At 39.3% G+C, this 144,179-nt stretch overlaps 2 protein-coding genes and 1 long non-coding RNA gene across 7 annotated transcripts; 1 reads left to right on the top strand and 2 right to left on the bottom strand.

The window, feature by feature from the left end:
* The first annotated feature begins 50,700 nt into the window (after positions 1-50,700).
* On the top strand, positions 50,701-109,445 carry LOC107813325 (uncharacterized). Of its 4 annotated transcripts, none has more exons than XM_075241607.1 (23): positions 50,701-50,971; positions 52,920-53,141; positions 53,660-53,690; positions 54,501-54,685; positions 55,450-55,606; positions 56,222-56,318; positions 57,184-57,353; positions 62,690-62,862; positions 66,263-66,451; positions 66,538-66,627; positions 71,125-71,205; positions 91,737-91,880; positions 92,083-92,165; positions 95,400-95,541; positions 95,659-95,742; positions 97,213-97,374; positions 97,452-97,539; positions 102,607-102,684; positions 104,580-104,646; positions 104,726-104,825; positions 108,377-108,493; positions 108,583-108,639; positions 108,894-109,445. In XM_075241607.1, exons 1-23 carry the CDS (start codon positions 50,858-50,860, stop codon positions 109,068-109,070), a joined length of 2,808 nt encoding a protein of 935 aa, XP_075097708.1. In that variant the 5' UTR covers positions 50,701-50,857; the 3' UTR covers positions 109,071-109,445. The 4 variants fall into 4 exon arrangements, with proteins under 4 accessions (XP_075097708.1, XP_075097711.1, XP_075097709.1 ...); XM_075241609.1 differs by having other exon boundaries at positions 50,819-50,971; positions 52,943-53,141; XM_075241608.1 differs by lacking the exon at positions 52,920-53,141 and having other exon boundaries at positions 50,741-50,971.
* Positions 109,446-124,948: 15,503 nt separating this feature from the next.
* On the bottom strand, positions 124,949-126,746 carry LOC107828008 (uncharacterized). The gene is made up of 2 exons (XR_012704477.1): positions 126,189-126,746; positions 124,949-125,288 (listed from the first exon to the last, which is right to left on the bottom strand). It is a non-coding gene; the product is annotated as an uncharacterized LOC107828008 (long non-coding RNA).
* A 961-nt stretch (positions 126,747-127,707) lies between these two features.
* Positions 127,708-138,916, bottom strand: LOC107828007 (dihydrolipoyllysine-residue succinyltransferase component of 2-oxoglutarate dehydrogenase complex 1, mitochondrial). Of its 2 annotated transcripts, none has more exons than XM_016655259.2 (15): positions 138,645-138,916; positions 138,461-138,517; positions 138,280-138,354; positions 137,419-137,479; positions 137,311-137,338; positions 133,426-133,496; positions 131,552-131,626; positions 131,412-131,467; positions 131,272-131,316; positions 130,888-131,166; positions 130,312-130,406; positions 129,674-129,764; positions 129,441-129,551; positions 129,090-129,284; positions 127,708-128,237 (listed from the first exon to the last, which is right to left on the bottom strand). In XM_016655259.2, exons 2-15 carry the CDS (start codon positions 138,494-138,496, stop codon positions 128,046-128,048), a joined length of 1,410 nt encoding a protein of 469 aa, XP_016510745.1. In that variant the 5' UTR covers positions 138,497-138,517; positions 138,645-138,916; the 3' UTR covers positions 127,708-128,045. The 2 variants fall into 2 exon arrangements, with proteins under 2 accessions (XP_016510745.1, XP_075097620.1); XM_075241519.1 differs by having other exon boundaries at positions 138,774-138,894.
* Between the last annotated feature and the right edge of the window lie 5,263 nt (positions 138,917-144,179).

Below are 144,179 nucleotides of genomic sequence, written 5' to 3'. Positions count from 1 at the left end.
AATACGATTGATCCTAATTCAAGCTTAAGAGAATAATTAGTGAGACCTTAAAGTACATACGGACCCATGCGAGGTTAGCAGGGTCATTGGGATACTTGAGCATAAGGTCATAAGGGTGGAAGGACCCTAGGTTGAGTGGCTAAATATAACGATCTGACCGGTCGTTTTGATTTATAGATCCATGTTCCCCTAAATAAGACTCCTCGTATGTTCTTTTACTATTTTATGACTTGCGGGGACGGTTAATTCGGAATTTGGAAGGATTCGGATTGAAATCGGAACACTTAGTTCCTTAATATTGACTTTAAAGGGGTAAGTTTGACTTGGGTCAATATTTCAGTGACTGACGATGAGGCAAGATTCTCTGAGTTGTCTCGCCATGCACTTATAATACTTCCTACCGACACTGAGAGAGTGCGGAGGTTTGTTGCAGGTTTTCACTCTAGTATTCAGGCCACTATGGCCCGAGAGGTTAAAATGGGGACTTCTTATGAGCTAGTTGTGGAGATAGCTCGGAGGATTGAGGGTGTACGCCAGCGTTGCCGGGAGCAGGCAACGAGGGATAAATGGTTTCAATATTCTGGAGAGTTTAGAGGTGCCCCGGCTGGGGGCAAAGGTCAATTTGTGATGGGTCAGACTAGCAGGCCCACATATCCAGCACCGCCGCCTCCTTGGGGTGCTCCAGTACTACCTTATTTCAGCGCCATGCCAAAGAGTTCCTACCGCCCACCAGCTATTCAGGGTTCCCCCAGTGGGTATTCAGACCATCAGGTTCATTATTCAGGTCAGCAGTCCATCGTACCGAGAGGTTGTTTCGAGTGCGGGGATCTTAGTCATGTACGAAAGTTCTGCCCCAGGCTCCGGGGCAAGGCAGTACAGCAGGGTCAGCAGCCTATGATTACAGCACCAGCTTCCCCACCAGGTGTCCGACCGCCCAAAGGCGGAGGGCAGGTGGGTAGGGGTCGTCCTAGAGGTGGAGGCCAGTCAGGTGGCGCTCCAGCTAGGTTCTATGCTTTTCCGGCCAGACCAGATGCAGTGGCCTCAGATGTCATGATCATAGGTATTATTTATGTCTGCGGTAGGGATGCTTCAATACTATTTGATCCAGGGTCTACGTATTCATATGTTTCATCTCTGTTAGCTTATTTCTTGGGTGTTCCTCGTGAGTCCTTGGGTACTCCTGTTTATGTGTCCACTCAAGTGGGCGATTATGTTGTTATAGATCGGGTCTACTGGTCATGTATCATGACTTTTTGTGGTTATGAGACTAGAGCGGATCTTTTGTTGCTCGATATGACCGACTTTGAGCCAAGACTGTTACCTTGGTGAGGCCAGAGTTGCCTAGATTGGAGTGGAGGGGGTCGTCTATCAGTGTATCTAGTAGAGTTATTTCATTTTTGAAGGCTCAATACATGGTCGAGAAGGGTTGTTGGCTTATCTAGCCTATATTCGGGATACTACCACAGAGACTCCGGCGATTGATTCAGTGCCCGTAGTCCGGGAGTTCTCTGATGTGTTTCCTTCGGATCTTCCAGGCATGCCACCAGTTCGTGATATCTATTTTTGTATTGATTTAGCTCTAGGTACCTGACCTATATCTATCTCACGGTACTGCATGTCTCCGAAAGAGCTGAAGGAGTTAAAGGAACAGCTTGAGGAGTTTCTAGCAAAGGGGTTCGTCAGACCGAGTGTTTCGCCTTGGGGTGCACCAGTGTTGTTTGTGAAGAAGAAAGATGGGACTATGCGGGTGTGCATTGATTACCGCCAATTGAACAAAGTTACCATTAAGAACAAGTACCCGTTGTCGCATATTGATGATTTGTTTGACCAGTTGCGAGGTGCCAAGGTGTTCTCTAAGATTGACTTGAGATCGGGGTACCATCAGTTATAGATTCGGGATTTGGATGTTCCGAAGACTGCTTTCCGGACTAGATATGGCCATTATGAGTTTCTAGTGATGTCCTTCGATTTGACTAACGTCCCGGCGGCGTTTATGGATTTGATGAACCGGGTGTTCAGGCCATATATTGATTCGTTTGTCATTTTCTTCATTGATGACATTTTGATCTACTCGCGTAGCATGGAGGAGCACGAGGAGCATTTGAGAGTGGTGCTTCAAACCTTGCGGGAATAGAAGCTATATGCTAAGTTCTCCAAGTGTGAGTTTTGGTTGGATTTCATAGCATTCTTGGGGCATGTGGTATCAGGCGGGGGTATTAAGGTAGATCCTAAGAAGATCGAGGCAGTTTAGAGTTGGCCTCGTCCTACCACGGCGACTGAGATCAGGAGCTTCTTAGGGTTAGCAGGTTATTATCACCGGTTTGAGGAGGGCTTCTCATTTATTGCAGCACCTTTGACTAGATTGACCCAAAAAGGTGCTCTGTTCCGATAGTTGAATGAGCATGAGGTGAGCTTTCAGAAGCTCAAGACCGCATTGACTTCAGCACCAATATTAGTGTTGCCTTCCGGTTCTGAGATGTATACTATGTATTGCGACGCTACACGTGTTGGTTTGGGTTGTGTATTGATGCATGAGTGGAGAGTTATTGTATATGCTTCACGACAACTGAAGCCCCACGAGAAGAATTACCATGTACACGATTTGGAGTTGGCCGCGATTTTTCATGCTCTTAAGATCAGGAGGCATTATCTTTATGGGGTGTCCTGTGAGGTTTATACCGATCATCGCAGCTTGTTCAAGCAGAGGGATCTCAATTTAAGGCAGTGCATGTGGATTGAGTTACTAAAAGATTATGATATTACCATCCTTTATCATTCGGGTAAGGTGAATGTAATTGCGAATGCCTTGAGCAGAAAGGCAGAGAGTATGGGTAGTTTGGCCTTCATTTCAGCGGAGGAGAGGCTACTAGCTTTGGACATTCAGTCCTTGGCTAACAGACTTGTGAGGTTGGATATTTTATGGCCCATCCGAGTTCTTGCATGCGTCGTCACCCAGTCTTCACTATTCGAGCAAATCAAGGCTCGTTAGTTTGATGATCCGCACTTAATTGTTCTCTGAGAGACGGTACTACAAGGTGGTGCCAAAGAGGTTACTATCAGAGAGGATGGTGTTCTGTGCCTCTAGGGTCGCCTATGTGTCCCTAATGTTGATGGATTGAGGGAAAAGATTCTAGAGGAGGCACACAGTTCTCGGTATTCTATTCTCCCAGGTGCTACGAAGATGTATTGCGACCTGAGGCAGCATTAATTGTGGTGGCGGATGAAGAAGGACATAGTTGAGTATGTAGTGAGGTGCCTTAATAGCCAGTAGGTTAAGTACTAGCATCAGAGGCCAGGTGGCCTACTCCAGCAGATGATTATAACTGAGTGGAAATGGGAGCGCATTACTATAGATTTCGTAGTTGGGTTGCCACGGACCTTGCAAAAGTTTGATGCAGTTTGGGTCATTGTCGACAGGTTGACCAAGTTGGCACACTTCATTCCTGTAGTGACCACGTATTCTTCAGAGAGATTGGCCCAGATTTACATTCAGGAGATTGTTCGGTTGCACGGTGTTATTTTCTCCATTATATCAAACAGAGGCCCTCAGTTTACTTCGCATTTCTGGAGGGCAGTACAGAGTAAGTTGGCGACCCGGGTAGAGCTCAACCCAACCTTTCATCCGCATATCGACGGACAGTCGGAGCGGATGGTTGTAATCTTGGAGAATATGCTCCGAGCATGTGTGATTGACTTTAGAGGGCAGTGGGATCGATTCTTGCCTTTGGCCGAGTTCGCTTACAACAACAGTTATCAGTCCAGCATCGAGATGGCTCCATTTGTGGCTTTATATGGTCGGTGATGTCGTTCGCCCATCGGATGGTTTGATCCTGGAGCGGCTAAGTTATATGGTACTGATTTAGTGAAGGATGACTTGGAAAAGATAAAGTTGGTTCAGGAGCAACTTCGCACAGCACAGTCCAGACAGAAGAGTTACGCAGACTAGAAGGCGTGAGATTTATCATTTATGGTGGGTGAGAAGGTTCTCTTGAAAGTCTCACCGATGAAGGGAATCATGAGGTTCGGGAAGAAGGTCAAGTTGAGCCCAAGGTTCATAGGCCCATTTGAGATGTTGAGACGAGTTGGGAAGGTTGCTTATGAGCTTGCTTTGCTTCCCAGTCTATTTGGAGTTCATCCGGTTCTCCACGTGTCTATTCTCTGGAGGTATCATGCCGACAGGTCGCATGTGTTAGACTTCAGCACGGTTCAACTGGATGAGAGCCTGGGTTATGAGAAGGAGCCAGTTGCCATTGTTGACAGGCAGGTTCACCAGCTGAGGTCCAAGAATATTTCTGCAGTAAAAGTTCAGTGGAGGGGCGGCAATCCAGATATGATTCTAGACCCGTTCGAGGACGAACGTTGGTTTAAGAGGTGGAGAATGTAACAACCCGACCGGTCGTTTTGCTTTTTAGATCCCCGTTCCCCTAAATAAGACTCCACGTATATGCTTTTACTGTTTTATGACTTGAGGGTATGGTTAGTTCGGTATTTGAAAGGGTTCGGGTTGAAATCGGAACACTTAGCTCCTTAATATTGGCTTTAAAGGGGTAAGTTTGACTTGGGTCAACATTTCTTGTAAACGACCTCGAAACCAGGATTTGATGGTCCCAATAGGTTTGTATGATGATTTTGGACTTGAGCGTATATTCGGATCGGGTTTTGGATGACCCGGGAGCGTTTCGGGGCAAAAAGTTGAAAGTTGGCGCAATGAAGGTTTTAAAGTTTTTTAAATTTGGTTTGGAGTAGGTTTTGGTGTTATCGAGCTCCGTTTGGGATTCCGAGCCTGCGAATAGTTCTGTATGGTAATATTAGACTCGCACGCAAACTTTGGGGTCATTCCGAGTAGTTTAGGTATGATTCGGCGCATTCGGAGCAAGTTGGAAGAACTTGAAGTTCACAAGTTGATTCGATTTGGTTTGGGGTGTGATTCTTAGTTTGGGTGTTGTTTTCCGCGTTCCGAGGGTTCGAGCAAGACCGTCTCATGATTACAAACTTATTGGTATGTTTGGAAGGGGACTCGGAGGCCCCGGATGCCATTCGGGCGATGCGCGGAAGTCGTTTGGCCTTGGATAAACAGCTGAAACATCAAACTTCTGGTGCAATCGCACCTGCGGAGTGCCAGCCACAGGTGCGAGCTCGCAGAAGTGAGCCAGCTGCAGAAGCGGCCCAGCGTGGGCAGCCCAGAAATCGCAGATGCAGGACATAGTGCGCACCTGCGAACGCACAAGTGCGATGGAAGCAACCGCAGATGCGAAAGAGGCTAACTGAGGGAGAGCCACATCTCCGAGGCTTTCTCCGCAGAAGCGGAGTCGCAGATGTGGTCATAGAGTCGCATAAGCGAAAGTCCTGGAGGCAGTGAGGTTCATTTAATACGGGACTTAGGCCATTTTTGACTCATTTCTTTCACTTCTTGGGCGATTTTGGAGGTTCTTAGAGAGGGGTTTCCACCTAGCTATTGGAGGTAAGTGATTTCTATCCAATGTAAGTTAAATACATAGATCATGGATAGATTTTAACATATAAAATTGTGAAAATTATGGGTTTAGATAAAAAAAAACCTAGGTTTTGATAAAAATGGGATTTAACCACGAAAATGATTATGGGATTGGGTAAAAATTATATATTTGAGTTGGTGAGGTTTTGGGTAACAAATTTCTTCGAAAATTTCTGGAATTCGGGCACGTGGGTTCGGAGGTGAATTCTAGGACTATTCCAATAGGGGTTGGGTAATTACTGTAATAGTTAGTATACGAACTTTGGAATATGTATTGATTAATTTATATAATATTTGACTAGTTTTGGATTGTTCGGCACCGAGTTGAGGCTTTAGAGTGAATTTGAGGTCGGAAAGCGAGCTTTGAGACAAGGTAAATCTCTTGTCTAACCTTGTAAGAGAGAATTTACCCCATAAGTGATTTATATTACTATTTGTTTCTAATTGTGGGGGCTATGTACGCACGAGGTGACGAGAGTTCATGCGTAGCTACTAATTATGCTTATGTACGGGTAGTTTAGGACCCAAATCATGAAATATTTGTAATGTTTGCACCCTACCTGTTAATTTACTTGCCTAAATTATATTGGAACTTGATAAAGGAATTGTAAAAGACCGAATTTCTCTTACTTGAGTTTTGGCGGGTTACTTGACTGTTAATAAAAATTGTGCTTCTTGGTGTATTAACCTTGTAATAACTTTTAAATCAGATGTTCATAAAGTATCCTCTCTTCTTGTGGAGCGGGCCGAACGCCTCGGCAGTAGATAGAAGCATATATGGTTTGTGTCGTACGACCCTCAACAATGTACACATTATACTGGATCGGGCCGCACGACTCGACATAATCGTGCGTGATAATACTCGGAGTTTAATTATATTTGATATTATTTTATGGCCTGAGAGGTTAGAAATATATATATATATATATATATATATATATATATATATATATATATATGACAGAAATTGACTTGGGATTTACCATTTGTGGAAGAATTATTTATTTCCTGCTTGTTATTGAGATACTATTATTATTTACATAAACCATGCTCATCTAGAATTTTTGTATTTTTATTGTTCGCCCATAGTAAGTGTCGATGTCGACCCCTCGTCACTACTTCTTCGAGGTTAGACTAGATACTTACTGGGTACATGTTGTTTATGTATTCACGCTACACTTCTGCACTAACCGTGCAGGATCTGAGGTAGGTGCATCTGGCAGTCTTACCGGCGCGCACCCCTGTTACCCTAAGGCCTAGTGGTAAGCTGCTTCCTGAGCCGTCCTGCAACACCTAGATTCTCTCTTTTGCACTTATTTTCTGTCTATTTTATTTCAGACAGTATTTAGAGTTTTGTATAATCTACTAGTTGATCATACACTTGTGACACCAGGTCTTGGCACACATACTTAGTGGACTTAATGGTTTTGGAGTACTTATATCACTATGATTGCCACTCAGTTGTCTTCGTTTTATTTATTAAATTTTCTACTCCTTAATTTCTTAATAAATAGAATTTAATTACTTGGAAACTTAGTAAAAAGAAAAATAACATGGATTAGTTCATTGTTGGCTTGTCTAGCGGCGACGTTAGGCGCCATCACGGCCTATAAGGAAAATTGGGTCGTGACACTAAATGCATGACTTGGAGGGTTTAGCGAATAAAGGAGGAAGAGAATTTTTGTAATCAGGCGTAGCTAGAATCTCTCTTTTGCACTTATTTTCTGTCTATTTTATTTTAGACAGTAGTTAGAGTTTTGTATAATCTACTAGTTGATCATACACTTGTGACACCAGGTCTTGGCACACATACTAGTAGACTTTATGGTTTTGGAGTACTTATATCACTATGATTGCCACTCAGTTATCTTCGTTTTATTTATTAAATTTTCTACTCCTTAATTTCTTAATAAATAGAATTTAATTACTTGGAAACTTATTAAAAAGAGAAATAACATGGATTAGTTCATTGTTGGCTTGCCTAGCGGCGACGTTAGGCGGCATCACGGCCTATAATAGAAATTGGGTCGTGACACTAAATGCATGACTTGGAGGGTTTAGCGAATAAAGGAGGAAGAGAATTTTTGTAGTCAGGCGTAGCTACAGTCTCTCTTTTGCACTTATTTTCTGTCTATTTTATTTCAGACAATAGTTAGAGTTTTGTATAATCTACTAGTTGATCATACACTTGTGACACCAGGTCTTGGCACACATACTAGTGGACTTAATGGTTTTGGAGTACTTATATCACTATGATTGCCACTCAGTTGTCTTCGTTTTATTTATTAAATTTTCTACTCCTTAATTTCTTAATAAATAGAATTTAATTACTTGGAAACTTAGTAAAAAGAAAAATAACATGGATTAGTTCATTGTTGGCTTGTCTAGCGGCGACGTTAGGCGCCATCACGGCCTATAAGGAAAATTGGGTCGTGACACTAAATGCATGACTTGGAGGGTTTAGCGAATAAAGGAGGAAGAGAATTTTTGTAGTCAGGCGTAACTACAGTCTCTCTTTTGCACTTATTGTCTGTCTATTTTATTTCAGACAGTAGTTAGAGTTTTGTATAATCTACTAGTTGATCATACACTTGTGACACCAGGTCTTGGTACACATACTAGTGGACTTTATGATTTTGGAGTACTTATATCACTATGATGGTCACTCAGTTGTCTTCGTTTTATTTATTAAATTTTCTACTCCTTAATTTCTTAATAAATAGAATTTAATTACTTGGAAACTTATTAAAAAGAGAAATAACATGGATTCGTTCATTGTTGGCTTGCTTAGCGGCGACATTGGGCGCCATCACGGTCTATAAGGGAAATTGGGTCGTGACACTAAATGCATAACTTGGAGGGTTTAGCGAATAAAGGAGGATGAGAATTTTCGTAGTCAAGCGTAGCTAGTGTTGCACCTTATTTTGCACGATTCAAAACAAGATTCAACTAGTTGTTTCCTCATTGATGATAACAGAGAGTCGCCACCTAATATTTAAAGGTATAGTAGGGTACCTATTTTATTTATTAAATTATTATCCTACTAGTCTGCTAACCAGTGAGATTTGGGTAAGGGTTCTTATTCTTCTAAGGGGAAGGTGTTAGGTAACCCCTAAAATCTACCTGAGGGAATTAGATATCTATATTCTACTAAGTTAGTGCTGAAAAGTTCGTGTCTTACCCTATGTCTTGTTTAAAGTCTATCATTTGAAAGAAAATAATATATGTACTTTGAAAAGAGGATGTAGGTTTAATTTGTAAAAGCCCTTTAAAATGTTTACACCTACATGATTGAAGATATTTGAAATTGTCTTTATAACTTTTATACCTACAAGATTTGAAAAGACGTAAGATGTAGCTATGTTTGAATACTTTATCTTTTGAAATAACATGATTACTTATACAAATCTAGTAGAGTAAAGATTATTAGAAATGGGGCCTTGAATATATCTTTGGGAATTTGTTTCAATTTGTAGCAATGTATTTGAGGAAATTTTTTGTTGAAGTTTAATAGTCCTTGAATCCAACCGTGTTGATTTTGTTTATAGAAAAAACTGACTTTGAAATCTCCATTTCGATTCCGGCTTTAGAAAAAGAATTGCTTGCTTTTTAAATCTATTTTGAACTTCAAAAAACTTCATTAAAATTGTTAGCGTGATTAAAAAATAAAATATTGTGTAATGAAGGATAAATGATCAAAGTGCCAAAATTTTATAGTTAATCATAATGCAACAATGATTCCTTTTATTACATATGGATCTTGGCTTGCCTAGGTTCCTAAAAGGCTTACGGGGATAAAAACATTCAATCAATATCGTTAGTGTCATACACGTGTAAAAAAGATAACATATTCAGTTCATCTAATAATGATGAAGGAAAGGGAACTGAACTCAGTAGTTTGGGCCTGAAGAAGGTTAGGCCAACGGCTTCCATGACTTCATACTCAAAGGTTGGAACTTGGGCCTGAGTTTTTGAGGACTCAGTAGGCCTAGTTCAGTTACATGTTCAAAAGAAAATAGCAGAAATTAGTGACAAAGCCCAACATAATATTTAAATGCAGGTAAGATCAAACGTAAGGCCCAAATGAGACTGTAACAAATGTTTGCGATTAAGAATGTAAATAAAATTATGTAAGATCGAACAGAGTAAGGAAAACTACAGTGAAGCCTTTTTCTTCATTAGACATTAACCCTAAAGAGATTAGCAAATATCAATAATTAATGACTTAAGGTGAAATTACATTTATAGCCAAGACACCCTTTGGGCCCCTGGCACTTCAAAGTTCACAAGGGTCTCAAGGACCCCGAGCAGTGTATGTGTCAGGGAGAGTATCTCAATTCACAAACTAAATCTCACTCCTAAATATCCCTAACCACTCACACTTACTCTTACCTATATGTTTAAATGCCAATAAAGCATTCATTGTATGTTTCAATACAACTCTAACAACAATACACAGATTTAGGAATGTGCACTTCTAACAGAAACTATACAGAATGTTACTATGAACACGAAATAATAGATAACACCAAGGAGATCACAATCCAAACACCAGTGTGTAGCTCATTGTTAAGAACTACCAATATGCAGAAGAATGCTCGGAGAAAACAATTACATATGCAATTAAGGGAAAAGATCAGCAGCATATTGTTTCAGAAGTTCAAACAATTAGGTCAGGCAACTTAAGAAGCAGAAGAGGTACATAGTTCAACTTTACAGAGGTCCTCAACCTTAACAGACTATGCTTAAGTTGATCAAAAGTTCATACATAGACTAAGTCTTAATTTCTAATAGGTGTATGAGTTAACAGTTTCACATGAGATCTCTAAAGAGTATCAGCAGAAGTTCTTAAGTGAGCAAATTGGTCTCAACTTAATAGATGATCACTTTCTCCTAAAACGATTCCTAGTATCATATTCTCACAAGGTTTATTAAGAGTTAAGGCATAGTATTATACTCAAGTAGAGCAGATAACATCAAAATGTTCTCTTAAATCCAAAAATGAATCCTAGTTAACTTGTGAAAATTTAGCAAGGTTCAATCTTCATTATGTGATAGGGCAATATAAGAACATAGGCATAGTATGAAAGATAAGCAGGGAGTTTGTTTGATAACATGAATGAGTACAGGAACAAAGGAGAAGACAATAAAGCACATACAAGAAATATCCTTAAGGAATGCAAGATTATAACATGGTACGGCATAGTATTAGGCTAACAAATTAAGTATAAAAGTATAGAACAAAGAAGGTTTCACATGGAATAAGAAGGGTACTAATAGCAAGATATCTAGTCCAGTTAAGCATATTGAGTGTCATAGTCTAGACATGAAGAAGTTCAATTCAGCATAGCCAATCCGAGAGGTAATGCAAAAATACAACAGATACAACTCTTAACCAAGTTCTTGAGGACAATCAAGGTCATAGTTTAAACTAGGTTAACATTAGCTTACTAGAATACATGTAAAATTGACTGCAGAAACTCATTTAGGATTTAGGTCAATCACTTCGGGACATATTTATACAATGGAACTCACAAATGTGGCCACATAAACATGAAGGTTAACATAAGACCTTCACAATTATATCTTAAGGAATTACAAAATCACAGAATATATTTGAAGAGAGCAGGCAACTCAAACAACTAAGCTAATGCATTTGACTACAATGATAGGCCTGATTGGCCTTTAAGTGTTCACAATTACCATAGTCCCAGCTTTATCAAAGCAAATAATTCGAGTCCATGACATAGATCAACATGTTGTAGTTTTAATCAATGCGAGACTGGCGAAACATGCATGAAGAGCTCAGCATTACATAAGAAAGGTTAAGATTATAACATGTGCAAAGAATCATTAAGGTCTATTGATTAACTACATAAAATCAACAACACTTAGATCATTCAACTTAGAGAATCATTCATTAATTTCACAAAGATAGTCGATTAGCATTGATTTAACTTCAAATTATTAAAGACAAAGTTGGTTCATACATACAATATCAAGGCATAATTGTCAATTATAAACCAATAGCATACATCATAGCCAAAATAATCAATAGAGAATAACAGGGGCAAATATGATTTCAATTTAAATAATTAAATAGAGGAAAGATCGATATGCACTGACCTTCCTTTGAGCAGCAAACCAAATAGAGATTTTGTTTAACCGTTTGGGAACCAAAGCTCAAACTTCGACCAGTAAATAAAACTCAGAACCAGAAAAGAGAGGAAGAAAGTGAGAAATCGGTTAAAAATCTAAGCTTTTGATTGTGAGATGATTCTTAGTGTATGTTGTTGTGTGTTCGTGTTAAGTCGTCCTGTGTGAGAGCATTGAAGGCTATATTTATAGTGTCATTCAATGACTAGGGTTCCAACATATTTGAAATGGTGAGTGAAAGATGATGATTATCGGATGATGGAATCAACGCAAGTAAAATTAGAGAAAACGGAGTGGGAAATCATCAAAGGATTTTACCTGGGCAATTTAAGAATCAGAATCCATCGGCTAAGGCTCTAAAATCAAATCCTCATGATGAAACCCTAAAGAAATTCCATGCATGCTACAATTTGATAGAGCCTAAGAGAAATTGAATGATTTGAAGTTTCATTTTTTAGCTAGGGTTTCGGATTTTAGGCGATTTGAATTTGAGTGATGATAGAGGAAATGAACCGGCTAGATTCGTGGCTCAGAAGGCAAAAGGGATGATTTTGGGTGAAATCTCATGACCTTGCACGAATTTGTACAAGGCCTGATGATTGATGGAGGTTAGGCAGATGAGAGAAAATAGAGTAAAAAGGGAAAGGGTGGCGGATGGTCAAGGGACAAATAATTTAGGGTTTGGGGTAACTAGGTTGGTCTCGTGGGTTTAAACGGGGAGACGAGATCTTGGCCGTTGGATCATCTTATCAATGACCCTGATAATTTAGTTATTAAAAGGTTTTAATGAGGAAAAAGGGAGACTGTCGGATCCTTGTAATCCAAGTGTTAAGATAAAATCTGGTGGTGGTTTCAAAATAATGAAAAACGAAAGATTAAACCTAGTTTGTTGATGGTGTGGATCGACAGTCAGGATTGAGTGTGTTTGTTTTGTGAGTGAGTGGGGCGGTGATGTGGCACAATTGTATTAGTTCTCAAGGGTTGGGCCAGATTGCCAAAGTGGAATAGAGGGTCATTTGGACTGGGTCAGATGGGGTAATTGGGCTGTTTTGATTTAAAAAGTAATTGTTTCGTATTTAATTATACAATTGCAAATGTAGCCATTTCGCTCTTTAACCCTTTTATAATTAATTTAAATAACTTAATCAATTTTAATAAAATGTAATAGGAATTAAAATCATCAAACACTACTAATTACTTGTAACGACCCAATCGGTCGTTTTGAGTATTTGCACTTTGCTCGATAGTTTACGGGCATGAGTAGCTCTGTATGATGTATTATGACTTATGTGAATCGTCGGTTTTGGTTTTCAGGTTATTCGGAATCGAATTGGAAGAATGGATTTCATTGTTGAAGCTTTAAATTGGGAGAGTTGACCAAGTATCACTTTTTGTGAATTTGAACCCGGAACGGAGTTTTGATGGTTTCGATAGGTCCGTATGGTAATTTTGGACCGGGCGTATGCCCGGATTTGCATTTGGATGTTTCTAGAAGGTTTCGGCACAAATTGGCAAAAATTGGAAATTTGAAGGTTTGGAAAGTTCAAAACTTTGACCAAGAGTTGACTTTGTGGATATCGGGATCGGATTGTGGTTCCGGGAGTTGGAATAGTTTCGTTATGTCATTTGGGGCTTGTGTGCAAAATTTAAGGTCAATCGGACGTGATTTGATAGGTTTCAGTATCGGTTGTGGAAGTTTGAAGTTTCAAGTTCATTGATTTCGAATTGAGGTGTGATTCATCGTTTCGATGTTTTTATGTGTGTTTTGAGGCCTCTAGTAGGTCCGTGTTATGTTATAGGACTTGTTAGTGTGTTTGGACGAGGTTCCGAGGGGCTCGAGCGTGTTTCAGATTGATTTCGGGTTATTCTCCTTCATTTTGGCACTATTGTGTTCTGTAGGTTTCTGGTGTCTCAGCCCTTCATCGCGTTCGCATGGCATGTATCGCAAACGCGTAGTGTATTTTGATGGCAGTGGCATTTCTTCATCGTGTTCGCGAATATTGGTCCGCATTCGCGTAGAGTTGGGGCAAGTCTTCTTCGCATTCGCGTATGAGGGACTGTGTTCGCGTAGGGTTGAGCTGGGAGCTGGAGCTGGAGGCCTTTCTTCATCGCGTAGTTGGAACCGCGTTCGTGTAGTTCTGTCCTCGGTGTGAATCGCATTCATGAGGCTTGTGCCGTGAACGCGTAGAGTATTTTTGGGTGACTGATATTTTGTTCATCGCGAACGCGATAGTTTTCCCGCATTCGCGAAAGAGGACGTCTGGGCAATGTATATAGTACTCTATTTCGAAGGTTTCAGACATTTTTGCATTTTTGGAGCTATGGAGCTCGTATTGAGGCGATTCTTGAAGCAAATTTCACCATATGAATTGGGGTAAGTGTTCTCTTCTCGGTTTTAGTTATATTTCATGAATCTATCTTCGATTCTAGCTTTTGGTTGATGAATTTCAAAGAGGAAATTGGGGGTTTTGGCCTAAAGTTTCATAATATGAATTTTTGAGATTTGAACATCGATTTGGAGTCAGATTTGAGTGAAACTAGTATGGTTGGACTCGTAATTGAATGGGTTGTTGGATTTTGTAAATTTTGATCAATTTTGGGCTTTTGATTCAAGATTTGATCTTTTTTTATCGGGATTGGTTCCTTTAGCATTGTTTGTTGTACTTGAGTTGTTTTTGGTTAGTTTCGAGCCGTTCGGAGGTCAGAACTCGCGGGATGGCATTTTTGGAGAATCGCTTGGCTTGCTCGGTATTTGGATTCATCTTGTTCGAGGTAAGTAACACTTCTAAACTTTGTGCTGAGGGTATGAAGCCCCGAATTACGTATTATATGATTGGTGTTGAGGTAACGCACATACTAGGTGACGGGCGTGTGGGCGTGCACCGTGTAAGTTGTAATTCCGTTATTTCTGTGGTACTGTGTAGCCACCTGATCATATCTGTAACCATGAAATCTACGTACTAGAGCTATTGAGCTGTGATTCATATTAGAAACTATGTCTAGGCTATGTGCTTACTCTGTTGGGACCCATTGAGGTCATTACTGTTGTTGAGTTATTTGCTTACATTGCAATTTTATACTCAGTCATGTTCATTCATTTCATATCATACTTCAGTCTCTGTTGCTACATATTGATACATCACATCATTATTTTGTGCTGATATTTCATGACATTGAGAGCCCGAGAGACTGGAGAGATTGATGACTGAGTGAGGCCGAGGGCCTGATTGTGAGATATTATATTATAGCACGTGAGTTGTCCGTGCAGATCCAGATATTGATACTATAGCACGTGAGTTGTCCGTGCGGATTATAGCGCTTGGGCTGTAGGATCCCCTCTGGAGTCTGTACACACTCCCAGTGAGCGCAGGTACCTACTGAGTGCGAGTGCCGAGTGTCGAGTGATTGGGAGGACTGAGTGAATTGATACTCTGAGGGTATGCATATGGTCTTTATCACTAATTTGCATCGCATTTGGCATGCACATTTGACATACAGGCATAGAGATGCATTTTTTCTTATGCTGTATAGTATCACGTCATTTATGACTTCTCATACATTTTGACATATGGGCATAGAGAAACATCTTACACTTGCTATCTGAAAGGAAAATGAAACATCTTATTGATTGTTTAAAGGATTTTTGGGAAAAATCACAGTTTTCAAACTTACTCATATTTTTGGCAAATTTCGGTAAAAGATTAGGGTTTTCACTGAGATACTTGAAAAGCACGCTTATTTTTTTTTGGAACTGTGAACGAGCTGAGCATTTTATTTCTGAGATACTCCTTTTATTACTTGTACTATGCTGTTATGAATTGTTGTGGGATATTGGTATTGGACCCGACCTTTGTTCTAGTTCGTCATTACTTTCAACCTAAGGTTAGATTTTTTACTTATTGAGTACATGGGATCGGTTGTACTCATACTATACTTCTGCACCTTGCGTGGAGATATTGACTCTTGACGTTGATGTGATCGACGAGAGCCGGAATTGAAGATGTACTTGCGTTCCGGTTGTAGCTGCCTCTTGTTTATGGTAGCCTTAGATCTATAAAACTCTGTTTATGTACTTTTTGAACAGATAATATATTTATTTCATACCATCTTGTAAACTCTATTCTTAGAAACTCATGATTTGTACTACCAGACCTAGGGGAAATGTATAAGATTCAGTAATGTTTCTATTTAATTGTACTATAAACTTCTCTGGAATTGGATAGTTGTTAACTGGCTTACCTAGCGGGTTGGGTTAGGTACCATCACGACTAATTGGATTTTGGGTCGTGACATTACTATAATTAGTTAATTAATTATTAAATATCATAGTTTTCTATTAATTTTGGATTTATTTAGAAATAGTAGGCTATTTTACCAAAATTAAAGAACAACCTTATTAAATTAATTATAAACCTATGTAATGAATGTAAAATTTATTTTAATAGTTTTAAAAATAGTAAGAGTGATATATTTGTAATTATAATACTAAATTATTAATTTAACACCATTAATTACTTAATTTAGATAAAAATAAATATTTATTAATTAGAAAATATTTTCAATATGCCTACTGAAAATTATTAAGTGCAAGTAAATTAATTATAAAAGGGAAGGTCAAAATTGGTCATCAACATCTGCCCTTTTTTTACCAGAGACGATGAAAGAGTTTTCGGGCAAAGAAATTGAACCAATGTCAATTTTGTCCCCACTTTAGGCACACATTGCAAGAATGGCATATGGGTTTCAGGAGGATTATGGGTTATAGAATTAGAGAAGGAGTTAAGTAAAATTCTGGGAGAATTTTGAAGAGTTGGGGCCGAATTCTAGCTTTGAATTGCTTACATACCTCGGCTTAATGAGGATCAAGCCTCATGTAGTTTGGGAATGATAGTTTGGAGGAAGCGATGCTCGTAGAAATTTCCCCAGTATCATATTATGAAGATACTGCGAGACAGAAGATTTGGTACCCATGATAGCTATGAATTGCGACTTGATTTGAAAGATTTGAAGAATTAGTGTTTCACTAATCGTATTTGAGTTTGAACTCGGATCCTTGGCCCGCTTATGAATTTGTTGTCCCTCATAGTGTTGTAGCTTGGTTTGTTGCTTAGAAGAAGTTCCACGTCACGGTGCTTGATCCTGAAAAAAATAAAACATACACATACACATATATCGTAATGCAGATATGCTAAGATGTAATGCAAATGATGTAGGAATGATGATGCCTGGCTGCCAGCTAGCCGTTATTTGGGATTGGGATGACGGAATACTTGAATTTGACTTGATTGTTAACCAGGTTGTGTACCATTCCGCAGCTTTCGGAGCATTAAGTCTCCTCCGTTGGGAGTACCTCCGTGCGATGGGAGTAATTGACTTGTAATGTACAATGTATCGCTGCGTGATGGGAGTAGTTCCATTGAAATGTAAAGTATCTCCGCGTGATGGGAGTTTCTGACTTGAAAAATGTAATCATGCATGTAAGTTGCGTGAGCAAAACATCAAAACTTTCGAGATAAAATAAAGAAATAAGGAGCATGCCCAAGAGATACTCTTAACTGCGAAACAAAATTGCCGCTGTCGATCGGCAGAATGTCGGTGACGAATGTAAAAGTTATTTTAATGGTTTCAAAAATAGTAAGAGTGATATATTTGTAATTATAATACTAAATTATTAATTTAACACCATTGATTACTTAATTTATATAAAAATAAGTATTTATTAATTAGAAAATATTTTCAATATACTTACTGAAAATTATTAAGTGCAAGTAAATTAATTATAAAAGGGAGGATCAACTTGGTCGACAATAGCTAGGATGCATAGCTACGCTAGAATACGTAGCTAAAACTAGGAATAAGAGAAAAGTAGAAGGAGAAGCTTCAGTTGTGCGTAGCTAAGGAGCCTAGCTATGCAACCAGGCATAGCTAGGATGCGTAGCTACGCTGGCATGCGTAGCTAAAACCAGAGAGAAAACAAAAGGAGCTTCACATGCGTAGCTAGAGTGCATAGCTACGCACAGCTCCTACGCACCCCATTTTCTATAAATAGAAGGAGGCGGAGAGAGAGAATTTGACCAAGGTTTTTGAAGCTTTAATATTTTAGAGAGAGAAAAGGTCAACCCCCACATCTTATACACTTCAAGGTATGATTTCTTGATACATCTATGATGTTATAACGTCATTATATATTAAAACTAACACATATATGGATCCAATCCATAGAAATTCACTTGAATCTTGAAGAATCACCAAGAACACCAAATAAGAGATTTTCTAGGGTTTTCTTCAAAAGGTAAATTCTTCTAATCCAACCTCATTTATGAGATATAAATGAGTGTATATATGGTATTCATAATATTAAGAAGTAGTTGAATATGAGTGATTATGAAACCCTAGTTGGATATTGATGGTTGGTGATTGGGGAAGACATGAATAGTAACTTGGGGTAATAAATTTTAAGATTGTTTAGTTGGTTATAATCCTAATAGACTATTACATACTTTAAATGAGATTGTTAAGAATGCATGAATACATTTGGTAGCAAAAAATGAACCCTAAGTACCTATATTCAAGAGTAAAGACCTAAATGGGTATTGTTGAACAACTCTTAACTCATGTTGGATATAATTGTGTAGATTGTAATTGGTTGAAGATCTTGGGTACTTGTGGTAAAGTTTTGGCAGCATATTGAGGTATGTTGAAACCTACTACTTCATGGAGTTTTTCCTCCAAATCGCATATCGTAAAATAGTTTAGAACTTGACTTCTAATTGTGGTCCTAGCTTGTGAGGACGAGAGGGTTGGGATTACACCACTCCTTGCATTATAAATGGTTAAGTTCCATTCATGAGTTATTTTATTAAAAATATAAAGTGTAAATTTTTTGAAATATCTTTACATGTTAGAGTGACACTTGTTGAACTAAAAGATAAATTCTCATTTTGTTAATTTCTTTTAACTTGAAATCGAAGAAGGTTTTTATTTGATTTTTGTACAAAGGGTTGAATCGGTTATGAACACCATAATTTGGTTTGAAGTAGATTTCTTTGTGTCACGACCCAAAATGCACCTAGTCGTGATAGCACCTAACCCAGCCCGTCAGGTAAGTCAATTAACAACTATCCAATTTAATGAGATTTATTAAGAAAAGAAATGATAATACAACTGAACTATTATACAAAGAATTCCTCAAGGACTGGTAGTACAAATCATGAGCTTCTAAGATTTAGAGTTTACAAAGTTAGTATGAAATAAATACATCATCTATCTAAACGTACATAAACGGTTAGATATATACATAAATAGATTTGCAAATCTAAAGCTATCAAAGACAAGAGGCAACTATATCTGGAAAGCAGGTACATCTTCAATGCTAGCTCCCGTCATACACAACGACATCAGCTCCGAGATCTGCACGCGAGGTACAGAAGTGTAGTATGAGTACAACCGACTCCACGTACTCAATAAGTAACAAACTTAATCTCAGATAGAAAGTAGTGACGAGCTCCGTAGAAAGGTCGGAGTCCAACACCAATAGCCAACAAAAGTTCATAACAACATAATAAAAGTGATAAAAGAAGTAACTCAGAGATATAGTGCTCAGCTCATTCACAGTTCCGGAAAATAGGCATGCTTTTCAAGTATGTCAGTGAAAACCCAAATCTTTTACCGAAATCAATAAAATATGAGTACGTTTGTAAAACTGTGATTTTTCCCAAAACTTTCAACATGTAAATATTTCATTTTCAAATGGCATGAGGAAAGTACATCTCTATGCCTACATGTCAATGTGTATGTGAATTCATGAATGACGCAATGTCGTACTGCATGAGGAAAATGCATCTCTATGCTTGTATGTCAAGTGTGCGTGTCGAATGTAATGCAACTCAATGATAAAACCATATGCATACTCTCAGAGTATCAATTCACTCACTCCTCCCAGTCACTCACTCCTCACAGTCACTCACTCCTCCAAATCACTCGGTTGCTCTCGGCACTCGCACTCACACTTGGCACTCGCACTTAGTAGGTACCTGCGCTCACTAGGGGTGTGTATAGACTCCGAAGGGGCTCTTTCAGCCAAGCGCTATAACAAGCCAATCATGGCATAAATCAATAAAACATGTTGCGGTGAGCAGCCCAATCCCATTAATATCCTCACCATCAGGCCCTCGGCCTCACTCAGTCATCAATCTCTCCAGTCTCTCGGGCTCACAATGTCATGAAAATCACTGCAAAATGATGATGTGATGTATCAATAAATGGTAACAGAGATTGATATATGATATGCAAATGAATGCGTATGACTGAGTATGTAAATGCAATGTAAGCAAATAACTCAATAGTAGAAATGACCTCAGTGGGTCCCAACAGGATAAGCATATAGCCTAGACATGGTTTCTAACCTAGATCACAGCTCAATTACTCTAGCACGTAGAGATTTAATAGATACAAATAAGATTAGGTAACTACACAATACCACAGAAATAACCGAGTCACAATTCACATGGCGCACGTCCATACGCCTGTCACCTAGCATGTGCGCCACCTCAACACCAAACACATATCGCGTATATGCAGGGGTTCATACCCTCAGCACCAAGTTTAGAAGTGTTACTTACAACGAACAAGCCAAATCAAATACCGAGCAAGCCAAGCGATTCTCCAAAAATGCCATCTCGCATGTACCGACCTCCGAACGGCTCGAAACTAGCCAAAAGCAACTCAAATACACCAAATAAAGCCAAAGGAAACAAACCCAATTGATAAAGGTCGAATCTTTAATCAAAAGTCCAACCTGGGCCCGTGCCTCGGAACTCGATGAAACTTATAAAATCCAATAACCCATTCAATTATGAGTCCAACCATACTTGTTTTACTCAAAATTAACTCTAAATCGATGTTCAAAACTCAAAAACTCACTCTATGAAACTTTAGGCTAAAACCCCCAATTTCTCTTTAAATCCATAGTCTAATTACCCAAAACGAAGATAGAATCACGAAATAAAATCACGAGTGAGTCAAGAGTGCTTACCCCAAGTCACATGATGAATTTCCTCTCCAAAGTCACCCAAACCGAGCTTCAAAATCCCAAAATGAGAATAAAATGACCAACCCTCGAAAATATAGCTTCTGCCTAGCGATTTTCGCTTTTGCGAACCAAGGGCCGCTTCTGCGGCGTCACTTTTGTGACAAAATTCACGCTCCTGCGGAAGACCACTGATAATCAAACCATCGCACCTACGAAAAGTTTCCGATTTTGCTCAAACGCAGGTGCAAACAAGGCTTACACTTCTGTGCTTGCCTTCGCTTCTACGATCCATAGTCCCGCTTCTGCGAACGCGCTTCTGCACAAAACCATGCATCGCTTTTGCGACTCAGCGACAGTCCAGCCAAACCACTTCTGCGATGCCACTGCCGCTTTTGCGGCTCCATACCTGTGCCCCTATCTCCGCAGGTGCGGTCACACCAGAAGCCCAGCCACACCAGCCTAGCCAAAAATGATCCAAACGAACCGAACCTCGTCTGAAACTCCTCCGAGGAACTCGGCACCCCGTCCGAATATACCAACAAGTCCCATAACATAACATAACATGGACCTACTCGAGGCCTCAAATCATACATAACAACATCGAAACGACGAATCGCACCTCAAATCGAACATAATGAACTCTTGAACTTTCAACTTCCAAATCTCGCGCCAAAACATATCAAATCAACTCCGAATGAACTCAAATTTTGCACACAAGTCCCAAATAACATAACGAAGCTATTCCAATTCCCGGAACCACAATTCGAATCTAATATCCACAAAGTCAACTCCCGATCAAACTTATGAACTTTCCAAATCTTCAAATTTCCAACTTTTGCCAATTAGCGTCGAATCCTTCTAGAAATATCCAAATGCAAATCCGGGCATACACCCAGGTCCAAAATCACCATCTGGACCTAACGGAGCCCTCAAAACTTCATTCCGTGGTCAAATTTACAAAATTTAAACTTGGTCAACTCTTCCAACTTAAAGCTTAAATCATGAAATCCATTCTTCCAAATCGATTCTGAATAACCTGAAAACCAAAACCGACGATTCACATAAGTCATAATATATCATACGGAGCTACTCATGCACTCAAACTATCGAGCAAAGTGCAAATGCTCGAAACGGCCGGTCGGGTCGTTACATCCTCCCCCACTTAAACATACGTTCGTCCTCAAACGTGCCAAGAGTCGTTCCAAAGCCATCAAATTGCCATGTAACCTTACCATGCACATACCCGGGGGTGATACCACATCACCCTAATCCATATAGGCTTGATAACACAACATAACTGAAGATCATTACTTCAACCTTAGCCCGTAAACCACGGAATCCAATTTCCAACATCCGAAATTTCCATAAGATCTAAATCTCGTATCTACACACTGTATAAGTGTAAACAAGTTGTATTAAGCCATAATCATAACCCAAGATGCAATCACATGATATACCACATAACTCAAATACTCATAGCAATAATTCCGACCTCAAAAACTGCTCGAAGCAAACCCGGTACCTGAAATAAACCTCGTATCAAACAAAACTTTGTTCTAAAACCTTCGTAAACTGCCAATGATGAAAGAAACACGCAGAAACTCATAACCACTTATCAGGTCAACAAGTCATGGACCTCTCTCTCGTCCGTCAAGAACCCAAGCCAAGTCCTAAGTCGACTTCCAATATTATTCTTCCAAATATACCGTAATCAAATCTGATAACACCCATTCTAGGTCTGACGACCTCCTGTTATCAAATACAAGCTACTCTACTGACACACCACACCAATACTACACAGAGCCACAAACCATGCAATCCATGCACCACTACACAACAATTCAAATGTACCCAAAAATGGAAAATGATTCAAATGGGAGAACCATCCTGCAAGCTCAACAAGTACCACTCCAACGCAATGCTAAGAACCTATCACACATCGTAGAACAAAAACACACGAGTCTAACACAAAGGATCATATCCCGACATAACTCTGCTGCAATGCATGACCCCATCAAAACACGGGTCCATATGGAATACCTCTAGCCACTATGCTCAAAATCAACAACTACATGCAATTCGACATCAAATACCCGAAATGTATAACCATAACCACAGAGAAACAAATATCACAATATACCACAGTCCGGAGAGAACATAATCAAGGTGCAATCAACCATTCGACACCCCAATACCCATCTCGCTCAAATCCTGCTACAAGACCCAAATCGAACCGCACCATGTGTGCTTATAACCAACAAATCAAAACCCCTCGTGGCATAGAAGGGTAACTCATAGAACATATCAGAACACGAATACGCTCAACTCTGACCAAATGGCATATCCTTCAATAATAGCAGTACAGAGTCAACCAATTCGACCCGGTGTAGAATACACATCCTTATCAAATCAACTCTAGTCACCCACAAATAGATAAATAACCCTTCAAAAGTCTATAATGACTGAATCATAACATATAAGCTTTGGCTACAACTTCACAGTCCACAACCACGAAACAATCTGCTTCTGAGAACTCTGAGTCTCCAAATTCATAGAACACACGAATCATCATATCTGATCCCAACTCCACTGCCCAAATGTCTAACACATCTCTCATGCACGATCATCCCATGAGGAATACCTCTATAATTCTCCCGTGCCACATAGCAAAATCTGAATATCAGCAGTCGATCAACCATGCGAGTACCGCAATACCAATGAAGCATTTGTAAGTCAACACACAGTGCGCCTTCTGAAATGCGCACCCTTCTCAGGAATTACCAAGCAGTTATGACATTCATCTATATATCCGAAACTGTCCATGCTATACAAAATTCATGCCCTTCCTTTCAAAACTAAACTGTGACATTGCACACGCAAATCTTAATCCCACACAACATACCGCTTCTATCAAGAATATGAAAAGTACGAGAATCTCTCAACTCTGAGTCGCAAGCAAACTACACACTCAATTAGCCATGAACCTTCCATTTTATCTCATCCAGGAGAAAACCACAACACGCTCCTCACGCCAGTAGAAAATATACACCTCAAACCGTGGTAGAAACCATTGAGAACACTTTGAAATCCATTTGCACATAACCCAGCTATCAGAACCAAATCCATCTAACTCAACCAAGTCACGCAGGTTAAACCTAAGAGCATTGCCACAAAACACCTGTAGAGGCTCACCACATCATAGTACCCAAAGAACCGATCATATCCATTACCGTGTTGATCCAAGCTATTACCAAGTTGTCCTATTCTCTGAGTTCCTTCCGAATACCCACAAATGGACACTTCCCTTGCCAGAACACCATGATCCTTAACCAGAACTAATCCCACAAGATCCTAGCATAAAACCACACTACCCTAAGGCCCATAAACCATTGTATTCCCTCTTAAGCACCCTAAAAGTACCACAACCGAGACACTCAATCCGAAAAGACCTTATGTAAATCTAAAGTCGTTTCCTTCGCCTTCCTGATACTGAAACGTAAAATCCATAATGATATAGAAATACTGCAAGTCCCGACACCATCCGATGCAAAATCTCAAATTCTAGCCATATACAAGTCCAGAAAATTCTCAATTGCCACATATCAATCTTGAATCCATTAGAACCTTCTCGAGAGTCATCCACTCTGCTCAAATCTAAATTGCACCGGCCTAACGGGCCGAACGACCTGTGCCCCATTAGCACAACAACACCCAAGGAAGTAATCTACACATTTAAGCAACCGAGCAATTTCCTACACCACACGCACTACATCTTTCACGAATAGCGACTCAATCATTCCATGATTTCCATATACCCATAAGGTGTAATATAACTGATGTTAGGCCAAAATGTTATACTTTTAGTACATTACTCGCCTTACGTATTGATAGTTTAGTGGTTAATTATGCGACGTTTGAGCTAAATTATGTTGTTTTATGAGTAGGAGCATCAGAAACAAAGACGAGTGAAGGTTGCACAAAAAGAGGACAAAAATACAAGAAAAGAGCACAAAAATGACAAGTACCCAAACCAGGCTTCGCGAGGTCTGTAGCCAGGTTGACCGCGCTACAGACCAGGCTTTGCGAGGTCTCTAGTTAGGTTAACCGCGCTATAGACCAGGCTTCGCGAGGTCTATAGCCAGGTTGACCGGGCTATAGATCAGGCTTCGCGAGGTCTATAGCCAGCTGGACCGTGCTATAGACCAGGCTTCGCGAGGTCTATAGCCAGCTTGACCGCGCTACAGACCAGGCTTCGCGAGGTCTATAGCCAGGTAATTAAAAGTCACGGGTTAAAAGACTCTGACTCGGATTTGGACTCTAAGACTTCAACCCTAGCCTATAAATACTCCTTAAACATGTCTGAAGAGGGGGAGTCATATTTGAGGGGCAGAATCCACCAAGGAGGACATTTTTGAGAGGGGATTCGGTCTAAGGAGGCAAGAACACGCTAGGAGCAAGACGGCAAATTCTTCTATGAGTTTTTCACTTCCTTCTTCCTATTTTCATTATTGTTTATTAATTTTAATATTGTAGTTTTGCATACTATTATGAATAGCTAATTTGTTATCTAGAGTTTTGATAGAACCTTTTGTAGGATAAATTCTTGTTATGTTTTTATATAATTGAGCCCATCTACTTGTTCAACTACGTATTTATTATTGTTGATTGAAAGGCCATTCAATCAACTGTGCCTATTTAGTATGTATATTGCTCGAGAGAGAGTACGTATTTAGGTAGTTGTTGAACAACATCACTCCTAACGTATATGAGAGATCAATACGGAAGGTTTAAAGGTGGATTAGAGATAACGAAACCTTGGTGCGATCATAGTGAGCAGTGAATTAATGCCAGCTAGTGTAGTTCGAGAGAATACATCTAATAAATTGTGGTAGTTGCTCGAGAGAGAGTTACGACACCTAAAGTACTCACGATCGGTAGAGAATACTTAGGCGAAATTATAGAAGGTATAGCGGGAAGGATTCCGACAATTGGGGAAATCATAACTCTAGACCTCCTTAGTCTTGTCTCAAATTCCATCCTTGTTAGTTGATAATTTTACTGCTTTATAAAAGTTGTTAGTTAATTAGTTAGAAATAAACATTATAATCTTTATAATTAGGAAATTGTTTAGACTTGTGTCTCTTAGCAATATTGAACAATTGTAGCTAAACCTTAGTTCTCTGTGGGATTCGACTCCTGACTTGTAAACTGGATTAAATTTGCAACGGATGCTAGACCTCTTAGGAGGCATAGTTGGGCATGATCAAATTTTGGCGTCGTTGCCTGGGAACTAACGGTGTAGTTGTATGTGTACATATTGCTAGGTTTCAAGTTTGAACTTTTATTTTTGTTTTCTTGTATTTGATTTTTTTAATTTTTGTTTTACTTGTTAATTTGAGAAATATGGCATCGTGGAATTATGGGTTTTGATGTTGGTAATTCTACTGTTGATCTTCCTTGTGTGTATTATGGAGGAAATCACCTGTGGCAAAATTGTCAAAATATTTCCGAGAGCGAGTTATGTACACCAATTCAATCTTATGTGTGGAATGTATGTGATATGTGTAGTGGTCAAGATGGTCACTTCCATGGTTGTGCTTATATTTTTTATCTTCCCCCAACCCCTTACTTTGATGGTTTTTTCTTTTTCTTGTGAAGTTAATAGGAATAAAGAACCCAGGGATGATGACCTGAAAGAGATCAAGGATATGCTAAGGTGCCTTGTTGAACAAAATAATGAGAAACAACTGCACATACAAAGGCAAGATGCTACTATTCGCAACTTGGAGGCACAAGTGAATCAACTAGTTGAAATATTTAATGCTCAAAAAGCCAATATTAGGGATAGTAGCCAAGAAGAGCATGAATTAGATACCGAAATTGAGGCTCTGATGGAGGAGGTCAGAGTAGAACACCAACAATCAATCAAACTAGAATTAGAGGATGTCGATGTTGTAGAAGAGATACTAGAGTCAACCAAGGATATTGAGGATGCATATTTAGTTTACTCTAGTGTCATTGGTGTTGAGGATGTAGACAGTCCCAATGTTCATATAGTTGAGCGTATTGGTCCACACTCCAAGCATTTTTCCACATTGTATTTGGATGATGATATAGAAATAGAGTCATCCGAGCCACTTGAGGAGTCAAGGAATGAGGAACAAGGTGACTACATTCTGGAATTCTTCTTGCCAGAAAGTCGGGATTACACACCTCATGTAAAGGCCAAGAAGTGCAGAATACTACATTATTTCCTTGGGCCAGTTAGATTCGTTCCACCACCCCAGGAGCATAATAATAAGCTTGAAGCAAAACTTGGGGTCCAATTCATAAGTTCGAAGTGGAGAGAAAAGTGATAAAGTTGATTGATGTCGTGTCGCAACGTTAAATCAAGCGCTTGTTGGGAGGCAACCCAGCTTTACTGCTTTCTTATATTTATTTTTATTTTTATTTTTTTTAATTATATTATTTTTGTAGTTTCTATTTTTGATTTTCTAGGAACATGGATAGTAAAGTTATTAGAAGGATGCTACAACAAACCAGATGGTTGGAACTAAGTGTGAGGTACCCGCACAAAGGACCAGGCCTGGGAGAAGTCTAAGTACTTTATGAGTTGCTACTGCTTCGGTCTTTGGCCTACCATAGTGTTTATCCTACCCTCTTATTAGTATAGTGTGCATTGGGGACAATGCACAATTTTAAGTGTGGGGTGAGGAGATTGTCTAGGTGACTTTCTATGCTATTTTAGTTGTGTTAGTTTAATTGAATAATTTTTTTTAGAAAAATGGAAAAATATTGGACTTTTCTCGACGATGGATATCCTAGACAATTTTATTGAGGGTTTAAAGACCGACAAAAAAAAATAATTCAAAAAAATGAAAAACAAAAAAATCCAAAAAAATGTCTTTTTATTATTTTAGGTAGTAATGATCCCTCGTGGTATTTCTTTGTGCCTCGGTTCTTTTTCACGGGATTTGAACCGGGTAGTAGTTTGTTTGTTTTTTTTTTAGAGTAGATTAGGGTTTAGGGAATAAAAGAAGGAAGATGAGATTTTTAGGCGTCCTTTTGACTTGTTTGATAGTAGCATATTTAGGCTCTAGCATATATATTACCTTCCCTATTGTAACGACCCGATCAGTCGTTTTGAGCTCTAGCGTGTCGTTCAATGGTTTGAGGCCTTGAGTAGTTTCTCTTCAGGTATTATGACTTGTACGTATGGTCGGATTTGAATTTCGGGAAATTCGGGATTGATTTGGAAAGAAATTCTAATTGCGGAAGCTTTAAGTTGGAAGAATTGACTAAGGTTTGATTTGTGAGCAAACGACCTCGGAACCGGGATTTGAAGGTTCCAACATGTTCGTATGATTATTTTGATCTTAGGAGCGTGTCCGGATGTTGATTTGGAGGTATGTAGGTTATTTCAACGTCTAGTGGCGAAAGTTGGAAATTTGGATGATTTTGGGGAAGTTTGACCGGGAGTGAACTTTTTGATATCGGAGTCGGATTCCGATTTAGGAAGTGGGAGTAGGTCCTTAATGTCAAGTATGACTTACATGCAAAATTTGAGGTCAATCGGACTTGATTTGGTAGGTTTTGGCGTCGAATGTTGAAGGTTGAAGTTCTAAAGTTTATTAAGCTTGAATTGGGGTGTGATTCGTGATTTTAGTGTTGTTTGATGTGATTTAAAGGGTCGACTAAGTTCGTATAATGTTTTAGGACTGGTTTGTATATTTGGTCAAGGTTCCGGGGGCCTCAGGTGGATTTCGGATAGTTAACGGATTGATTTTGGCCTTATGAAAAGGCTGGCGGCAGCATATCTGGTGTAACCGCACCTGCGAGGTTTTGGCCGCAGGTGTAGAGCCGCAGAAGCGGCGCAGTGGCTGTAGAAGCGACCTTGGGACAAGCTGGGATGGCCGAAGATGCGAGTGTATTTCCCCATCTGCGAGCCCGCAGATACGAGGTGAGCTCCGCAGAAGCGAAAAACGAGAGGGCAGCTGGGTCGCAGAAGCAGGGGGTATCCGCACATGCGGGAGCGCAGAAGCGCGTGGTTGGTCGTAGAAGCGAATTTTGCCTAGCTTGGAGGGAACCGCACCTGCGATGGATCTTCAGCAGGTGCGGAGCCGCAGGTACGGCTGGTGTCCACAGGTGCGGAAAGTCGCTGGGCAGTAAGGTTTTATAAAAAACGGGACTTGGCCCATTTTTCTTCCTTTTTTCACTTGGTTGGGGCAATTTTGGAGAGCTTCAAGGGGAGATTTCTTCAAGCAACACAAGGTAAGTGATTCCCACCTATTACAAGTTAAATACATGGTTTGTATAAGGATTTAAACATGAAAATTAGAAGAAATTGTGGGGTTTTGATAGAAAACCTAGAATTTGGCATTTTTGGAATTTGACCACGAAATTGGACATGGAATTTGGAATAAGTTATATATTTTAGTTCGTGGTGTTATGGGTAAAGTTTATCTTCGAAAATTTTCGGAATCTGGGCCCGAGGTTTGATTTTATGAACTTTTTGAGCGGAGTCGGGAATTGTTTAAATTGATTATTTATGGGTATTAGAGTATCGTTTGATTGGTTTACACATTGTTTGAATAGTTTTGGATCGACGGGCTTTGAATTGATGTGTTGGAGAGGCCTTGGAGCCGGTTTTGGAACTTCGGAGCGAGGTAAGTCTCTTGTCTAATCTTGTGAGGGGGAAATTACCCCTAGGTGATATTTATTGTTATGTGCAACTAGTTGTGGGTGCTACGTATGCACGAGGTGACGAGAATTCGTATATAGCTATAGCATGTTTATGTCCAGGTAGACCTAGGATCTTATCCTGTAATATTTGAATTATTTGAACTCATATTGCTGACACTAATTAATCGAAGTTATAAATGAAATTGATTGAGAAATAATTATATGTATACTAGGCCAAGCCTTAACATTTTGAGTTGTGGGCAAGTTATTTGAGAAACGGTAAGGATTATATCCATTTTGTACCCACGTACGATGTTGTAAACACGTGTCTCGTAATTCGGTAACTTTTTTCCTTTTCTTGTGGAGCGAGCTGAATGCCTCGGCAGTATATAGGTGCATCTATGGTTCGTTACACTCGACCATCGGCAATGTACACATTATTCCGGATCGGGCCGAACGTCCTCGGCAGAATCATGCTTATATCGCGTGTAGCCCGAATATTCATGAGTTAACCTCTCTACTGATGCCCGGTATTTTATACGGTACTACAGGTTTATTTGATGATGACACTTGACAACCTTCGGAGATACTAAGATAGAATACAAGATTAAGAAATTCATACTTTAAAGGAAATAATTGGAAACTTTTGAGATTTACATATTTACTTCACTATTGTTGTGTACTTCATACTTGTTATAGATTATTATATTATTGCTTGGACCTCTAGTAAGTATCGATGTCGACCTCTCGTCACTACTTCTCCGGGGTTAGGCTAGATACTTACTGGGCACGCGTTGATTTACGTACTCATGCTGCACTTCTGTACTAAATGTGCAGGATCTGACAGGTTCATTGATGACCACCTTGGCGCGTCGGCGCACCTGCTGGAGATACTTCATGTGAGCTGCATTCCAGACTACGCATCGCAGTCCATCGAGTCTCCATTATATTATTTATTTTATTCTGTCTTATTACATTCGGGACGGATGCTGTATTATTGTTATATTCCTTAGAAAATGCTCGTGCACTTGTGATACCGGGTTTTGGGGGTTCTTTCAGGTTATTTATCATTGAGGTTCATGGAAATGTTTTCATTTACTCTGTAAATTTTACTTTATACTGTACAATTAAGGGAAATTATGATTTTAAGATGCTAAAACGAGTAATTAAAGTGGTAAATCACTGTTGGCTTGCCTGACGGCGACGTTAGGTGTCACCACGACCTATAGTAGATTTTGGGGTCGTGACACCTATAGTTTGAAATGCTTATGATGCCTTGTTGAGTTAGATAGCATGTTTATTGACGCCTATCTCTCGTTTTTTTTTGGCTTGTATCATTTTGTGCTTAATGCTTAATATTTTGTGGCTCTGTGAATACTTGTAATTGTTTGAGAATTGGAAAGGAACCGTCCTTAGTGAGTCATGTGCCATGTGTGGTGAGAAATTGTATAGTCTGTGTCATTGCATTAGAGTCTAGAACTTGCCCGGCATATGAGTTGAAGCGAAATTTTAGGTTTTGCTCGGTTTGAAAAATGATTTTAGGCTTTCTTTGATTTGTTTGAGCTTAATGCTTACGACAATAAAAATTATCCCTAGTCAACCCTTTTGAGCCTATAAACTTTTATTTGACAACTACATTACAAGCCTATACCCTTTTGTTCTTAATTATCATTATTTTGATCCGTTTACCTCTTAAAGCACTTTAATTGTAAAATGAGCGCTAAAAGAAGTAAGAATGAAACTTGGGTGGCTTTTTAGTGGAACCAATGAAAGAAAAAAAGGTGCACTTGTATTGTAAGGAATACACCACTAGCAGGAAGGGTAGGAAAAAAAGTATTGTTGAAAAGAAAAAAATATGTAGCATAGGAAATAAGCATATCTTATCCTTGCTAGTGTGTATGAATTAATGTAGTGCTTAAAGAAAGAGAAAATATTTTTGGGGGTGATAATGTTTGTGAAATTGAAGTGGATTGAAGAATTTGCGTTTAAAGTTTATTATGTGATGTGTTAAAGTGATTGGGAGGATGAACCACTAATCCAAAATATAGCTTACCCTTCCCTTAGCCCACGTTTCAACCATGAAAATGTCCTACTTGATTTTAGATCAAGCAAGACTACATTAATAGAGGTTTACATAATGGGCAAGCCTATGGTACTTTGTGCATGCATGTGACTTCTTTGTGAGAGTGAGGAATTTCTTTGATTTATCTAAGTCCTTAAAATATATTTGAGCATTTGATTCAAGGGATAGGTGACGGTATTAGATGTCTCTATGATGTTAAGTGTTCAAGCCATGAATGCATTGTGATACGAAGTCAGTTTGTGAGGTCAGGATTGTTATAAACATGTTGCCTTGTGTTGCATAAATTTTTGAAGTATGGCATAGAGTAAAGGGAAGTGTGTGTTGAAGGCATATGCTTAAGTTTAATTATTGCTATCAACCATAGTCATAGGTATGGCGTTCTTCGGATGTGCTAAACAAAAATAAGGTGCTCAATTAATTTGTGGTTGACTCAAGGATGAGCAACGTTTAAGTGTGGGGTGGTGATGTTAGGCCAAAATACTATACTTTTAGTACATTACTCATCTTATATTTTGTTAGTTTAGTGATTAATTATGTGACGTTTGAGCTAAATTATGTTATTTTATGTGTAGGAGAATCGGAAGACAAAGACGAGTGAAGGTTGCACAAAAAGAGGACGAAAATGCAAGAAAAGAGCACAAAAATGGCAAATACACAAATCGTGCTACAGACCAGGCTTCGCGAGGTCTATAGCTAGGTTGATCGTGCTATAGACCAGGGTTCGCGAGGTCTATAGCCAGGTTGAGCGTGCTAGAGACTGCGCTATAAATCAGGCTTCACGAGGTCAATAGCCAGGTTGACCGTGCTATAGACCAGGCTTCGCGAGGTCTATAGCCAGCTTGACCGCGCTACAGACCAGGCTTCGCGAGGTCTATAGCCATGTAATTAAAAGTCACGGGTTAAAAGACTCCGACTCGGATTTGGACTCTAAGACTTCAACCCTAGCCTATAAGTACTCCCTAAACATGTCTGAAGGGGGGGGGGGAATTTTTGAGGGGTAGACTCCACCAATGAGGACGTTTTTGAGAGGGGATTCGACCTAAGGAGGCAAGAACACACTAGGACCAAGGTGGCGAATTCTTCTATGAGTTTTTCACTTCCTTCTTCCTATTTTCATTATTGGTTATGAATTCTAGTATTGTAGTTTTGCATACTATTATGAATAGCTAATTTGTTATCTAAAGTTTTTATAGAACCTTTTGTAGGATAAATTATTGTTATGTTTTTATATAATTGAGCCATTGGATTCCTCAACTTGTTCAACTACGTGTTTATTGTTGTTGATTGAATGGCCATTCAATCAACTGTGCCTATTTAGTGTGTATATTGCTCGAGAGAGAGTATGCATTTAGGTAGTTGTTGAACAACATCACTCCTAACATATATGAGAGATCAATACGGAAGGTTTAAAGGTGGGATTAGAGATAATGAAACCTTGGTGCGATCGTAGTGAGCAGTGAATTAGTGCCAGCTAGCGTAGTTCGAGAGAATACGTCTAGTAAATTATGGTAGTTGCTCTAGAGAGAGCTAAGACACCCAAAGTACTCACGATCGGTAGAGAATACTTAGGCAAAATTATAGAAGGCATAGCGGGAAGGCCGACAATTGGGAAAATCATAACTCTAGACCTTCTTAGTCTTGTCTCAAATTTCATCCTTGTTAGTTGATAATTTTACTGCTTTATAAAAGTTGTTAGTTAATTAGTTAAAAATAAACATTATAATCTTTATAATTAGGAAATTGTTTGGACTTGTGTCTCTTAGCAATATTGAACAACTATAGCTAAGCCTTAGTACTTTGTGAGATTCGACTCCGGACTTGTAAATCGGATTATATTTGCAACAACCACTAGACCTCTTAGGAGTCATAGTTGGGTGTGATCAATAACCCGTATCCAGAAATTCCTTTACTCGAGTCATCCTCGATCTCAACCTCTGCAAGTCATATCTGATTCACAAGTATACCTCAAACTGAAACCGACACACACATAACCATGCAATCAAAGCATCGATAGTGGACTCCCCCACTTAGCTCAATGCCATAGAATAGAACATCTGATAACTCACCATACCCATACTCTATTAATGCTATAATACCGCAGGGAGATTCAACTAAATCCTTCATAAGCTCACATAACACAAATCATATAGTTACTCAAATCATCTACCAAGCTCTTATACATCCACGTGATGGTCAGGTCAACTTTCTCAAGCAAATTCAAATTCAAATCTCAACACATATACCCCATTGGTGGAAAAAAACTCCCCCCACAACATTATAAGGATCACACCTCCGTAGATTACTCAGCAGGAGATAACCCACCTGCTTAGCCTCAAATTGGCATCTTGCTATACCCTTTTGAAGCCATGATTACTATGCCATCACTTAATCTTCCTGAGTCTGAACTCACAACAAGACATGAAAATCTACTTCGTTCCACAATTAATCAACATGAAAAATCTTTCAACACACTCATAACTCGAGACTATATGTCACATCAAGACAACAATCTAGCACCCAATAGTCCTTTTTACATCTCAAGCAACCTTTTTCATCACATTCAAACCATCTAAACACATCTTGTAATCACACCATACTCATCATATAGCCATCCAACCACTCATCTAGTCACAAATTCCATTCATAGGGACGCTACAGGACATATAATTCTAAAAGCACATGCTCACACAACTGAAATCCCTATGCTCAAGCTACGGTCAAAACCCGGCCTCAAGTCCTCCAGATTGGCCCATCATTATCTCACAGAAATCACATCTCGCATATCATCCATGAAATCACAAGTCGTCGATGCACAACTAGTACTGAGCGCTCACATGCGTATACGAATGCGTGGAAGGAATTCAAATAGTTATGCTTCAAACTAAATCAATGCCGCACGATAGGGAAAGAAAGATGGGAAGTTTATCCTAAATGCCTTGTAGCCTCTCGAATATAGGTATGGACGTCATCATACCGATCTGCAAGACTCTACTAGACACTTGCTTATCACTTGTAGAACCCATGAACCTAAAGCTCTGATACCACCTTGTCACAGCCCAAAATTCACCTAGTCGTGATGGCACCTAACCCAACCTGTCAAGTAAGCCAATTAACAACTATCCAATTTAATGAGATTTCTTAAGAAAAGAAATGATAATACAACTGAACTATTATACAAAGAATTCCCCAAGGACTGGTATTACAAATCATGAGCTTCTAAAATTTAGAATTTACAAAGCTAGTATGAAATAAATACATCATCTGTCCGAACATACATAAATAGATTTTTATAAGTCTAGGGCTACCATGAACAAGAGGCAGTTGTAACTGGAACGCAAGTACATCTTCAAATCGAGCTCCCGCCGTGCACAGCAACATCAACATCCAACATCTGCACGCAAGGTGCAGAAGTATAGTATGAGTACAACCGACCACAAGTACTCAATAAGTAACAAACCTAACCTTAGGTTGAAAGTAGTGACGAGTTGGAACAAAGGTCGGAGTCTAACACCAACAGCCAACAACAGTTCATAAGAACATAATAAAAGTGATAAAAGAAGTAACTCAGAGATATAGTGCTCAGCTCGTTCACAGTTCCGGAAAATAGGCATGCTTTTCAAGTATGTCAGTGAAAACCTAAATCTTTTACCGAAATCACCAAAATATGAGTACGTTTGTAAAACTGTGATTTTTCCCAAAAATTTCAACAGGTAAATGTTTCATTTTCAAATGGCATGAGGAAAGTACATCTATATGCCTACATGTCAATGTGTATGTGAAGTCATGAATGACGCAATGTCGTACTGCATGAGAAAAACGCATCTCTATGCTTGTATGTCAAGTGTGTATGTCGAATGCAATGCAACTCAGTGATAAAACCATACGCATACTCTCAGAGTATCAATTCACTCAGTCCTCCCAGTCACTCAGTCCTCACAGTCACTCAATCCTCCAAATTACTCGGCATTTGCTCTCGGCACTCGCACTTACACTTGGCACTCGCACTCAGTAGGTACATGCGCTCACTAGGGGTGTGTACAGACTCGAAGGGGCTCCTTCAGCCCAAGCGCTAGAACAAGCCAATCATGGCATAAATCAATAAAACACGTTGCGACGTGCAGCCTGATCCCATTAATATCCTCACCATCAGGCCTTCGGCCTCACTCAGTCATCAATCTCTCTAGTCTCTCGGGCTCGCAATGTCATGAAAATCACCACAAAATGATGATGTGATGTATCAATAAATGGTAACAGAGACTGAGATATGATATGCAAATAAATGCGTATGACTGAGTATGTAATTGCAATGCAAGCAAATAACTCAATAGTAGAAATGACCTCAGTGGGTCCCAACAGGATAAGCATATAGCCTAGACATGGTTTCTAACCTGGATGACAACTCAATTACTCTAACACGCAAAGAATTCATAGATACAAATAAGATTAGGTAACTACACAGTACCACAGAAATAACCGAGTCGCAATTCACACTGTGCACGCCCGTCACCTAGAATGTGCGCCACCTCAACACCAAACACATATCGTGTATATTCAGGGGTTCATACCCTCAGCACCAAGTTTAGAAGTGTTACTTACCTCGAACAGGCCAAATCAAATACCGAGAAAGCCAAGCGATGCTCCAAAAATGCCATCTCGCGTATACCGACCTCTGAACGGCTTGAAACTAGCCAAAAGCAACTCAAATACATCAAATAATGCCAAAGGAAACAAACTCAATCGATAAAGGTCGAATCTTTAATCAAAAACCCAAAAGTCCAACCCGGGCCCGCTCCACGGAACTCGATGAAACTTATAAAATCCGACAACACATTCAATTATGAGTCCAACCATACTAGTTTTACTCAAATCCGACTCTGAATCGATGCTCAAAACTCAAAAACTCACTCTATGAAACTTTAGGCTAAAACCCCAATTTTTCTTTAAAATCCATTGTCCAATTACCAAAAACGAAGATAGAATCATGAAATAAAATCACGAGTGAGTCAAGAATGCTTACCCCAAGTCACATGGTGAATTTCCTCTCCAAAGTCGCCCAAACCGAGCTCCAAAATCCCAAAATGAAAATAAAACGACCAACCCTCGAAAATATAGCTTCTGCCCAGTGATTTTCGCTTTTGTGAACCAAGGGACGCTTATGCGGAGTCTCTTTTGCGACAAAATCCATGCTCCTGTGGAAGATCACTGATAATCAGACCATCGCACCTGCAGAAAGTCTCAGCTTCTGCTCAAACGCAGGTGCGAACAAGGCTTACGCTTCTACGCTTGCCTTCGCTTCTGGGATCTATAGTCCCGCTTCTACGGACGCGCTTCTGCGTAAAAAATGCATCGTTTTTGCGACCCAGAGACAGTCCAGCCAAACCGCTTCTGCGATGCCACTGCCGCTTTTGCGACTCCGCACTTGCGCCCCTATCTCCGCAAGTGCGGTCACACTAGAAGCCCAACCACACTAGCCTAACCAAAAATGATCCAAACGAACCGAAACTCCTCCGAGCCACTCGGGACCCAGTTCGAATATACCAAAAAGTCCCATAACATAACACGGACCTACTCGAGGCCTCAAATCATACATAACAACATCGAAATAATGAATCGCACCTCAAATCGAACTTAATGAACTCTTGAACTTTCAACTTCCAAATCTCGCGCCGAAACATATCAAATCAACTCGAAATGAACTCAAATTTTGCACACAAGTCCCAAATAACATAACGAAACTATTCTAATTCCCAGAACCACAATCTGAATCCGATATCCACAAAGTCAACTCCTGGTCAAACTTATGAACTTTCCAAACCTTCAAATTTCCAACTTTCGCCAATTAGCATCGAATCCTTCTAGAAATATCCAAATGCAAATTCGGGCATACGTCCAAGTCCAAAATCACCATCCGGACCTAACAGAGCCCTCAAAACTTCGTTCCGGGGTCAAATTTATAAAAGTTAAACTTGGTCAACTCTTCCAACTTAAAGTTTAAATCATAAAATTCATTATTCTAAATCGATTCCGAATAACCTGAAAACCAAAACCGACGATTCACATAAGTCATAATACACCATACGGAGCTACTCATGCCCTCAAACTATCGAGCGACGTGCAAATGCTCGAAACGACCGATCGGGTCGTTACACTTTGAGGCTTATAAGCTATGAATCTATTTTAGAAAAGGCAAATATTCTGGGAGTTACTAGTGGAAACCACCGAGATTGGTTCGAATTTTGAATTCGTTACCATAGAACTACACGTACCAATGTAGGGACACATTCTAAGGTTAAGTCGAGGTTTGTGGGATAAAATCTCCAAATTTGTGGTCAAATGATCATTACTAAATGTAATGAGGTTAAGTCGACTCGTATAGTACTACGGGAAGCTGCCCAGACAAGTATAGTCAAATACTTGTGGCTAGGTTGAACACCTAATATTGTTTCTATTATGTCAATGTCGGTATAGTGCTCCCACTAGAGGTAAAATCTCACATGATTTTCGTTGAACTTAAAGGCTAAAGGAGATGACTTTGAAATATGTTTTACATTATTATTTCATCTCCTTGTTTAACTTATGCATTGATATAAATACTTCCTTGTTATATCAATGCATTGCATATCTCTTGATATTCTTTTCCTATCTTGTCCCACTCTTGGGGAAACAATGCATGATTTATACTAGGCATGTGGAACTTAGGCCTTTTGGCCAAATTATCATTTCTGTCTTCAGGCACCGGTCCTAAGCAGTGCAAGCCCCGTGGATAGGATAGCTCCACATCTCTAGTTGATACTTTTGGAGAGGATCCACTCTTACTATCATGGAGTAATATTTATTTTATGCTTTTGGGTCATCGGGGCTTGTGTCGGGCGACTATATTCATTCCGTATCATACAGATTCCATAGACAGTAGTACTTTATACTTTTGGGTTGTAAGTTATGGTTACTCCTATGGCATGCATGAATGAACAATTACATTTATATCTTTTGTTTAATGAAAAAAATTATTCTAAGGTTAAGTTTCATGCTGGATTTTATTGTTTAAAATGTTTATGTTTCAAAAGGCTTTCGCATGTATATAAGAGAGGATTTATATATATATTTGATTCGCTCGGGTCGGGTAGTGTGTCGAGTGTCGGTCACGTGGATCTTGGATCGTGTCACCAAACCACAAAAAAAATTAACACAAACTAGCATAACCTTGATATATGAACCTGACAACGACATAACCTGTAAAGAAGACATTAAGAGTCTCAATATTCAGCCAAACAATATAAATTATAATATACCCAGTTATGCCACCTAAACCAGATAATATACCCGTAAATATATAAATTTTTAACGGGTTAACAGTTTATTTGATAAGAAAATTGAGTAATCCGCCCCAAACTGATAAGCCGTTAATTATAAAATTTTAATCCGTTTACCAACCATTACTCCGATATCAATAAGCCAATTTTGTGATTCGGTTAACGATTATGGTTTGATTTTGAACAATTCTAGTTGGGTGATGTTAGAGGTAGTAGTTAGGTGAAGTGAGAGGTATTGTTAGAGGAAGAAGGGGGAGAGGGCGGGTAAAATGGGATTGGGGAGTGAGGTGGTATGTGGCATGCCACTTCAGTATTATGTCACTCCATGTGAGAGAATGTTGCTAACACGGAGGATCCTAACAGCGGAGGGCTACTTTTGTTCCAGTTTTATGACGGTAGGGACACTAGTGAACCAATAGTATAATGGGAAAAGGGCCAAATATACCCCTCTACTTTTGGATATTGTCTACATTTAACCTCTATTATATTATCCGGCCAAATTTATCCCTATTGTTATACTATCCGGTCAAATTTTATCCCTACCATTAACAAACTTTTAAAAATTACCCCTCAATTCGTCAAGTGACCCAGAATCTCCCAAATTATTTTAATTAAGTCACTTATTCTTCTTATTGAAGGGGAGCATTGGCGTAACTGGTAAAGTTGTTGTCATGTGACCAGGAGGTCACGGGTTCGAGCCGTGAAAACAACCACTTGCAGAAATGCAGGGTAAGGCTGCGTACAATAGACCCTTATGGTCTGGCCCTTCCCCGGACCTCGCGTATAACGAGAGCTTAGTGCACCAGACTGCCCTTTTTTATTCTTCTTATTGATCCATTATTTTCAAAATAATTGGCATTTACTTGATTTCTTAATTAAAAAAAATAAGAGAAAAAAATATCAAAATAATACAACAGTTAGTAAACAAAATATAGTAAATTGAAGAATCTAAATTAGGTATCTTGTCTAAATTACACATCTATAAACAAGACCCTACTAGACACGGCTTGTAGACTTCCTAGGACAGAACTGCTCTGATACCAAGTTTGTCACGCCCCGAACCTAGGAGCGAGACAAGCACCCCGTGCCTCACCTAACCTGGCGTACCAATTTGCGACTAAGGGACTCTGAACACATAATGTCATACTTTGGCCATGGGGCCACCTTGCAAGACAATTTGCGAAGCAAAATATAAAACTGAATGGAAACTAGCACTAACTAAATATCAATATAAAGCTAGGCCGACAAGGCCGTCATAGCTACTACAGCTGACAAACCACCAATTTATACAAACCCAACATACTGCACTAACCAACAGGATATGCCTACAAGCCTCTACTGATAGATGTACTGTGATCGGAACAGGGCCCCGACCTACCCATAACATATATACAGATATACATAAGATGTACACAAAACTCTAGTCCTGGCAACTCCGAAAGACGTGGAGCTTACCGATCAGGCGGAACTCGGGAAACACCTACTGAGGAGGTCTACCCGTCTGTCTGTCTGAACCTGCACGCATGAAATGCAGCGCCCCAAAAAAGGGACGTCAGTACGAAATAATGTACCGAGTATGTAAGGCAATAAAATAACTGAAATCTGAAACTGAACTGATAATATGATAACTGAAATTAACTGGGAGTCAAAGATGATCTGGAGATATACTTACCTGCTGATACTGACTCAACTCCTTCAATATAGTAAGTAAAATAATTGTACGGCCTTATAAGGCTCGGTATATATAACTGCTCTGCCATAGTAGGCTCGCTTATAGGCGCTCGGCCATACTAGGCTATGTATCTCGACCATGCTGGGCTCGCTCATAGGCGCTCGGCCACAGTAGGCTCGGTATATAACTTTCCATCTGATCAGAAGTTGCCCAATAGGGGCCTGCCCATCGATTATAGCTCGATGGTAATGAAAATACTGTAATACTGTATATATAGGCTTGCTTCTCTCTTGACTGAAAGAAGACAATACTAAAATTGAATATAGAGTCTCGATAAGGAATAATATTGTAACTTATGAGACTAGAATAGTGTGAATAAATTCATGAATATGAACTTCTCTTTTGTCTCATTACTAACACATGTAGCTACGAGATCATGCCAAAATGAAGGAAGGCTTAGCCTTAACATACCTTATCACAATCTTTTCAATCACCAAGTTGAACTCACCTCTTCGCACCTTAATCTACAAGAATGATAATAATACTATCGTTAAGTTACGAAAGGTACAACTATCGCACAACGAACGACAAACCTATTTTGTATTAAAACGTGCAGCATCTCCCCTATAATATGCCCTTCCTCCAACTTCAAGATAACACCAACAATACAAGGACAGAACAATAACAACATATATACATCATTTTCCAGCCCTATATACACCATCAAATACTACAAAACAGCCCAACACACCCCAATCTCTTCGTACACAAAACGACCACCGTAGTAGTGTCAAACGACCCGAAAATGTTATGACGAACGACCAGCCAACCACCCTACATTTATATGGTGTTTATAAACCCCCTTCCTCCTCCAAAACTCCACAAAATAGTAATAAAACACGCAGCCCAACAGCAACACAAAACAGTCCACAAAATAGTCCGCTACAAGTGAATAACTCGAACTCACGGCTTCCGATCACCATCCCGTGAGTTCTTACAAGTATAGAACGACTTACCATGAATTTACAGAAGAAAAAATGGATGAAAGAGAGCAGTAAACTCACCTTATTTGTTGGATAACTCAGCTCATATCTTGGTTCTTCAAACTCTAAGTTTTACCTCCAATTGGAACTTGAAAGGGAGAGAAAATCAATTAGGGTTTGTGGGAAATTTTTGGGAGGATTCTTTGCAGAGCTTATGTCTGGTTATTATGCTCTATTTTAAGTCTAATATATGAAGAAAATAGGCCCTTAAAAGGCCTCTTTGGACGACCCGAAATGGCCCATTTTTGGGCTTTCATTTAAGCAAGTAGGTGACACACCTACTTGTCACCTAGCAGCTTGCGCAGTATCGCAAAAATGCACATATCTCTCTACTCCGATGTCGTATTGACAAATGGTTTAATGCGTTGGAAAATAGACTCATAGATCTTTAATTTGATGTGTGGAACACACCATAACTCTAAGTATATTGGGAGAAAATTGCAGTTACATTTGACCCAAAGTTTCAGTAAAACTTATGAATGTAACTTGTGATGACTTTCATCGACTTTTGTTCCACAACTCGCTTGACTTAAAAACATAACACACGGATGTAATACGACTAATATAAATCATGACATAATCTCTTTATCATGTTAATCACCCTAGTCTCACCCCAAAGGTACATGTTATAACATTCCCAACTTGTCGACTTTCGATGAAACATTGTTTTATTTAATTGCTTTAGCTTCTGAACTGTCCAACCCTCTTTGTACTTGTTGTTCATGATCTTCAATATTTGTAACCTCAGAGGTAACATGATTAACTTACTTTATATACTTTTAAATATTATCTCATTTTTTTGTCCTACATTAGTTTGCTTACGACGCATTTTTACATACGAAAATATAGGGTGTAACATCACTCCCCCTTGGGAACATTCGTCCTCGAATGTTTACTCTTGGAGACTTTGGAAACTTTTTCCAGAGTATCCTTCGTACACTAGGTTAAAACCAACCTGCACGTAGCCAGAAACATACTATGCATGCCACACATGGCCAATCTTTATAAATAGCAGCAATTTGCCTCACCGACCGTAAATCATAAATATTGAAAGTGAAAAATAAAAGCTTACCTGATGACCTGCTAGCCTACATAGAGCTATGTTGTAGCGTCCCATCTCGAACCATATCTTCATTTTGAAATAGGTGGGGGTATTTAGACTTCATTTCTTCCTCCGATTCCCACGTCATCTCTTCTACATTCTTGCTCCTCCATAAAACCTTTACGGAAGCTACCTCCTTATTTCGTAGATTGCGGATTTGTCGGTCTAGGATGGCAACTGGAATTTCCTCGTATGACAAGTCCTCTGTAATCTGTACATCATCCGTGGGCACCACTCGGGTAGGATCGCCAATGCACTTCCGTAGCATAGATACGTGAAAAACCGGATGGACAGACTCCAATTCTGAGGGCAACTCTAACTCATAAGCTAGTTGGCCCACTCTCCGAATGATCCTATAAGGCCCAATATACCGTGGGCTAAGCTTTCCTTTCTTGCCAAACCTCATCACGCCCTTCATAGGTGATACCTTTAAGAATACCCAGTCATTAATCCTGAACTCTAAGTCTCGTCGCCGCACGTCAGAATATGACTTCTGACGACTCTGAGCTGTCAACAGTCGCTCCCGGATAACCTTTACTTTCTCTATGGCCTGCTGAACTAGGTCTGGCCCATGTAACCCAGATTCTCCAACATCAAACCACCCTATAGGAGATCTGCACTTACGCCCATACAAAGCCTCGTACGGAGCCATCTGGATACTGGAGTGGTAACTATTATTATATGCAAACTCGATAAGAGGTAGATGTTCATCCCAACTTCTTTTAAAATCCAACACACATACTCGTAACATATCCTCGAGCGTCTGAATTGTGCGCTCGGCTTGTCCATCAGTCTGTGGATGAAAAGCTGTGCTGAGATTCACCTGAGTCCCTAGACCTCTCTGAAATGACCTCCAAAAATGTGCTGTAAACTGAGCCCCACGGTCAGATATAATAGAAACTGGTACTCCGTGTAGCCGCACTATCTCCTTAATATATAACTTTGCATAATCTTCTGCTGTATATGTAGATCTGACCGGTAGGAAGTGAGCTGATTTCGTGAGCCTATCGACTATCACCCATATGGAATCGAACTTACAATTAGAACGAGGTAAACCCATGATAAAGTCCATGTTTATCGCCTCCCATTTCCATGTCGGGATCTCTATAGTCTGCATTAGCCCTCCGGGCTTCTGGTGTTCTACCTTCACTTGCTGGCAACTAGCACATTGGGCGACAAACTCAGCAATGTTCTTCTTCATATCATTCCACCAGTACATATCCTTAATGTCATGATACATCTTCGTCGATCCAGGGTGGATGGAATACCATGAATAATGTGCCTCTGACATAATCCTGTCTCGTAGCCCTGCTACATCTGGAACACACAAACGACCCTTGTATCTGAGAACCCCATCTCCCTTGAGCTCTAACAATGGCTTCTTCTGCTGCGGAACTCGCTCTCTCAACTCGACCAACTCTGGGTCCTCGTACTGCCTTTCCTTGACTTCAGCTATGAGGGATGATTTTGCAGTGTTTTGGATTACAACTCCACCATCCTCAGAATCTACTAACCGAACCCCCAACGAAGCCAATTGATGAATCTCTCTAGCTAATTGTCTTTTCTCGGGCTCTACATGTGCTAAGCTACCCATAGATCGGCGACTTAAGGCATCTGCTACAACATTAGCTTTCCCTGGATGGTAGAGAATGTTAACATCGTAATCTTTCAATAACTCAAGCCATCGCCTCTGTCGCAAATTCAACTCTTTCTGCTTGAAAATATATTGTAGGCTTTTATGATCAGTAAATATATCAACATGAACACCATATAAATAATGCCGCCATATCTTAAGTGCATGGACAACCGCAGCTAACTCGAGGTCGTGGGTCGGATAATTCCTCTCGTGCTTCCTCAACTGCCTTGAAGCATATGCAATTACCTTCCCATGTTGCATCAGGACACATCCTAACCCGACACCTGATGCATCACAATACACGGCATAACCCTCTAGACCCTCTGGAAGTGTTAGAACTGGAGCTGAGGTCAACTTGTTCTTAAGCTCTTGGAAACTCCGCTCACAAGCCTCTGTCCATTGAAACTTAGTTTCTTTCTGTGTCAACTTCGTCAATGGTGCCGAAAGGGAAGAAAAACCCTCTACGAACCTCCGATAGTATCCTGCTAAGCCTAGAAAGCTACGAACCTCTGTCGGAGTGGTAGGTCTAGGCCAAGATTTCACGGCCTCAATCTTCTGAGTGTCCACCTTTATCCCTTCATCTGATACAATATGCCCCAAGAATGCTACAGACTTCAACCAGAACTCACATTTAGAAAACTTAGCATACAACTTACGATCACGGAGGGTTTGGAGTACCGCTCGCAGGTGGTCCGCATGCTCATCCTCTGAACGGGAATAAACCAGAATATCATCAATAAATACTATCACGAACAGATCTAAAAATGGCCGGAATAGGCTATTCATCAAGTCCATAAATACAGCGGGTGCATTAGTCAACCCGAAGGACATGACAAGGAACTCGAAGTGGCCATATCGGGTCCTGAAGTCTGTCTTCGGAATATCTTTTTCCCGAACTCTGACCTGGTGGTACCCCGACCTCAAATCAATCTTGGAAAAGCATCTAGCTCCCTGCAACTGATCAAACAAGTCATCGATCCTTGGAAGTGGATACTTATTCTTAATAGTTACCTTGTTCAACTGCCTATAATCGATACACATCCTCAGCGAGCCGTCTTTCTTTCGCACAAATAGTACCGGTGCACCCCAAGGTGAGGTACTGGGCCTAATGTAACCTTTCTCCAGCAAATCTTTTAACTGCTCCTTCAACTCCTTCAATTCGGCAGGTGCCATTCTATACGGAGGGACGGATATTGGTTGAGTTCCTGGATGCAAATCGATGCTAAAATCAATCTCTCGCTCTGGAGGAATACCTGGAAGCTCATCTGGAAACACATCTGCATACTCTTTGACTATGGGAATAGACTGAAGTGTAGGTATCTCAGCATCTGCATCTCTAACTCGCACAATATGATAAATGCACCATTTTGCGATCATTTTCCTCGCCTTCAGATAGGAAATAAACCTACCTCTGGGTGTTGGTGTATTACCTACCCATTCAAGGACTGGCTCACCCGGAAAATGAAATTTGGCTACCTTTGCTCGGCAATCAACTGTGGCATAGCAAGCTGCCAACCAGTCCATGCCCATGATAGCATCAAAGTCCATCATCTCTAGCTCAACTAGGTTAGCTGAGGTCTGACGACTACAAATTGTCACCGTACAACCTCGGTAAACCCGTCTAGCAATAATCGATTCTCCGACCGGTGTAGATACCGCAAAAGGATCACTTAGTATTTCAGGCACTATACCAAACTTCCTCGCGACAAATGGGGTAATATACGATAAAGTAGATCCTGGGTCTATCAAAGCATAAGCATCGTGAGAGAAAATGGTTAATATACCTGTCACAACGTCTGGTGAAGACTCCTGGTCCTGTCGACCCGCTAAAGCATAGATACGGTTCTGATTACCACTTGAACTGGAACCTCTACCTCTGCCTCGACCTCTACCAGCCGAAGACTGAGACTCACGCCTTGAAGGATGCACGGACATAGACGATCCTGTTGCTGAACTCGCTGGTTGTGCCATTCCCCCAGAATCTCTATTTGGGCAATCTCGCATCATATGCCCCGGACGCCCACATGTATAACAAGCATCAGAACCTGCTCGGCATTGACCCAAGTGTCCTCTACCACAGATGTCACACCGCGGAGGAAATGACCATGTCTGCGCAGAACCTCGTTGTCGCTGCAAACCCGACGCCCGTGAGCTCTCACCTGGTCCTGACTGAGTATAGCGGTCATACCCGTAACCCTGTAACTGAGGTGGCGGAGGCCTAGGTGGCCGTCCGAAGTACTGGGTCCTATAACTACCCTGAGATTGCTCCTGAGACCTGGGAAATCTCATCCTCTTACGTTGCCCTTGCTCAGCCCTCTCTGTACCCTGCTGCCGACGCCTACCCCTTTTCTATATTCTGGGCGAATGCCTGAATCCGAGAGATATCCATACTATCCTGCAATGCAGCGGTGGCACATGCCTCGGTTAACTCTGGGGCTAACCCTGCTATAAACCTGTGAATCCTGTCCCGCATAGTAGAAACTATGGATGGTGCATATCTGGCCAATGAGTCAAAATGGAGACTATACTCTCGAACACTCATATTACCCTGCTTGAGGGCTAGAAACTGATCGACTCGAGCCTGTCGGATCTCCCGCGGTAAGTACTGGTCAAGGAAAGCATCTGAAAAATTCTCCCAAATAGCTGGAGGTGTATCACGTCCCCTGGACCTCTCCCATCCCTCATACCAAAGGATGGCTATATCTCGGAGTCGAAAAGCTGCTAGCTCAACTGCCTCTTTCTCCGTGGCATGCATAACACGAAAGATCCTGTGAAGCTGATCTATGAAATCCTGCGGGTCCTCCCTCTGATCTGTCCCCGTGAACTCTGGGGACTCAAAGCAATAAACTCTCGGACCCTTGAACTCCCAGACCCCTCAGAAGTTCCTGCACTAGCTGATGCCCTAGCATGTTGCTGGGTAGCTACCAACTGTGTTAACAAATGCACCGCACTCCTTAAGTCCTGATCTGATGGAAGTGGAGGGGGAACTGGATGTGCGGTTTCCCTAGGAATCTCCGTAGTTGGTGGAGGAGCCGGTAATGGCTGAGTAGGGGTCTCCCCTTGAGCTTCAGACTGGGCCCCATCTACTAGGGGTACCCTGTTGGTCCCCTCACCTACTACTGTATCTCTCCTCTGGCTAGCCGTAGTCTTCCTAGTCACCGTCATCTGTGCATGCAAACACCAACACATAAGTTTAATTCAAATTTCCTATAACTCAGTTCTATAGCACGATTTAGATTTCAAAGAAGTGTAACCAACTCCTAAATGCCCTGTAGTTCCTTGCTTATATAATGTGGTGCACAACACATCTATAAACAAGACCCTACTAGACACGGCTTGTAGACTCCCTAGGACAGAACTGCTCTGATACCAAGTTTGTCACGCCCCGAACCTAGGAGCGAGACAAGCACCTCGTGCCTCACCTAACCTGGCGTACCAATTTGCGACTAAGGGACTCTGAACACATAATGTCATACTTTGGCCATGGGGCCACCTTGCAAGACAATTTGTGAAGCAAAATATAAAACTGAATGGAAACTAGCACTAACTAAATATCAATATAAAGCTAGGCCGACAAGGCCGTCATAGCTACTACAGCTGACAAACCACCAATTTATACAAACCCAACATACTGCACTAACCAACAGGATATGCCTACAAGCCTCTACTGATAGATGTACTGTGATCGGAACAGGGCCCCGACCTACCCATAACATATATACAGATATACATAAGATGTACACAAAACTCTAGTCCTGGCAACTCCGAAAGACGTGGAGCTTACCGATCAGGCGGAACTCGGGAAACACCTACTGAGGAGGTCTACCCGTCTGTCTGTCTGAACCTGCACGCATGAAATGCAGCGCCCCCAAAAAGGGACGTCAGTACGAAATAATGTACCGAGTATGTAAGGCAATAAAATAACTGAAATCTGAAACTGAACTGATAATATGATAACTGAAATTAACTGGGAGTCAAAGATGATCTGGAGATATACTTACCTGCTGATACTGACTCAACTCCTTCAATATAGTAAGTAAAATAATTGTACGGCCTTATAAGGCTCGGTATATATAACTGCTCTGCCATAGTAGGCTCGCTTATAGGCGCTCGGCCATACTAGGCTATGTATCTCGACCATGCTGGGCTCGCTCATAGGCGCTCGGCCACAGTAGGCTCGGTATATAACTTTCCATCTGATCAGAAGTTGCCCAATAGGGGCCTGCCCATCGATTATAGCTCGATGGTAATGAAAATACTGTAATACTGTATATATAGGCTTGCTGCTCTCTTGACTGAAAGAAGACAATACTAAAATTGAATATAGAGTCTCGATAAGGAATAATATTGTAACTTATGAGACTAGAATAGTGTGAATAAATTCATGAATATGAACTTCTCTTTTTGTCTCATTACTAACACATGTAGCTACGAGATCATGCCAAAATGAAGGAAGGCTTAGCCTTAACATACCTTATCACAATCTTTTCAATCACCAAGTTGAACTCACCTCTTCGCACCTTAATCTACAAGAATGATAATAATACTATCGTTAAGTTACGAAAGGTACAACTATCGCACAACGAACGACAAACCTATTTTGTATTAAAACGGGCAGCATCTCCCCTATAATATGCCCTTCCTCCAACTTCAAGATAACACCAACAATACAAGGACAGAACAATAACAACATATATACATCATTTTCCAGCCCTATATACACCATCAAATACTACAAAACAGCCCAACACACCCCAATCTCTTCGTACACAAAACGACCACCGTAGTAGTGTCAAACGACCCGAAAATGTTATGACGAACGACCAGCCAACCACCCTACATTTATATGGTGTTTATAAACCCCCTTCCTCCTCCAAAACTCCACAAAATAGTAATAAAACACGCAGCCCAACAGCAACACAAAACAGTCCACAAAACAGTCCGCTACAAGTGAATAACTCGAACTCACGGCTTCCGATCACGTGAGTTCTTACAAGTATAGAACGACTTACCATGAATTTACAGAAGAAAAAATGGATGAAAGAGAGCAGTAAACTCACCTTATTTGTTGGATAACTCAGCTCCTATCTTGGTTCTTCAAACTCTAAGTTTTACCTCCAATTGGAACTTGAAAGGGAGAGAAAATCAATTAGGGTTTGTGGGAAATTTTTGGGAGGATTCTTTGCAGAGCTTATGTCTGGTTATTATGCTCTATTTTAAGTCTAATATATGAAGAAAATAGGCCCTTAAAAGGCCTCTTTGGACGACCCGAAATGGCCCATTTTTGGGCTTTCATTTAAGCAAGTAGGTGACACACCTACTTGTCACCTAGCAGCTTGCGCAGTATCGCAAAAATGCACATATCTCTCTACTCCGATGTCGTATTGACAAATGGTTTAATGCGTTGGAAAATAGACTCATAGATCTTTAATTTGATGTGTGGAACACACCATAACTCTAAGTATATTGGGAGAAAATTGCAGTTACATTTGACCCAAAGTTTCAGTAAAACTTATGAATGTAACTTGTGATGACTTTCATCGACTTTTGTTCCACAACTCGCTTGACTTAAAAACATAACACACGGATGTAATACGACTAATATAAATCATGACATAATCTCTTTATCATGTTAATCACCCTAGTCTCACCCCAAAGGTACATGTTATAACATTCCCAACTTGTCGACTTTCGATGAAACATTGTTTTATTTAATTGCTTTAGCTTCTGAACTGTCCAACCCTCTTTGTACTTGTTGTTCATGATCTTCAATATTTGTAACCTCAGAGGTAACATGATTAACTTACTTTATATACTTTTAAATATTATCTCATTTTTTTGTCCTACATTAGTTTGCTTACGACGCATTTTTACATACGAAAATATAGGGTGTAACAGAGACTTTACATTATCGGATTTAACTTTGCTTTAATCAAATGTGTGCACATTGTGCACTCTTAAGTTAGTCGATCGAACTCTATACTAACTAGACAATAACAAAATATATTTAAATATATATGTACATACATGATTATCAGCTGCATACAATACACAATTAATAGACCCATTGAATTCGACGGTGTGTATATGGTTAAAAAATAAATAAAATTTTAAACCAATTCCTAACTCATTATCACAAGAAGTGAAGTGAAGTGAGTGCATTAGTAATTAAAAATATCCATGAATAATTTGTATAGTCTAGTTACTTTAGCATTCACATCAACAGTAATTTCTGAAAATAGTAGAGCAAGAACAACAACAAGTGATTTAAATAAAAGAAAATTGCGAGATTTTGGATTGCTTAATAAATCAAGGGGTAATTTTTAAAAGTTTGCTAATGTTAGAGGTAAATTTGATCGTATAGTATAACGGTAGGGGTAAATTTGGTCGGATAGTATAATAAATGTTAAATGTAGACAATATGCGAAAGCGGAGAGTAAATATTTGTCCTTTTCCCTCGTACTAGTATAATGCATGATCATTTTCGAGTATCATAGGGGTATTTTTGACATAAACGGCAAATAGCAGCTTACTATTACGGTCTCTCTCCAGAAAAGAAGTCAAACCTCTTCTGCTTCCGGTTAGTCCATCACGAATCGGAGCGCAGAGCATAGTGTAGCTAAACTTAACATTGCACTTTGATTCTTCATGGAACTCAAATTTCGACATCGAGATTACAGAGCTGAAGTAGAGATTCACTCCTTCCGCCGGATGCCAGCTCAGACTCATCCTCTCTCCCTTCAATCACCGTCGTGTGATCAGGTTCAATGTTTTTCTCTTTCTCTTTTATATCAATCGCAGGCAATTGATTACTCCACTGTCCACAGCTTGCATTTTAAATCCATGGAAAATGTTGTAATGTATTACTTTGACTGGGCACAAAGTTTAAGAAAGATTGAAATACAAACTTGTAATCTAAAACAAGATAAATATTTATGTAGCTATAAATTATTTCATTAAGAATAAAATGAGAAGTGTAAAGTTAAATTCTTTCTAAACATAGAAATATATCATTCTTTCAAACTAAAGCATAGTGCATCACATAAATTAGACACAAGGAGTAAGTTTTTATGACATTGTGTAACAAAAAATGGAATCAATGGTGAAAATTTTGGCTCGAGGTATGATCAGGTTTCTAAATGAAAGAAAGAAGACATGCTACTAGTACTTGTATCATGGTTAAATACTTAAATGTCCTATGGTTCTGACAGATTAGGAATATTTTTTTAAAATGTGGAGAAAATTTCAATTTTGAAAAGTTTAAGCTAATTAGTGATAGGTAAAGTTTCTTTTTTAAGTGGTTAATTATGGAAGGAAAAGAAGTTATTAAGATGTTAATAAGTTAGAAGTGCATTCAAGTTTTTTGTGTTCGTATGTTTTATGCTTTATTGGGATTTGTGCAATGCAATTTCAGCCGAACAGAAGAAGGAGTTGTAGTTGTTGGACTTGATACTCCCTAGCGGCTTAAGACTTAGGACAAGAAAGTGCACCCACACTCCTTAGTGGTGTTAAGACTTAGGAAAAACGAAGTTCACCCAAGCGTGTGCAGGAATGAAGAACATGAGAGACCACCCTTCTGCCGTAGTTTTGGCGGGCAGGGCTCATACTGTTAAGAACACTGACGTGCGCAAGTTTTTTCGTAAGTGGTGTCAACATTTTAAAAAGTGGACGCATGAACAAATTACTGCAACAACATCATATTAAAAACACAATTGTGATCGTATTATTAAAACACAATTCAAGTACATTACAACAACTCTCTTGGACGAGCTTTCATTTTCTGAAAATGTATCTAAAATAGCTTCTTTCATCGATAGTCAATGACCCACCAAAGTTGAGAGAGATGACGAGGGAGATGAGAAGTTAGTAGAGTAGTATTAGCAAGAGAGCAAACCCAAAATTTGCAAGGAAGAAGATTCTTTTTTCAAATTAGGTTCTAAATTCACTTATGTTATTTTGAAATAATTGTTTTCCTTGAGCTGAAATCTGCATTAATATTTGGGTTATCACAAAGGCCACAAAAGGTTCTTTAGCTTCGAAAAGAAAAGAAGGTTCTTTAGCTTGTCTTAGCTGATCCTTGCCTTGTAGGAGATAAGAGATTCGAATCTTTGTATCTTTATCTTTTACAAATCGAATCGAACTCACAAATTTCAAAATGTTCATCCAAGCAAACTTGAAAGCCCAACCTGAATCAGCGGACTGACGCTCACTTCTTGTGCGATGGTATCATTTTACATAATTTATACAATTTCTTTGCTTGGATACTATATATATAAAATAAAAAATTTCGATGAAACAATATTGGATGATACTGCTTAAGCAAAGGTGCATCGGCCCCCGGGAGGGGCCGGTGCATGTACTCAACGAAATATGTCAGCAAGCTGGTATGCACACCACAGTGTAAAAAGAGAAAAAGAGAAGAAATACTTGAGACAAAAGAAACTACTCCTATAAGAGAAGGGACTTATAAGCTAGTCCAAAGTAGAGTCGAAACCAGCATAGGAAAAGAAAACCAGATGATTGTATAAGATATGTAGCTAAAATTGTACCCACTGTTGGTTGCTTCAGTATGGTAAAAGATTATAATGGTGATAAATATCACCTAGGTTTCATCAGTTGTTCAGTCAGTAACCCTACGCTATGATTTATCCTGGGACATTCAGATGCTTGGCCATTTCCTAATTTTTCGATCAATTGGTCGGGTCTGTAGGTTGATGTTACGGATTATGGCAGGGATGAGTTTTCTGATCCATTAAGGGGGAATAATCGAAAACCAGAGGATTCAGCGAAGGATTTAGGAAGCACAGCTGCTGAAATCACAGCAGAACCATATAGACATATTACTATTAAATATCCAGGCAAGGAATGGACATCTTACAAGAAAGTCTTGATGCAAAAATTTCCTGTCTCCAAAATGATTTCTGTTTCTTCGGTTAGTATGCCTTTTTAATCTTCATACACCTGCTATTGAGCTACATACAAATTGTCCAGGAAGGAGGGGATCTTAGTGGATTCCTAGTTAGTGGTCTTCTTATGAGTTATGGTATAAATTTGTTTTAAAGTTGAGGTATCAAGATTTCTTATTCTATTCAATGGAAAATTCTTTTCTTATGCTGCAGTTGCTATATCTTATAACGAGATTGTGTTTGTGGCCCAATTTTTTTTTTTGAATTTGTTTGGTTTGGGGGGGGGGGGGGCTTTAACAACACTGCAACAAATTGCAAATGGTAGGTGGGTTTCTGTTGACCTTTAAGATTAATATCTTTTCATTGTCTACCTTTTGGGGTCATTCAAAGGTTTTTGCTTAAAAGGAAGACGTAAAAGAGAAGGGAAAAAAAAGAAAGTAGGGTGTCAAAGAAAAAATATTATGAACTTTTAATCAGTGTTTTACGTGTTAAATTTTTAATGTTGTGCTGGGCTTCAGTATAACCTTTTGATTACTCCTTACAGCTGTCAAGCTCAATTATGAAGACAGGCAAGGGTATGATATCCTCTCTGTATTTACTTTATGTGGCGCATTACTTATTTTGAAATGTCCATAATAATTTACATGTTTTGGCAAACAATAATATTCTGCTTTATACAAGGTTTAAAGCATTTTCGTTTAAGCTTATGATATGTTATTTCCATGTAAATCTGACTTTCATACCTAATCCAAAACTAGTTTTAATATTTTTCTACCTGTGCAAATACAATATTAAGTCATTTGACTCCTTAATCTGTGTGGCTCGATCAAAGATTGTCATATAAAATAGGGAAATGAAGTTGATAAATGGACCTTGGGCCTAACTCAACCCCAAAAGCTAGCTTATGAGGTGAGGATTGCCCAAGACCATATATATAAGGAGACCAAGAACCTCAAATCCCACCGATGTGGGACAACTCAACACCCCCCTCACGCGAAGGCCCGCAAACTGGAGCGTGGACAACATAAATGGGGGCCCAACATCGGTAACACTAATTGGGATGGGCCTGACTCTGATACCATGATAAATGGACCTTGGGCCTAATTCAATCCTAAAAGCTAGCTTATGAGGTGAGGATTGCCAAAGACCATATATATAAGGAGACCAAGAGCCTCAAATCCCACCGACGTGGGACAACTCAACAGAAGTGATATGAAAGCTTTTTTTCTTTATTTCCATGGACTTTTAAAGCTCTCTCATCCTTTTATTTCTGAAACAAGTGAGAAAAATGTAAAGAAAATGGGTATCATTTGAACTTGTTTCTTATGTTCGAATAGCTATTTCATTTCCTCGGCAATAATTGGTATGATGATTAAATACTGTAGGCACTGAGAAACCCTCAGCAAATGCACATCTAGAGGAGCTAGATGATCCTCAGAGATTTGCTGAAGAAGGCATTAAATATATCACCCTGCAGGAGTATGTCTCACGCTTAACTGAACTTAAAGATGAAATTAGTCGTGCCTGGCATGCAAACGACCGCATAACCTCCTTTAATTTTTCAATCAAGGTAGTGTAGTTTTTGTTCTAAACTATCTTACATTTGCTTCTTGCTGGATTCTGCACTTACCAATCAAGTGATCATTCTTTTTGGATAAGTACTCCTCAGTTTAGCAATTTTATTTCGTATTCATAGTAAGTTTCAAGCTTGCTAATTAATAATACTGGGCTCGCAGCTTAATCTGGTTGAATTGGGTTATTCCTGATCAAGTGATCATTCTTTTTGGATAAGTACCTCTCTGTTTAACAGTTTTATTTGGTATTTGTTCAATAAGTCAGTTTCAAGTTTGCTATTTAATAATACTTGGCTCATAGCTTAACTGCTGACTTGGGTTATTCCCGAGTACAAACCTATAGCATCTAACAACAATAAAGTCCAAAGTTATTCTATCTCCACATTGATTTGAGGCAAAAATTGCAGACCGTTCCCTTTTCTCTACTGCCAATCCATGACAGCTGATGCTGAAAAGATAAATTCAACTGTTAAGATACAAACACTACTCATCTGATATTCTGATATACCAACATATTTCCAAGAAAGTAAATGGTAAAAAGCATGATTGTATTGCTTTCTTATAATTCATTAACAGGAGAAGTTGCTTCTTGTCCCTGCTCACTGATTCCAACAGTAAACGAATAATAAAGGATCATTAATCAACTGATCAATTGAACCACAGAATATAATAACTTAGACTCTTATAGAACATCAGGTGGCCTGTTGGCATTTTCTACTTTGGATTTTGAGCTTAATGTGCCTTGCCTTCTCTTGTTTAGGTTGCTAAGCTACTGTCGGATACATCTATACTACAATTTTATCCAACGCTATTTGTCCTAGCTACAGAAATACTAGATATGTTAGGGGATATGGTATGGGAACGCATCAGGCAGAAAGCTGAATACACTGAAGATGGGACATTGGTCCATTTACCAGGTATAGCTCTCACATTTACCCTAGTTCTGCTTCCCCGTGACCAACTGGCACTCTAATCTCCAGTAACCAGTGTCCGCTCTTGTCATATACGTTTACTGTGACCCAATTCTAGTTTCGAATGCAGTTAAAAGTTTGTCGTCATCCTCGTTTGGAAGTGAAAGTCTGCCACTGTTAATTGTAACGGCAAACTGTAGAATCCTTAGGCCCATGGTTAGGATAGTAGATATCTTGGCAACGAGATGCAAATCATCTTACTGTTACTGTTAAGCCTGACATTAGCACCTTAAGGATCTCCAATTCTTATTACAACTAATCACAGTCTAAGAGGAACTTGGTGGGATTACTATATGGTGAAGAAATGCTGGGTAAGTCAATCGTCGTGCTGTTAAAATTCCAAATCAGAATTGCGTGGAAAGCATTTCTTATTTTTTCATTTGTACTATTTTATTTTTAAGTTGAAGGAAAAGGTTTTAATGTCTTCAATACACCTAAACTCTAAGATATCTATCCAATTTTTGTTTCTTCTTTGTTTTAAGTATTCTGATATCCTTGATGTAATTTTTCTGGTTTCCTGAGTCTCATATCTTCCTAAAAGACACGCTTGATCTATGGCAGATAACTTTCGAGCAACTGAAATCTGTGCTGAAGCCAAAGAAACCTGCTACAACTGGTTCTTCAAAGTTGGTTCCATCCGCGAGCTATTGCCACGCATGTGAAGTCCCCAGTTCTCAATTGCTGTCCTGTGTCTTTGAAGTTCTTGATTCTACTTCATTATTTTATCTTTAGGCGTCTGTTATTCAAAAAACATGATGTCCTTAACTGAGATGCTGGAATGGATTAGGAAGCATTAGAGAATTTTTGAAAATTTGACACATTTAAGGAATGATTTTTGGATGTTCGTTCCGTCTTAAAGTGATAATCTTGGTACACTAGAGATAAATTGGTAGCATCTCCGTACAAGCTGGACATTTATCACTGTATTGCTGGCATGGTAAATTTTGAGTTATCTGGGACCTACATTGCCATCTGGTTTGTCTATCCAACTGCTTTCATCATAATTATAAAAGTTAAGCAGATTTCCTCCTCCCCCCTCTTGACTGGGGATGATTTAAAGTTTTCAATGATAATTCCGCCTCTGGAATTCGTTGTTTCGTGCTCATGTTTCTTATCAGCTGAGCGGCTTTTGGAAGCTGCTAAGAATTGAAAATCGTTAATATGACAAGAGCACATTGTAAATACGAGAAGTGTTTAGAATCCCTATAATTGTATAATTAGGAATATAAAATTTCTTCCTTTATTGCATTATACTTGTAAAGACTATTTAAACCCAACCTGTTTGAGGAATGACCAAGCAATGCAATCACCGAATCTCTTCTTCTCTTTTCCTTACAGAAGCAAAGTGTCTGTAACCTATGTATGATATTATTTTTGAGAAGGATTAACCTATGTAAGATATTATTGCAGGGAAAAACCCAAAATCATCTTTTTCATTTCTTTTTTTCTTTTTAAACTTAAAAGATTGTGCATGAGTTTATGTTTCTGTCAGTCTTGACGTTGAAAAATACTGTTCTGCGCAGATACTTGGAGCTAGCCATATTCCATTGCTGGCGTTTCCTTTTGCAAAAACCTGCTGATAATCTTCCACGACTAGTTATGATGGCGAGAGGCATTGCAGATCCATTAGTTTCGTTTTATTGCCGCTTATATTTGGCCCACTGTGCACAAAAGTTACCTCAACGGGATATAGGTAACATTATATGCACTTTACTTGTTTAGTCATGAAGGTTAGATATACTATCAATGCAGATAGGTATTTGTATATATATATTTGCTAATAAAATCTGTGGCAAATTTGACTCAGTAAGCTGTAGCTTCTAGTGGTCATGCGAACTACAACTTTGAAAAATTGATAGATCAATATAGTAGTTGGCTAGAGTAAAAAACACTAGGTGATTTTTTTCATCTGCCTAAGCCTGGGTAGGTAGAGTAAAGTTGCCTAGCACCGATACCGATAAAAGGTAGCAGGTACCCGGGGGAATAGTCGAGGTGTCTAGAACACTACCTTCATAAAAATAATACAAAAGTTAAATAAGGGATTAATGCAAGCTCGTAGAGGTTGAAAGAAAATGAAAAGTAGTGTACCAGAGTAACTGTTAGGCATTGATTCGTAGGGAGTTGTATTGGTTGTGTAGTGAATGTTGTAGTAGTCCTTGGGGTTTTGTCTCTTGTTTGGATCTTTATTAGTTGCAGATACTTTTAAAATTGTCTCCTTGTTGTATTAAGACCTTATTTATATACTTTGTTCCATTTTAAAATGGTTCTTTCTTAGCTAGGATATAAAGTCTCACTTAGGATTAAGTTTTAAAATTTAATCTCTGTATTATAAACCTTGATATATGGGAGAAAAGAAAATAAAGAATTCGGGAATTGAAGCTTGATTATTCCCTTAAAGAAATGGTATTAAAGCAATAACTTTGATATGGCGCTTAGAGAGAGAATCTCTCTAGAAGCAAAGAAGTTCAAAACTAGTCAAATAAAGACATCTTGGCTTGGCTAACATTGACTTTCAATGGGGAGTGCAGTCAAATATTAGCTGAGAATGAACCAATTTTCACGCTATCTCCGTTAACATGTAGTTGAAAGGAAGGAGTTTCTTGTGATTTGTCTGATTGGAAGATTTGAAAAATGGGCGGACTCGTCGGACTTGATAGCTTCACTGGAGCCATAGGCGATATTGATGCGGTTGAAAGTTTCGGCAATGATTGAATCCATATTCCTTTTTCACTTTGCTTGTGAAGAGGAAGTACTAAGAGTTTTGGGTGAGGGATAAGATAGATGGAGAAACTAATTACTATTAGAGATAATTGGAGACTACTCGTTGTGAAATTCAATGCAGAAGGAAGGATATACTGGTCATGAATGTCGCGGGGTTGCTTACTCATCTTTGTTGGAATGCTTTGTTTAGAAAGGGAGGAGATGTTTGTGTGGACATCATTGATGTGGAGTGCAATCTGTTTGTGTGGACATCATTGATGTGGAGTGCAATTTGTTTGTGTGGACATCATTGATGTGGAGTGCAATCTAGTAGACCTAGCTAAGGCCAATTTATATGCATAAAAAGGGGAAAATGTGATGATTTCCATGTGATGGAGAGTGGTGAGTTAAGTTTCAGGTTTGGTTATCACAAGTTTTTAGCTCTGAAATTGTGGACAAGATTAGAAAGGGAGGGGAAGGAGGAGAGAAGAACCAAAGGGTGATGGGGGGATATGACAAAAAAAAGTAAGTTTGGAATGGGCGAGGAGCTAGTAGTTGGGAAAAATAGGGGCTTAGCCAGAAACAACTAAATTGGGAGGGTTGGTCAATGGGTGTTTTTAAAATAAAAGTTAGTTGACGAAGATGAATGGGGCAAAAGGACAAATTTACCTTAGATTAGTGAATCGGTTTGGACGTAAAACTTGAACCAATTTAGTACTCAACACAGTTCCCTCTGGTCTAAATGAAGTTGAATCATCCTTAATTGTCGAAATAATTAAAAATCACTTTTTCTTCGATTCGACCTTGTTTAGATCGGAGAGAACCATGTTGAGATCTTCAGAGGAATATGGAAATGTCTTATGTCCTCGCCGAAAATACTATATCCTCTTCTTTTCATCAACTTGCGGTGATCAGATTTGTTTTTGCAATCTCGCTAGCGTTAGAGATGCCCCAATCTAGCGGGGGTATATTATAATAAATTCAATTTTTTTTAGATAAAACGAAAAAATCGGAGGATTTTGTAGGAAAAAGAGACCCTCCATATAGGATGCTACCTTTAGCTCTTATGTGGTAGGTCGTAAGGAAGATATAGAAGGGCATTTGATGGGGTTGAGAATCTTGAGGAATAGCTTCTTGTCTGTAATTTCTTTTTGGTGCACCATTGAGTTTCCGGTTTGTATGGATGATTGTATGACTTTTTTAGAGAACCACATTTTATTATAGGCTTACTACTTTTGGTATACTGCTTTGTGTAAGGGGATTTTCCCCGTATCAATAAAACCATTTACTTCATCAAAAGAATAATTAATTTCAGCATCCTACATACAATACTGTTGATTTTAATCCAGCTCCTCAAGGTTGAGATCCAATGAACCGTCTCTTTTGAAGTGCGTGACTTTACCTATGAAATGATAATCCGCCACTTCACATTGCTTCATTATTGTAGCTGACAAAGCGATGGCTTTTAATGACACTGGTTAAAATTGAGAGAGTAGATAAAGATGGTTCATAGAAGGAGGGAGGAGTTTGTCAAAATAGACAAGGGAGAAGTGCTTAGTTTTGCAAAATTTGTGGGAGTGACTTCGTGGGAGGAGGACAGAGTTATTAAAGTTCTAATTGATAGTGAGCATGAGTCAAAAAGGGTTAGCTACGAGAGTAAGGTTCGTAGAGGGGAAAGACAAAGGGGATCAAGGGAGGAGCATGAGGTTGGGATAGCATTGTAGTGTATCAAAGGAGGTTTGGAGGAGTATGGGTGATTTGTTGGATCAAGGGAGGGAAGGAGAAGTTGTCGATGGAGGTTGAGATTCTCTCATGGAATGTGGGTGGATGAATGTCCTAATTAAGAGGGGCATCATCAAGGTGAGAGTTATAAGAGAGGAGTGGGGACATCTGTTGCGTGTTCAAGAAACGAAAAATGAATGTCTTAATGGACTAAATTGTGACAAGTGTGGGCATGGGAATGGAAGGTGTGAAGTATGATTGGGTTGTGATAAGGGGGAGGCGGGTGGCATTCTATTGTTTTAAGATAGACAAAAAAATGGAGGTAATGAAGGTGAGAAAGAGGGAGTTCATAGTTGCAACTCGGATTAGAAACGAAGGGAGTGGTGAAGAATGAGGTTTTGGGGGAGTGCACTGATCGGTGGGAAGGGCACAAGGAAGAGTTTTGGGAGGAGATGACCACCTCAATGACGAAATAGGATGTCCCTAAGTTTAAGAGGGTCTTCTAACATGATGTCATAGATGTAGGAAAGACTGAGATGTAGAACGGTGTCTAAGCCAATTGGGGAGTTTTGGAGTTTACTAGTAATCATTTTTGGTGTCTAAGCCAATGGGGAGTTTTGGAGTTTACTAGTAATCGATCTCTTATTGATCTTCCTTTTCCAGGAACAAGTTTCACATGAACCAAGGCAGAGGATTCTACTTCAAAATACGTTGAACAAATTCTTGGTGTCCACCGTGTGCCAGATATATTGCAAGTTCCACAGTTAGGTTGACTTCAAATTATTCTCGTATCATGCAAGATGGTTGCAGAGGAAGGAGTATATGCTTTTTTCGATTCAAGGGCATATGGCTTAAGATAATTGATGTACACACTTTCTTTCCGGCTTGCAAGGAAGTTGAAGATACTAAAAGGGGACATAAGGGAGCAAGAAGATTTTCGGGAGGGTAAATGTGAAGTTAAGGGAGTTGATGCGGAGAGAGTCGAGAGGTTTAGAGAGTCAGAAGAGAGGGGGAGAATGAGGAATGATGAGGTAAAAAGGGAGGTAGCTACATTGTCAATAGTGCAAAAGACTAGTTGGAGGAATACTAAATTCTTTCACCGGGTGGTTGTAACAAATAAAAGAAGGAATTTTATAGAATCTTTAAACGAGAACGAGGTAGTGTTCGAGGGAGAGGAGGAAGTAAAAGGGGGCATTACAAATAATAGCATAGCAAGGATGTGAGTTGGAGACATAAGTTGGGAGGAATAGTGTTTAACAAAATAAGAGATGAAATGGGGTAGTGGCTGGAGAAAGTTATAGTAGAAGAGATGGTGAAGGAGGCGGTAGAAAGTTGTAGAAGAGACGAGGCATCGGGATAAAAACAAAATGATGAAAGATAAAACAACATAGAGAACAATTCAATGGAGGAAAGCTTTGATCCAAAGCTTCAATGAAGAAGAAAGGATGAAATGAAAACCCGTTTTGCAGAAGGGGAAGCACCGGTTCGTTAGTCAAATCTTTTGTGACAAATTTTGGTAGATGCCGATTATTTGAAATTATATGGGGAGAAGAGGTGACCCAGATAGGTTGCTCGGTGTGCGAAAGGTTGCTGAAGACGACACTACACGCCGCTACGTGTGTTGGCGAACACCGGAGCTGATGTGGTGCATGTGAATCACACATGCATTTTCTCGTTGCGGGTCTTCTTCCTCATAGGTTACTGGTAGTTGGGCCTTCTTCAAGACTAGAAAGTGAGGATCAGATGTCAACTGCTAATGGAAAATTGAAGAAATCAAATTTGTTCTTTGCCGGCTTCTTTTTTCAATTATGCTGTTTAATTTTTTCCCCCCCTTTTAAGACAGAAAAAAGGGTTTCGAGAAGGGACTACCATCTTGGCTCTGATGTCAGAGGTGGATCTAGGATTTAAACTCTATGGGTTCAACATTTAAGGTTCTTAGATTGAACCTATTATATTTTTAAAGTTATGGGTTCAGAACCACTATGCGTTGCTATTTTAGTAAACTTTTACCCTAAACTTATACTCCACGTGGAAAGTACTAGTTCAGTTGAACCCGGTACTATAACACTACATACGTCTCTGTCTGATGTCATGTTGAATGAGATTGGAAAATGTGATCTTTTTGTTCTTTTCATAAGTGTACGGGAAAATGTGATCTTGGCTCTTGCCACTCAAAGAATTCTACCTTTTGCTGAAATATATGCAATTTTGGGACCGCTTTTGGACACACCAAAATCACCATTCGATATCTTTGTTGCTGTTGTTTTATTTGAGTAAACTAAATGTCAGAAAATGCAGGTCCAGTTAATGTAGTGTGGAGTTGACTGCTCAGCACTTTGTCTGATCACAGTCTAAACTCTTTTCCTAACATTTGTTTTGGGCATCAAACAAAATACTCTTCTAGTTACCACCCCGTCCCTTCTTTCCTTCTTTTGGTTCACCGTGGGAACTTAGGAGCTTCCAGGTCTTGCTAGCATTCCAGATATTTGAGTTGTAAGCTTGAACTTTATATGTTGGCAAAAAGTATTACATCTGTGGTGATCTGATCTGATATGCTGTCAGTTTTATTGTATTTTCTTGAATAATTCATTTGTTTTTTTCTCACAGGACATCTGATAATTTCTATGAATGACATGAACACTCTTCTGATGAATGGTGCACATATTGCATCTGTGAAGAAAACATCTGGAGTTTTATCAGGAAATCGAAGTTCAAAATTGGGCCTGATGGAACCAGCTATTGAATATGTTATGAAATGCTTGTTCAGGGAGTCATGTGAGGTTGGTAATTAATAGCCATTCTTTCTTGTTTTCTGGGTTTGCTTCCGGCAAGGTGTGCTGTGCCTTGGTGTTTTATCACATTCAGACAGACGTATTTATAATTTAAACTGGGCTCTGAGTTTTGGAATAAGTAGTTATGCTTCCCCTTTTTTTTTTTACTTTATTTTAGTGACATCACTAATAGACATTAACTCTCTTTTAAGATGTGAAAGGGTGTTAAGATAATCTCTAGAAACCGAAAACAAAACACATAACGCACTATGAGGATGGTTTCAGGAAGTTGAGCAATGGGATCGGAACCTGAGGTAGGTTATCTATGGGAGGGAAGGTCTTGGTACAACAGGAGTGGATAGGAAAAGAGGGAAATGAGGTGCTGTTTGAGGAGATAAGGTGTGGGAAGGAAAGGGAAGAAGAAGTAGAGAGGAAATTCAGAAAATGTAGGGACGGGAAAGAATGAGGATAGTGAAGTAGGTGAAGGGTTTGGGTAGTAGAGGTAGGGTGAAAAAATAGAGGAGAGGGAAAAAGAAACATGTAGGTTGAGAAAGGGTGGAGGGAATAGGGTAGGGTGCAGTCAAAGTCGAGGGAGCTGGCCGTAATAGAGTGGGGTAAGAGAGATAGGGGCATTCAGAACCGAGGGAGGTGGCTAAGAAAGGGTGGGTAACAGGGGAAGTGGGCAGGGGGCATTTATTTTAAGGGCCGTTGTAGTGGGTTCATTTTCCATTTTATTTGAACTACTTTGAGATTGATCAAAAGGCAAAAATTTCCACCAAAAAGAGTTGTAATTTTCATTTTCTTAAACATACTGGGATAAGGGTAGGGTTCGTTTTTGGTTGGAGCCTGCCCTGAGCAGTTGATCTTTGTTGATCATCAGTAAAAACACATGCTGTTTCAAACCACAAGGAGCACAGGTGAAGCAACCTACCTAATACTGAGCAAGAAGATGGTTTTCTGCCTGGATTTTGTGGTGGAGTCTCTTGGTCCTATACCAAATGTCTATTGCAACAGTGGCCCTAATATGCTCTCCAGAAACAGAGAGAGAACAGCAAATTAAGCCACCTAATGGGAGTTGAAAAGAAGACTAAAAATTGAAGAAATAAAGACTTGTTGGGGACACGTCATATGAGAGCTCAAGAAAATGGATTAATGATTTGAGAAAAATGGGTAGACGGTATCTTAACAGCAAAGTAGACTATTCCCCAAAATACATGATATAGGTATCCTGATCTACTAAAGTGCACTAGTATCCTCAACTGATGTGACTGGTAGATGTTTAATGCTGGAACTACTCATGAGAAGAAGGCATTGAGTTCCATCAAAAGCAGAAAATTACAAGGGAGTTTGGCCCGGTTAGTTTTCCCCTAATTGAAAGAATCTATGCTCTTCTTAGACAGTGTTGTCAAAGGCAAAAAGCTCTAATGGAGCATGCATCGTAATCGTACCGTTATAAAACAGTCCATAGGAAGTGGAGCAACCTCTACTGCCCATTCGCCATCCTTCATGAGTCCGGTTTTCTGTGCTACCTTATTCTTAGATCCAGTGAATTCATTGGTATTGGTTTCAGAGTCCACTGGCTAAATGCGCTTCAGGTCTATTAGGGCTTTAAGCGCAAAGCACAATTTAAGTGTGGGCTTTAGTAAAAAAGGCACAATGAATGAAAAATATAAAAATATATATGCAATTCAAGAAAAAAGTAACAAATTCATTCATAATGTTTCCTTAACAACTAATACACTTATTTGTCAATTATATTTGTTGTTTAGTACCGCTCGATTCAAGATAGAACTCATGGGCAGTGAATGTGAACGCCTTAGTGCCTTGCCTACACTGAAGCACAGCTTAAGTGAGGCAAAGCGCCCTCCCCGAGCTTTTGTGAGCTTCCAGGCTTAATGTTACGCGGCGCCTTCCTGAAGGTCCTTGGAAGGGCGACGTAAGGCTAAGCAACCGATGTCAGTGCGGTTGCTATGCGCCAACTGAGGTCCCCTCCGTACGCTAGACTAGATTGTCAGTGCCGTACGGGAAAACCAATGTCGTGAGCAATTGATGTTGAAAGCTAATGATTGTATTGATGATGATGAAAGCTATTACAAGATGCTATGCGGTGTCGGGGGGAGAGACACCAGTACAGAGAATTGTTTGAATGCTTTGGTCCCCCTTAATAATGCTTAAAAAAAATAAACCAAAGTTACATGAGTTGACCTAAGAAAGCTGTAGAAGCACACTGAAAATGAATGAGTAAAACTACTCTATAATTACAATGAAAAGGACTTAGTCTTCTACAAGGTGGAAGCAAGTCCGATGGCAGCAACTTTGTCTTGAGCATCAGGGTCTGCGCGCGCATTGTTGTTGGCGCGCGCGACACTATTTGGATCTGCCAGCGGCTAGGCGCTGGTGCTTGGCATTGGATCTGCACGCGGGGCACTGTCTGTGCGTGCGGCGCTATTGGCAACATGATGGTTTGTGCGCGCGGCATTGTCGGTGCGCGTGGCACTGATGACATTCGCCAGCCGCTGGCACTGATTATCGGTGGGGCGACAGAGGCGCATGCGCGCTTGTCACTTGGCGCTGCCGAGACCACGGGGCCGATCGTGGCGCTAGGCGTTGGGAGGCTTGCCGGGACGCGTCCAAGGGGTCATGGGTCGATGATGGAAAGCAGCCCATGACATTAAGCGCGCGTTAAATGAGCCTTTGATAACACTGTTCTTAAAAAGTTATAAGGTGCTCTATTCCTTTTCAAGATGGATCGGGGTTGAGAAATATGGCCTATCTTTTGGAATCAGAATGTGCCAATAAATAATTTCATTGTAATACACATGTTTCTGTCTCTGTCAATTAGTACTAGTTGAAATGAAGAAAAAAAATTGTCTGATGAGGATAAAAGAAAACAAAAAAAAGTTCCCCTGCCGGGAATGAAATTGTGCTCCATGTCCCTTATTAGTTATTACCAACTTTTACTCATTAATCGCTATACCTCAATACAAGAGAAGGGCTAAACAACTTTATCCGAAAAAGAGGATGAGAGCTAGACAACATATTAAATTAAAGCTGAGCTATTGGTCAACTTAGGCTGCTTTCTACTCTCTTCTGGACAGAAAGTGATCTTTTTTTCTTATGGAAGGGTAGGATCTGAGCAGAAAGTAATCTTTAATCTACTAGCACACATCTAGTGACCAATTAATTTTTTGCCGGAATAAGTACATGCGCAACAAGATAAATCCCTGTCTTTGCGCCACCTTCGTCTTGCCCTTGATTTTGACTCTAAATCTCGAGTAAGAAATAACTAAATGTTGCTAGATTAGAGCGGAATCTGTTCTTTCTTTTGTTCACATTACTAGCTGTTATAAGAAAGGCATATATACTTTGTAATAACAACCTATTGACTTGTAATGCATATGTGAAACAGTTGCAAGTTGGAGAGATATTGATGGGGCTTGGACTTGGGAGGAACCAATCAGAGTTGTTTGGAAACTCATCATGCATCTCGCTTGTTCTTCACCATTTATTAAAGGAACTTCCTATAGAAATAATTTTTTCTAATGCCTTGGACATTCTTCATCTCATTGAATGTAGCTATGATTACTCCTTTGATCAGGTATTTTACTCTGGGATTCATGTGTTGCTGCTTCGTGAAGCTTTTAGTTCCGTTTATGCCTAACATCATTTCTGTTCAATATGCAGTGTTTGAATTTTAAGTTACTTGGACTCAGACTATGTGAAAACATATCTCAAGTGAATGAAGTCAATTTGGTAATGAAGAAGGTTATTCAGGTATGCAGTGTCTCTTCTTCAAGTACTATGTTTCTTTGAGGGTTGGGATGGGGGCGTCTCTTTCTGTCTCTTTTGTTAGTAATTATCTTTGTGAAGTCTAAGATAAACAATGAGATGAAATGAGGGAATGCATGAAGACTAATGTTTTTTCTCCTAAAACCTTTTATGGTCACACTTACAATGTACATAGCTGTATCCATCAGAGGTGGGATAGTAACTCTATACTACATCAAGTATAATTATTTACACTTAACTGTATTTTACCCTCCCCTTCTAATTGGTGCATACAAGCCGTATGTACCAAACTTGTTAACATATGCAACTAGTTTGAGGACCGGCAAGGTACTTGGTATATTTCTGCAAGTTGAGTAATATGACTTTATGAACTCAGTGGAATGTCTTTTAAGAGTATCTTTTATCTGACGAAGTGACAGTTGATTTCTACGTACTTGCTCTAATGAAATACTAAATTTGATGTAATGTGAAGTGTGGTCTAATCTTTTTGCACAAGCTTTTTGACCGGTAAATTTGTAATTATCGCACACAACTTCCATTTGACCAATATTCAAGCTTCAATTCTTGATTAGTTATTTGATCAATAAAGTTTGCAAATTGCCACTACCATGGTTCTATATTCTGCTTTTGCACTGAGTCTTGCAATCATGTTTGTTCGTGCTCTTCCATGAAACCGAATTTCCTCCAATTAGAATGTAATATCCAGAAGTAGAAGTAGAGGGTCTTTCAGAGGGTGACTTTGCCCAATCTGGGTCTATATACCCAACAATCTGCTCGTGTCCTTGATTCTTGTGGAGTAATATTTTTGTTAGAGAAGATATTATTAACCTTGTGATGCGGACCGTTGCGTCTCAATGAGAATCTCATAGAGGGTTCAATAACTAATTTACAGCAATCACCTGAAAGATAATACCAGGTCGAGTCATTGTGAGATAGTTTAACTTCAGAACCAACCTTATATATCTCTTTGGATTACCAAGAGACTCCCTGACATGGTAGAAATCTAATATTTGGACTAGAGGGTGTCAGAAAGCCTACAATCTGTACTTCTAAAAATGTCCAGCATACTTTATAATATAAAAAGTGCTTATATTATAATATAACAATGTTTGATCTTGGATGCGATACCTCAGTGCTTAGGAATATCGCAATACATATATGGTCGGTTCGTAAGTGCAAAAAATATGTTGGTTTAACACAATTCCATCCAGGTCACTACCCATGCTAACTATGTTATCAACACTAATTATCAAGGAGATATATGAAATATATAAATGTGGAACATAGTGTGGATAGTACATCAAATGATTAGCTTTAAGCCTAAGCGAAACTTCTAACTAATTATGCTGAACTTACCAAACCTTATCCCATGAGACTATTTTAAACCGTATGAAGACCACTGGACACTCTCTAAGCAACAAAATACCTGTGATTACTTTATATATACTTCAAGATTACGAAGAATGTATTCTCATTCTCGAACTGATGAAGAAGCCAATGATGAACGTCAACTAAGAAGAGAAAGAGATGGATATAAGCAATATTAGCCGCATGAGAGAATGTATCACTGTAGTTGTGTCCGAATATCTATGTGTATAGTGTTTGCGACAAAACATGCCTTAAGTTGATCAATTTGACCATCCATAGCAACCTTCATCGTGTACATTCATCGATAACTAAGGAAAGATTCCTGGAGGCAGAACAATAAATTATTCTATCCTATGGTGTAAAGTAAGCATATCCTCATTATAGCCTATCACGAGCTTACAAAGGAAGAGATTTTCCTGCAGAGGAGAATAAAGATGGAGGATGAGGACGACATGGAAACATAATGGTTTGATGATGAACAATGATATGTCATGGAGACATAAAGAGATGAGGATTACGAGTAAATCAAATATCTTCCTAAATGATCTGCCATGGACTGTGTAGGAGACAAGTTTGTAGCAGGTTAAGAGCGAATCTCGCATGATGCTGGCATTGATGATAAGTCAGGAGCAATGGTGTCGTGGGAGGAGACAAAGAAGTACCGATAGAATCTCAAGTGATGGCATGGATAAAATCACAGATATGTCGGCCCTGGGGTTTTAGCTTAAGGGAAAATGTAGTACATCACGGGATGCATGGTACGCGTACACCACATATTTGAATCTTCGTGGTGAACCAGCTCAGGTACTTAAGTAGAGAAGAGTAGAAGGACATGTTATCCACCGAGTTACAAAAGTTGGAAACAATCGATTTATCGGTTATCAAAAGGAAAAAACACATAGATGTCAAGATGGTAAAAAAGAGGTACTTCCTCGTCCCAATTTATGTGACGATGTTTGACTCGGCACGGAACTTTAGAAAGGAAGACTTCTGAAGCTTGTGGTCTAAAACAAGCCATAGATATTTGTGTGGTTATAAATCATCCCATTAGGGATAAAGTAGGAAGTTTAAAGTTAAATTGTTTTTAAATAAAGAAGTATGCCATTCTTTTTGAAACAGGCTAAAAAGGAAAGTATGACATATAAATTGAGACAAAGGGAGTATAAAATAAGGTTGGGTTTCAAAGAAGGTGAAATTGCTTGACATAAAGTATTGAAGGAAGTCGGATGAGTAGCAATGATATGTCGCCCAAGGATTAGGCAATGAAGAAAACAAGTGCTCTCAAAGACACGAGGAAGCAACAAAGATCATAGGAATAAATCAGTGTGTAAAACTTGATCTGGATAGCGGAGAAAGCATACTATTAATCAAATAACTTGTTGTGAGAATTGTATCCCCCAAAATTTAGTGAAACATGTGATTGTTTGATTAGATTGCGAGCGGTCTCGATGAAATGTTCTATTCTTCTTCTCAGTTACTGCAATTTATTAAGAGGTATGCAGGACCTCTGATGAAAAATCATAGGAGAGCGCATAAAATGCTAAAACCGACAAAATGAACATTTTTGTATTATCCTCGTGAAATGTGCATGGAACCTCAAACTAATTTCCAACATTAGTATAAAATGTCTAAAGTTTGAAAAATAACTTAAAACAATCTTTTATTCAGAATTTTCAAGTACATTTTGAATAATCATCGATGGAACTAATAATGCAATGGAAATTCCAAAGTGAAACTGATGTGACGGGGACTCCAAACATCCGAATGAAGCTATGTTTCTAGAATCTTCCAAAAATGCCGCCACACCAGTGTCGGATCCTCCAAAAGTGAATAACTTTTAGAGGATCCGACACATTCCCCAGCATTTTTGAAGGATGCGAGCAACATAGGAATGAATTAAAGATAAAAGTAACCTTGCCTAATTATTAGGACGACGAAGCCACGAGGTAGGGACAAACAGATATGTTTACTAAGTTGTTACTACTCACATTTTAGATAGAAAGGTGAGATAAACCATATATAATATTTTCTGAAAGTTAGATAAACTTTTTGAGAACCTAATCTTGTAATGGTTGTTGTTGTCATGAGGACTTTTTGGAATTAAAATGGGTTGAGTCGAAAGTGCAGTCGACTACCCCAAGAAGCGAAAAGTTGGTCAAAAGCCGGGATGTTGAAAAAGCTAGCTCCGTCACTTGAACTTGATAGGAGAGTCTCAGTCTAGTTTTCCTATGATCGAAGCTGCTCCGGAACCTTGATTGGTAGACTAGGAGGGTTTACTCAACTACGAAGGACAGAAAAAGCTCATGAAAAGTTGTAAACACCTGCTATCTTTCTTTGGAGTTTGAGAGCGTGTCAACCTTCCGATTCCGGCTGCAACTTCTTGTGTTGTGCTTGTAGAGTGTTCCAATACTTATGGAGTTGTGGTGGTGCTTGTTTATGCACACGTTCTCAGTAGACAAAAGTTTCCTGGATGGTATTCAGATATTGCACAATGACAATGCTTTCTTCTCCTGGCGTTGCTGGTAATTGTAGGAGTAATTTGTCACGGAAGCTATACTATGTGAGGATTAAGATAAACAAGAAGCACCCAAGGGTGTGACTTAGCTATTAGTGCACTGAAATGAAGATCGTGGGAAAACAAGTTTTAAATCCTAGCAAAGGCTAAAAAATTGTAAGATTTCTTTCCATCTGCCTATGAGCTTGGTAGCAGAGTTAACCGATACCTGCACTCGATGAAATAGTTGAAGTTCATGCGAATTGGATCGGACACCACCGTTATTCAGAAAGTAAATAAAAGGATAATCAAGGAGTAGAGATTGAGAGAATGTGCGGAGACTAATACCTGTGCTTGAAGGACTATAGTCACACTGACAATTTACGTAGCTATATTTACCAGACATGGATATTGACTCTATACTACCTCAAGTATAGCTTTTCACAATCTTATCTCTTTCACAACGCCTCTCCAATGTTCAATGTATAAACACTTGATTTCTAATTTTTATTTTGCTATCTGGGTTCATCTTTCTTCATGTTAATCTCAAATAATTCCCTATCCTTTCGCAGCCCTGGTTCTCTACTATATGGCTCTTCACAGAGTTTTAATTATTTCAGGTTGTTTCTCGGTTTAATAGCCTTGATGAGTACCTCAATGTTGTAGACGCTCATATAGATATTGCTCTCCAGAAACACATGGTAAGTTGAGAGATTTCTGGTGAATGGTTTATGTATATCTAGCACTGTTCCATAGATATTTTACTCTTCTGCAGCTATGGTGCAAAGCATGATGTCATCTGCTATTGACCGTGCAACCTGTTGTCTCGATCTTTTCATTGAGCATATGCTGGTTCAAAATGAACACATGATGGTCCTTTTGCTTCTTCACTCATTGTTGCTAGTTTCAGTTTTTTATACTGTACATTCCAAAGTTAGTACATAATTCCTTTTATTCTTGTATAACTCAGTTTGGCTAAATTAATTCATTTTTAGGGTGTAGGAAATTCCAAGAAACATATTAGACAATGAAGGATCAAGAAATTTCTTTTCAAGCCCCAACTCAATTTGTCTTCAAATGGTCACTAACCCAATCAGTGGTGAAGTTTGTTCTAGCTTCTTGATTTATGTGAGGAGCGCATGACATTCACCCCTCCACGTTTCGCTGATACCCATCTCTTTTTCTTCCACTCCCCAGTTTTTTTACCTTGCAATAGCAACCGGTGCTCATAATAGTAATACTGCGAGGGTGAAATTGTTTAGGTGGGTTAAGTTTTATGTTTCTAGTATATTCGTCTTCGCTCTCTTATTTGGATGTGTTTGGTATGGTGGAAATGGTTTATGAGAAAAATGTTTACAGTTACTATATGTTACTTATTTTTATATCCAACCAAACGCTGGGGAATGAAAAATGATTTACCAGGGTAAAACATTTTCAACAAAAAACACCTCTCCATGGAAACATTTTCCGTCATATCCAATGCATCCTTTGTTTATGTTGCGTGTTTTCTTGTAATTTTCATCTTACAATTTGTTGATGTGTGCTCATCTCTAATACACCTCACATTCCATACGTCTTCTTTTAACTTTATGAACCTATCTCTTCGCTTGTAACTAAGGAGTCCAATCATGATATCTTTTGGTCTTTTTTTGGTTTTCTTCACTACTTTGAAGCATCGGGTTTGCAAAAATGATGCTCCAGTAAGTAAAAAGTTATTGATTCTTTATAGAAGTAGGGGAGATGCTAGTGTATGTTGACCTTGGAGCTCATGTTAGGTTTGAGTAACTCATAAAATTGTTGGAATGTCCTATGCGGGTGATATGACATCGGATTCAATAGGTAATTTAATATTAGGTTACCACTGTTCAAAGATGTGAGAAATAGCACGGGAAAAATATATTATTGATATGTGATTATGCTCTATTAAGTGTTATACAAGAGCCCTATTTATATAATGTTTACATATACCTAAAGCCTCTCTATCAACACTCCCCCTCAAGCTAGTGTATACAAATCATATGTACCGAGCTTGTTACATATATAACTAATATGAGGACTAGTGAGACACATGGTGAAAATATCTGCAAGTTAATCATTTGACTTTACAAACTTTGTAACAATATATCCTTAGAGTATCTTCTATCTGATGAAGCGACAGTCAATCTCAATGTGTTTAGTCCTCTTATGGAACACTGGATTTGATGCAATATAAAGGGTAGCTTGATTATCGAAACAAGTTCCATCTGGTTGATTTCTCCAAATTTAAGTTTTTGAGCAATTGTTTGATCCAAACTAGCTCACATGTTGCCATAGTCATGACCCAATATTCAGCTTCTGCGCTAGATCGAGCAACTACATTCTGGTTCTTGCTTTTCTAAGAGAGCAAATTACTTCCTACTAAAACACAATATCAATCTTCTCCCAAAGTGCTTTGGCCCTTTCTCTCCCTTACTAGCTTTTTTGGTTAAATGATCTTGAACACCTTGACCTTTACACCACAACTCGATAGACGAAGCTCAAGCTAAGTAGTTTAAACTTCCCATTAAAGGTTCCAAAGTAATCATAATAGTTGAACTTCCAGAACCCGTGTTTTTAGAACCAAAAACATCAAATGCCCTAGACATCATCAAGAGAGGTCTAGCAAATTATCACCAAATATAGAAAGAATCAATTGTAACTCGCTGAAACAGGCGAAGGAAACACTTTAGTTTCTGGAAAAATCACTATAGCTGCCGGAAAATCAGTGTAATCACCGGAAAAATCGCAAAGTGATCGGAAAAAAAGAGAACAATATGGATAGGTTCGGACTTACTGGATGAGCAAACTGTCCTGAAGAAACTTTGTCAAAAAAAGCCCGGAAAAAGATCGTACTCGTGATACACGAATATTAAAGAGGAGAGTCGAGAAGCAGTGTAGGACTATTGCCCTTTGAAAAGTTCTCTCAGGCACAGGTTCCTAGGTATCCAATCTTCAAATCTGTCCTTAGTCTTTCCGACGACTTTTGCCACTGGAGAAACTGAGTTTTTCCCCAATCACAGATGATTGAGTAAAAACTAGTTTATAAAATATAATAGCATTATGGAGAACAGAATCTATTTCAGGGAGGGGGACAAAACATACGACATCACAGAGAATCAAACAGCATCAGAAGCTTGGTTTGAATGGGTGGAGAGAAGAAACCAGCTGCTTAGAAGAATGACCTTAAGTGGGAAGGCACTTTCATGGGTTAGTGAAGTGCTGCAGAAAGCGTCAAGGAGAAGGGGAAACACGTACAACAGATGGAACATCAGAGACAATATCACCACCTTTTATTGCACACAAAAATACAACGTATGTGGCAGATTTATCAGCCTTATAGCAGTGCATGGAACTAACCGATCAATCATTATTATCCCAGAAAAGGCCTTTAATGTGGGATGGGAGAGCTAGCTATTAAAATAAAGAATTTCATGAATAGAAGAGCAGTTATTACAGATCCACAGATGCCTTTATTACAAAACACCTATGCTCATACAACTCGTGAATGTAAATGGTCCAAAATGAATGGGGCCCAGATGATCAATCAAACTGAGGAGGGCATTATTAAAATACATGGGACAAAAATTTCGGATGATAAACTCTTGAGTAGGTGTGTGGTTGGCAGATTCTCCAAGGAGCTTGACGAAATTCCCACTAGAATCGAAGTCCGAAATGGATCAGCAAGTGGAGCAATGCTATTGGGGTATACGAGTTGAATGGATGTCAGTTCCTGTTCGAGTTTCCAACCAGACGAATGGCAGAAGAAGTATTAGAAGGCACGTGGAGATGGGGGAAAGCAATATTGAATCTGAAATGGTGGACTCCAACGACGGCTTGTGTTCTAGCAGAAATTAAACCTGCTTGGGTTTGGGTCAGAATACTCGGCCTTCCTCTACATCTCTGGTCTGTTGACACCATGAAAGCTATTGGTGATAAATGCGGAGGTTGGATTGAGACAGAAGAGGAAACAGAACTTAAAAACCACCTCCGTTGGGCTCGTATCAAAGTCAAAGGGTCACCAACAATTATTCCGAAGGAAGTAGAGGTGGAGAACGACGGTTTAATCTTCCAATTGCCGCTGTGGAGCGAACATCCGGTGGCAGTTAAAACCCAGCGAATATCGATGAATGATGTTGATGGCACAGAGACCTTAAAAAGTCACTCTAGGTCTGCTGTAGCTGGGACTGACATGGCAGAGCACATGGAGGCCAAAAAGTTTCCTATAATTCAAAAAAGGGACAGCTGTATCACACCATCTTTTGAAGTGGGCCAAACTTCTGGTCTTGGAGGAAATAAGGAAAAGGAAAGCAAACTATTGGGCCTCCCTCAAGGGGCCCAAATTTTAAAAGAAGTTGATAGCCCAATAGGTCTTGATATTATTCCTCTTGCTTCTGTGGAAGACCCAAAATGTTTTGATAACATTTTATATGCATCAGACGAAGGCCCATATCCAGTTGGACCAAGACCCGATCCAGTAGGTCTTTAAATTGAAGCGAAGTCATCGCTCTTATCAATCTGTTCGATGACTTCAAAGTCAACGCCTGCTGAATACATATCCAAGGGGGAAAGCTCATCAGCACCTGTCCAAATTCAGAGCTCTATGCATGAGACACAACACGATGATTATGTTACTAACCAGGAAGAGGAATTATGTTTGGAGAATCAACTGGTACAAGTACAAAATCAATACCAGCCTCTACTGTACGATGGCACACAATGTTGGGAGGAAGAAGAGGTCATACCTTTAGACATACAAAATCAGATGGCTGAAGAAGATGCATCCTTATGGGTACATAAGAACGTTATCAAGATGAGCAAACAATACGAGGTTGATTTCCACGGCTGCGAATGGGAGGCTCTCTCTTTATTCTTGAAAATTGACAAAAGAAGACTGCAGAATAGAGTAGAGGAGACACTTGCAATCTATGATACACCAAAGCCAAAAATCAATAGAGAAGTTAAGAACCTGGAAACTGGGATGAAGTTCAAGGAGAGTGGATCGAGGAGCAGGGGGAAAAACAACATCACTGTTATCCAATGAAGGTCAAAATTATATCGTGGAATGTTAGGGGATTGAATAAGAGGAGAAAAAGAAGGGTTGTGAAAGCACTTGTTCATAAATGGAATGTTGATGTCTATTGCTTACAAGAGACAAAGCTGGAAGGGGACATGACAAGGGAAGTTAAACAATTATGGGGAGAAGATGGGTTGATTGGGCATGTCTAGAGTCTAACGGGAGAAGTGGGGGGATTTTACTACTGTGGGACAAGAGGGTTTGGGAATGGCCAGTAGAAGGTTACGGGACACAGAGCATATCTTGCAAACTATGCTCTGTTTCTCAAAACTTTACATGGTTTATCACAGGGGTGTACGGATCAAATAGCAGAAAAGAAAGGCAGGATCTTTGGTGGGAATTAGCAGCTTACAGGGGGGTATGCGAGGGTCCATGGGTGGTTTGTGGCGATTTTAACACCACCAGATACACACAAGAAAGAAGAAGTAGGGGGAGATACAATAGTGCTATGCAGGAGTTCTCAGACATGATAGGGGAACTAGAACTGATTGATCTTCCACTGGCAGGAGGTATTTATACATGGTACAAAGGAAATAATCATATTGCAGCGTCAAGAATAGATAGATTCTTGATAACGACTGAATGGGATGAAGAATTTAGCAACATCAAGCGGTCCTTATTGCCTAGGCTAGACTCTGATCATCTACCTGTCCTGCTGCAATGTGGAGAATGGGAGCAGAAAAAATCTTACTTCAAATTCGAAAACTGGTGGCTGGAAGTAGAAGGTTTCTCTGAGATGGTTAATGGATGGTGGAGCTCTTTTGACGTCACAGGTGCACCAGACTACATTTTAGCAGTTAAGCTAAAAATGTTGAAAAGGAAACTAAAAGAGTGGAATCTTAACAACTATGGCAGTTTGGAGAACCGGAAAACAGAAATTTTGAATGAAGTTCAAAGCCTAGACAGGTTACAGGAGCAGAGGAACTTGACTGAAGAAGAACTTGTTCTCAAGACAAGCTTAGAGATGGAATTTGAGGAGATGTCAAAGTTTGAGGAGATTGCTTGGAGGCAAAGGTCCAAAATACTATGGCTAAAAGAGGGAGATAAGAACACAAGATTCTTCCACAGAATGACAAATTCACATAAGAGAGCCAACAACTTGGACAAACTCGAGATCAATGGAGAGCAGGTTTCTGACCCAGAGGTCATCAAAGATGAAATTCTGCAGTATTACACCAACCTCTACACTGAAACTGAGACATGGAGACCAAATTTCAACTATCTTGACTGCCCAAAATTGACTGATGAGGAGATTATATGTCTACAAAGACCTTTTGAGGAAGAGGAAGTTCTGGCTGCTATTAGAATTTGCGCCTCTGACAAGGCACCAGGGCCTGATGGCTACTCTATGGGATTCTTTCAAAAATGCTGGGCAGTAGTGAAGGAAGACATCATGAAAAATATTGAGAATTTTCATTCAAAGGAATTCTTTGAAAAAAGCATTAATGCAACCTACATTGCACTAATTCCAAAGAAGAAAGGAGCCAAGGAGTTGAGGGACTTCAGACCTATCAGCCTAATTGGGAGTGTGTACAAAATTATTTTTAAGATGTTAACAGAAAGGTTCAAGTCTGTAATGTACAAGCTAGTGGATGAACAACAGATGGCATTTATCAAGGGAAGACAGATTGTAGATGCAGCTCTAATAGTAAATGAATGTGTGGATTCTAGACAGAAGGGACAAAAACCCGGAATCCTATGTAAACTTGATTTAGAGAAGGCTTTTGATCATGTCAATTGGAACTTTCTAATCAAAATAATGAAGGACATGGGATTCAAGAGCAAATGGCTGAAATGGATATTGTTCTGCATTAGCTCTGTCAGGTTTTCTATTTTGATTAATGGCTCACCTGAAGGTTTCTTTCCCTCGCAAAGAGGCCTTAGGCAAGGCGACCCTCTCTCCCCTTTTTTGTTTATCTTAGTCATGGAAGGTCTAAATTGTATGATAAAAAGGGCAAAGGTAAATGGTTGGATTAAGGGATTCAAGGTATCCAACAAACCTGACTCTGTGATGGATATTTGCCATTTGCTATACGCAGATGACTCTTTGATTTTGTGTGACGCTGAGGTTGATCAACTGAGGCACATCAAACTGATTTTAACTGTGTTTGAAGCAACTTCTGGGCTTCATGTCAATTGGACGAAAAGTCAGCGCTTCCCCATTAATGTGGTGTCTCATATGCACATATTAGCTGGAACTCTGGCTTGTGAAATTGGCAGCCTACCAACTACCTACCTGGGTGTGACTTTGGGAGCTAAAAATAAAGCATTGGAGATATGGGATGGGGTAATTGAAAGAAGTGAAAAGAGATTGGCCAAGTGGAAAACTCAATATCTTTCGCTTGGTGGCAAATTGGTGCTAGTAAACAGTGTGTTAGACTCTATACCAACATATGTGATGTCTCTGTTCCTTTTACCAACTAAGGTGGAAAAGAGAATGGATACTATTAGAAGAAAATTTATCTGGCAAGGTAACAAGGAAACAAAAGCTTTTCACCTAGTGAAGTGGAAGAATGTCATCTCAAGCTAAGTTAATGGTGGCTTGGGCATTAGAAATCTGAGACTACATAATAGAAGCTTACTATTTAAGTGGCTCTGGAGATACAACCATGAGCAGCAGGCTTTATGGAGAAAAGTAATAGAAGCAAAATATGGTCAAGACTCCCAATGGTGCACTAAGAGAGTTACTTCCTCTTATGGGGTTAGTAACCGGAAGGCAATTAGGAATCTGTGGCCTATTTTCCTCTAGAACACTGAAGTCAAGCTAGGAAATGGTAAGAAGGCTGCTTTTTGGGATGACAACTCTAAAAGACCAATATCCTGATCTAAATTTGTTAGCTTCAAATCCTCATGCCAAGGTGGAAGAAATAAGGGGACAACATGGATGTAATTTGAACTTTCGAAGACTGCTGAATGATTGGGAAGTGGATAGAGTTGCTACACTGATAAACCAAATTGACCAACTGCAAGGCCTCTCAAATTGTGAGGACTCTTTGATATGGAAGGGGTCAAGCACCAGATATTTCTCGGTGAATTCTGCTTACAAAAGCCTAATGGGCAATGTTCATTCTGACAGGAGTTGGCCTTGGAAACAAATTTGGAAGGTAAATGCACCCACAAAGGTGCTATGCTTTGTATGGTTGGTGGCACGAAAAGCTTGCTTGACTGATGGAAAACTTAAGAGAAGGGGATATCAACTGACCTCCAGATGCTATCTCTGTGGAAGGGAAGCAGAAGACAACTCCCACCTGTTTCTTCACTGCATTGTTACCTTTCAACTGTGGCACATGTTTCTAAGTATTGTCAGAATGAACTGGGTCATGCCAAAAGATACATCCGACCTCTTGAGATGCTGGGCTGGTGTGACGGGTGGGGAGAAGAAATGGTGGCAGAAGATCCCAGCCTGCATTTGGTGGTCAGTCTGGAACGAGAGGAACTCCAGATGTTTTGAGGATGTTAGCAACTCCATTCAGAAAATCAAAATGAACTGTTTAGTACTTTTTCTTTTTTGGTGTAAAGAATGCCCTTTAAATGATAGTGACTCCATACTTGATATCATAGAATCCTTGTAAGTTTTTGTAGTGGGGGATTTTTTTACTTTTTTGGGGATGTATTCTGTCACTTTTAGCAGCACAAACTTTGTGCTGTTTTATATTTATAAAATGTTATCATTCTCAAAAAAAAAAAAAAGAGGAGAGTCGAGAAGTTAGTGAAATAAGCAAGCAGTTAGTTGGCAATTCAAAAAGTAGTTAGAGTTAGTTAGAAATAACTAACTTCTGTTAGTTAGGGAATCTGTTCAGAATAAGTGAAATTCATCGTTGAATGTAATTGATATAAATACAGTTGTATTACACGATTATAATCATCATAAGAATACAATCTTCTATCCTAGTTCTTCCTCTCTTCTTCTTCCTTCATTTCTCTGCAATTTCTCAAGTTTTCGTTGACTTCTCGAAGCTTCTTCCTGAATCAACTCTGCGATCCTCGAGTTCTCCTTGAGCTCTTGCAATCGTGTATCATTGGTATCAGAGCACTCGATCCTCGGAATCATGGCGAAAGGCACTCGATCAAACGACAACTCGACTGAAGAACCAGTTGACTTACGTGAGTTGATGCAGAAATTGATAGCAGATGTGGGAGTTTTATCTGGTGAAGTTTCACATCTGAAACAATTGGATCAAACAGTCCTTGAATTGAAAGAACAACTGACTAATTCAAGGAAGCATCAAAAGGACAAATCTCCATTACGAAATGAATGCGAACCCTCTGAAGAAAGGTCCCAACAAGAAAGAAGCCCTACTAGTTGCAACCACCACAACTCTAACTTCTCTAGGTGGTCTAGGATGGAATTCCTACGATTTGCAAGTGAAGATCTGAGATCATGGTTGTTCAAAATTGAACAATTTTTCTTTATGGAAAAGGTTGCTGCTGAGGAAAAGGTCGAAGTAGCTGCATTGCAACAGGAAGGGGATGCTATACAATGGAATCTGTCCTTCATGAGGTACAGGCAATACCTACAACCAACTACTTGGAATGAGTATGTTATGGCATTAGTCTAAAGGTTTGGGGCTGATTTTGATGAGTAAGTCAACTGATCCAATGGAGGAAATTAAAAGATCAAACAAACTGGTAATGTGAAGGAATATCAAGATGTTTTTGAGAGAAATCTGAATAGAGTAAGATTGTCTCAAGAAAATGCCATCAGCTGCTTCATTGGAGGTTTGAAACACGAGCTTAACATTGCAGTCAAACTCACCAATCTAACTACACTATCACAAGTGTATAGAACAACCAGAATGCAAGAGGTTTACCTAGCTGAAACCTGTGAGAAGGCACGGGAGAAAATATATTATTGATATTGGATGAACAATACAATACAAGAGGTCCTTATTTATAGCTATACTATACAAGGACATACTACTCCTTTACCAATGTGGGACAATACTACACTATATACATGCTGTAAACTAACACTCCCCCTCAAGTCGGTGCATACAAATCATATGTACTGAGCTTGTTACATATATAACCAATACGAGGACCAGTGAGAGACTTGGTGAAAATATCTGCAAGTTGATCATTCGACCTCACAAACTTTGTAGCAATCTCTCCTGAAAGTATCTTTTCTCTGACGAAGTGACAATCAATCTCAATGTGTTTAGTTCTCTCATGGAACACCGGATTTGATGCAATATGAAGGGCAGCTTGATTATTGCACACAAGTTCCATCCGACTGATTTCACCAAATTTCAACTCGTTGAGCAATTGTTTGGTCCAAACTAGCTCACATGTTGCCATAGCCATTGCTCGATATTCTGCTTCTGCACTAGACCGAGCAACTACATTCTGTTTCTTGCTCTTCCAGGACACCAAATTTCCTCCTATTAAAACACAATATCCAGACGTAGAACGTCTATCAGAAGGTGATCCTGCCCAATCATCATTTGAGTATCCAATGATCTGCTCATGACCTCGATCCTCAAAGAGTAACCCTTTGCCTGGAGCCGATTTTATATATCGAATAATGCGGACAACAGCATCCCAATGACTATCACAGGGAGAATTCATAAACTGACTTACAACACTCACAAGATAAGAAATGTCGGGTCTAGTCACTGTGAGATAATTTAATTTTCCAACCAACCGCCTATAGCTTGCAGGATCCCTAAGCGGCTCCCCCTGTCCTGGCATAAGTTTAGAATTCGGATCCATCGGAGTGTCAACAGGTCTGCAACCTATCATCCCCGTCTCCTCAAGAATGTCTAAAGCATATTTTCTTTGAGAAATAACAATACCTGAGCTACACTGGGCAACCTCAATACCTAGAAAGTACTTCAATCTGCCTAGATCCTTAGTTTGGAAGTGCTGGAAGAGATGTTACTTCAGATTGGTAATACCATCCTGATCATTGCCAGTAATAACAATATCATCAACATAGACTAACAGATAAATACAGAGACTTGAAGCAGAGTGCCGATACAACACAGAGTGATCAGCTTCACTACGAGTCATGCCAAACTCCTGGATAACCATGCTGAACTTACCAAACCAGGCTCGAGGAGACTGCTTTAGACCATAAAGTGACCGACGCAAGCGACATACAAGGCCACGAGACTCCCCCTGAGCAACAAAACCAGGTGGTTGCTCCATATAAACCTCATCCTCAAGATCACCGTGAAGAAAGATATTTTTAATGTCTAGCTGATACAGGGGCCAATGACGAACCGCAGCCATGGATAGGAAAAGGCGGACTGAAGCCACATTAGCCACGGGAGAGAGGGTATCACTGTAATCGAGCCCAAATATCTGAGTATATCCTTTGGCAACAAGACGGGCCTTAAGTCGATCAATCTGCCCATCGGGACCAACTTTGACTGCATAAACCCAACGACAACCAACAGTAGATTTACCTGAGGGAAGAGGAACAAGCTCCCAAGTACCACTTGTATGTAAAGCAGACATCTCGTCACTCATAGCCTGTCGCCATCCTGGATGAGACAACGCTTCACCTGTAGACTTAGGGATGGAAACTGAGGACAAAGAAGATATAAAAGCATAATGGGGAGATGACAGACGATGATAGCTCAAACCGACATAATGAGGATTAGGGTTAAGTGTGGTCCGTATACCTTTCCAAAGTGCAATCGGTGTACTAGGAGCAAGGTCCGCAGCAGGAGCAAGGTCAGGTGCAGGACAAGAACCAGTTGGGCCTGATGGAGGACGCAATCGACGATGATAAGTCAAGAGTGATGTTCCTGTGGCTGGGGAACTAGGGGGAACAACACTAGACTCCTCAACGGTTGGTATGGATGAAACCTCTGTGGTCGAAGGTGGAGGAGGAATATAGTAAACTCCTCAAAGGTCGGTATAGGTAAGACCTCAGATATATCATGGTGGTCAGCAGAGGTAAAGAAAGGTTTAGACTCAAAAAATGTGACGTCAGCTGACATAAGGTACCTACGAAGATCTGGAGAATAACAACGATATCCCTTCTGAACACGAGAATAACCAAGCTTGAGAGCACGAGGAGCTAACTTATCTTTCCCAGGGGCTAAGTTATGAACAAAACACGTGCTCCCAAAAACACGAGGTGGAAGAGAGTATAAGGGTGACTGGGGAAACAATACTGAATGCGGAATCTGATTCTTGATGGGAGATGAAGGCATCCGATTAATCAAATAACAAGCTATGAGAACTGCATCGCCCCAAAAACACAACGGAACACGAGATTCAATTAGAATTGTGCGAGCAGTCTCAATAAGGTGCCTATTCTTTCTCTCAGCAACCCCATTTTGCTGAGGGGTATAAGGACAAGATGTCTAATGAATAATTCCTTGAGAAGTCATAAACTGCTGAAATTGAGAAGATAATATTCTAAGGCATTATCACTGCGAAAAATGCGAATAGAAACACCAAATTGGTTTTTGATTTCAGCACAGAAACTCTGGAATATAGAAAATAACTCAGAGCGATCTTTCATTAAGAAAAGCCAAGTACATCTTGAATAATCATCAATGAAACTGACAAAATAACGAAATCCCAAGGATGAACTGACTCTACTAGGACCCATATATCAGAATGAACTAAGGAGAAGACAGACTCTGCATGACTCTCAACATTACGCGAAAAGGAGGCTCGGGTATATTTCTCAAGTTGACACGACTCACAATCTAATGTAGACAAACTAGATAAACTAGGCACCATCTTCTGAAGTTTGGATAAACTCGGATGTCCTAAACGTCTGTGGATTAGATCTGGAGGATCTGTAACTAGACATGTTGTGGAAGGACTGAGTGAGTTAAGGTAGTAAAGGCCTTCTGATTCACGTCCTGTACCAATTGTCTGTCCCGTACTGCGGTCCTGCATAATAAAAGAATCGTCAATAAAATATATACCACAATGGAGGGCACGAGTCAAACGACTAACAGATGCAAGACTAAAATGACAGCCAGGGACATAAAGAACGGAATCTAGGGTGATAGAAGACAAGGGATTAGCTTGTCCAACTCCTTTTGTTTTAGTTTGACATCCATTGGCTAAAGTAACAGTGGGAAGAGACTGTGAATATACAATATTTGACAAAAGTGATATATTACCAGAGATGTGATCAGAAGCGCCGGAGTCCATGACCCATGGGCCAAGAGTGCTAGACTGGGAAACACAAGCAAAAGAATTACCAGTAACAGAAGTATCAGTCTGAGCAATTGAGGCTACTTGTGGAGATGTCTGCTTACTTGCTCGATACTGAAGGAGCTCATTATATTCTTCTTTAGATAAAGAAAATCCTTGGTTACCTGGAGTCTCGATCTGAGCAATGTAAGCATTTTTGGGTGGACGACCATGTAAGGAATAGCACATTTCACGAGTGTGTCCAAGTTTGTGACAATAAGAACACTTGGGTCTAGATCTTCCAAAACGACCTCCTCCCCGTCTATGCTCCATAGTTTGAGATGCCCGAACATCCATTGTCTGGGATGCAAGAACAGAGGAATCAAGTATCTGTGATGAGATCACTAGTGGACTTGGTGCTGCAGCAAGGCGGAGTAATCGAGAGAATAATTCATCAACTGTCGGGACAGACGGACTAGCCAAAATCTGGTCGCGTACTAATCAAGATCATTAGGAAGTCCAGCGAGGGTAAGAACGAGAAACATCTTCTGTCGCTGCTCTTGTTGTTTTTCCACACTACCAGAAACTGGCATCAACTTCTCAAATTCCTCCATGACTGCCTGTACTTGATCCAAGTAAATAGACATATCCAATTCCTGCTTCTTTAAGTTTGTCATCCGCAATATCACATCATAGAAGCGAGATATGTCATTAGTGTATAAGGTGCGTGCCTTTGCCCAAACTAAATAACATGTCTGGAATGGACGAAACAAGGGCATCAACTTGGAATCAATAGATCGCCACAAGATGCTACATAACTGAGTATTGATTTTTGCCCAAAGTGCTACTGCCTTTTCATCTCCATCGCTAGACTGTTTGATTAGATGATCTTGAACACCTTGACCTCTACACCATAACTCGACAGATGAAGCCCAAGCTAAGTAGTTTGAACCTCCCATTAAAGGTTCTGAGGTAATAATAACACTAGAGCTTTCAGAACTCATGTTTCTAGACCCAAAAGCATCAAATCCCAAAGACATTGTTGCAAATTATTACCAAATAAGAGAAAGAGTCAATTGTAATCCACTGAAACAGTGTAAGGAAACACAGATGCAGAATACTGAAATACTGTAGCTGCCGGAAAAAACTCAAGGTTGTCAGAATGAAATGAAAACAGTAGGGGTAGGATCGGAATTACTAGGCGACCCAACTGTTCTGAAGGAAGATTTTCAAAAAATGGCCGGAAGTGGTCGTTCGCGCCGGCACGTGAGCTTCTGGTGGCGCGTGAGGAGGCTGATGCCGGAGCTTTTCACTGGGGTTTGGTCGCCGGACAGTGACGACTCTTGTGGTAGTGTTGGATTTTGCACAACACTGACAGAAATGAAGCAGATAGAAAACAGCCTTAAAAAGGTACTGATTTCTCTTTCCCGGAATCGCTGGAATTTATGCACAGCGATAAGTCTCTCACAATTGCTCTGATACCATGTGAGAAGGCACGGGAGAAAATATGTTATTGATATTGGATGAACAATACAATACAAGAAGTCCTTATTTATAGCTATACTATACAAGGACATACTACTCCTCTACCAATGTGGGACAATACTACACTATATACATGTTGTAAACTAACAAAACCAATCAATCCTCTTATGCACCAAGTCCCTCAGCGAAGAAATATGCAGGTCAAGGAACCACTGGTAAACCTTTATTACCTACTCCTAACTTCAGTAGTTCAGCTTATACTAAAGGTTGAAATAGGAGAACATTGAGTCTGGATGAAATGAATGAAAAAAGGGCAAAGGGTTATGTTACTTCTGTAATGAGAAATATGTACCCGGGCATAGGTGTAAGAATTCCAAACAGATATACATGTTAGAATTGGAAGAGACAAAAGAAATACAAGACACAGGTGAAGAGCAAGAATTATTGCTGCAAGAGGATATCTTTACTCCACTGGATCCATCTCAACCTGTCGAACAAATGGAGATTTCTATTCATGCTTTGAATGGCTCTTTGGGATATAGAACTCTGAAAGTGACTGGTTATCATGCTAAGAAAGCACTGAATATACTGATTGACACTGGTAGTTCACACAATTTCATAGATCCTGACTTGGTCAAGCACATGGAATGTAAGATCAGATCTACTCACCCTCAAATGGTGGATGCTGCTAATGGAAACATGATGGTAGACAAAATGTGTACCATCACTTGGTTACTGCAGAGTGCTGAGTTTTGAGCAGAGTTCTTGCTACTACCAATAGGCTCTTGTAGAGTAGTTCTGAGAGTGCAATGGTTGTTGACCCTTGGGGATATAAAGATGAACTTCAGGAAGTTGACTATGGAATTCTGGTACAAAAGAAGAAAACATCTATTCAGAGGTGCTGGCAGCCAGATTGAAGTTCAAGAAGCTGAAAAATTGGCCAAACACACAGGTAACATTTCTCAACTATGTATGATTCAAGTAGTGCCCATGGGGAGTATAGGAGAACAATGGCATGCAATAAAGGTTAAGGAGGAACCAAAAACAGATGCTAGATTAGTGCAGTTGTTATCTGAGTACTCCAAATTGTTTGAAAAGCCTACTGAACTACCACCTTCTAGAGGTGTGTTTGATCACATGATTGTGTTGCAAGCTGGTACTGAGCCTGTGAATAAACGACCCTATAGGTATCCTTCAGTTAAAAAGGATATTATTGAAGGATTGGTACAGCAAATGCTAGACCAAGGTATCACCCAACCTAGCTGTAGCCCTTTTGCATCTCCAGTGGTTTTAGTAGGGAAAAAGGATGGTACATGGAGGCTTTGTGTGGATTATAGGGATCTGAATAAGCATACAGGAAAGAACAAGTTTCCAATTCCTATTGTGGAAGACCCGCTTGATGAATTAGGAGGATCAAAGGTCTTTTCTAAGATAGACCTAAGATGTGGCTATCATTAACTTAGAATGGCAAAGGAGGATGTACCTAAAACTGCTTTCAGGACTCACTCGGGACATTTTGAGTACTTGGTTATGCCATTTGGCCTTTCAAATGCTCCCGCAACCTTTCAAGGGCGGATGAATTTTGTCTTTCAGAAGTTCCTTATGAAGCAGGTGTTGGTTTTCTTTGATGATATACTAATCTACAACAGTATCATAGAAGATCATTTGACTCACTTAGAATCTGTATTTGTGGAGATGAAGAGGCACCGGTTGTTTGCCAAAAAGAGCAAATGTTTCTTTGGAGTTCACAAGATTGAATACCTGGGACACTTTATCACAGCATAATGTCACGGGCCCAAATCCTTACATTGGGTAGCCTGTTTCCTTTCCCAGGATTCCAAGCACGATCCTGTGCCGGTTGGTGGGGCTCGCCCTAACTTGTGCCGCCCGTAAGATGTCTAGGCCCTTGGCCCTAGACATGTCGTGGCGCTTCCTCTTAGGATCACAATCCATGCGCGCCCTGTGGGATTGGCTTAGGACATGCCTTGTCCTTAGCCCAAGACTGAGCATCGCTCTCGCGTGCACATCCCAATCCTCAAGCTTGACACTCGCCTAGTGCATCCGCGACTAGCTTGTGCCTCGCCCGAGTAAGGCAACCTTTAGCCCTTGGCCATTGTCATGCGCGTCTTTCGTGCCATGCCCATACATTGCCCTCGCGACACGCTTCCATCCCGAATAGTGCAGTGTCGCCCCTCAACTGCACCTTTAGGCCAACGGACCCTCGCTTGCATGGTTGAACCCAAGCCATGCTCACAAGTCGACACATGATGCCCCTATGACAGGTGCGTCAAGTATCCAATCGGCACGGAGGTCTCCTTCCAACATTCGGCAGCCCGCGGGGCTGGCCGCCCCACACATCGAGCCTCCAGCGCCTACTTGATGCCCAACGCTAGCCCGAAGGCGTTGCGCCGTCCATAGAGTTTTCCTAACTCGTATGGATACCTTTGACACTCCTTTGAGTCATCTAGGCAGGCCTTTGAGATTTCCCCCTAGGTAGCTCGTTCTATACGGCTTGGTGGCAGCACATATGGGGGAGGCAGGTCGGAGCTTTCATCACCTATACCCCCTTATATATGCTTAAAATTAAAAAATTCAAGTTGCCCGAGTAGACAGTTCTACGTCAGACAATCAGAAGAGCCTTTTCTCACCAGTTCTTGGCTGAAATCACAACTCCAAAGTGCGAGTTGTGACAATAAGGTGTTTCTACTGATCTCCACAAAATAGAAGACGTGGGGAATTGACCTACTCCAACTACACTCAAACAGCTAAGAGGATTCTTAGGTCTGGCTGGCTACCACAGGAGATTTATTAAAGGCTTTGGAGTGATCTGCAAGCCTCTAACTGAACTAACCAAGAAGGATAATTTCAAGTGGTCACCTACAGCTGATTCTGCCTTTGCATAACTGAAGGAAGCACTTACCCATGCCCCTGTTCTAGCCTTACCTAATGCCAACAAGACATTCATTGTGGAAACTGATGCAAGTGGCTATGGAATAGGAGCAGTTCTCATGCAGGAGTAGCACCCAATAGCCGTTATCAGCAAGGCTTTATCACGTAGACATGCTGCATTATCTGTCTATGATAAGGAACTATTAGCTATTGTGCATGCTGTCTCTAAATGGTCACAGTATTTGCTTGGACAGAAGTTTATCATAAGGACTGATCAGAAGGCTCTGAAGTTTCTTATGGAGCAGAAACTGCACACCAACTCTCAGCTTTTGTGGTTAACTAAACTGATGCCTTTTGACTACACTATAGAGTACAAGAAGGGTGTAGAAAACAAGGTGGCTGATGCACTCTCAAGGGTTACTGGAGCTGAATTATTAACACAGACTTTATCACCTCACAACACTGATCTATTCCAGGCCATAGCTGCTAGTTGGAACTCAGATCAAGAGCTTCACCAACTTATTGAGGAACTTCAAAATGATCCTACCACTCACAAACAGTTCTCTTCGATTCAAGGACAACTGAGGAGGAAAGGAAGATTGGTGGTTGGCAAAGTACCAGAACTGAGAAAAGCCATCATGACAGCATGGCATGCTGGCCCTCAGGGTGGTCACTCAAGGGTGGAAGCTACATTAAAAAGGCTGGTAACATTGTTCTATTGGAAGAATATGAGAACATAAGTAAAGGAGTTTGTCCAGAAAAGTGATGTTTGTTTTCCAAAGAAATAAATCAGATCTAGCTTCTTATCCGGTCTGTTGCAGCCATTACCTATCCCAAATGTGGTATGGTCACAGATAGCATGGACTTTATTGATGGCTTGCCTAAATCAAATGGGTGTGAAGTCACCTTACTGGTGGTAGATAGGCTGAGATGTCATGGGCGGCTTTCCAGCCATGCCCCATGACCCCTTGGACGCGCCCCGTGGCGTCCTGGCAAGCCTCCCAACGCCTAACGCCACGGTCGGCCCCATGGTCTCGGCAGCTCCAAGTGACAAGCGCGCATATGCCGTTGTTGCCCCACCGATAGTCATCACCAGTGCCCAGCCACAGGCAGATACCAACAGCGCCGCGCGCGCAGACAACGCCGCGTGCGCCGACCCTAATGCTAAAGACAAAGTTGCTGCCAACGGACTTGTTTCTATTTTGTAGAAGACTAAGTCCTTTTCATTGTAAATATAGAATAGTTTTACTGCATTTTCTTTTAGTGTGCTTCTACAGCTTATTTAGGTCAAGTCATGTAACTTTGGTTTTTTTTTTAAGCATTATTAAGGGAAACCAAGCAATCAAACTTTCTAGCAAGCAAACAATTCTCTGTACTGGTGTCTCCCCCCTCCCCCCCGACACTGTGTTGTTTTTCTGTAATAGCTTTCATTCAATGCAATCAAGCTTTCTTTCATTCTCAATTCTCTTTTCTGCTCTCTCTCAATTGCTCATGACATTGGTTTTCCCGTATGGCACTGACAATCTAGTCTAGCGTACGGAGGGGACCTCAGTTGGCGGACAGCAACCGTACTGACATCGGTTGCTTAGCCTTATGTCGCCCTTCCAAGGAACTTCAGGAAGGCGCCGCGTAACAGTAAGTATGACCATTTTATCCCATTAAAAGTTTAAAACATCCTTACACTGCTCAGTCAGGTTCTAACGTCTTCCTTGACACAGTGGTTAAACTACATGGGATGCCTGATGCTATCACTAGTGACAGACATGCTGTCTTCTTGAGTTTTTTCTGGCAAGAGCTCGCTCTTTACACTACAGAGGGTACAACTACACACTTCATCAGAATATCATCCTCAATCTGATGGGCAAACTGAGGTGCCGAACAGAAGCCTTGAAACATAATTAAGGTGCTATTGCAATGAGGATGCTACCATTGGTACTCATGCTTGCCTATGGCTGAGTATTGGTACAATACCTCCTTCCACTCAGCTATCCAAACTACTCCCTATGAAGCATTGTACGGTCGACCACCACCCTTACATTTACCCTATCTACCAGGAGAATCAGCTTCTGCTGAAGTTGACAACACATTGATAAATAGGGAGCTGAAAATACAGCTGCTTAAACACCATTTATGGAGGGCACAACTCATAATGAAGCAGCAAGCAGATTCTCATAGAAGTGACAGGCAGTTTGCAGTAGGAGACTGGGTTTACTTGAAGGTTCAGCCCTACAAACAAGTAACAATTTCTAATCATTCATCGCACAAGTTGGCTACCAAGTATTACGGTCCATTCCAGATCATCAAAATGATAGGTCCAGTTGCCTATACCCTCTAACTGCCAACAAGAGTCAGAATTCACCCTACAGTTCATGTGTCCTTGTTTAAAAAGTGTCATGAAGTCCCTTCACAAATGTCCTATCCTCATGTCATTGACTTAGCAAGTCCTTACTGTCCTGGTCCTGATCCTGAGCTAGTTTTGCAGAGAAGGATGATAAAAAGAGGCAACAAAGTTGGGGCACAAGTTTTGGTTAAATGGCAGGGGTTGCCTGCTGATGCTGCTACATGGAAACTTGTTACTGTTTTGCAGACACGATTTCCTTTGTTTGATCCTTGTGGACAAGGATCTTCTGTTGGAGGGGAGTACTGATACACGATTATTAAAGAGGAGAGTCGAGAAGTTAGTGAAATAAGCAAACAATTAGTTGACAATTCAAAAAGTAGTTAGAGTTAGTTAGAAATAACTAACTTCTGTTAGTGAGGGAATCTGCCAGAAGAAGGGAAATTCATCATTCAATGTAATTGATAAAAATACAGTTGTATTACATGATTATAATTATCAATAAGAATACAATCTTCTATCCTAATTCTTCCTCTCTTCTTCTTCCTTCATTTCTCTGCAATTTCTCAAGTTTTCGTTGACTTCTCGAAGCTTCTTCCTGAATCAACTTTGCGATCCTCGAGTTCTTCTTGAGCTCCTGCAATCGTGTATCAACTCGCCGGCACGTGAACTCACGTGCTCGCCGAAACCCTAGCTTCTGCCGGCGCGTGAAGGGCCTGCTATCGGAGAGGCTGACTGGGATTTGATCGCCGGTGCTTTCTGAACCTAATGGTGGTGTTGGTTTTAGCACAACACTCACCGAAAGTAAGTTTACGCAAATCAGATCTGAGGAGTCACCGGAAAGACGCACGACGACTGATTTTTTTCTGTCCCAGATGTTTCTCACTGCCGCTCTGATACCATGTGAGAAATAGCACGGGAAAATATATTATTGATATGTTCTATTAAGTGTTTTTTTTAGGAAACAACCTCTCTGCCTTTTAAAAGGAGGGGTAAGGTTTGTATACACTCTGCCCTCCCCAGACCCCACTTGTGGGACTACACTGGGTTTGTTGTTCTATTAAGTGTTTTACAATAGCCGTATATATATTAAACCTATACCTAAAGCCTACATGAACTAACTCTAACAAAAGCTAAAGCCAGTCAACTTGCCAAGCGCAACAATTACCAACTGTAAATTTTATTGAATGTATCTGATTTGGTATTTGTATATGATGAGAATATTTGAATAGTTGTCTTCTCCTTGGATATAAGGTCCCCAAAACTTGCTTCTCCTTTGTTGTGTAGCTATTTTTTCCTAATCCTGTCTTCTTACGCAGAATAGTTATCTGGACAGTATATTTGATGGAATATTGGAGCGCACATCAAATGACGAGATTGGTGAAAGCGAACTATCAAGCTTGCAATCAATTCTTCTGAAGCTTCTTAATCATTTTGACAACCTAGAGAACATATTGCAATTGGTAGGCTACTTGTCGTTGTGGTCGCTTAAGCTCTTTTTCCTTTTACTATTGTTTCTTTGTCTGTCCTACTAGTCATTTTCTACCTTATGCTGCAGTCAGATAAAAACATGATAAACAATTCTCAATATAGATTCTTACTTCTTGTAAATTGGGGGTTAAAAATTACTTTATGTTGAGCTGAACTACCATCATCATTTTGCAGAACCATTTCAATCAAATATTAAGCATGATGCAGGGGAGCTCTAGGACCCTTATCAATTTGCGGATCCTTAGTATAGCCACAAGGTATATTTGTTTCGACGAAATGTGTTTGAATATCAAATTTTGTTTATCGAGCAATAATCTGCAGCATTTCTTCCTGCACAAGTATATCCCTTGCACCATTTAAGATGGAAAAAAAATGCTCCTATTGTTTAAAGCAACTGCATGTGACCTGTCTAACTCACCTACATTGGGTGAAGTTGTAAGATGATAACCACTTCTCAAGCTCTTTGATCCATGTAGAAACAGTATACTATCGTGGACTGCAAAATTTTCTTGTTGGTCAATCAGCTTGACAGGGTGGTTTTAGACAGTCTTATCTTAAGGATATACATGGTCTCTGTAGGAAAATGGATATTTTTCTCCTTTATCTAAGTTTAGCATCTACAAAAAAGCCAAGTGAATGACCACTCTGATTCCCAAAAAATATTCCTTTAACCATTTTACACTAAGCAATTATACTGGCCCTTTTATAATACTTATGAATGGCTATTCAAGTCATGATCCCTCAGAATGGGGAAGCTCATTGCCATCTCACCCATAAATGAAATGCATCCTCATTAATTGTTGTCAGGAAATTAAAGTACAACAACAATTACGCCTCAATCCCAAACTAGTTGGGATTGGCTATACAAATCCTCATTATCATAAATACTTTGTTTGGGTCCATAAAATTTGAATACTCCGTACTTAAGGATCATATAACTCTATGAGTTTCTCTAATATGCTCTAGTGGTTATAACCTAATATACTAAGGGGTCGTTTGGTACACGGACTAAATTATCCCATGATTATAATCCCTGGACTAATTTATCCCATCTGGGAGGTGGGATAATATAATCCCAAGTTTGATGGCATAAGGTGGTATATCCTGTATAAATTTAATCCCACACCTTATCTCGCGTACCAAACAACCCCTAAGAGTGACAAACAGAACGGAGATAACAAACGGAGGCATTGCATGTTTTCAGGGATAAATTGCGGATAGACAAATTCAATATGGAAAGCTCATGAACTGGACAATGTCCCCCGTGTTTAAGCAGATAACAACATAAACAACATGGACCGTCTGCTCCATATTTTGGAATTTCCATTTCCGTCTAGTAGCATGGTTTCATGATTTCACGGTTACCTTTTCTTATTTAGATTGAAAATCTAAAACGGAATTCAAGCAACACCCAACAGTTCTTACAAATCTCTATTTTCTTGCATGATCAAGACACACACCTACTGATTGGAATTAAAAAGTAGTTTGAGCAATATATTTCTATCATATTGTTGTCACGGGTTCGAACCCTGCCGCAGACAAAAGCATGATATTTAAGTGGATAAACGGAAGAACCTATTATCCACTGAGTTTTGAACCGTACACATTGGTCCTCGGGGATTTATTTATATATATATATATATGTGTGTGTGTGTGTGTGTGTGTGTGTGTGTGTATTTTCTGTCATATTGTGTTTACTGCATCAAGAGGCATGTTTAAGCATCATGTTGTAATTCTTTTCCCATCATTTTAACCTTAAGGAGCGACTGAAATTTTTTCCAGCAAGGGACGAGCTTGCTGCAAACTGCACCTGACAATGTATTCCATAAGTTAGACGTGTATCCAATTTTTTCTCAATGATTTCCACATCTAGAAATATTCACAGATGAGAAAAACATCAGTTAGCTTCGCAGCAAATTCAGCATCAGTTAAGTTTTATAGAATAATTTTAAGGCCAACAATGTTGTATGGGAGAGAATGTTGGGCCTCTAAAGCCCAACATGTCCATAAAATTGTACGTCACAAATTTTGCATACAGAAAATAAATAACTGCATAAACAAAATAAATGTGAGAAAAATGGTGTGTGCCATGGTTTAGAGTAGAGTAGTCTCCAAGAAACCCTTAATGGACTTTTAGGCTTGAACACCATGGATTGTGCTTGTCTTGTAGAGGCCCAATTTAATCGCCTAGTCCAAAATGTAATTGGAATTTACTTAAATCATGTAATTTTGACTTAAATAAACTCTCTTTTGTTAACTCAAAATGTTGACCTGGGCCAATGTGTCTTTAATTTGGGATGTGGCCCAAATTTCATATGGGCTTGATCCAACAAAATTTTGATGTTTACAATGATAAATGTCACAGATGTGAATGTTAAGATGGATGTGTAGTCATACAAGAACGGATACGATCAGAAATAATCACATTGTTTAAAAGGTGCAAATAGCACATAAGTTTTTTCCATGTGTTATGTAGGCCTCCAAATGCACCGACTCTTAGTTGTGGAAACATGATAATTGAAGGTGCTAAAAGAGGAAGAGGTAGACCAAAATAACATGGAAAAAAGTATATCTTAAAAGATTAAATATCTCGAACTCCAAGTAGATCTAGCAAAAGATAGAAAACAATGGCAGTTGAAAATATGTACAGCTATACCAACTAGAAGATTAGTGCTTACTAGAAGACACCATGCTGTCTTCTCTTTCTGAAGTAGCTGCTCCTCCCTCCCCTGAGCTCCACCAATTTTGACATCTCCAGATTACGGTCCACTTTATTTAATTCTATGTACCATTTAAAACTAGTGGAACAATTAAGAGTTCTTTCAGCTTTCCTCTTGCTTTCTGAAGAAGATCCAAAGCAAGCTGCAATGAGATTTGAGTTTGTACAGTCTCTATTTCTTCTCCCAATTCATATGTTCTTGATTTTCTATCTATACGGACCTCTAATGATCTATTTTCAGCAAATTTTCTAAAAGATTATTAGACGAAAATAGAAGAAAAATGATTGTTTAAAAAGATTTTATAGAGAGTTATGTTTTAGAGAACAGATGGAACATGACTTTAGACTTCATATATTTCTAGCATCTAGGTCAACATATTGATGCTGAAACCATTCTTCATTTCTCCTTTCTGTTCCTAATATTTCTTATGATGGATAGAGGGTGTTTTCCGTTTTTGCTCTCTATTGTTGCCTATGATGTTTATTCATATGTATTGTAAAGTGCACTTTTTTCTGGGACTGTCCCGAATTGTCACCTACTTTCTTGGGCACGTTTAAATTTGCTTCTATATTTAGAAGAGAACGTTTTGGAAAACAAATTGTCAGTTCCTACACTCATGTGCTGGAGCTAACTCTATTCTGTAACTCTTTTGCTTAGCATCTTCCTGATGCTCTTTAATGATATCTTTTTACTTCATAAAAAAAACAAATTGTCAGTTCCTCTCATGGAAATAAAATTGTTATTTATCCTCTCTTTTCTTTTCTCTATTAGGAATACTTTTGTTCGAGATCCTACAACCATTCAATTCCTTTTCGAAGTTTCAAGGTCCTTGCATGATTGCATAGATCTCTCAAATATTAAGGACAAGGAGAACAACCATTCAGCACATTTAATTTCTCGTTTTATACACATGGTAATGACATATTGTTTGCATATCACTTCATTTTTCTTGATAGTAGGTCAGGAGATGCCAAGTACCGCACATTAATTCTTTACATTTTCTAACAAGTTTCCTGGTCATAATATTCAGGTTGATTATGGTTACGAAGGTGAACGCCACTTAACTTTTTTGGTTCAGTGCCGTGGAGCTTTTGGAAGTATGAGCGAAGTCAAGGTTAATGTTTTCCACAATTTGCAAAGATGTCTTAATGGGTTACTATAAAAATCTTGCTAATTTTCTGCTTCCATGAATTATGCATATGGGATTGTTATTGGTTATGTGAATTCTTTTTATGTTTCTGTAATATGAATGTGATGTCTCTTTGTAGAGGTTAACTATATCCTTGACTTATACTTTTTGTTCTCCAGTTTTTTTATCCCTGTGAGTTGGTTGTATGACATTATTATGTCTTTCTGAAGAGAACTATTCTTTCCAATTTACCTGAAAGACCTTAACTATAGTTCCTCTCCTCGTGTGTATGCACGCATATTGATATGCCTATTGCTGGATGTGGTGCATGAGAAAGCGATCTTATGCCACGTTGCCTTCTGCCTAATCTGTTTCGCCCTGTATATTGTAAGTACTCTTGTGTGATGGAATATTTGCTCACACTGCTATGAAGTCTTCCTCCATAGAAGCATGAAAAGTGTTGTGCGATATTATCTTGACCGGTCCAACTCTTAACGTTCAGTTGTTTACCAGTTCTTACGATATGCATGTCAAGTAGAATTCAGATTAGTGTTAGGGAATTGAAGTATGATATGTAGCTAAAGAAAAGATCAAGCTTATTAGGACTGCTGCTAAAGCAGTACTATTATTAAGGGAAGTGCAGTGCACAGGAAACAAATGCTTTTGGAAAGATGGAGTTTCAAAATAGCTGATATTCAATGAGGTCCTTTCATAACTTCTCTATTTCTCTCCCTTCAGATACACCAGAAAGGCAATAAAGCTTTGATTATAGTTGGGAAAAACTGAACCATGGGTATGCAAACAAAAGCTTCTCTATCTTATTTTTAGTTTTATTTTTGATGAAAAGGAAGGGAAAGAAACGCTTCTCCATAATCATGCCACGGTGACCATAATAAATGCTTAATATGTAAACGAAAGTTGAACTCTTGTTTACCAACATGGAGGTTGTAAGTGCATTTCATTAAGGTAAAACAGGAAGTTTAAAGTTAAAAAATTTTAATTTAGAAAGGCGTCATTCTTTTTGAAACAGATTAGAAAGGAAAGAGTTTCACATCGAATGGAACAAAAGGGTAGTTAGGATTAAGGTTTAGTCATATCAGTATGCTGATTTTAGGTACAATGATTCTTGGAGTCTTATAATTTCGCTAGGGAGTTGTATGTGAGTAATAAATATAAAGAATTTCTAGGGTTCCAAAACATAAATTCTTGAATATTGGACTGTAGTGGGCTAGGAATGACATGGATAGTGAGGATTCATAGAGCTGACCTAAACTAACTTGGGATTGAGGTGTAGTTTTTGTTGTTGTTTCCTTTTAATGTTGCTACCAGACTCCCAAGGCTGCGTTTCAAGTTAGCATGGTGATGAAATTTGGACAGAGTAGAAAGGTTTGAGCGCGGCATGTATCTTACGTAATTCTGATGAGTGACACCTCTGGTATCTTCTGCTTTTTTCAGGAGATTATTGTTCATTCGAGCAATTTACTGGCAGTTAAATCGAGAAGGAACGACATTAGCTATGTCATTTTTGTCAAATCTTGTATAGCATGCAGTGAAGTTACAATACCATCTATCCCATGTCATCTGAAACAGTTAAACCTCTACTTGGAAACTGCAGAGGTAACGTTAACTCTTTCCTTATTCTTATTTTGCACTGCTGATAATTTAGATGCACCTATTTTTTTCTGTCTCTTCAGGTTGCATTAATGGCTGGTTTAGTTTCTCACTCGGATGGACTTGTAGATTCAGCATTGAGGTGCTTGAATAATGTTGACTTATTGGAAGGTTTGTCTATGAATTTTTCTCCAGATGGCTCGGTGCATGTTAGTGTAGATTTTGAGAAGAAGAAAATGCTTCTTATATTTCTGTATGTATTTACATCCCATGAGCAATGGAATTTATACAAAGCTCCTAATGCTAATTAAAGAAATACAATAAATCTATACAATCAATCCAGCTATCAAATCAAATCAAATAAAATCAGATCTCCTAAATATAATCAAATCTCCTGAAATCATACTAATCAACACTCGTAAATCAAATTTCCTTAAATCATGCTAATCAACACTCCTCCTCAAGTTGGTGCAAAGATGTCGCACATGCCCAACTTGCAACTCAAAGTATGGAAAGTTCGCTTGTTGAGACCTTTGGTAAACACATCAACTAGCTGTTTTTCCGATGGCACATGAAACAAACTCAAGACACCAGTTGTAACTTTTCTTTGATGACGTGTCGATCAATTTCGGTCATGCTGGACTGGATTATAAGCTATACTGATGGTAACCTTATTGTCATAGTATAAGGAAAGTTTTCGTTTTTAAGACCGTCTCAATTCCTGTACTAGTTTTTGTAGCCAAAGCAGTTTGCAAACAACCTGGGCCATAGCTCTATATTCTGCCTCCGCACTTGATCCAGCAACTACACTTTGCTTCTTGCTTCTCCATGTAACCAAATTTCCTCCTATGAGCGTACAATAACCGGATGTTGATCTTCTTTCATCTAGAGATCCAGCCCAATCTGCGTCTGTAAAGGCTTCTATTTGGAGGTGATCATGTTTGGAGAAAAGTAGACCTTTCCCTGGAGCAAACTTCAGATACCGCAAAATGTGAAAGACAGCTTGCATATTAGGATCTCGGGGATCATGCATGAACTGACTCACAAGACTAACTGAATAGGCTATGTCTGGTCTAGTGTGGGAGAGATAAATGAGTCTTCCAACCAACCTCTTATATCTCTCCTTATCAACTGCCAACTTCGCTTTGTAACTTGTGATTGCTTTCAATGGGCGATTCTGCGGGTCTACAAGTTGTCATACTAGTTTCTTTCAAGAGATCCAGAATATATTCCTTTGAGAAATAAAGATTCCTCCTTTGGATCTAGCAACCTCAATTCCCAAGAAGTACTGTAATTTTCCTAGATCCTTGATCTTAAATTCATGTGCCAACAACTTCTTCAATCGGGCCATCTTCTCTTTTTCATCTCCTGTCATTACTATGTCATCAACATAAACTATGAGAAGAGTGAGTTTACTCGTTTGATGTCTTATAAAGAGGGTGTGATCATCATTGTTTTGTTGGTAACCGAAGGAGATTATTACTTTGTTGAATCTATCAAACCAAGCTCTGGGGGATTACTTCAGTCCGTACAAGGCTTTCCTCAATCTGCATACCTTTCCTTGACTCTGTGCAATATCAAATCTAGGAGGAATCTCCATATACACCTCTTCTTCTAAGTCTCCATGAAGAAATGCATTCTTCACATCAAACTGCTGCACGTCCCAAACAATATTAGCTAAACAAGACAAGAATTCTAATAGTGTTCATTTTAGCAACAGGGGCAAATGTCTCTTGATAATCCATTCCATAAGTGTGAGTGAATCTCTTAGCCACCAATCTTGCTTTGAATCTTTCAATTGAGCCATCAGCTTTGTGTTTCACAGTGAAGACCCATTTGCAGCCAACCAACTTCTTGTCTGGTGGTGAAGTGACAAGTTCCAAGGTCTCATTTTTTGACAAGGCCTTCATTTTTTCAATCATAGTTTGTTTCCATTTAGGATCTGCAAAAGCTTCCCACCAGTTCTGGGAAATACACAAAAGAAATAGATAAGGCAAAGGCTCTATAGGCGGGAGACAAAGAATTAAAGGATACAAAATTAGATAAAAGGTGTTTGGTGGTGCAAGATCTTACACCTTTTCTGTGAGCAATAGGCACATCTAACTCATTAGGAAATGTAGATAACTCACCCAGAAGGTTCAGTAGATTGCATGATAGCTAGGGGTGGGCGTTCGGTACTTCGGTACGGTATTTAAGAATTTCGGTACGGTATTTCGGTATACGGTTTATCAATCGTGCATACCAAATACCGTACCAAAATAGTTCGGTATGGTTCGATATTTTCTTGTTTGGTTTGGTACGGTTTCGGTATCGTACCAAATCTTTGTAAATGAAAAAATGGTGAATTCTAATTTAAGATTTCACATAAGAATATAAGATCAGTTTTTCTAATGTGTTTTGTTCTGTATTTCCAGAGGTAATATCAGTTTTTCTAATGCACTTTCTAATGAAAGAACTAGAGATAAAGAAGAAACGGTAACAAGACATCAGCCACACTAGACTAATTCAGAGAAGAATTACAATTTGAAGCACAAAAAATTGGGCTACATCACTATGTTCCACAAACGTTGGGATAGTAGTCCAAAAAGGGGATGTCTATAAGCATGGATTTATCTAATTTTGGACAATCTATAGTTTTAATGTGCTCTGGAGGCATTACATAGTACATATATACTACCACCATCATTCCAATATATAGGCATCTTAAGACAAAAAGGAAGTTCTCCGACCATAGGATAAAAAACTAGTGCACTGTCATAAAATTGAAGAAAAGTTCATCAAAAGATGACCCAGACCTGGTTATATATCTCTAACAAAAATGTTTGCATTTTTAGAGTAAGAAATAACCTTATTATAAGGTTTCAGAAACAACAAAAACCTTTATTTGCTTAAAGATCAACTCCCTCTTTTTTCAAAAGTTCGGTACTTCGGTATTTTGGTTTACTGAAGTATCGAAAGTTCGATACCGAGAACCGTACCGAAGTACCGAACTATTGAAAAAATAATACCGAATTAGTACCGATACCGAAATACCGAACTAATTCGGTCCGGTCCGGTTTTTCGGATTTTATGCCCACCCCTAATGATAGCTTCTTCTGCTCTATTTCTCCTTGAGTAAGTTTTCAAATCAGGCCTATCCAAACGCCCAATAGTCTCCCCCCGAATACTTTCTCCAATTTCACTTTTGCCTGTGACAATGTCATCAAGAGGTCTAGTAATGGAACTAGGTATAATCACCTCTTCCTCCTTACTGCTCTCCCCCTGAAGAGGTGATGAGGTAATACTGAAATAGGGCTCAGATTCTCGAAAGGTAACATCCATGCTAACAAAAAATCTCCTAGAGGGAGGATGAAAACATTTGTAACCTTTCTGTGTCGGAGAATACCCAATGAAAACACACTTTATAGCTCTAGGATCAAGTTTCCCAGAATTTCTAGTGTAGACAAAGCAAACACACCCAAACACCTTTGGAGGAACAATATATTCATTCTTACCCTTTAAAGCTTCCAGAGGACTTTGAAAATTAAGGGGTTTAAGTGGCATTCTGTTGATAAGATAGGCAGCCGCTAGAATAGCATCCCCAGTAAGGTTTTGGTAGATGCATGGTGAACATAAGAGATCTTGCTACTTCTAATAGATGCCTACTTTTTCTTTCAGCGATCCCATTTTGCGCACTAGTGTAAGGACAACTAGTCTGATGGAGAAGTTTGGCCAGGTAGGGACGGAGAAGCTGAATTTCATCCGAAGACAAGATTTCTCCATAAACCGTCTCCTTGAATGTCTCCATATTTCTGCCCAATCAAAAGGAAATCTGAAGAAAATTGCTCAAAAATAATCTGCCTCGTTGGAAACCAAATCTGTCTCGAGCAAACCTTAGCTCCGGTGAACGGAAAAATCAAAACTGGTAGGGATAAGTTCGGAATGTTACCCTAATAGAAAAGAAATTCCAAAAACAAACTGACCAGAAGGAGTTTGTATTGCGGACAACCTCCAAGAGAGAGAAAACTCGACATCTTTGATAGAAACGGAACCCTAGTGCTGTGAGGGAGATAACTCACCTAAAAAAGGCAGGAATGACCAAGGTATTTACATCCCATGACCAAGGTACTTTATACAAAGCTCCTAATGCTAATTAAGGAAATAAAATAAATCTATCCAATCAATCCAGCTATTAAATCAAATAAAATAAAATCAGATCTCCTGAAATCATGCTAATCAACACTCCTAAATCAAATCTCCTTGAATCATGCTAATCAATAGTTAGTAGTCGACTCAAAGTTGTATATATGCAAGCACAATATTAAATTTCTAGATGATTTCTTTCGGTGCCCTCTCTATTCCTCTCCCTATTCTGAAAATCTATCACTTACAATAACTTTTCTGAAAGTGGTTTTGGAGTAAAATTTCTCTCTTAATCCCGAGGAAGTTTATATCACCAATTGCCTGGAATATCCATTATGATACATATAATAAGAGACCAAGTATATAATATAAATGGTAATGCAGTTTTATTCGCACTTGCTTTAACATTAGTAGAAAGCTTACTATCGTGACATCGCCAATCGACAATTAAGCATCTCGGTATATTATTTAAAATAGCAATGAAGTCAAGCTTATGGGCATTTTGCAAAATTGCATTCTGCTCATGATAAGTTAAAAGTGTCATGATTACCCCTTCCGGGAGGGTGGGTAAAGTGTTTGTTTGCCTCTATTCACAATTTTATGTTACATTATACTTGCACCAAATGGTTAATGATATGTGCAGCTTAGACAGATGCTCCATGACTCACCTTTGTATTTGAGTTTTTGAGTCAATAGGGTATGTGACATGGGTTTGCTTTTTGAACTTTTGGAGATAATGTTAATGAATATGGTAAGGACAAGATTATAAAGAGGAAAAGAGAAGGCAAAGTTCTGAGTTATTTCCGTGTTAGAGCAGTAGCAATGTGCAACAATTGCGTGAAGCACGTGTGATAGTTGCCATTTACCTCAGTTCTCCAAGAATTTTTCATGTTTGACCCTGAATATCTTTGACTAAAGACTTGATCAAATACTCAAATTCATGTGTCTTTTGCATCTGTTGTAAAGCCTCCTTTGTCTGAAATTTTAAGAAGCGTTTATGCATGTTGTGGTATCAAGAAGCAACCAAATTTAAGATATTCCACCCTTCCTCACAAATCCCAGTTTTATGGTGGTTTTCCTTGGTAAACTATTGAATTGCAATAACATTATCTGCAGGCTCAAGGATGCCCAAGGACATTGATTGGTTTCAATCAATATTATGCAAATTTTGCAGTCTTATTGTTATGATTCCAGGTTTTTTTATCTGTTCCTCTTCAGTTCTTCTATTTTGTTTGTCCTTTGTAATGCTTCTGTATCTTGTGATCTTGGAACTTAGGAGTTAGGACAGCATGCTGGAAGTAAGACATAGTAATATCAGGGGCGGCTCAAGCACATGCGGGGGCCTAAAGCCAAAGTTTAATGAGGCCTAAATTTTTAAAAGAAAGTTATAAGATATGTTTTTATTTGAAGTCTATTCTTCTAACTTTTTGAGATACAAAGTTGTTAATAATCTTTTTTATAGTCGATTTTCTCTAATAATTCTTTTCAATTGATAATATAGCGAACTGTTTAATCTTTCTTGAGTTATTGTTGATCTTAGATAAGATTTTAGAGAGCAATAGAAGTATAGAACTATTGGAAGCTTAAAAGTATTGTTGAACACTTGAACTAATGAAATCTTGGAGAAAGAAGGTAAGTAATGAAATCTTGGAGAAAGAAGGTGAGTAAGAATATTAAAGAGAGAAGAAAGAAAATCTATAGGGGTTTCTGAAATATGAAGAGATTGGGGTAAGAAAGATTGATTTGGACAAATTAAGAAGGGAGAGTAAAATTTTGACACGTAATCTAATGAAAAAAGTAAAAAATTAAAACGTTGGAAAAATTATTCACCTACCCATTTTTAAAGTAAGTCAAATTATTACTTTATTTATATATCTAAAGAGCCTTTTTTTATATTAAAAATTCTACTTTTATATTAAAAGTACTAAATATTATTTTTTAAATACCTATAAACCTATTATTTTTAAAAAATGACCCCCCTAAGGCACAAGCCTTACTATTCATAACTTTAGAGCCGGCCTTGAGTAATATCAACTGGTTGGGAATGGCCACCTGGTGCACCTATAATGTGAAGAGTTACGTGAACAAACTGCATATGGATGTAGTGTAGCGGACAACATATGCACTAATTACAAAAACTTGAGTCAAATCTGACATTTTCCAATATCCTAATAAGCATGGGCTAAAATGCTCAAAATAAAGTGGGACACATATAGGAAAAAGTGTTTTAATCAAAAGCTGCTTGAAGAATAGTCAAATAATCAAGATAATGTTGGCCAACGCCATATTGCGTCTTAAACGGTACAACATTCTTAACTGTAAGGAAAGGGAACCTGAGAAAGTAAAAGTAGAAAGAGTTCTCTTACATAGCCTCCAGCTAATAGGACTATTTCTCCCTGTTTGGTAGGGCTGCCAGAATTTATCTAGAACCTTCTTTCATAAGGTGATAGGAATTGGTGGGGATAAATAAAAGCTTCTAGCTTCCAAGACGGTGCAATCGAGAGACTACTACTAGATCGGAGGGGTGACTAAAACTAAGTGATGGAGAAGCAAACAGTTGCAGAGTTGGATCATGAAATGTCTCTTGGTAACTCAGCAGAAATCAAATATAGAGGTTTTGTTGTGACGAAGATTATTGCAATCATATAAAGTCCTTTTTTTGCAGAAATTATGTTGCTAATCGTGGAATTATTTGAACCCTTTGAGATGAAGCGTGTTCCTTTTGCTCATCTTTATAAGCACTTGCATAAGATTGGCCACAGTTGGTATCCAATTTGCTACAATCTGGGTGTTCATTTGGCATTGGGAACAAATAATTTAATTGTGCTTTAAGCCCAGGAACTTTGTCCAAAGAACTGTATAAACTGAATTCTGTTTTTTGATAAAGCATAAACTGATTCTCTGCCTGAATTTTATGGAGAAGTAAATCGACTCCACCCTGTTGGTAACATCTTTCTAACCAATTTAAGCAAAAAGTTAAATATACAAATGTGCTCCGATATTAGATGTCAAAAATCTTAGAATGAAGATCACACTATCTTGCCAATGAGCTTTACAATATTGCCTTATGTCCTGGATTCTCATTCTAGGTGACATTGAACGAGGAGTCACTAGCATCCCCAGGAACTTGTTTTCCATCCTCAGCTCCTTGTCATGGTGAGACAACCTTATTTCTTCTTTTATTTTATTGCATTTGCATTCCATTCTCTATTAATGTTCTATTGCTGTGTTACAGGATGCTGCCAAGTATGAAGGTGAAGGTGTTATGTGCACTCATCTTAACATTTACTGCATTATCGCAGAAAAATCTCCTGTACCATTCAATGCATGATGAGGTATTCCTGTTGTTTCATATCTAAGAATTTTGGTTATACATTACATCAATTTTCAGATATATAGTACTTCATGCAAGGAATCTGTTAGTATGTGGTTAAGCTTGTAAAAGGATATCATTTGTGCTACAGCAATTAAAGATGATTTATGGAGATGAACTATCTGCTGCTATAATTAGGCCCTAGCAGATTAGTCTTGTATATATTGAGATCTGGAGCAATATGTAGAATATATTGGACAAGGAAGATTTCCATAAAGATGCATTGCATCATCATCTTTCAGTATCTAGTTCTTATGCTCAGGTCTATAAGGTATCTAAAGTCAAGCACATTGATATCCTGTTATCCAGCTTAGCAGATAAGATGGTTATTCTCCTTCTTGGGAATATTATTCGTAAGGGCAGCAGTGACATAGAGCATGATACTGCAGCTCATCTGACATTTACATCAGTGATAACTAGAGATGAATTCTGAACCAAGAGATAGGTGTCACTACTGTGCAATGCATCAGCTGTAGCGAAGTAGGACGAAATTATATTCCTTCAAAAGTCAGCTTATTAAGAAATGAGATAGGTTGAATGAAATGATTCACTTCGGTCAGCTGGATGAGCTGGCTCTTCGTTTATTAGATACTTTTAATATGGGAAACTGGTTATGGATATTCACATGTGAGGAGAATGCTATGGGAAGAAGGTGATTTAGGTGAAGTATGGATGTGACTAATATGGTTGTTAAGGAGGTTACAACTATGCATATAACGACAAGCTTGTGGAAACAAATTATGGAAGAGAATTTTATCTTTTCAAAGTTCATTGGATTCTAGTTGGGAAATGTATACTGAATATGGTTCTGGCTTGATGTATGGTGTGGCGACACCACAGCGAAAGAAGGCTTCCCAAATTTATTTTCTATTACGAGTACAAAGTCATGTTAGCAGAGGTCCATAAAAGTGGTGTGCTAGTTGACTTAAGATGTATTCTTACAAGACCTTTACAGGGCTGCGAATTTGAATAGGTGAAAACATTCTTCCAGAGGTTATAAAGTCACTTAGTTCGGAGCGGATGATAGTTAGATTCTGAAAGGGTCGTCTAGTAAATACTTTGCAGTGATGTCATGCTACCATGTTTTGTTTCTGTTGAATGGGTAGAAGCAACACTCGTTTGGAAATCATTATGTAGATCTCGAGCTTCAAGGATGATGAAGCTTTCTATGTTTATGCAGTATAGCATGTTATTTTGGCATTACAATGGAAAAAATGTATTATCATTAGCTGTTGTTTAAAATGCAAACAACACGGAGATGACACCGACCACCTGGTGTTAGATTCAAGGGCAGATCTACTAAGGAGGGAGGGGGTGCAGCAGCACCCGCACACCTCGTTTGAAACCCTGTATGTATGTGTATATATATAAGAAATAGTATGAATATATTGAAATTGCACCCGGATTAACAGAAGTGCTCAGGGTGCCACTGGGGAAGGGCCAAATGATCAGCCCGAGAGGCAGGAGTTCGATTCCAGCCTAGTACACTTTTAAACTTTTTTGTTTGCTCCAGGAACGTCTCCTCTAGTTTTGTCCAATAGTTCATTCCAATCATACCAACTCATAAGGACAAGATCCAAGGGTTACAATCTATTAAAATCTTTAGGTTGCTCTCAAGCAGTACAAACTAAAGATTGTAGGCGTAAAAGTAAAGATGTTCGCGGAATAATTGTAAGATTCCATCCCTTGCTGGAACTGCTCATTAGCTAAGTTGCTCGGATATGGGTGCGGGTGTCCGACATGGGTGCGGATCTAGAGGTAAGATCCTTCGAGATGTAAATTCTAAGATTCGGGGATACGGATACGGATGTAGGGATCCGACTAAAAAATAATTTCAAAAAAAAAAAAAAAAAATTATGAGAAATTTTGTGGAATACTTACGAATAGCTTGTAAAGTGTGGATTTCTTTTTTATTCTCAACTTATAAATAAGTAAAGGATTGATTTCCTAGATAAGGTTTGCTAATTTCTTCAAATTTACCCTAGTTTTGCTTCTAATTTTTGGAATCAAATTGTATTTTGTTTCGAATTTTTTCGTCCGTCGTGGTCAAAGTACCCAAAATTATTTGACCAAATCCAGTACGGATCTCATACCCACACCCATACTAGTGTCGTGTCGACACGGGTGCGGCACCTAAACTGTCGTGTCAGAGCAACTTAGTTGATCAGTGGTTGGCAAGCAGAGGGAGGGTAGGAGAATGATTTTCTATTAGAGAGGCATTGTCAAAATGTTGAGTATATGTGTTAAAATGTTAATACTAAGTTCTTGAGAGTTATCATGTGTGTTGTGTTTGACACCTAAAAACAAGTGTCTTATATATCAGGTCATCACTCTTCTCTTCATTTATATGGCTATCTACCAGCAACATCTTAAGTGGCCCTTAAAGTGATGTGGGATGAATGTTGCACGAGTATTAGCCTGTTTGGCCAAGCTTCTCCAATGGCCAAAAATATTTTTTTCCCAAAAGTACTTTTTTCCCTCAACTTACGGTGTTTGGCCAAGATTTTTGGGAGAAAAAATGCTTTTGGGAAGAAGCAGAAGTAGTTTTTGAGAAGTAGAAAAAAGTAGCTTCTTCCCAAAAGTAGAAGCGGAAGCAGTTTTGACTTTTCTTCTTACCAAAAATATCTTTAACAAAATATAGTATATACCAAAATAACCTTATTTATTTTAAACCTAATACTTAGGATATTAATGTATAAGTATTTTTTTCTTATTTTTAGAATAACTCTCTAATATATAGTGACTTCAGGAGTGAATTCTTTTATATTTGTTGAATGATTTATATCATCTTAAAAGAATTAAAGTACTTTTTAATTTTATTTTCATATTTTACTTAAAAATGAAAAGATTTCATTATTGTATTTAATGACAAATTTTTGAGATTATTTATGTACTTATAATATTAAATATTTAGTAAATATATTCATGTCCTTATTCGTAATTTGATACTTAAAAGCACTTTTTGAAAAGTTTGGCCAAACATAAATTATTGTTCAAAAGTGCTTTTCAGATTGATTAGCCAAACACAAACTGCTTCTCTCTAAAAGTACTATTTCGAAAAACAGTTTTGAAAAGATCACTTTTCAAAATGAGCTGATTTTTCCAGCTTGGCCAAACAGGCTATATAACTTGATAAAAAAGTGTGTATTGACATTTATACAAAGTAGCACATTCTCCATGTGGCCATCTTATTTACTGGTGCAATGAGAAACTATACATTGGGTATTTCGTTTACTGGAATGAAATGCAAGTTATAAATATATATATATATATATTTTTTTTTTTTTTGAAGGTCATTGTAATTATTGTTGTGGGCATAAAGGCTTGCACTTTCTGGTACTGTATTTTACTAAATGATGGACACAACATGAGAAAGATTGCCCTAGAAAAGGAACACCTACTCTATCTTACCAGTTTTTCTTTCCTTTGATTTGATATCTACATATTTTTCTCTTCTTTCATAAGTATTCTAGTGCATTTACCCTCTCAAAAATTGATTGATCATATATCCAGGTTATGGGCAATGACTCTTTGTTCTATGGTGATCAACAATATCTGCAAGAGCTTCTATCATTTTCTGTGGTTATTCTTCAGAGCTTAATCGATACTGTTTTACAAGAACCAATCCAGGTAACATCTTGCTCATCCTTTGCTCTTCCTTGAAAGGGAAAAGAATAGGGGGACCATTGTTAAGCTAAGTCTGAATACTGTCTTTGAAGGTCGCTAGAGGAAATCTTGCACTTGATGCTTGCAATGCTATTGCATCTTCTTTTGAAGTAAGTCGCAGTTCTTATTGTTTTTTTCTGAAATTTCTGACTGAAGGACCTCACGTCCTGTTTGGTTTCTAAATCTGCACCTAATAACCAAGACATTCGAAATTCGAATTGATAACAGTACCAAATAGAAAAAGAAATCTTTTTCAAATCCGTCCTATTTCTTATGAATGTGAAAAAGTTGGAAGGTTTGAAAGGTGTGATGCAATTGAATAGTCAAAATTCCCTAGTTTAATCTTAGAATGCTTGTTAATCAGGCATGCGAAGGAGCATCTGATATTTGCTCCAAGCTGGTGGAAACTGCCAAGCTGTCGTTGGGTTCTGACAACAAATATCTTCAATCTACTATCGAGTTCCTCAACAGTCGTGGACTTGTGCAATGGGAGGATCTTAAAAGGCAGGAAAATAACCTGTTCTGCGAAAGTGTCGTGTAGCTTACTTTGTCACTATAGTCTTCTTTTGTTCTCAAGTTGGCATCTATCAAATGTATACTATTTAAGCTTTTCTGGGGTCGAAAGTAAGTTGTTTATGTGTATAGGTATCTCTTCATTTATATTTTCTACTTTAGCTTCTTCGCTTCGGGATCATGTATTCTATAGTTTAAATGGGAAAGTTCAAACATGTTATACCACATTCACAGAAAGTACGTTCGTTTATGCTCTATGCCTGTGTTGTCGATCAGTTTTAATTCTTCGGAAACCAATATGTATTTAGATTTGGTTGTTTTTACCCGAAAAATGGGATAATGTTAAATTTATGTATGGTTTTAAGGATACGTAATACCCTTTCATATAAAGATAACAGTACAAGTATTTTGATTATGTGAATGAGAATGATGAACAGAAAGAATGAATAAGATGAAGTAAAACAAACACAAAGAGATATCTTTGTATATGAGAAAAGATATTTTTGTTCCAATCTATTCCGTGTGCTCATAGCTTACAAGGATCCCCTTTTATAGTAGAGTGTCATTCCTTTATTTATAACAAAAAATAATAAAATAAAGCATATAGTGGAGGACCCATGATGATTTGTCCCTTTCTTGATTCCTGTCAAGATTCTCTCTCTTGATACGGTTGCAACGGCTATTGTCTGTGAGCTCGATACTGGCTCGAACTCGTTATTGGGTCGAGTTCGACCTTCGGGATGAGCGTCGCGCATTTTCGACCTCGAAGCAATGCCTTGCGGATCGATTTGGTAACGGGCTCGATAAGGTTATCGAGTCGACTCCTCGAGCAGCCTTCGGACTCGAGGTTCGTTAGTACTGTCTTCGGAGCTCATTCCCAATGTCCCACTTCGACTTCTTACCACTTGAACTCGATCGAACGTAAGAAGGCCAAAATTTATTTTGACCATATACAGATAGTCCCCTCGTTTCTCATGAAGGATGCGGTGAGAATCGATATGATTTTCGACGGTTCGATCGGGTTATGAGCTGACGTTTTAACAGGGATCGATTATGACGTATGTGATAGCTGTCCCATAATGCTTGTCAGTTGGCGGTCGGGCACCTCTGATATTGAACCGTCGTGATGCGAGCCTATAAATAACCCTTCCATCCAAAATTTACCACTTTTATGCATCCACTCCCCCAAATTTTCTAATCTTTTCTTTCTATCTCGTTGCTTGCAGAGCCATCTACACCAGAGTTTTGGTGTCGTCAATTTTTCACTTTCCTTTGTCTTTCTTCCTCTCATATCAATGGCCAAAACTTCGAAAACTGTACCTGAGAAGGAGAAAGCTTCTTCTTCACGGCTGTCCGGCGACAAGGCGCCGGTGGAGCCGTCCACCTATGAGTACGTTCCCGGCCCGTGTACTCTGAAGATCAATTTTAAGGTTGAGAATCCTTCATCTGTCCCGGGTCGATGCGAGCACGTGTCGATGTACATGTACTCTATAACGGAGGGTCATCTCGAGGCCTTTAGAAAAGACTGCAACTGGGGTTCCGAGGTTGTGTTGCAAATTCCATCCCCCGAAGAGAGCGTTATCACCCATGTGGAGGGGTTTTTAAGTGTTTACACTTATCCCTTCACATTGGGTCCGGTCGACCCGGTGATCATTGATTTTTGCAAAAGATATCAGGTCACCCTCGGTCAAACTTATCCCTCTCTATGGCGTATAGTAATCCTACTTCGCTTCTTCTCCATCAAAGCCGGGGGGCTGGATTTTTTCCTGAATCACCTCATACGGTTATATCGGCCTCAAATCTTTCGAGGATTAATCAGACTTCATCGTCGGGCATCGAAGGCTTTGATGTCGAGCATCGATGAAGACAAGGATCGGGGCTGGATGGGGCGTTATATTCAGGTAAGGACCCATGACTTTATTCCGGAAGAGAAGATGTCGTTCCCCGAGGAATGGAATTTCGATCGTAAGTGGTTCTCATAAGACGTTGCTTTTCGTATCCTTTCCTGATTTTTTCTGATGTCTCTTTTCGATATACAGCTGCCCCTTGGATGCCACAAGTGGTGCCCGACCTCGAGGATTGGATTCGGAAGTTAGCCTCGACTTCCTCTTATGCCGAACGCGCTTGGCGTGATTTGGAAAAAGGTAGATGGGAGGCCAAGAACCACGGTAAGGATTTACTTCTCGTTTCCTTCGAAGTGTTCTTTGTGCTCCATTCGTTACCGTTTGCCTTTCATGCAGGTGTAACCAAGAACGCCGTTTTGAGGCCTTCGAGCGGTGAAGAAGGAACCAAATCCCCGGTCCCAAAACCGGGGAAAGATAAGAAGCGAAAAGTTGCCTCTCGGTCAGAGGGCCTCAAGCCCAAAATTCGAAGGGTGAGGAGGAAGGCAATTGCTCGTCCGATTGACTCGGTCCAACGACTGAGAGAAGAAGAAGAAGAAGCCGAATAAGAAGAAGAAGAAGCCTCGGCTTTGGTGATCCGATCTGCGAGAGCTATCGAGGTCACCAAAGCTCCTGAGCCGATAGCGGTTGTACCGGTCGGGGTTGGCCCCGGGATTCCGAGTCTTGATCGGAACGCCCCGAGTGATTCGCTTGGGGCTATGATAGTGGGTCATTCGCCTTCCCTTCCTACCTTTTCTGAGGAGGCGTTAAAGGAAGCTCGAGAATTGAAGACCTCCGATATGGGCGGAGGCTCTAGTGTAGGGGATCCTTTTCGGGATTGCTTTACTGGAGTCGATGATGCTTCCGATATTGGGGACGCTTCTCTTCTACTAGAAGAGGCCCAACGTTTCATTACTCGGGTAATGATTTTACTATACTTGGTTTCTTTGTTCTTTTCCAAACTTGACTTGTGTTCTTTCCCTACTGTGCAGGCCATTAGTAGGTTTCGAGTCGACCTTAGCCAGTGTGAGGTCGAGCTTCAGAAGGTCTCGGGGGAGAGAGACGCCCTGCGGCTTCTTTGCAGCCAAAAGGACGAGGCTATAAAGGACCTCCAAGCGGATTTGGCTAAGGCTCGTGAAGAAGAGGCCGAACTTGATAAGCAGGTAAGCCTCGTTCTGTTAAAGTATGGGTTTGACTCGGCTGTGGAAGTTAACCCTTCGTTGTCTCAGCTGCAGCAAAAGGTTGAAAAGATCGGGTCACTTCGGGGAGAAGTCGATCAAATCAAAGCTGAATATAATTGGTGGAAGGAGATTATCGACCGCCTGGCTGCGAAAAAAGAGACCATTTTGACCAACTTATTATCGGCCGATGTTCAGCTTCGAAACGTTAAGCAAAAGGGTTCGGCTCAAGCTAAGAGGATCGAGGAGCTTGAAGCTCGGCTTACTGAAGCCAAGGCGGAGGTTGATTCGTCGAAAATCTTGGCGGATAAGTCCATTGCCGTGTATCGGGTTGATGCCGAGGCTTCTCAGATGGAGGCACGAGAGGCGGCGGATACTGCCGACACTCGAGCACATTGGATTGCCGAACTTGCTAAATGTAGGTCTCGGAGGGAGACCCTCGAGGAGATACACGCTCGAGGTTTCGACCTTACTGAAGAAATAAAAAAGCTAAAGAGCTCGAAGCTGAAGCTGAAGCCTTGACTTCTGATGGCGATGATGATGATGATGACGGTAGCAAGAGCGGATCCGAGGATGGGGAAGAGCCTGACAGAGAAGCAAACGCCCCTGAGGATGATCAGGAAGCTTATTTCATATTTTTTTACGTTTGTAATCAATCATGTAGAAATTTTTGTATATAGACAACTTGGCCGATTTGTGAAGACTTTATACGTGCCTTACAAATGTTTTCACATGGATCTTAACAATTCAATCAAATTTGGACTTCGTAGTCTCTATGATTGATTGTTCGAAGCGACGTAGCCCTTAGGCTTACTAGTTGAGTCAATGATTCGAACTTGAAGAAATATAATTCGTAGGCGTAATAGTCGAGTGAGTGCTTTCTTGAACTCGAAATGAAAGTAGCCCGTAGGCTTTAGTCGTCGAGTGAATGATTCAAACTCGAAGTAATGTAGCCCGTGGGCGTAATGGTTGAGTGAGTGCTTGCTCGAACTCGAAATACAAAAGTAGCCCGTAGGCTTTAGTCATCGAGTGAATGATTCGAACTCGAAGTAATGTAGCCTGTGGGCGTAATGGTCGAGTGAGTGCTTGCTCGAACTCGAAATGGAAGTAGCCCGTAGGCTTTAGTCGTCAAGTGAATGATTCGAACTTGAAGTAATGTAGCCCGTGGGCGTAATGGTCGAGTGAGTGCTTGCTCGAACTCGAACTCGAAATGGAAGTAACCCGTAGGCTTTAGTCGTCGAGTGAATGATTCAAACTCGAAGTAATGTAGCCCGTGGGCGTAATGGTCGAGTGAGTGCTTGCTCGAACTCGAAATGAAAGTAGCCCGTAGGCTTTAGTCGTCGAGTGAATGATTCAAACTCGAAGTAATGTAGCCCGTGGGCGTAATGGTCGAGTGAGTGCTTGCTCGAACTCGAAATGAAAGTAGCCCGTAGGCTTTAGTCGTCGAGTGAATGATTCGAACTCGAAGTAATGTAGCCCGTGGGCATAATGGTCGATTTTATCTTAATTCTGATTGCATAATAAATCTCCAAATAGAGGAATTTTTCTTGGATATAAGTCGTTATACATGTGTTCATGTTTCTCATCTGGGTTCGGGCCAACTACATGAGCATGGTTCGTTTTGACCATTTTGGCTCTTACAACTTTTCCTACTGGAACCTCGTTGTTGCGAAATAACTTTCTTGTATAAGAACTTGATATATTTGAGGGCTAATGCCCCCCCAGTATTCGAGGTCGATTGTACGGAGGCCTCGGATACTTGTTGTAAGTGCAGCACGATCATTGGTTGCCTCATTAAAAACCTTGCCGAAAAATTCATTTGGGATAAAACCGGTCTAAGGGAAAAAGAGTGCAACGAGTGCTTTCAAGCGATGGGTCCATCTTAGCTCTTGTTCGGACTTCTGCATGGGTCAGTTTTGAAATATAAATTAATATGGAAGGGTCGCACCTTAGCAGTAGTATCGTTTTAGATGTAAAACATTTCAACTGCTTGATAGTTGTTTGCCGTTTATAATGCCGAGCATGTACGATCCCTTTCCGACGTTCTTGAGAACCTGATATGGTCCTTCCCAATTTTGGTCCTAGTTTTCCTTCGTTTGGATTTCGGGTATTAATGGTGACTTTTCTTAACACTAAGTCCCCGGTCTTGAAATGGCGGAGCTTGGTTCTTCGGTTATAATATCTTTCGATTCGCTGCTTTTGGATGGCCAATCAGACGAGAGCAGCTTCTCTTCTTTCGTCCGATAATTCGAGGCTGGTATTCATTGCCTCGTTATTTGATTCTTCCATCGTGAATCAAAATCTGGTACTGGGTTCACCGACTTCGACTGGTATCAATGCTTCGGACCCATAAACTAAGGAGAATGGGGTTTCCCCCGTACTGGATTTTGACATTGTTCGATACGCCCAAAGGACTTCGGGCAGGATTTCTCTCCATTTTCATTTAGCGTCGTTCAACCTCTTCTTTAGGTTTTGAATGATAGTTTTGTTCGTTGATTCGGCCTATCCGTTCCCGCTGGGGTGGTATGGTGTTGATAGTATCCTTCTTATTTTGTGATCTTCGAGAAATTTTGTTACTTTGCTGCCAACGAATTATTTTCCATTGTCACATACTATTTCGGCGGGTATCCCGAATCGGCATATGATATGATCCCAAATAAAGTCTATAACTTCTTTCTCTCTTATTTTCTCGAACGCCTGCGCTTCAACCCATTTAGAAAAATAGTCAGTCATAAATAAAATGAATTTGGCTTTACCTGGGGTCGATGGCAGAGGGCCGACGATATCCATTCCCCATTTCATGAACGGCCATGGGACTAGGACTAAGTGAAGTTGTCTCCGGGTTGATGGATCATTGGCGCAAACCTTTGACATTTGTCACATTTACGAACAAATTCCTTCGCATCATTTCCCATATCGATCCAATAATAACCTGCTCTGATTATTTTTCGAACTAATGTATCGGCACCGGAGTGATTCCCACAAGTGCCCTCGTGCACTTCCCGTAGGATGTAATCGGTATCTCCCGGACCCAAGCATACTGCCAACGGTCCATCGAATGTCCTTCGATATAGCGTTCCGTACGAAGCCAACGTGAATCGAGCAGCTTTAGTCTATAGGGCCCTAGAATCTTTAGGGTCCGATGGGAGCTTTACGCTCTTTAAGTATTCAATATACTTGTTTCTCCAATCCCAGGTCAAGCTTGTAGAATTTACCTCGACGTGACCTTCTTCGATTACCGATCTCAAAAGTTGAACGATAGTCCCCGAGCTCAAGTCATCTACCTCGACCGACGATCCCAAATTCGCAAGCGCATCGGCCTCATTATTCTGTTCTCGTGGAACTTGCCGTAAAGTCCATTGTTTGAAATGGTGCAAAGTGACAAGTAGTTTGTCTAAATACCTTTGCATTCTACCTTCTCGAACTTCGAAGGTTTTGTTTACTTGACTCACCACCAGCAAAGAGTCACAATTGGCTTCAATGACTTCTTCTCCCAAGTTTCTAGCTAGCTCGAGACCTGCAATCATGGCTTCATACTCGGCCTCGTTGTTAGTCAACCTGGTAGTTTTAATAGATTGCCTAACAGTGTTACCCGTGGGTGGTTTCAAAACTATGCCTAGCTCGGACCCCTTCATGTTCGAAGCCCCGTCCGTAAAAAGGATCCATACGCCCGATGATATACCCGATTTCAGCATGAGTTCTTTTTCAACTTTGGGTACGAGGGTTGGTATGAAATCGGCCACGAAGTCTGCTAAAATTTGAGACTTGATGGCCGTACGTGGTTGATATTCGATATCGTACCCACTGAGTTCGACGGCCCATTTGGCCAATCGTCCTGATAGTTCGGGCTTGTGCAAAATATTATGAAGTGGGTAGGTGGTTAATACGCATATGGGGTGACATTGAAAGTATGGTCTTAACTTTCTAGAGGCGTTTATCAGTGCAAGTGTTAATTTTTCTAGGTGCGGATACCTAGTTTCCGCTTCTCCTAAGTTCCGACTTATATAATAAACGGGAAATTGCGTACCTTGCACTTTTCGAACTAGGATACCGCTTACCGCGATTTTCGATACTACCAAGTACAAGTAAAGTTTTTCGTCTGTTTTTGGAATGTGAAGTAATGGTGGGCTCGATAGATATCATTTTAGTTCCTCTAATGCTTGTTGGCATTCCGGTGTCCAAGAGAAATCGTTCTTCTTTTTGAGTAGAGAGAAAAATTTGTGACTTCGATTTGATGACCTCGAAATGAATCGGCCTAAGGCTTCAATCCGTCCCGTTAGCCTTTGTACAGCTTTCACGTTGTCCACGACGACGATGGCTTTGATTTTATCGGGGTTAATCTTTATTTCCCGATTTGACACCATGAAGCCAAGGAACTTGCCCAAACCGACCCCGAAAGCACATTTTTTGGGGTTGAGCTTCATGTTGTATTTCCTCAAAATTTCGAACGTTTCCTGCAAATGGGTCAAATGGTCCTCTGCGCGCAGGGATTTAACTAGCATGTCATCAATATAAACTTCCATTGATTTACCTATTTGTTCTTCGAACATTTTATTTACTAGGCGTTGGTAAGTAGCCCCTGCATTTTTTAGCCCGAAGGGCATCACATTATAACAATATGTTCCATATTTGGTGACAAATGAAGTTTTTTCCTGGTCCTCCGGGTTCATCTGGATTTGATTATACCCGGAATATGCATCGAGAAAAGTGAGGATCTCGTGGTCGGACATGGCATCGATCATGCGATCGATGTTGGGAAGCGGAAAGGAATCTTTGGGGCATGCTTTGCTCAAATCTTTATAGTCCACACACATTCTAAGTTTGTTCCTTTTTTTAGGCACTACAACTACGTTGGCTAACCATTCGGGATATTTCACCTCCCGAATGGACCCTATCTTGTGAAGTTTGGTTTCCTCGTCCTTTATGAATGCGTGCTTTTCCTCGGATTGGGGTCTTCTTTTTTGCTTCACCGGTATGAACCTAGGGTCCAAGCTTAGCCGATGTGTCGTTATGTCCGGTGGGATCCCTGTTATATCTAAATAGGACCAGGCAAAACAATTAATGTTATCGATAAGAAATCGAACAAGTTTGTTCCTGAGTTCGGGGCTCAACCCCGTTCCCAGGTATACCTTTCGTTCGGGCCAATGCTCGATTAGTATGACTTGCTCTAGTTCCTCAATTGTTGATTTGGTAGCGTCGGAATCATCGGGGATCACAAAGGATCGAGGGATCCTCTAATCATCATCTTCTCCAACCTTCTGGTTATCTGGCTGGGTCGAAGCCGACATCTATGATTGCTATTTGGTGTTCTGTTCTCCTTCTGAGCCCGATCCCTTTATCGGCGAAGGCAAGGATATTGATTTCGCTGCGAACATTTCTTTTACGGCCGGTTGTTCTCCGTATACTGTTTTGACACCTCTCGATGTTGGAAATTTGAGGACCTGGTGTAGGGTCGAAGGTACAGCTCTCATGTTATGGATCCATGGCCTTCCAAAAAGGGCGTTGTATCTCATATCGCCTTAGATCACGTGAAACTTTGTTTCCTGGATGGTTCCGGCCACGTTTATTGGTAGGATTATCTCGCATTTGGTGGTTTCACATGCCATATTGAATCCGTTTAGAACCAGAGTTGCGGGTACGATCTGGTCCTGTAGGCCGAGCTGTTCTACTACCTTCAATCGGATGATGTTGGCCGAGCTACCTGGATCGATTAACACACACTTAATTTTAGTTTTATTCATGAGTACGGATATTGCATCGTTATGAGGTTGGATGACTCATTCTGTATCTTTATCATCGAAAGACAAAGTCCCTATGGGTTCGTAATCTTGAGTCCGAGATCGTTTTTCCCTCACAATCGATGCTTTAGAGCGTTTAAGCACTGGTCCCTGAGGGGTGTCGACGCCGCCAATGATCATGTGAATGACATGTTGCGGTTCTTCTTGCTAGTTTTGCTTGCCGAAATCCCTGTTTTTAAAATGGCTCTTCGCCCTATCACTCAGAAATTCCCGAAGGTGCCCTTTGTTATATAAGCGGGCTACTTCCTCTCTTAATTGCCTGCAATCTTCCGTTCTGTGGCCGTGGGTGCCATGATATTCGCACATTTGATTGGGATTCCTTTGGGCAAGATCGGTCTGTATGGGTCGAGTCCATTTAGTGTTTTTGATGCATCCGATAGCCAACACGATGGCGGATGCACCAACGCTGAAGTTATATTCTGATAATCGAGGTGCTTCTATAGGATCGACATATTTATCAAATCTACTCTTGCTCATAAGTCCCCGAGAATTTTGCCCTCCATCAATCCTTCGATTGTTCCGAACTGTATTGCGTGCTGAACCGTTGTTCATTCGATCTGCGAAGTACGGTTGATATCGGTCTCTGTTCGACCTTTGTTCTCTGTCGATCTCCCTTTGGTTTTTAGTAGCTATCCTGTTCTGATGCACGGGTCCATACGGAGCTCCCAACTGATCATCCTCGACCCTAATTTTCGATTGATATCGGTTGTGTATATCTGCCCAAGTTATTGCTGGATACTCAATCAAATTTTTCTTCAGTCGATGTGATGTTGTCGAACTTAGCTCGTTCAGCCCTTGGGTGAAAGCTTGTACGGCCCAATCGTCTGTGACCAGTGGCAATTCCATGCGTTCCATGTGAAATCAGGATACGAATTCCCTCAGCATTTCATTACCCTTTTGCTTTACTTTGAAGAGGTCTGATTTTCTTGTTGCAACCTTTATGGCACCAGCATGTACCTTTACGAACGAATCTGCTAACATGGCAAAAGAATCGATGGAATTTAGTGGTAAATTGCGATACCAGATCATTGCTCCCTTCAAGAGGGTTTCCCCGAACTTTTTCAACAACACGGATTCGATCTCATCGTCCTCCAAATCGTTACCTTTGATGGCACATGTGTAAGAGGTGACATGTTCGTTAGGATCGGTCGTACCGTTATATTTGGGAATTTCGGGCATACGGAATTTTTTGGGGATTGGTTTCGGTGTCGCACTCGAGGGAAAAGGCTTTTGTATGAATTTTTTCGAATCAAGCTCTTTTATCATTGGTAGAGCCCCCGGGATTTGATCGACCCTGGCATTGTATGTTTTCACTCTCTTGTCGTTGGCTTCGACTCATTTTGTAAGTTCCTCGAGCAATTTAGTAATTTCGGGAGTGGTCCCCGATTCTTGCTCGTTTGATTTCACTATGACGGGCTCCGTTCTGGGGGTGATTTCTCGAAGCGGATTGGAATTCGGCCTGCTTTGTATATGAGTTTGGCTCTATAACTGAGCTATCGCTACTTGTTGGGCTTGTAGCATCTCGAAGATCATACGTAAGTTGGCCCCGATTTCCCCCGCGTTATAGGTATCTCGGGCTACGGATCGAGTACCGCCTTGAATGCTTCTTTCCGGTTTGGAACGCTGATTCGCCTCCAGAGTTATTTGTGAATTGACATCCAATGCTACTTTGGCTCGAATTTCGGGTACTTCGATTCGAGCCTCAGTGCCATCGTCAAGTGACCTTCCGGCCCCAGGTGCCAAGTTGTTGGTTTCACCTTGAAGGCCGGCTTCGTGGTCGATAGGTAAAGCCATTGCTGATTTGAAGTTGTAAGCTGGTGTGTACTGTAGATTTATATCAAACAATCACTGTTATCCTTAGCCCCACGGTGGGCGCCAAACTGTTTACCCAAAAAATCGGATAATGTTAAATTTATGTATGGTTCTAAGGCTACGTAATACCCTTTGATATAAAGATAACAATACAAGTATTTTGATTATGAGAATGAGAATGATGAACAGAAAGAATGAATAAAATGAAGTAAAACAAGCACAAGGAGATATCTTTGTATATGAGAAAAGATCTTTTTGTTCCAATCTATTCTGTGTGCTCATAGTAGAGGGTCATTACTTTATTTATAATAAAAAATAATAAAATAAAGCATATAGTGAAAGACCCATGATGATTTGTCCCTTCCTTGATTTCCGTCAAGATTCTCTCTCTTGATGCGGTTGCAACGGCTATTGTCTGTGAGCTGGATACTGGCTCGAACTCGTTATTGGGTCGAGCCTTTCGGTCTTGGCTCGAGTTCAACCTTCGGGATGAGCGTCGCGCATTTACGACCTCGAAACAATGCCTTGCTGATCGATTTGGTAACGGGCTTGATAAGGTTATCGAGCCGATTCCTCGAGCAGCCTTCGGACTCGAGGCTCGTTAATACTGTATTCAGAGCTCATTCCCAAAGTCCCGCTCCGACTTCTTACCACTTGAACTCGATCGAACGTAGGAAAGCCGAAATCTATTTCGACCATATACAAGTTGGATAAAGGAAATTACTTTGCTTGCCCAAACTGGAGATGCATATAAAGTTATATACTCGGTAGCATGTTGATATCATCTAATGGAGTGAGTTAGTAAAATAAACAGACAGTTGCAGCGAGCTGTCGTTTTGTAAAGAGTTAACTTTCAATATTTTAAAACTGAGAATATCAATCCTAGATTTTGAGTTTTTGGAAAACTCAATTTCAATTCAAACATGGGTTTGATATTCTGAGAAATAATTATCATTTGAAAGGGGGGAAAACCAGAGTCTTTGTCAAAAAACAAATGCGTTCAGAAAGGCCAAATTATTTAAAACCTTGCAATGAGATAGTGCTTTTTCAACTTTCTCAAATAGAATCTAGTCCAAACATATAAGAAATGGTCCTTTACTTCAAAAAGGTACAAATATCTAAATTGATATGTTTTAAATACTTTTTCAGGCCTATTGCCTTACAAATAGCAATGAAAAATGGGAAATTGACACCAGTTTGGTTTTTCTCTGCTTATTATACGAGTACGTTGTTATACCGTACCATTTTTCCATGAAAATTTTGTAACAGAGATCGAAAAATCTTCCAAAAAAAATAGTTTGAAATTATCCATCTCCATAAATATCTTTCTTCTTTGCCGTACCTCCACAACCACTTCAAAAGCAAGCTCTCATTGTCTAAGGTTAAATTTCTAATACCAAGCCCACCCCTATTTTTCTGGGTGAACGACACAATTACATACAAAAATAGAACTATTTATCCTTACTTACTCATTTACTTTTCTATCCATCAAATTAATAACATTTCCTACTTATTGTCTTTTTACTCCTTTTCTTTTTTATTTCTCAGCTTCTTGTCTTTTCTCCTTTTCTTTTTTCTCGTTTTCTTTTTTTTTTTCATTTTCTGTTTATTTATTTTGGTCCAAATCATATTATTAGTATTATCATAATTTAATTTTACACTCAATTTTGGCTCCTTTTTTTGCTTTTATTTTTTTTTTATTTCTTGTTCCTTTTCTAATTTCATTTAACTTCTTTTTTTATATTCTTTTTCTCCACATAATCTAATTTCATTTTTGTGTGCACTATTTTTTATTATTCTTTTTTTATACAATAAGAAAAAATAACTGATATAGTAAATATTTGTTCACCTTTTTTTTAATATAACTAGTATAATATACCTTTTGTCTTTTTTCTCATTTTTTTAATTCAATTATTAAACTGAAATAATATCAGTTGCCACTTGATCTAATTCACTGAATATCACACTGACTGTTGCTGAACACCATAAATTACATAATCAGATTCTAAGAATCAACACGTGATTGTCATGCAAAACTTGATCTCCTTCCCTACAAATATCAGTACACACTCTACCATTAGCAATAACACAACGAGTTATGGAGCAAGAAAACACAATCTACATCCATCAAATCTCCATATATACTAGTTAGAATAGAAATGATAATAAAATATTAGAAAATGTAATAAAAGTATAAGTAGCAAAAAAGATTTCTAGTACCATATGATACCACTATGGTATACATGTATACCAATAGAGTATATGATTACTTTAGAATATTGCTACAACTATCTGCGACTATACTACTGTACCAAAACATTAAAGGATGCAATAAAAGTATGAGAAAATTACATGCTCGCATTGCAAGCTAAATATTCACAAAGCAACTTGCTCATTCCGTATACTAACATAGTATATAGTTGTATGGGGTCGTTCCAATAATTGCCTATAACTATAAAAACTATTACATAATACACATAATCTATGTTCATCGGCACAAAAAAATCCTAGCACTGCAAATCATGTTCATATAAATAATTACATAATAGAATTCACTTAAAAATACAGCTAAAACAACCAAAAGAATGTTCAAACTACCATATGATACCAATATGGCAATATAACTATACCAACATGGTATACAGTTTTACTGGTTAATTCCCAACAACTATATGACTATACTACTATTATATAGCACACATGCATAAAGAAAAAATTAAAAAAATAGTGTACCACATATTAATATAATAAAGTATTTTAAGATATTGTACTATATTACTATTATTAAAAGAAAATTAAATAAAATGAAGCTAATACAACCAAAAAAAGATTCAACTAGCATATGATACCAATATAGTATATAGCTATACTAATAGGGTATATAGTTGTACGGGGTCGTTCCAACAACTGCATATAACTATAAAAACTATTACATAATACACAAAATCTATGTCCATAGGTACAAGAAAATCCAAGACAGCAAAACATGATCATATAAACCATTTCAAAATAGAATTCACATAAAAATGCACTTCGGTCAACCAAAAAATATTCCAACTACCATATGATACCAATATGACATATAATTATACCAATAGGGTATACAGTTCTACTAATTAATTTCAAGCAACTATATATGACTATACTACTATTACATAATACGCATGCATAAAGAGAAAAATTTAAAAATAATGTACCACATATTAATATAATAATATATTCAAGATATTGTACTATAATACTATTATATAAAACAAACGCATAAAGAAAAAATTAAAATGATTACATAATACACATGCATAAAGAAAAATTAAAAAAATTCTAAAAGGACCAAATTGTAATAGTATATTGTTACGTTATATAGTATACTGTAACAGTATACAATTGGAATGAATTATATACCAAAATGGTATATAGTATGTCATTTTCGTATACTGTACAAATTCTTCCTCGCCAGTTTAACCCAAAATGATATATTTTCTCTCTTTCTTTTTTAACTATATGAAAAAAGATAACGATATAGTACACCTTTTTATTTATTTTTATTTTTTCATGTATTAATTATTAAAAAATAACTTATTCTAGCATATAATATACCAAAAATAATATATTAGTAGCAGTTAAAATATATTGGTGTAGTATATTATGATACCCATATGGTATATGTCATATACGATAATGAAATAATATATTAGTATTTAATATTTTGTACATTAGTATGCTAGAATGGTATACAAATATACCAAATAAATATATAATTATTTTATGTCTATTCCTATACCTACTTCTTATACAATAAATAATAACTCTATCAAATACTTGGTTTACGAAAATATTTGGAAAAAGTGTGAAAACTTCGTCTAACTTTTGGGAAAGGGCCTGAAAATTACAAAGAACTAAAAAATGATCTAACTATAACAGTATACTGTTATATTATATTGTACACAATAATAGTATATTGTTGAATTATGTATTGTATATCAAAATGGCATATAGTATACCAAAATAGTATCTTATATTCGTTGTTCAACGGTATACTATTACATTATATCATATACCATAATAGTATACTATTGTAATTAATTATATTATTGAATTAATTATTATATACCAAAATGCTATATGTTATAACATTTTGGTATACATTACAAATTCATCTTCTTCACTAATTCACTAGTTCAACTCAATTTTAATCCAAAATCCAAAAATATATCTCCAAAATTTTTATCAAATTGACTCAAATTTTTGCCACAGCCTACGATCAACATTTCAATCACACTCTAGTCAGCATCGAATCGAAACAACAACAAACTCAACAAACACTCTTTATGAGTTTCAAACTTTTTAAGTTCCTCGATGGTGGACTAGATTTTCTTATAATAAATCTCAAAAAATTAGCATTAACACCATAATCTACCATCAATTAACAACACCCAACAATTTCAACAGCAAAATACTTCAAACAAACACATATCTTGTCACAATACCGCCAAATTTGTACTAATGATTTGGTCGCTTTCGGAAATGAATTAGATGGTCAAACTCCAAAGTAAAGTCGATAAGGTGAATACGACCAAAACTTGCCGAAAAGAACGTCGGCAATTAAAATTTGTTATTACATATACAACCTCACAAATTTGTAGCAAACTGAAACCTTAGAAATTTCTATCCTTTTTTGATAGATCTTTCTTTTTTAGCTTTTTTTTTTTTGCTGGGGCAAATGATAAAGATAGGAGAGGGAGTAGATAGATCATATATCTAATGAAAAATTGTAGGGATATTGGCAAAAGGAAAGAAAGAGAAAGAGTGGAGAAAATGATAAGAGAAGAAAGAGAAAAGGAGGAGAAAAGTTAGCTTTAACAAGAACAAAATAGGAAGAAGGATTAACGGGGATTACTTTTGGTTGCATAGGTATATATTGTAATTATTTCTAGAATAGATCAAGGCAGGTAATTATTTTGGATAGTATAGGTATATAGCATAATTTGCTCTATTTTTCTCTAGAACAGCCTTATCTCACCTCACCAAATGGAAAGCCCTCCTATCTTTGTTTCCTTCCCATAAAAAATCCTTTAACTTTTCTTGTTTTCCAGAAGCAACTCCAATAATTAGAGTTTGCAAACTTTCAAAACTTTTTATATGCTCTATTTTTGAAAATATTCGAACAAGCCAGTCCTTGAAACTTTATGGTTCCTCTCCATTTCTATTTCTTTGGTAGTTTGATAACAAGAGTGGCAGTTAAATAACAGTATACTCTTAGAATAAACAAATTACAAATCACCATCAGACATTTAGGAAAACAAAGGAGTTTTAAAATAATAGGAGAAAAAATAACCACATCATCATGCACTAGGATGTGTCAAATATACGTGTTAAAGACGACCTAAAAGATCAAACAAACAGAAAATATAGCCTCCACATTTCTATGTACTTTTGGTCGGACTTTTTGATGTCACATTTTCCACCTCGCGGCTCTGTTTTGTTTTCTTTTCTGCCTCCAAAGTCTTCCTTAGCAGACGCAACTCTTTTATGTAGTAGTGAAGTCTATCTATGACCAATGCAAGAAACAATGAAAATCCTGCATTTGTACACCAGAACAAAGAAAGATATTATTCTACGTCAGATACCAAATATAGTAAGACAATAACAAAAAAAACTACTACTATACCTCAATTCTAAATAAGTTGGGATTGGGTATATGAACCATCACGGTCTCTATTTTAACTCATCTCAATCTAATATTAAATAAAATATTTTTTATTAAAAAATACTAGAAGTTCTCTATATCTTCAAGTTTAGATTATTGTTATCTATTGTTTCATATTGTATTGTATTGTTTGATGAATACAACATTTGGATAAATTGTATCGTTTGCCGTCATTTTATGATGTCACGCACCAACAATATGAAGAATAAAATTGCAACATTATTAAGAAAAAACAGGATACATAGTAGAATTATTATATAAAGAAGTAAGGTAAATGATAAAATGTGATTATTTAATATTAAGGAAGGGCAATATGAGAGAAAAAAGCAAGAAAATGACGTCACCACACCAAATTCATCGTTCCGTAAAGTGGCACTTTTCGTCATTACGAAACGATGGATTTAACGATACGATACAATAAAATTTAAATAACAATCAAAACAAACATTGTATTTAAAGTAACAATACGATACAATACAATAGGTAACAACCATCCAAACAAGCTATTAGAAAATATTGGACTAAGAAAACATACTAACGAAGTGCATTGTTGGAATTGGGTTGGAACTTAATAATATTTTTTACAGGAAAAAAATTGTTTTATAAGGTAATGGATGTGTAATGTATAAGCATTCTGTTGGTTGTGTGTTATGTATGAGCCATGGTTAAAACTTTATCGGACTAATTTATATAGATCTTTTTCTGCCAAATATAATGTGACAAAAATTATAAAATAAAAGATGTAAAGGTTGTAACAAGACAAAGATTTACCTAAGAGTGATGCTTCTAGGAGGTGATTAGCCAATAGAACTTGATCAGTTGGATTGACAGTGCCAGAATCCGTTGCACGGTTTTGAATAATAGTGACATTGAATAAGATTGAGACTAAAACCACGAATAAGGTTCCACCAGCACTCTTTACTATCACAGGTCCCCTCCCTTGTTTTGATCTATCCAATGCCATCAAAACAGGTTTTCTTAAAGGGGTTCGGAATACGAGGATCAATACCACAGCTACTTCAAAAAATACAAGTGCGAATAACGGTTGAATCATTGTCGTTGGATCTTCAAAAAAAAACACAACGTTTGGTTGTTGTTGCTAGTTGTGATGAATTATTAGAGAGGTAAAGGAAAATATATTTAACTCAACTCTAAAAGCGTGCTAGTAACAAAGGAAAATGCTTAGGGACTAAGAAGTAGGAAAGAACAAAGGAAAATGCTTGTGGTTTCTAACTGATTTACTTGTAGTTTGGTTCAGGAATGTGTGTGGTGGCACGTAAATGGAGGCTTCTTTTATTGAACACGTCAAAGGGAGGCTTCTTGTTTGGATTGCCGCCCCAAATTGCAAAGTACTCCACAATCGAAAACTTAAAAATCCAATGAGAAGTGGAAGCCTTTTTGGCCTTATACAAATCCTATGTGCAAAATTTTAAATGGACGAGGTGGTCAGAATTTGGTGGGTCAAAACAGATTAAGCAAAAGTATGGATCATGATTTAACTTGTGGGTCGAAATATGTTTTTTTTTCCTTTAAATAATCGTATTCATTTGGTGTAAGTTCAATTAGGAAAGCACTCTCTACTAAAGTTTCTATATTTTTAGGCTCAAACTCGAGACCCTTGGTTAAGGGTGGAGAGATCTCATTCATCCTACCACGTTCCTTGATAATGGTATCCAAATATGTTCAAATAAATATGAGACGAATTGTGGGCCATGCCTAACTTAGAACTACTTCTAAAATAAGTTCTTCATGCAATTAGATTAAAAACAATTCTCTTTCTATATATTCTATTGTTTAATCTTATATTTATTTTAGACGATTTAACTATTTTAGCCCAAAATAACGAATCAAGAATCAATTTGTTTCGACTCTTCCAGCTCAATTTAGCACAAGCCTAATATGTCGAGTTTAACCCATTATGATGCACCCTTGATTAACGGGCTCTCCCAACTCGTCAAATTTTGAGCGAGTAACATTAATCATGCTCATTTGATTCCTAATGTCTCCATACCTTGTAAACTCTTCCATTATCCTCAATTCCTTCTCACGTGCAATTAGGAGGAATGACAAGAGAGACACAATTACATCAAGAGCAAGACAACCTTTTTATTATAGCAATAATGCATGACAGATTATGGGACTAACCACAGTACTGAAAGAACGCATTACTCTAATTAGGTCAAGAGATGTATCCGGAAAATAGAGGCCACAGTAAATAAATCTAAAAACACGTGTGAATCCAATTGGGCTACCCGTGCAGTTCTAAGAAAGGAATTGCCACAAATCCAGAAGACAGAAGTGTAACTGCATAACATGAAACTGAAATGTATAAAAACAGTTCAAGCTGGTGACATATAAACAAGAAATAATCCTTTTTCAGCATCATGTCAAAAGTAAAGAGTTGTGGAAAAAGTGAATCAGGGAAGGGAAAGATTGAATTGCAACAGAGCTCTATTTGCAGATCTCAAGTATAGATAGTTGCAGCTGATTAAATAATCAGGGGGGAAAAACAATGTTCAAGGCCTCCAAAACTGTGACATTGTCATGTTTATTCTGGTTTTAAGCTTGAGTGTACACTCAGGTATACCATGAACAGTCAAATCAAAAGCCAGAGATGGTTGTATATCTTCAAACATCAAGGAGCAGGCGACGTGGATCTTCAACCACATCTTTAATCCTTCTCAGAAAGTACACCGCCTCTCTTCCATCAATCAGCCTATGGTCATATGTCAGCGCAATGTACATCATTGGTCTTGAGACAACGTTGCCTCCAACAACCATTGGGCGATTCACAATTGAGTGCATCCCCAAAATAGCCGACTACAAAATCAAGCAACAAACTTAAATGGTGAGATCACTCCATGGAGAAATTGCTAACCTCCTGTAGTGTTTTAAAAGGCGTGGGCGTAAGGTGAGGCGTTTTACATATGCCTCAGCGGGGCGTAAGCCCCGAGGGTATTTAATTTTTAATATTTTATAAAATAATATAATGTCAGAAAATATTTATAAACAGGTAAAATTGCATAAAAATTGAAGAAAACTATATATATGTGTGCTCCATCCCCACAAAAAACTAATCAAAATAATCTATTATACGCTACTTACAAGCACAAGTAATTTGAGTCTAAAAGAATAAAGTTTTCTATATGGAGGAACAAAAAGGATGATTAACCTGCAATTTGAACTTTGAATTTGCTGCTATGAAGAAGAATGTAGTTCTCTTTGTATTTGTAAAAAAAATTAAATATTCGTTGCTTTTGGGAGATATTAGCAGACTAGCGGACAAGATAAAAAATTGAGAAAACCATGAATTTAGGCTTAAATCAATAAAAAAGGTCTTGACTTTTAAATTTAATACTTTTGAGTTACTTTTTAAACCTTTTGAGTAATTACCAAACTGACTTTTGAGAATTTGGGTATTATACGAAGGACTAATTCAACAAATTTTGTTTTAATTTGAAAAAGTCTCTGGGGCTTACTCCTCACTAAAAAAACGCGCCTCGAACACCCGGGCGTACGCCCCGAACGCCCGGGAGCTTCGGGGCGTACGCCCCAAATTGTTGGGCGTACGCCTCTTGAGACTTTCGCCCCACACCATCGCCCCAGGGCATTTTTGGTACGCCTCGCCCCAGAAACGCCTTTTAAAACAGTGGTCTCAACAAGGGGACATACCTGAGGAGGATTTATGATAGGGGTACTTAGAAGACTTCCATACACACCACCATTGGATATTGTGAATGACCCTCCAGCCATTTCATCAATAGAGATGGTTCCGTTTGTTGCCTTCTTAGCGAGTCCGTTTATTGTCTTCTCTATCTCAGCAAAATTCATCTTCTCAGCATTGCGGAGAACAGGGACGACCAGACCCTGAACAATTGGAAAAAGAAAGTTGGAAAACATTAGCAATAACATGAATAGATTCCCAAAAGCAGGTAGAAGGACAATAGTGAGACATCAGATTACAGATTTCCCATGAACTGTCATATAACTCAAAATATTGAGGGAAAGAAAGGGTGGGCCTACCTTTGGGGTACCAACAGCTATACTGATGTCTACATAGTCCCGATATATGATGTCATCGCCATCAATAACTGCATTAACTATAGGTTGATTCTGGAGTGCACTAACTGCTGCCTGAAATAGTATAATCTTTTTCGTCAGACTTTCTTTATGGGGACAAGTAATAGATCTTTTTCGTCAGAGGTTGTCAACGAATATGTAAAAAGAAAAAGTATTAACACTGATGCTGCTCATACTTTCACAAATCCAGACATGAGTCCTAACTTCACCCCGTGCTTTTCAACAAATGCATCTTTGTAATCAGATCGGAGCTTCATCAAATTAGTCCTGCAACAAGATCGGCGTTAGTGAATACAACTAATACAATATGCATAGCAAACACTTCATTGGCTATGACAAATGCTTCCTACACCTCTACTGGATTAGAACAGAAACAAATCTGCATCCAGGATATCAACTTGAGAAAGAAAGTTACGTTATAACCTTAAAGGTCACTTGCTATCTAAAAAATTCATCAAAAAGAAAGAAGATAAGTACCAAAATTTGGACGGCAACTAAACCAATTCTAGTCATTAAAATAACCGTGTTACAAGGATCCTTCATGTGCCTTGACATACCCATGTCGAACGGGTGTGACATGGGTTTGATATTTCACGTGGATTCTTCAAAATACATTAAAAGTTGGCAAGATTAACATGCTGGCACATGATGCTTCCACACACGTACTGCATATGTATCCGTAAATGAATTCATGGTAACATAGATCAAGGTACCAAAGGACTTCGGATATCTTTCTGATATCACTAGGATTAAGCCATAACATACGGCAAAGAAGCTCATAAATTTGTTTATCAAAACTACAATCCAAACTTACATATCAACTTCATTGAATGTAGTCAACAATGCAAATGTGTTCTGAGAATCTTTCAAGCGAGTAGCAACTCTTTTCCTGAGCCTGGTCATGGGAACCTATCATCAAAGAAGATTCAGATGTTGCTACACAGTAATTGCGACAGATGCTCAAATGAATACTCGTGACTAGTGCTTTTAAAAGCGAAAAGTGCATAAAGAGACAAAGTCTACAGGGCTTGAAGCGAGCGAAAAGGGAGAAGTGAAGTGCATGCTTCTTTGAAGTGAAGTGCACAATTTACAGAAAGATTAGAAAATACCGATCACATATGAATCTAGTACTATGATATAATTAAAATAACTAATTTAGCATCCAATATACAATAATGTCAATATTAACCCAACTCCTCAAAGTTGAGATTCAAAAAATTAATCGCTTCTGGTTGGAGCGCACACTTCTCAGAAGCGCAAAGTTTGACTACTGAAGCGATACCGCCTTGCTTATGCATAGCTTCATTTTTTTAAGCAACAAAGCATGGGTTTTAATAACACTGGTCGTGACGATAAGCTTTCAAAAGCTTCAAAAGTTTTAGAGACTCACTCGTCTTTCCCGCTCTTTAGGGGGAAGTTGGGGTTCTGTAGCAGAGCGCTTAGGAGGCGGTGAAGTTTCCTTAGACTTCTCTTTGACAGGAGTTGTCTCAACTTTAGGTTTCACGTCTTCTTTTTTCTCTTCAACAGGAGAAGGTGGCTTCGGAGCTTCTTTTTCAGATGGCTTCTCGGACGGAGCAACATGATCTACACTTTCTACACCCTCACCAGATTTTGAAATGATAGCAACCTTGTAGCCTGGTTCCACAGTGTCTCCTTCCTTGGCTACAAACTACAAATATCCAAAAGCAAATGCAGAATCCATTGGTATCAAAATAAGGACACAATAAAACTGGGTTAGAAAATGAAGAGTTCCAGTGTTAAAGCGATATTCTACCTTTTGGATTACACCGGCTTCCGGACTGGTTACATCAATTGTTACCTGCCAAGTATAGATGACATGTAAGCTTTGAACCTCCCAGGAAACCCATAGAAAGTTTGGATTAAAATTAGTTAAACATGTCTCAAACCAAATACCTTATCTGTTTCAATCTGAGCAATTGGCTCATCAACTTCTACTCTGTCACCAGGATCTGATTAAAAAGAACGAGACATGAAAGAAACTAAGTGTTCTGCCTCAAATAATATCATCACGGACACAATAACAAAAAACATACTCTTCAGGAACTTAGCCAGTGTGCCATCACTTATGGATTCACCCATAAAAGGAACAACAGCATCAACCAGATCACCTTTGGCAGAAATACAGATGAGACAAAACAAAAGACGAAATGTTAGTAACTGCATCACCACATTGCAGATCCAATTGAGCGCACAAGGAAATGGCAATTTAAACATTTTCTGAATTATAATAAAATTGAGTCAACACTGATCGTCATCGCTCAACCCACTTTAAGGGTTATCTAATTTTGTAATTCATGTACATAACAATGAAAACAAAGTGATGAATAGTAACTTCGTTACCACAATTGAGAGACGACTAATTGTGCACACAATGAATACATAGGTTAAAAGTGTCTATATAATGAACTTGCTAGTCATGGTAGTCATCGTTAGACTCCATTATTGCAGTATAAGTATAGCTGTTTCCTCTGCTTTAGATTAACGCTTTTCAAGATATCCAATCTTGGCCGAATTCATGTACTAATAATGAAAATAAAAGGGTAAAAGTTCTAAGGTTCTTGCGTATCCATGATAAATCCCAACCAAGCCCAATAACAGAAGAAGAAAGGGAATTCGAAAGGCATTTTTTTCAGTGAAATCATGTTATGCTATGTCGACAAAAGCTCCCTCGCATAACATTCCTGGGCCATGGAAACCCATTGGAAAGATTTGGCCCCTCTCAAGGTTAAATGTTTCTCCTGGTTGGTATCTAAAGATGCATGTCTCACACAAAGCAACCTTCAAAAGAAGAAGCACGCAGCTATGCAACAGATGTGTCTTATGTGAAGAATAGCTCGAGGGCATCAATCTCTTCCTTCATTGTAAATTTACCTCCCAAATTTGGGACCTTTTCCTAAATATCTTGGGCATCTTTGGTGCATGCCCAATTCTACACTACAGTTTTTGCAAGGATGGAACAGATTAGATATACAGCGATCTTCTATCACAATTTGGGATACTATCCCGGCTGCAATCTGGAAAGAAAGAAATGACAGGTTGTTTGAGAATAGGAATAAAACAGTTGTTAATATAAAAAACAGATGTATTGTTTTGCTTAGTTTTTGGTGCAACATGGCAGATGTAAAGCTTCTGGCCCTAGTGCCCTGACTGACTTCATTAGCACATTACACAATTTGTAATGTCGTATCTTTGGTTGTAGCTTATCCAGCAACTTCTTTTGCTGGTTTTATTATACATAAAAAGTTACTCTTTACTGATTAAAGGAATCCCAATAGAAGAAGAAGAAGAAGAAAAAGGGATAGCACCGAAAAGAAGACTAGAAATGGAAACAAGAAGAATATTAAGAATAAACATTCAACCAATTCATTATTTCACAATATATGGAGTATAAATCAATTGTGAATTTCCAAAGAGTACTTAATTTCACACCACTACAAGTAGCTAGCTCTGTATCTTTGGACAGATAATTGCAAATTACTCACTCCAAGATAGGAATTTGTATATTACCATAACTAGCATGTTAAATGTTAAAGATCATAATGGAAAATAACAAAAGACCCTGCAAAATTCATTTAATTTCTATATAAGATCTCAATACTAAAACAGAAAAGGAACAGAAAAGGAAAAAGTATCTTCTCTAAAAAGATATCAAAAGATAATAATCATTTTATGTGTCAAAAACTAGAGAAGATTCAATAGGCAAATCAGTAGTTAGCATTTTCCAGCAGCTCATCAATATTGTCAAGGCACTAATTGCATAAAAATGATAGATCCATGGTGAACCACTGAAAGCAGAAGGGACCAAATGACATTTTTAAAGTTACATGTCGGACATCAGCAGATGAAGGAATAAGTTCACATGTATCGAGATACAAAACAAGGTTAATCACTACTAAAGAAGATATACCACTATTTGAACAGAAGGGCCTGCTGTGAATCTGTAGTGTTAGACTTGAGTGAAGATTGGCCACGGCTCCCCTGCAGATAATGAAATAATTTATATGGATCAACGGAAGGCGGGGAGGAGGGGGGAGGTAGAAGAAGCAGCAGAATATACCAAAATCAACAACTCTTTTATTCTTTACTCACTAAGATCCACCATTAAAGCCAACCATCACAATAGGGTGCAACATAAGAAAGAAAGGATTAATCTTGACAAGATATTGGTGGCAACACTCAACGCACACATACTTCAAGGCTTATTATCTCATCTCTTGTTAAATAGTTGGTGATGATAATGGGATGATAAAAGGTAAATAGTATGATTTTAAGTTATTTACTGCATAAGGTGGAATTTCTACTGAGAAACTAATTACTAGTATTTAATTTTTCCCTTTGTTCACACTACAATTCAAAAATGACCTTAGGGGTATAAAAGAGAAATGCGTTTTTCGGACACCAAATCTAAACTAATCCATGTTTGTGGTCATGGCTGTACTGTTGATAGAGGTCAACTGCTGAAAGTATATACAAATATTTGTATACAAAAAAATCAACCAGATTAATTTGGTTCTTTAAGTTCCACTTTTTTGTTTTTTTTGTATAATGGATTGCAAGGTCATCCCGAGTGAGAACCTCTTGACCCTTCATAGGCTCCTGGTCATGGACCTTGAGATCACGAGGAAGAGGAGGAAGAGGGCGATGTATAGCCAACATAGGATCAGGTGGGGAGCCTTGACATAAGCTAAAGCGCAGGAGTTGGGGGTCAAGCTGGTGAGTGGTGACTATGGGGGCTTGGAGGAGTAGTGGGGACGCAAGCGCTATGTGGACCACGACTGCGCAGTGCATTAGGGAAGCCGCGAGAGAGGTATTAGGGGTCTCAAAGGGTTACTCTGGTGGTCACAAGGGAGACTGGTGGTGGAATGGAAAGGTGCAAGGAAAAGTGAAAACCAAAAAAGCAGCGTATCTGAAGCTAGTGGAAAGTATAGACGAGGAGGAGAAAAGGGCAAATAGGGAGCATTATAAGTTGGCTAAGAAAGAGGCAAAGCTAGCAGTTACGGCGGCCACGACTGTAGCTTTTAGTCATTCGTATGAGGAACTCGAGGGCCGAGGTAGGGATAAGAGGTTGTTCAGGTTAGTCAAGGCACGAGAAAGGAAGGCGCGTGACTTGGACCAAGTGAAGTGCATCAAGGACAAAGAAGGTAGAGTTTTGTTAGATGAGGGGCTTATCCGCCAGAGATGGCAGACCTACTTCCATAGTCTCTTGAACGAAGAGGGGGACAGGAGCATTGTACTAGGTGATTTGGAACTCTCCGGGAGTCATCGTGACTTTGGGTATTGTAGGCGGATTAGAGTTGATGAAGTTGAGGAGGCTATGTGTAAGATGAGCAAGGGCAAAGCGACCGGGCCGGATGAAATCCCGATGGAGTTTTGAAAGAGTGCGGGCAAGGCAGGCTTGGAGTGGCTCACTAGGTTATTTAATGTCATTTTTAGAACGAAGAAGATGCCGAAGAGTGGAGCTAGAGCACGATGGTTCCTGTATACAAAGAACAAGGGTGATATCCAAAATTGCAATAACTATCGGGGTATCAAGCTGCTTAGCCATACTATGAAAGTCTGGGAGAGAGTGGTAGAGCTAAGGGTGAGGAGGAGGGTGTCTATTTCCGAGAACCAGTTTGGGTTTATCCCGGGGCGTTCGACTACAGAAGCCATTCACCTTGTTAGGGCCATCCACCTTGTTAGGAGATTGATGGAGCAGTATAGAGAGAGAAAGAAGAACTTGCATATGGTGTTCATCGACTTAGAAAAGGCGTCCGATAAAGTTCCGAGAGAGGTTTTGTGGAGATGTTTGGAGGCTAAAGGTGTACTTGTTGCCTACGTTAGCTTGATTAAGGACATGTATGATGGAGTAAAGACCCGAGTGAGGACAGTGGGTGGGGACTCAGACCATTTTCCAGCTATGATAGAGTTGCATCAGGGGTCGGCACTCAGCCCTTTTATGTTTGCTCTGGTGATGGACGTACTGACATGCCACATCCAATGGGAGGTGCCGTGGTGCATGCTATTTGCAGATGATATTGTATTGATTGACGAGACGCAAGACGGTGTAAACGCGCAATTAGAGGTATGGAGACAGACCCTGGAATCTAAAGGTTTCAAGTTAAGAGGGACCAAGACAGAATACTTGGAGTGTAAGTTCTGTGGCGAGACTCAAGGGGGAAGGAGAGGTGAGGCTGGACTCGCATGTCATCCTTAGGAGAGGGAGTTTTAAGTACCTTGGGTCTATTATTCAGGGAGATGGGGAGATTGATGAAGATGTCACACATCGTATTGGGGCGGGATGGATGAAATGGAGACTCGCTTCCAGTGTTTTGTGTGACAAAAAGGTGCCACCGAAACTTAAGGGTAAGTTCTACAGAGTGGTGGTCAGACCAACGATGTTGTATGGGACTGAGTGTTGGCCAGTTAAGATCGTTCGTGTCCAGAATATAAAGGTAACAGAGATGAGGATGTTGAGATGGATGTGCGGGCACACTAGGTTAGATAGGATCAGAAATGAGGTTATTCGCGACAAGGTGGGTGTGGCCCCTATTATGGACAAGATGCGGGAAGCGCGGCTTAGGTGGTTTGGTCATGTGAGGAGGAGGAGCACAGACGCCCCGGTGAGGAGGTGTGAGAGGTTGACATTGGAGGGCCTACGGAGAGATAGAGGTAGGCCAAAGAAGAGGTGATTAGGCAAGACATGGCGCAGCTTCAGCTGACCAAGGACATGACCCTTGATAAGAAGGTATGGAGGTCGAGGATTAGGGTAGTAAAGTAGGTAGTCTAGAGTGTTCATAACAGTAGTATTGGCACGCAATCTCGCTTTCTGTAGGTAGTAGGTTTTTATGACAAACCGTTATTTTTTTTTCATTGTTGATTACCTTATTATCTTGTTGTTTTTATTCTGTTTTTATATGATATTTTGGTATTGTCCCTTCTTGTCTATATTTTCATTAATGTGGTGCTTATGTTTTCCTGAGCCGAGGGTCTATTGGAAACAACCTCTCTATCCTCACAAGGTAGGGGTAAGGTTTGCGTACACACTACCCTCCCCAGACCCCACGGTGTAGGATAATACTAGATATGTTGTTGTTGTATAATGGGTACAAAGACTTCTTCGAGCATATGAAGTAATCAGATCTGCGATCATAAAACTCCCTTAATCTTAGTTTGTGTGACAAAGTTCCATCTATAGATGTCCCAAAATGTCTTAAGACACAATAAAATCATCCACACATGTTACAAGTATAAAATTCACTATCTTCAAAACGCAAATCTAGATCATACTATGATGTTCTCCTTATCAATCTTCAACAATTATAATTATTCTTCTAACAACAATTTGAAAAACAATGTAAGTCATTCCATTTATTAATCTATAGGCAATTAAATTGTATCGGGAAGGGGAGTATTTCACTTATATCATGTGCAGAAACATGTAGATCTTTATCTCTCTGGCACATATGAACATACTGTCTTTCTCACACTGCGCTAGCTCTTAATTTCTCATTCAAGTACAAGAAGGCACAAAGGCAGCTGCCAAAACCAAGGTCTCTTCTTCGAGTAAGCATAATGACAAAAAATAATGACCAAGCCGTATAGCTAAAAGCAATACTTAGACAGGACTCCAAGATATGCAAAGATAAAAAACAATGGTTGGTTTCACCTCCAAGCATTGAACTAAAGCAGGGTGTCCTACGCGGAGAAAAATGCGGAATGCTAATTGAGGTAAGCGTATGGTGCATCTATTCATGCTATACAGCTTAACATAAAAGCAATAGATGTACTAGCAATGAAAACGGTTACTAACCTTTCTGGCCTCAAATTCGTTGAGCATCCTGTATCATAAATTAGGAGTTAATAATGATAGCGACGTAAAACGAACATATTGAATTTGTAATTGAGCCACCACAATTACCAGGTAAAACAAGGTGACTGAAATTCCGAGTATGACCACATTGTCTAGGAAGAAGTAATAGCTGTTGACATGTGCAAAGTATGTTATGCCTAAAATCTCAAATTGAACAAGATTTACAAGGGGGGGAAAGGAGCATAGCCAGTCCAAAGATATGAGACCTCCAAATTTTCAAAAGACAACTAATACCATCCCGGAATTAGAGGAGAACAAAATGATAAAGAGCCTGGATAACATAATCTATCAAACGCAATCAAAGCCAAAATCTGGCACGTCACAGTATATAAGGAGAAATCGGAAAGAAAAAAGACATGGTGAAGTAAACATTAGGTGAGATCCAAGGACTGACATTAAACCATTCAAACCAAATTAGCAAAACCACCATCAAAATTACTACATGAAAGGAAAAAAATTATTTTGATGCATGGTACTCCCGGGATAACCTCAAATTCAAATCTAAGCAATGTCATTTCATTAACCAATATAAACTAATCCCAGCATAGGCAAAAACACTAGGTGATTTCTTCCCATCTGCCCAAGCCTTGGTGGCAGAGTTACCCGGTACCTATGTTGGTAGAGGTAACAAGTAACTGGTGGAATAGTCGAGGTGAGCGCAAGTTGGCCCGGACACCACCATCATCAAATAAAATAACCAAAACTATCAACTGATGAACATCAATTACTTTAACCTAATAGCTCAATAACGTATTTATTTCAAAACTGACCATCAGTCACATGGCTCAGACTCAAATGTGCGAAAAATTCCAGGTTCAAATGTTCCAAATACAATTTAGCATAAAATTGACCTCCTCTAAACTGAAAATAAATCTGCATCTTAGCAAGATAATAAAGCATTTATATTACCTTTTCTGTTGTGGCAGAGGGAATTCTAGACGTAGACACTGTAGGTCGAATCACTTGCAGATTTTTCCCTAAGCACTGTCCAGTAAAAAAACAAAATTTCGTTATATTAATTTTATCAACTCATAAATAAAGCTCAGAAAAAAAGTACGCAAATGAAAAAGGGCTAAATGAGGAATTGTACCGAAGCAGAAGCCTTGCGCCTTAAAACGCCCAGCATCGTAGATTTGATCTATTAAAGCTGTTAAATCAATAAAAAGACAAATTTAGGAGAAATTCCAATACTATTAATACGCTTTTGTGTGTGTGTGTGTGTGAGAGAGAGAGAGAGAGAGAGAGAGAAATGGTGGCCACAAAGTAGATCTTACAGAATATAGAAGAAAATATGATGAGAAGAAGGTTTTGACGTGAAGAATAAATGAAGATCAAAGAGAATAGGGTTTGGGGGAGAATGGAAACAGAGAGAGTGAAAGTCGCAAGGGAGAACTTGTTCGCACTTCCTGCACAGCTGCTACCTTTTTCTTTTTTCAAATAAAGAAATTATTCTTTTTTTTGCCTTCGAGAAGGAGTTGAGCGAATGGACTATTGGACTGGCCATGCCAACTTGTCCCAAAAGAAAAATTGCTAGGTTGACGGCGTCTTCGGAAAAAAACTTACAAATGGCAATGGACTCCTTTCATTTCGGGTGTGTTCGGTAGGAAGTAAAATGTTTTCCTGCAAAAGTTTTTTATGAAAAATATGTGGTTTTATCAATTATTATTCCTTATTTGTTTGGTGAGTGAAAAAAAATCGAAAAATATTTTTTAGTATTTGAATAGAGAGTAAAAATATTTTTTAGAAAAATAATTTTTTATACTACTCTACTCACCTCCTTCTCCCAAGTCCCCATATTTCTTGTGTCTCCCCCCAATATTCAACGTTTTCAGGACTCTATTATTTTTAATAATTTAATTATTCTTTTGAAAATTCATACAAACCCAAACGAACTAATTTGCTGCTTTACTTTTTTATGCAAAAATAGCGTTGAAATTTGTGCTCCATAACTAAAAAGAAAATACTCTTTTTTTAGTTGAAAAGAAAGTACTCTTTCTACTATATACGGTTGAAATCGGGCATACCCGATTTCGTTGGCAGGGGAGTTGCCTCGAGGGTAACTTCATAATAGATCGGCCCCAAGCTCGAAGATAGAACATCACACCTGGAGATCGAAGTGTTCATTGAGATCGAGGCCAGCAATAATCGAGATCGAGCATGACTGACTTCGAGAAAGCCGTAATAACGGAATGGCGAGATATCAGTAATCGGTCGAAAGTCAGGGCGAAAATTCCGGAACAGATCAAATCAAAGCGGTTATTAGCGCCAATCATGGGATCTACTTCCGTTATTAGAGTTGTACCTTATTTAGGATTCCTTTATTATATAACGAGGGATTTTATTTACTTGTAGGGACCAACATTATTCACGGACAAGAATATACATATACGTTATTTTCTTTGTTTATCATTGTTCATCGTTGTTTGTTCTATCCTATATTGTTCTTATTAACTAACTTCGAGACTTTCTCGAATCGAGGTCGAGGCATCGTTTGCAGACCGGTTTAATTTATTTTATTGTCCAAGTTATCTATTTAATTCGTTGTTTAACAATTGGTGCTGGTTTAAATCACATATCCTTAAAACCACAATATAAGTTTAATTGTTATTCAATTTTTAGGGGAAACAGTTTGGCGTCCACCGTGGGACTAAGGATAATAGTGATTGTTCAGTACTGATTCTGGTAAAACACACTATTTTACGCTTGTTATTGTCAAGTATCTTTGCTTTCAGGTTAAAACATGTCAAACTCACAAAACACATCCACACATGGTGACAATGGCCTCGGATTCCACGGTGAAAACGAAAATGTGATTGCTCCAGGAGTCGAGGTGCCACGGGCTAATCTCGGGGGAGCATTGGTTGCCAACCCAGTCAATGTCAGTTCGCATGTTGCTCTAAACGCGTACCTAGGCGCAAATCTCGATGGGAGTGTACGCAGGGAAGGCTAATCTAGTGGTCAAGGAACATAGGGCAGAGGAGACGAAGGAGTCAGTCTCCAAGTGATATTCGAGATGCTTCAGGCTCAGCAAGTCACTATTGCTCAGTTACAAAATCAACATAGAGCTCCGAGTAGGGTCGAGTCGGAAATTACTCGATGTACCGAGCCAGTATTGGAAAGGTCGAATAGTAATGAATCGGGGACTGATCCTGCGGTAATGAAAATGCTCGAGGAGCTCACCAAAATAATTGAATCAGGGGAGAAGAAAATCGAAGCCAACGATAAAAAAATTGGAGACATACAACTCTCGAGTTGATCAGATACCGGGGGCACCGCCATTCTTGAAAGCAGTGGATTCGAAGAAGTTTGTACAGAAGTCGTTCCCTCCAAGTGCGGCTCCGAAGCCTATTCCAAAGAAGTTTCATATGCCAGATATACCCAAATATAATGGGACTACCGATCCCAACGAGCATGTTACTTCATATACATGCGCCATCAAGGGTAACGATTCAGAAGATGATGAAATTGAATCTATGTTGTTGAAAAACTTCAGAGAGACCCTTTCGAAGGGAGCAATGATTTGGTATCACAACCTGCTACCAAATTTCATCAATTCATTTGCCATGTTAGCAGATTCTTTCATAAAGGCACACGCCGGGGCCATAAAGGTCGCAACGAGGAAATTAGACCTTTTCAAGGTAAAATAAAGGGATAATGAAATGTTGAGGGAGTTTGTGTCCCGATTTCCAATGGAACGCATGGAGTTGCCACCGGTCACAGATGATTGGGTCGTTTAAGCTTTCACCCAAGGGTTTAACGAGTGGAGTTCGATAGCATCACGTCAGTTGAAACAAAATTTGATCGAGTATCCAGCTGTAACTTGGGCAGATGTGCATAATCGATATCAATCAAAGATCAGGGTCGAGGACGACCAATTAGGAGCCTCTTCCGGTTCAGTACATCCAAACCGGTCGATAGTTAAAAACCATTAGGACATCGACAGGGAGCCAAGGTCGAACAGAGACCGATATCAACCATATACCGCAGATCGAAGAAACAATAGTTCAGGACGCAATTCCGCTCGGAATGATCGAAGAAGTGATCGAGGACAGAATTCTCGGGGACTTATGAGCAAAAGTGGTTTTGATAAGTATGTCGATCCCACAGAGGTACCTCGGTTATCAGAATATAACCTTAGCATCGATGCATCGGGCATTGTATCGGCAATCGGAAAGATCAGAGATACTAGGTGGCCCAGACCCATACAAAGCGATCATTCCCAAAGAAACCCAAATTTGATGTGCAAGTGTCATAGCACGCATGGTCACAAGACCGAGGATTGCAGGCAATTAAGGGAGGAGGTAACCCATCTATTCAATGAGGGCCACCATCGAGAGTTCCTCAGCGATCGAGCCAAGAATCATTTCAGAGAAAGGGACGCCAACAGGAAAAATGAACAGGAGGAACCCCAACATGTCATTCATATGATCATCGGTGGGGTCGACATTCCACAGGGACCCATATTCAAACGCACTAAGGTATCAATCAGTAGGGAAAAACGAACCTGACATAATGTGCCCAAAACGATGAAGCAGAAGGCATTTCTCAGCCCCACAACGACGCTCTAGTAATTTCTATCTTATTAAATAAAGTTCAAGTTAAGCGTGTTTTAGTAGATCCAGGTAGCTCGGAGAATATCATCCGATCGAGGGTCGTGGAGCAGCTCGGCCTACAAAATCAAATCGTTCCCATAGCTCGGGTCGTAAACGGCTTCAATATGGCCAGTGAAACAACTAAATGGGAGATTATTCTACTGGTAAACGTGGTTGGAACCATTCAAGATACCAAGTTCCACGTAATCGAGGGCGACATGAGGTATAATGCCCTGCTCGGAAGGCCTTGGTTCCACAATATGAGGGCAGTCCCTTCGACTCTCCACCAAATGATGAAATTCTCGACGTCGGACAGTGTAAAAACAGTATACGGGGAGCAGCATGCTGCAAAGGAAATATTTGCAGTCGATGAGGTAACATCGATATCGACACTATCAACCTCGAAAAGGTCAAGCATCAAAGATAAACAGGAAGTCAAATAGCAATCACAGCCACCAGCCTCGACCGAATCGGGGAAGCAGGAGATAGAAGAAGAAGAAGAAGAAGAAGAAGAAGAAGAAGAGGAGGATTTTCTTACCCCCTCAAACTTTTATTGTTCCCGAAGATTCTGACGCCACCAAATCAATGGTCGAAGAGCTGGAACAGGTTATATTGATCGAGTACCTGCCCGAGCGAAAGGTATACCTGGGAACGGGATTAACCCCTGAACTCAGGAAAAAGCTTATTCAATTTCTTATTGATAACATAAATTGTTTTGCTTAGTCCCATTTAGACATGACATGGATCCCACCGGAGATAACGACACATCGACTAAGCCTGGACCCTAGGTTCAAACCGGTGAAGCAGAAGAGAAGACCCCAGTCCGAGGTCAAGCACGCATTCATAAAGGACGAGGTAACTAAACTTCTCAAAATAGGGTCCATTCGGGAGGTGAAATATCCCGAATGGTTAGCCAATGTAGTTGTAGTCCCTAAAAAGGGAACAAACTTAGAATATGTATAGATTATAAGGATTTAAACAAGGCGTGCCCCAAAGATTCTTTTCCATTGCCTAACATCAATCGCATGATCGATGCCACAGCCGGCCACGAGATCCTTACTTTTCTCGATGCCTATTCCGGGTACAATCAAATCCAAATGAACCCGGAGGACCGAGAAAAGACTTCATTTATCACCAAGTATGGAACATATTGTTATAATGTAATGCCCTTCGGGCTAAAAAATGCAGGAGCTACTTACCAACGCCTAGTAAATAAAATATTCAAAGAACAAATAGGTAAATCAATGGAAGTTTATATTGATGACAGGCTAGTTAAGTCCCTGCGTGCAGAGGGCCATTGGCTCATTTGCAGGAAACATTCGAGATTTTAAGGAAATACAACATGAAGCTCAACCCCAAGAAATGTACTTTCGGGATCGGTTCGGGCCAGTTCCTTGGCTTCATGATGTCGAATCAGGGGATCGAGATCAACCCCGATAAAATCAAGGCTATCAAAGACATCACCGTCGTGGACAGTGTAAAAGTCATGCAAAGGCTAACTGGACGGATAGCTGCCTTAGGCTGATTCATTTCGAGGTCGTCGGATCCAAGCCACAGATTTTTCTCTCTACTCAAAAAGAAGAACGATTTCGCCTGGACACCGGAATGCCAACAGGCATTAGAGGAATTGAAGCGATACCTATCGAGCCCACCATTGCTTCACACTCGAAAGGCAGATGAGAAACTTTACTTGTACTTGGCAGTATCGAAAATCGCGGTAAGTGGTGTCCTAGTTCGAGAAGAGCAAGGTACGCAATTTTCCGTTTATTATGTAAGTCGAACCTTAGGAGAAGCAGAAACTAGATATCCACACTTGGAGAAATTGGCACTTGCACTGATAAGCGCCTCTAGAAAGTTAAGACCATACTTTCAATGTCACCTCATATGCGTATTAACCACTTACCCACTTCGTAATATTTTGTATAAGCCCAAACTATCGGACCGATTGGCCAAATGGACCGTCGAACTCAGTGGGTACGATATCGAATATTAACCCCGGATGGCCATCAACTCTCAAATTTTAGCGGACTTCGTGGCCGATTTCACGCCAACCCTCGTACCTGAAGTTTAAAAGGAATTCTTGTTAAAATCGAGTACATCATCGGGGGTATGGACCCTCTTAACAGACTATGCTTCGAATGTGAAGGGGTCCGGGCTAGGCATCGTTTTGAAGCCGCCCACGGGTAGTACTATTAGGCAATCTATCAAAACTTCTAG

The sequence above is a fragment of the Nicotiana tabacum genome, chromosome 21 (assembly GCF_000715075.1).
Source record: "Nicotiana tabacum cultivar K326 chromosome 21, ASM71507v2, whole genome shotgun sequence".
NCBI lineage: Eukaryota > Viridiplantae > Streptophyta > Magnoliopsida > Solanales > Solanaceae > Nicotiana > Nicotiana tabacum.
This window is presented reverse-complemented; position numbering and strand designations above follow the sequence as displayed.

Excerpts from the sequence above, each read along its gene's own strand:
- LOC107813325 (XM_075241607.1), top strand. The coding sequence starts at position 50,858 with ATGGAACTCAAATTTCGACATCGAGATTACAGAGCTGAAGTAGAGATT. Across the intron at positions 104,826-108,376 it reads ACCATTCAATGCATGATGAG|GTTATGGGCAATGACTCTTT; the intron begins GTATTCCTGTTG and ends TCATATATCCAG. Across the intron at positions 108,494-108,582 it reads TTTTACAAGAACCAATCCAG|GTCGCTAGAGGAAATCTTGC; the intron begins GTAACATCTTGC and ends CTGTCTTTGAAG.
- LOC107828007 (XM_016655259.2), bottom strand. The coding sequence starts at position 138,496 with ATGCTGGGCGTTTTAAGGCGCAAGGCTTCTGCTTCG. Across the intron at positions 137,480-138,279 it reads CCTCTGCCACAACAGAAAAG|CTATTACTTCTTCCTAGACA; the intron begins GTAATATAAATG and ends ACATGTCAACAG. Across the intron at positions 133,497-137,310 it reads ACGAATTTGAGGCCAGAAAG|GGGAGCCGTGGCCAATCTTC; the intron begins GTTAGTAACCGT and ends CATTATCTGCAG.